General features: G+C 46.4%; 2 protein-coding genes and 1 pseudogene across 3 annotated transcripts; 2 read left to right on the top strand and 1 right to left on the bottom strand.

Annotated features, from left to right (window-relative positions):
- Positions 1 to 17,576: 17,576 nt before the first annotated feature.
- Positions 17,577 to 18,307, bottom strand: LOC116460405 (FUN14 domain-containing protein 1-like; annotated as a pseudogene).
- Positions 18,308 to 20,313: 2,006 nt separating this feature from the next.
- On the top strand, positions 20,314 to 103,540 carry PXDC1 (PX domain containing 1). 2 transcript variants are annotated; one of them, XM_058432640.1, is made up of 5 exons: positions 20,314 to 21,167; positions 35,879 to 35,970; positions 36,830 to 36,947; positions 46,646 to 46,757; positions 103,395 to 103,540. In XM_058432640.1, exons 1-5 carry the CDS (start codon positions 20,912 to 20,914, stop codon positions 103,492 to 103,494), a joined length of 678 nt encoding a protein of 225 aa, XP_058288623.1. In that variant the 5' UTR covers positions 20,314 to 20,911; the 3' UTR covers positions 103,495 to 103,540. The 2 variants fall into 2 exon arrangements, with proteins under 2 accessions (XP_058288623.1, XP_031996777.1); XM_032140886.2 differs by lacking the exon at positions 103,395 to 103,540 and adding an exon at positions 50,574 to 51,682 and having other exon boundaries at positions 20,326 to 21,167.
- Positions 68,804 to 68,959, top strand: LOC116460042 (mitochondrial import receptor subunit TOM5 homolog). Its single transcript, XM_032753974.1, has one exon. The coding sequence runs from the start codon at positions 68,804 to 68,806 to the stop codon at positions 68,957 to 68,959; it is 156 nt and encodes a 51-aa protein (XP_032609865.1).
- Positions 103,541 to 125,207: the final 21,667 nt, after the last annotated feature.

Genomic DNA, 125,207 nt, shown 5'->3' with positions numbered 1-125,207 from the left:
CAATACACTCAGCAAACACAGCACATATACACAGCACACACATAACACATACATTCCCAACACACACAATACCCACAATACACCCAACAAATACATACCATACCCAATAACACACAACACACACACAACACACACGACATACATAAGACACATACAATACACCCAACATATTAAACACACAACCAACACACGGACAACACACACATACATACACACACACACACACACACGCTCCTGTTGGCCCCTCATGATGTTCAGAATAACACCTCTAAGCCATCCCAGCCTGATGTACAAAGCCGGCCACAGCCCAACCCTCTCCAAAGATGACACATTTAGGGACTATTTGAAATAAACTATCACTTGCAGTCAAAAGATGTTTTCAGTGGAATATTTTGTGGTTGTGTTTATCTGTTCTGTAGGCAACAAAACATATACACACACATACACACACATACACATATATATGCACATACATACACACATATGCATATACACATATACACACATACATATATGCATGCACATACATATACACACATACACACATGTACACACGCACACACACACACATATACACACATATGAAGTATAATGCATCTGTGTAGGGAGAGAAGGGGAAATTGTTCAAAGGCAGCCTGTCTGCCCTTGTAACTATGGAGTGGAGGAAGTGGTGAGGTTCCCATAGACTCTAGACACTGGTGTAGTAGACCTACTAGCTCACAGTCACCATCTTGGTTATAACTCCTCACAGCAGGGGTAATCCCTGATTTATCTGTCTGTGACTGAGTGAAGATTCTTCCAGGGCAGGGGTCACGTCTTCACCTGCGTGTACTGGCTGGTCAGCACAGGGCGTGAGTTGGGCTTGAAACCCCTATAATCTATAAGGAACCAGGATCTGAGAGCTCTCCTGTACTGGGAATGGAATGGGGAGTGGTGTGGGGCTGTGGTCCTTAGTAATTTGGGTGTGAACCTCCATAAACCTGCATTTGCAAATAGCTCCTAAAAGTAACTCGTAGTAAGCTTCCAAAACCCTTCAGGCAGAATGCTTTTTGGGCATGGGGGTGCTCCTTAAGCCAATCCACAGCAGTGTGGACTTCTTGGAGACACTGAAGCAGAGGCAGGCCTAGGGGAGATGGCTGGAATCTTGTGATGAGGTTTACAGTCTTAGAAAGGCCTGACTGTCCCCAAAATACCTTCCCCTACTAAACTTGTCATCACATCTGAAATCCTCCCTCTGGTTGTGGCTGTGGTTCTCAGCCCAACTGCACCTTAGAATCACCTGCAAAGCTCAAGCCGGATACTCGAAGCTTCCACCAAAGATTCGAGTTCCATGGTCTGGGGTAGGACCTGGGCATCAGTTCTTTAAAAGCTCTCCAGATGATTCCGAGGGGTGGTCAGGATTGAGACCCCCTCAGTGACACGCCAGGAGCCACAGAGCAGTGGGTCCTCTTCTTTGTTTCTCCACCAGCATTCACGAGATTGTTTCAAGAGAGTTCCTGTTACTGAGCTGCCAATGGGGCCTGCTTCCATTTGCATTTTAAAATAATACATGTATGCAATAATCAGTTCAAGATTGTCCCCTTAGAGCTTGCTACCTCTAAGCACTCACGAGTGGGGCCCTGTGGCCCTCAGCAGAGGAAGGCTCAGATTTTGTCATTCAGTTTGCTGAGTACAGCCAGGTGGAGTACTTCTGACAGCCACAGAATTTTATTTTATTTTATTTTATTATTTTTTTAAGACACAGGGTCTTGTCTGGTCTTGAACTCCTGGCCTCAAGTGATCATCCTGGCTCAGCCTCCAGACATTATTCTCAGTCTTAGTTTTATATGGATTAATTTATACCCAAAATGGACATTGGCTAAATAAATAACTCACTTGAAATACTGACATTTATGAAGAAAATAATGATAATATTATTTTCCGATTATATTAAGTATTCCTCAAATATTTTACCAATTACATTCATTGAATTGAAACTCTTAAAGTACATCAGTCTCTGGTATCTCAAAATCTTGTTTAAAAGAGAAAATATAGTGATTCTTTTATCCAATTGCTTTTCTGTTTATTAGAAATAAAACTCAACAAAAGAGACATCTCTCTCTTACCATTTTGAGACAAAATATAAAAATTTTAGAGAACTGAGTCCATGATCCATTCTTGATGCCCTAAGGATGATTCACTTCAAGCTGCATTTTACCATTTGTTGTTTGCTCAAATGAAACACAATGTAACAGGTCATTTTAAGAATGGTTTGTCAGTAAATTGTGCTTTCTCATGTGAAAGTGGGGCATTGTGGCTCAGGCCTGTAATCCCAGCACTTTGGGAGGCCAAGGTGGAAGCATCACTTGACCCTAGGAGTTGGAGGCCAGCCTGGGCAACATAGTGAGACAACAAAAAATTAAAAACAAAAATTAGCCATATGTGATTGTAGCTACTCAAGAGGCTGAGGCAGGAGGATACCTTGAGCCCAGGAGTTTGAGCTATGCTCGCACCACTACACTCTAGCCTGGGTGGCAGAGCCAGACCCTGTCTCTAAAAAAAAAAAAAAAAAGGCCAGGCATGGTGGCCCACACCTGTAATCCCAGCACTTTGGGAGGCCAAGGCGGGTGGATCACTTGAGGTCAGGAGTTCAAGACCAGCCTGGCCAACATGGTGAAACCCCATCTCATATAAAAATACAAAATTAGCCGGGCATGGTGGTGCATGCCTGTAATCCCAGCTACGCGGGAGGCTGAGGCAGGAGAATTTCTTGAACCCGGGCGGCAGAGGTTGCAGTGAGCTGAGATCACACCACTGCACTCCAGCCTGATCGACAAAGCCAGACTGTCTCAAAAAAAAAAAGAAAACATAATGTGAAATTTGTCAGAATCAAAATGGAGCCACTTGTGTCAAACCCTGACAAAATGGAGCTGGGTAAAACCATGAAGGAAGGGTTTTCACGCACAATTGTCTGATAACAAAAAGTATCACAAAAAAACTGCCCAAATCAGGCCACTGCAACCTTACACAAAAAATACGTCTGCGAGGAAGTCTGCCCAGCAACTGCCTTGGACTGATGCCATCCTTGTTATTGATCCATGTAGCCAAGGATAATTGTCTCAACACAACTTACGTAACCCTTCTCATTTTGCCTTTAAAACCACTTGTCTTCCCGTGCCTCCCTGAATATGCCCACAGTTTATCATGGCACACATATTCAGCACTGTGATGCTCATTCCTAAATAAACTCATTGCCTTTGGAGAATCTTCCTCTGTTTGTTATTCAGACTCACACTCATATAAAAATTAAAGTATGTTAAATAGCACAAGCCACTCAAATGAGAAAAGTGAGAATGCATCAAATTATGATCGTCATTAATATTACATTAGAAACACTTTGTAAGACATCCTTTAATATACTGATCTAAACTAAGATACTAACATTAAGATAAAGTGTGCTCAATGGCATGTAAAATAATTTTTTTTATTTTAAAGGAGACTTTTCATATTATACATTGCATGAAAGAGGTTCATAGGCCAAACACTTGGGAAACAGCATCTTTTCATTAACTCGATTATCAGAATCACACAGTAACTTGTTAAACAGAGACTTCGGGTTCCCACCCAAACCCATAAAACAGAGTATCCAAGAGAAATGCCAGGCCCCTCTATTTTTTGTTGTTTGTTTTTTTTTTTTTTTTTTTTTTTTGAGACAGAGTCTCACTTCTTCACCCAGGCTGGAGTATAATGACGTACTCTTGGTTCACTGCAACCTCCGCCTCTCAGGTTCAAGCAATTCTTCTGACTCAGCCTCCCCAGTAGCTGGGATTACAGGCATGTGCCACCACGCCCAGCTAATTTTTGTATTTTTAGTAGAGACAGGGTTTCACCCTGTTGGCTAGGCTGGTCTCGAACTCCTGACCTCCAGTGATCCACCCACCTCGGCCTCCCAAAGTGCTGGGATTACAGGTGTGAGCCACTGCGCCCGGCCAGGCCCCTCTATTTTTAATAAGCACTCCAGACGATTCTGATGATGAACCTGGTGTGGGAAACACCCATCTTTTTAGAAAGCAGGTCCTAGGGGCAGAAAGAAGCCGGAATAGCATGTTTGCTGGCAGGGGAAGGAACTGGCTAGGTAGAAGGAGGCCAGATCTGAACGTAGTCCTGCCCTGGAAGAGCTTGGAAAGCTGGGGTAAAGACAGGAAGAGCCAAAAGGGATGAACGAAGCATTAGGCGAGGCTTGAAGATGCAATGCAGTAGACCCAATTACTTCTCTCAGATGTGTCTCCTATTATGTGACCTTGGAAAGTTACTGACCTCAGGTTCCTTGTCTGTATAATGGGGCTTTAAAAAAATCAATGTCCTCAGATTGCCATAAGGATTAAGTTAAATCATCTAGGCAAAGCATTTAAACCCAAAGCAGCTAAACATAAACTGAGAACCCAAAGAGAGGCTGAGAATGGTTCTGAAGAGTGATTTTGGCTGTCTTTGACCTGTCTTAGTGAAATTATTATATTTTGTGAAACTACCTACCTGTATGTTTTCCTGTTCTTTTAGGGATGGACAATGTCTTCATAAATCCCACCAGCCTGGGATCCCATGTCATTTCACTAGGCTGGTCCTTCAATAATGAAACATTCTCTCCAAGCCTGGAAATTATTATTTTTTTGAGGTGGTCAAGTTGGAGCATTTAGTGAATAAGGCTAGACAATGCTGTGTTTTTAACATAGTTTCTGCAGGACTTTCTGTGTGAAGATGATGTTCTAGAGAAAGGGAGTTTTATGTTGCCAACCTCTATTAAGTGAGCAAAGAAGCGAGGTTGGGGGTCAGCAGCTGCACATGCTGAGATCTTTGATTTAATTCTCACTGAAAGCAATCTTTTATTTAACATCTTTCCACGATGAAAATGTAATTGTTAGCTAGGCTTACAAATTGGAGGTACAATTCTAAAGACCATAGAATAACTCACTGGAAGCACACAAGCTGGTAATGAGATTAGAGGCTCAACTCTCAGACATCACAGGGAATAAAATATATATTCAAATGCCCTCCTGTATCTTTCAGGAAGCCAGGGATGGGCTCCCAGTGCAAATAGATGTTATGCAAATACAGTGTGCATATATTAGAGAAGTGATGAAAAATAGAAAGAAAGTAATCTTGAGACCTCCCTTTTCCTTAAAGAAAAGATGTGGCTGTTTCCGAATTGCTCCCCTCCAAGGACGCCTCTGCCCCCTCTCCGCCTGGCTGGCTTTGCAGAGGCTGAAGGAGGAAGACCTGGGAAGACACATGCAAATGAACCCCGCCTGGCTGCGGGGCAACCAGGGTGCTCAAGACGCAAACTGAGCTGCAGCAATAAAGTCAAAAGGAGGAGAAAGAATGAAATGGTGGTTTTCATCTTTATCCCTTGTGGTTAGGCACGGTTCCTCTCAATCTATTGTTAGACTTGATTGTGTTTCCGTATCTGTACTTGCCTTGCAGATACAGTGCTCTTCACTGCTTAAAATGATTAGTATATTCCAGCGGCAATTCCTACAGCAGAAGTATGCCGCATGATAGTAATTCTTTGTATCAGAAGAATGAAATCGGGAGTTTGGGACATTCCTGTTCATAAAGTTACACATCCGTGGGTTCTGTCCTTGATTTTTTCTCTCTAGTCTATATCCTGACTAAAATCCAGCACAAGAAATGTGTAAGCGAATTTCATAAGAACATGAGTCATCTGCTGTGAGAAATCCAATGTGCCATTTAAAATTTACTAGAAAGGTCTAAAACCAGGGCCTTTCAAATCGCGAACTCACCTGGGCTTGGTGGTGCAAGTCTGTCATCCCAGTTACTCAGGAGGCTGAGGAGGCAGGATTGTTTGAGGCCACAGTGCACTATCAACATGTCTGGAAATAGCCATTGCACTCCAGTCTGGGCAACACAGGGAGATGTCATCTCTAAAAAAATGTTTTTTAATATTATGAACTCGATCTGTAAGTGAGCTCGTTGCCATGAAGAAAGTTTCCCTTTAAATGGGTGAGGCTGGGCGCGGTGGCTCACGGTTGTAATCCCAGCACTTTTGGAGGCCGAGGCAGACGGATCACCGGAGGTTGGGAGTTTGAGACCAGCCTGGCCAACATGGTGAAACCCTGTCTCTATGAAAAATACAAAAATTAGCCAGGCATGGTGGCACATGCCTGTAATCCCAGCTTCTTTGGAGGCTGAGGCATGAGAATCACTTGAACCTGGAAGGTGGAGGTTGCAGTGAGCTAAGATGGCACCACTGCACACCAGCCTGGGCGACAGAGCAAGACTGTCTCAAAAAAAAAAAAAAAGGGTGAGAAAATGGGGAAAGTAACAAATGGTCTGATACCTGGGTGTGACCCCAAACCTTATTTTCCAGGTAGCATTCTCTAGAAGGGATACAAACCACGGCCACCTAGTGAGTGTTAGGAGACACTGTGCAGAGCTCACACTGATCTCAGTCAGGGAGGCAGTGGTGATTGCCGACAAGATGCTATTAGGTTGGTGCAAAAGTAATTGCGGTTTTTGCCATATTTTAGTGGCAAAAACCGCAATTACTTTTGCACCAACCTACACAAACTTCTACTTTGAAAACAAAACGTGGTGGAATTAAATATTGATGTGTTAACTTATCAGCGATTACCAGATGATCAGTTTCTAGAATATCATCTTTCCTTTCCCGTCCCGCAGTCGCCAAGAGCCTGATGATTCATGATCTCTTAGGCTAACAAATCTAAATTTCAAAAAGATAATAGGAACCCTGACTACTTAGTTACTTCCCAATGCACAGAGTACTTGCTTATCTTTTTTTTTTTTTTTGAGATGGAGTCTTGCTCTGTTGCCCAGGCTGGAGTGCAGTGGTGCAATCTTGGCTCACTGCAACCTCCGCCTCCCAGGTTCAGGCAATTCTCCTGCCTCAGCCTCCCAAGTAGCTGGGATTACAGATGCCTGTCACCACATCGGCTAATTTTTGTATTATTAGTAGAGACAGGGTTTCACCATGCTGGCTAGGCTGGTCTCGAGCTCCTGACCGCAGGCGATTAGCCTGCCTCGGCTTCCCAAAGTGCTGGGATTATAGGCGTGAGCCACAGCGCCTGGCCTTTATTTAAGAAACAGTCAGAGTATAGAAGAATTCTCTGCTCATATTGATGCTGTTCTTACTCTATTTGCTACCAGGTAATAAAAATACATTGAAGGAATGAGTGGTGAAAGGATGGAAAAATGTGGATAAAGAGGAACATTTGCAGGGAAATAATATATTACAATTACAGAATATATTTTTATTACAGTTGGATCAATATATTTTTTAAAAAATGAAAAAAACGTAAAAAAACTGCTTAATTGGGTAAATAGTCATAGGTTTTCGTCTGGATTTATAATTAGCAAACTGAGAAAAAAAAAGACAACTTCCAGATCACCAATAAAGTTACTGATGCATTTAGGAGTTTCATTTCCTTAGGAAGTATGCTCGTTCATAACATGTTGTCATAGAAACTTTTTTTTTTTCCTGAGACAGAGTCTTGCTCTGTCTCCCAGGCTGGAATGCAGTGGTGCAATCTCAGCTCACCGCAACCTCCACCTCCCTGGTTCAAGCAATTGTCCTGCCTCAGCCTCCTGAGTAGCTAGGATTACAGGCATGCGCCACCACGTCTGGCTAATTTTTGTATTTTTAGTAGAGAGGGGGGGTTTCACCATGTTAGCCAGGCTGCTCTCGAACTCCTGACCTTGTGATCCACCCACTTCGTCCTCCCAAAGTGCTGGGATTACAGGCATGAGCCACGGCGCCCGGGAAGAAACTTTTTAAAAGTGTTGTTTTCCGGCCATTTTGTTGTTCCACTGAACGGCCTGGGAAAATACCCTCCAAGCACTGGGTTAAGAAGAGAGAATACCAAAGTGCCCCACACCTTTGCTTCCCTCCTTCCCACGATCCCCAACTAAGAGAACTGTGTGTTCATCCTTCCTCAGACAGAAGAGTTCCTGGAAATGCCTTTTGTTTGAAAACACTGACTGTGCCTCACAGCTCAGAGCTAAGAAAAGAGGACAAGTCTGGCTATTAAGGAATAAACCTTGTGTAGCAGGCGGTGGTGGAAGACGCTGTCCGCTTCCTGTACGGTGGAGAGTCTGATTTAGGATAATATGGGATATGGGCAAAAATGTTCACCCGCCTTACTAAAATGTGTTTAACTTGATATTGATACGAAACAGTTATTAAACGTTTGAGAATGGCCTGAATAATGTGCGCTGGCCTGTCTGTTTTCCTGTAAGTCTCTGGTTTGAAGGAGGGTATTCCCAGATTCGATGTCATTTTCCCCTGGTCAGTCACCCTTCCTCATTTCTTACACCTCATGAACGAAAATGAAGAGCCACAGCCACAGGCAAGTGAAATCCATCGGCTATGCCCAGTTTCTCCCCAATATCCTTAGCTATTAATGTCACTCATTTTTTGGAAGCCACTTCAAATCCTTTTTGGAATAGTTATTATACATCATTGAGCAGTATGTGTGTAGTTGCATTCTAGGAGGAATTACATTTCTAATGTTGGACTCAACATCATTGGAATTAATTCATTAGAAAACACTCTTTTCAATTCCATTTTCTCTCACTTTGAAAAATACAGACTATGTGTCAAACCTGTTTCCCTGAAAGGGGCCAAAAGCAGCAAAATTAATCACCAAGAGCTATTTTCATTGAGTACAAAGTTACATAAAGGCCTCTGAAGACCAGACAGTGCTTAAACTATATGCGGGTGTGGTTATGGATGTGAAATACGTGGATAGCATGTGAGCACTGGCTACATGCCCGAAGCATGCCCACACAGCCGCCTGGGTAGACGAGCTATCTCAGAGGGATTGTCTTTAAGCAAAACCATCTGTCACTGTGGTCCGAAAGGCGCGGCATGAGCTCTGCCACAGCAGCGACTTTGAGGTTGAGCCTGTCTCTGAAATGCAGCACACTGGCAAACTGAGAAAACAATCTTTCTTACTGTCAGACTGGGATTTGCTGACGCTGAACTTGGAGTGGAGTTTTAGAAGGAGTATAATCAGCATCAAAAGAGATGCCAGTCTGCTGAACTTTAAAATAAGTTATTAACAAAAAGCAAAATCTGCAGAGTAGTCTGCAATTGCATAGCTTCTAAAGTATAGCTGTGGTTTAGCCCAAAGTTGGTCATCAGAACTAGCACTGGTTTCTAGAATATACACGGGGACGGGGGTAGGAGTAGCAACAAAGATCTTCAAGCATAAACTTACACACACATACACACACACACACTCCTTGCTCAGAGATCTATATAAGCATTATAAGTAACTTTAATTATTTTAAAAATAAGAAAAAGCAAATGTTCCAGTTATTCTTAGTTCTTCATCAATCATTGACCCAAATTGGGTGTTTTCGGAAAGCAGTTTATATCTCCTTATAAATGTATTTACTTTTTTTTAAATCTTGGTCTTGTGATTTCTGCTATGGGCTGAGGTCAGGTCGTTTTGAGTGTTTGAGTTAGAGAACCCCTGGGAAAAGAACTTCAATTATTTTTCTGTCTAGATGAGTGACAGAACAATTCATCATAACAACTGGTATGAATGCACGTAATTCTGTAAGAGTCGCTCCTTGAACCAAGACATTGGCATTTGTTCCATTGCCTTGAGCTTTTTTCTGGTTTCAGTTCACCAAGCCCTTTTTTCTTGGGCAGAATTTAAGCCCCGTGGGTGACGTATACACAGTCACAAGACAATGAGTAGCAGCGATTCGACAATTAGCTGAAATACTTGGGAGGTGCAGACAACTAAGGTAAGTAATTTGGGCTGCACTTGGAAGCAAATATTCTGGCCAACTAGAGAGAAGGAGAGAAGGGTAAAATAGAGTCTTTCATTGAAATGCCCATACCTGCATGGAGCAAACCTGGGTGAACATATAAATACACATAAAAGCCAAAAGGGAATCAGGACATGATTATTTGTTTTAGAAAGGAGGGTGACGTGGGACTCTAATGTTCTCTTGGCTTGCAGTAAGATATCTTCAAACATCATCTCAATGTAAATTTTCCCCCACTTCCTTAGACTAACCTTCAAGAAGAATTAAAGTTGTGTCAGTAATACAAAGAGAAATAAGCCAGGGTTTCCCATCCCCCAATAATGCTCTTGAGATTCTAATAGAAAGGCCACAGGAGGGAGGAAACAAGAAGTTTGCCCTGGAAAGAGAGGAAAGGAAGGGCCTAAAGTCACCGAGAGGGTATGGAAGGGAACATGGTGGCAGGGGTGGCCTTGGAGGTGGGTGGGGAGGGACTTGGGAATGGAGAGAGCCGACTGGTGGCCAGCATACACCAACCACCACCTCATGGAAGCCAAACCATGTCTGTGGATACTGCATTGCAGGAAGTGAGAAGCTGCTTGTCCTGTCCTCATTGGGCCAGGACCTCCAAGACCACCGACCTGCCCACTGCCTATGGATGGTATGCCCATCTCTGCCCAAACACCTCGATGAGCCCCATCTCAATGGCCTCATGTTACTTGTCTTGAATGGCTCAAACCATACAATTCCCTCCAAAACAGCATACAATTCCCTCCAAAACAGCATGGATCCTTGCTATTCAGAAATGCTGCTGGGGACAAATCCAAGCCCCTTTATGTGGGTGAGGCTAAGTGGTGAAATATACCACCTGCTACAAATTCATGTCCATTCAAATAAATGTATAGAAATTTAGTCAAACCATATCTTTCCAGGAGCCTGTCTGCTCCATCAGGTAAAGGACAATGGAATTCAGCCTTGGTTTTCTGAACCAAGCGCTCTTGCTTACCTAGTCCTGAGTGGCTGAACGTGTGATCAGATTGAGGCTGCAAAAAATGAACAAGATGCTGGGCACATAGATATGACCAGATACCAAATGAGGTAGACATCGACCCAAAACTCCCTCCACAACTCCTTGAATGAGGCTGAAGGACCTCAGTCCCTTTTTCACTCACTCACAGAATAAAATCATGACTGGGTACCAGTCTAGAAAGTCTGTATGTTATGTGATACTACTCACGCAAATACAGTCAAGACAACATCTCTGCCCTGCAGGGCATTAATGATTTTACAACCAACATGCACTGTAGTTAAATGACCACTAAAGTCCTTTTCAGCTAGAATGTTAAGTGATTCTATTAAAATTTAGTCGAATATCTATCTTGGGGCATTTGGGTGTAAAATGCAATATTCTGGACTTAATTTGCTGAGGGGCTGTTGTGTGTTTTGGTGAGGGGTGTGCAATAAGCCAGGGCGTCTCAGGAATAAGGAGGCTTTAGAAACAGCTGCTGCCACACTCATCATCACCTTGTGGATACTCCCACGAAGCTATATTACAAGTTCATGGCTCTATGAACTCGCATGACATACAAGACACAGTGTTAACTAATTTTGGTTCTTTTTCTTGACTTTTGACTTAGTGAATAATAACCAGTTTGAGACTAATTTTAGTGTGCTTCATAAAAAAAAATCATAGCCACGAATGCGTAAATAGTATCTGAGCCTTAATATCACTGTGAGAACGTCAGCAGAAATAAATGGTTTCTCAAGGCGGACAACAGGTTCTTGAAACCATGTTTAGATTATCTGTTTATTAAAAGGAGTAAAAATATAATTATCCCTCTCCAACTTTTTCTTGGGAAAATTTTCAAATATTTAGAAAAGTTGACAGAATAGTATAATAAAGGCCTAAAGCCTTTTTCTTAGATACAACAATTATTCACGTTTTGCTATATATGCTTCCTAGATTTACCTACTTATTTACTTATTTATTGCGAAGCCAGTTGAAAGACAGTTTTTAACATCACGACACTTCATTACTGAGAACTTCAGCATAGAAAGCCTAAAAACAAGAACATTTCCATTACAAAATACCATTATTGTACTTAAGAAAATAAACACAACTTCTGAAATATCATTTGTATCCTGCTTATATAAGTTTTCCCAGTGGTCTAAGAATTATTCTCTATGCTTATTATATAGTTTCATTTTTATGTACTAGGAGTGACTTCACTGACACTTGGCTTCACTCTGTTGTCAGAAAGCAGGACTTGAGAGGCTATTCTAATACTGAAATTATCATGTTGGTAAACGCACTTCTAAAATCAGTTACTTGGACGCATTTTATTTGAGAACAAAGTTTACCCGGCAGGATCACTAGACATCTATGTTGGCGAACTGTCTATATGTATAGGCATATGGCCAACAATTAGCAAATGTTACCTCGAAACTTTCTCAGCCCAGATCACCGTGGAGCAACCTTACGGAAGATGATGGTGGAGTCTCGATGTTCTGCTGTTCCTGCATTAGAACAGCTCCCCGTCTACTGGAAATTTCAGTTGCAGATTCTCTTCATCCTATGACCAAACAGACGTAAGATGTTCCTCAGATGTTGTTGTGAGGATTATCAGACTCAGACAAGAATTTTTACGTTAAAGGATGTGCATTCTACAATCCGAGTGTTCAGTTGCTACTTTTAAAAGCACGTGGAGGCCGGATGCGGTGGCTCACACCTGTAATCCCAGCACTTTGGCAGGCTGAGGCAGGCGGATCACCTGAGGTCAGCAGTTTGAGACCAGCCTGAACAATACAAAAATTAGCTGGGCATGGTGCCTGGCGCCTATAGTCCCAGCTACTTGGGAGGCTGAGACAGGAGAATTCCTTGAAACTGGGAGGCGTAGGTTGCAGTGAGCCAGGATTGCACCACTGCACTCCAGCCCGGGAGACAGAGCGAGACTCCCGTCTCAAAAACATAAAAGCACGTGGATACGCCCTCAACCAACAAGACAGGACACCTGCACTGCCCCTAGCCAGAGAACGCAAACTTCACCATTTGCTCCTCTCAGGACACAGCAGTCTACAGTAAACAGGAAAAGGCCCTCCTCACAAGATTCACACGCTACTGCGGATACAGGTCATGACACGTTATCATGGCGTTCACTCTGAAGAAACACAAAACACGTTGTGAGAGAGAATGACGGGCAGATGGGTGGGGGAGTGAGCTCTTTCAGGTGGGTGGCCAGAAAGGCCCCTCTGAGGAGGTGAATCCTGGATCAGGGAGGGAGCCAGTCCAGAATTGGTGGGCTCTTGGCCTCACTGACTTCAAGAATAAAGCCGCAGACCCTCGCGGTAAGTATTACAGTTCTTAAAGGCGACGTGGCTGGTACTTGCGGTGTTACAGGTTCTTAAAGGTGGCGTGGCCAGGGTTTGTTCCTTCTGACATTCTGATGTGTTGGGAGTTTCTTCTTTCTGGTGGGTTCATGGTCTTGCCAACTTCAAGAACAAAACTGAAAATCTTTGTAGTGAGTGTTACAGCTCACAAATACATTGTGGACCCAAAGAATGAACAGCAACAAGATTACAAAAAACAAAAGAACAAGGTTCACACACCGTGAAAACAGACTCTGGTGCGTTGCCACCACTGGCTCTGGCAGCCTGCTTTTATTCTCTTATCTGGCCCCACCCACATCCTGCTGATTGGTCCATTTTATAGAGAGCAGGCTGGTCTGTTTTACAGAAAGCTGATTGGTCCGTTTTGACAGAGTGCTGATTGGTGCCTTTATAATCCCTGAGCTAGACACAAAAGTTCTCCACATTCCCACTAGATTAGCTGGATACAGAGTGTCCACACAAAAGTTCCCCACGTCCCCACTAGATTAGCTAGATACAGAGTGTTAATTGGTGCGTTCACAAACCCTGAGCTAGACACAGGGTGCTGATTGGTGTGTTTACAAACCTTGAGCTAGATACAGAGTGCTGATTGGTGTATTTACAATCCCTTAGCTAGACATAAAGTTTCTCCAAGTCACCACCAGACTCAGGAGCCCAGCTGGCTTCACCCAGTGGATCCCACAGGGGGCCGCAGGTGGAGCTGCCTGCCAGTCCCGCGCGGTGCGCTCGCACTCCTCAGCCCTTGGGTGGTCGATGGGACTGGGCGCCATAGAGCAGGGGGCGGCGCTCCTCGGGGAGGCTAGGGCCGGGCCGCGCGGGAGTCCACGGCGGGGGGCAGGCTCAGGCACGGCGGGCTGCAGGTCCCGAGCCCTGCTCCGCGGGGAGGCAGCTAAGGCCCGGCGAGAAGTCGAGCACAGCAGCTGCTGGCCCAGGTACTAAGCCCTTCACTGCCTGGGTCGGCAGGGCCGGCTGACCGCTCCGAGTGCGGGGTCCGCCGAGCCCACGCCCATCCGGAACTCGCGCTGGCCCGCAAGCCCCGCGCGCACAGTCCCGGTTCCCGCTCGCGTCTCTCCCTCCACAAGCCCCCGCAAGCCGAGGGAGCCGGCTGCGGCCTCGGCCAGCCCAGAGAAGGGGCCCCCACGGTGCAGCGGCGGGCTGAAGGGCCCCCCCAAGCGCGGCCAGAATGGGCGCCGAGGCCGAGGAGGCACTGAGCGAGGGCTGCCAGCATGCTGTCACCTCTCAATATGAGCCTCCAGTAAAATCTGGATTTGATGATGGGTTGTGAAATTTTCCCCAATGTCCCATTAGTGTCCCTTCACAAGATGAAGGGACAGCATTGTTCCTGTGGGAAGACCAGTGTTGGCTCTCGTCTTTCACTCACTTATCCATTTGATAAGTATTTAGTGAGCATTTACCATGTGTCAGGCCCTGTGCTAGGCACTGGAAATACGAATAGGAATGAGACAGTTCTCTAGTCCTTGCCCTCGCAGAGATTACACCCCAGCCAGGAAAACATAACAAACACTCATTATAATTATGAACCAATGCAGGGCACCAGAAGACAGTATAATAGTGTCTCCTGACACATCCCAGACCAAGCGAGGCCTACGCTAGGATCTGCCTTGCTGCTCAGAGTGGCTGGCAGATGGTCATGAGCTCTGGCAGCCCAGCAGAAACGCAGAATCTCAGGCCCCACCCAGGCCTCCTGAATCAGAATTTACTTGTAACAAGTTCCCAGGAAATTCACAGGCACTGGAGAGTTTGAAAAGCACTGTTCTAAGGGAAGAATGGGAATGAGCAGTCCAGGGCAGGGGTGGCAGGCATTCCACACTGAGGGCCTGTGAGCAGGTCCCTGGGGAAGGCACGGGGCCGTTGGCAAAGACCATGAACACCAGTGTGCTGGAACCCGGGCCGGACCAGTGAGTGGATTTGCAGCGGCCTGGCCAAGCAGGGCCTTGGTGTGGGACTAGCCCTCCACCCAGGGCCTCTCCAGACCCTCTTGGAGCCTTGTTTCTTGAATCTAAGGAACAAGGATCTCCTCCCTGTCCCCTTAGGCTGTTGTGAGGATCAAATCAGTTACTGTATCTGAAAACATTCACAACTCTGAGGTCCCCTCCCTTTTGTTTTGAAGAGAAACAGAGAAGAGCTGTAGTTTTGTTGTTGTTGTTGTTTTTTTTTGTTTTTTTTTTTTTGAGACTGAGCCTTGCTCTGTTGCCAGACTGGAGTGCAGTGGTGCAATCTCGGCTCACTGCAACCTCCGCCTCCCAGGTTCAAGCGATTCTCCTGCCTCAGTCTCTTAAGTAGCTGGGACTACAGGTGTGCCCCACCACACCCAGCTAACTTTTGTATTTTTAGTAGAGATGGAGTTTCACCATGTTGTCCAGGAGGGTCTTGATCTCTTGACCTCGTGATCTGCCTGCCTCGGCCTTGCAAAGTGCTGGGATTACAGGCGTGAGCCACTGCGCCTGGCCAAGAGCTGCAGTTTTGCGGGAAGCTCACTGAACTATCTTACTGTGTCTAGAACAACTGGTGAGGCAGAACTCAACATGCAAATCATGGTGCTCTTGTGAACAGCTTGTCAATCACATGAGGCTCCAAACTCCTTGCAAGTACAGTGATAAAAAAAAAAAAAGAAAAAAAAAAGACCCTCTTTAGCTCTCCCTTTAGGGGTTGGGGGAGGTAAAGTAGGTGGGGTGGGAGTGGGGGTTACAAATAGTAGAACTTGTGGGGTTAGGGCGCCCTGGGGCGAGCATCTCCTCTCCCACCCCACACTCACCGCTCACCTCCTGGCTCTAGAAGTTAATCTTATTTTTCAGACTATAGCAGCATGGAGTTCCCTATTGTGTTGTCAGATGCCAGATGAGTAGGTCACAGACAGAGACCTGGAGGGATGCCTCCGGGCTTTTGCATTGTCTTGCTGTTCACTTTGAGGGCCAGGGAGAACACATAGAACTTAAAAAAAATCTAAATCCAAACAAACCACCGAAGAAAAATAAACAGGACACCCCAACACCCCCTCGGAAGAAAAGGCTTTGGGTTTCATGAAGTCTTTTATTCTCATTATTTACTCTTATTAATTGGATTGAAGTATCTGGTTTCCAAAGCTCTTACCTACAACAGGGCTCCTCCTTGGCTACACCTTTGTAATTCTAAACCAGGCTTGGAAGATGGGCAGGTGACCCAGAGAGCTCCTCTTTGTTCTCCATTTGCACATTCTATTATGTAGCCTCCCTCAATGAACTAGCTCATCAGCTGGATTTACAACCCGAAACCACTCTGGCTTCTCTGTATCTGTTACTGACATTTATAGAACACAAGTCCTCAAAGGTGTTTACTGCACACTTTCAGCCATGTACCATTTATTTGTCCTCACAACAGTCACGGGCTTTTTAATTTTTGTTTTAAATTCCCATTTCACGGAAAGGCACATGGAGGCAAAGAAACAACAAGTGAGCAGGTTGAGACTATCCGATTGGAGGTCATCAGTGGCTGGATAGGACCAATAGTTAAAAGTAGTCAGAAGTTCTAATACTCACTTCAGAGATTCTTTCGTTATCATCATTATTAGAAAATTATTTTTTGTCTATGTAATATCTTTAATAATTATATCATTTCTAAAGCTTTCCACAAAGGGGCGTTGCAGTTCTTCAATTTATTGCAAACATATCTTTAAAAAAAGTCAGTCCTAATATTGAAGCTATAATACAGATTTTAAAATTATTGTCATTATACCGTAAACCACAATGAAGAACATCTTATTTACTTATTTATTGAGACAAGGTCTCACTGTGTCACCCAGGCTGGAGTGCAGTGGCACAACCTCAGCTCATTGCAACCTCTGACTCCTGGGTTCAAGTGATTCTTGTGCCTTAGCCTACTGAGTAGCTGGGATTACAGGCACCCTCCACCACGCTCAGCTCATTGTTTTGTATTTTTAGTAGAGACAGGGTTTCACCATGTTGGCCAGGCTGGTTTTGAACTCCTGACCTCAGGTGATTCTCCCTCCTTGGCCTCCCAAAGTGTTGGGGTTACAGGTGTGAGCCACCGCGCCAAGCCAGAACATCTTATTTAAATAAAAAGGGATTAATATTTCATCAGACAATAAATGTAGCAGTTTCTTTTCTCTCCATATCTACAACCAATGGTGATATTTTATAGGCTAATTCTAAAGAGACGCAATTTTTTTAAAATTATAAAAGCCACGTTTTGCTCAGAACTACTACTGTTCACATACCATATAAGTTGTTTTACAGCAAAACCAGTTTGCCAGGCTCCAGATGGCAAAATGCTAAGTTGTGAGTTCAGTATTGTCCAGCCAGTTGTTTTTCTGAGATCCGGCAGCACGTACTGTTGAGAGAGGACAGTGTGTTGCCGCCACTTCTCATAGCTGAGTCTACTATGATAGACCATTCATGTCCTTAAAATGGAAGTCTTAGCAAAAAGCCTCCCACAAATCCACTGGATATCACAATGCTCTGTTTGATGAAGTCAGTTGCTTCTTCAACTGTATTGCTGATTTCAGGTGCTGCTTTATTTGCTCATTTCTTAGTCTGTCTTTTTTTTTTTGAGATGGAGTCTTACCCTGTCACCAGGCTGGAGTGCAGTGGCGCAATCTTGGCTCATTGCAACTTCTGCCTCCTGGGTTCAAGCGATTTGCCTGCCTCAGCCTCCCAAGTAGCTGGGATTACAGGTGCCCACCACCACGCCCAGCTAATTTCTGTGGTTTCAGTAGAGACAGAGTTTCACCATGCTGGCCAGGATGGTCTCAATCTCCTGACTTGGTGATCCACGTGCCTTGGCCTCCCAAAGTGCTGGGATTATAGACATGAGCCACCACGCCCGGCCCTTAGTATGTCTTTTTGCTTTGTGTACGTCTCTTTCAATTCTCTTCCAGTCAATCTGGAAGTCACTGCAGTTGCTGCAATCTTCCCAACTTTCGGGAGCAAAAATCCTGCATACCAGCCTGTCACGCCACACATTCCAATCTGGGTAGCTACTGAGTATTTCTCTGTAACACCACAGGTCTCCAACTGGGGCCAAACACTCGATTCCACCGCTGATGTCTTCTTGCACACTCAGTTAAATCCAACACTTCGTAAGAGTTGTCATCACTTTCATATTCTTGGGGGCTGGGATTAGAGGTCACCATGATACCACAGGTGGCCTATTTTGGGGTGGTCCCTTCCTGCCCTCCTCTTCCTGGCACTTTCAGAAAATAAGTAACAGAAAAACAGAGAAGAAAATAATAATCATTAAGCAAATGGGCTTGTCACCGATGGAGGATGTCCAAGTTCTTGGCATCTTGAACAAAGAATTGGACAAAACGCACAAACAAAGCAACGGAGGAATGAAGGGATTTACTGAAAGTCAAAGTACATTCCACAGTGTGGGAGCAACACGAACACAGGGGCTCAAAGGCCCCGTTACAGAATTTTTGGAAGTTTAAATATCCCCTAGATGATTCCACTGGTTACTTCGCTTACGCTCTATGTAAATGGAGAGGATGAAGTAAAGTTACAAAGTCATTTACAGCATACACCCTACGGAGTGGATATTTCCTGTTATGGCCGAAGTGTGAATTGGCCTTCTGTTCCCTGCCTCCTGAGCCTATTTTCCTGCCTCAGGCTGACTGCTCAATCAATGTACACAGAAGCAATACCATGGTACTGGCTTTTGAGAAAAGAAAGGCTTTATTGCAAGACCAGCCAGCAAGGAGACAGGAGGCAGGTTCAAATCTTCCTCCCTGATTTGGGGTCTGGGGCAAGTTTTAAGGGAGCAGAGGGCAAAGGAAAGGACTTAGAAATGTTGGCTGGGCAGGATCTGTTTGAAGGCCTTCAAATTGGGCCATTTATGGTAAGGTATGTTGAGGTGGATTTTAGCCCCTATCTTCTGGGCCAAGAGACCCTTCCCTTCTGAGAGTTCGAATGTTCAGGTTCCAGTCATGTCCCAGACTTCTTCGTTCCAAGGAGACGAATAGTTGGTTCTGGATGTTTGTTAGAGATCAAACCTTTTTCTATGGTGCATGCCTGGGCTTTGTGACTTAAGAGTTTTTGGCTCTGTTATACCTGCAAGGTAACTCAACATTGTTATAAACAGAGTAAGCCCCGTTTGGGCTAGTCCTGTGGTTACAACGGCACTTATTCCCACCGCCTAAAGTCAAGAGCTGCGGGCACACTGGCTGTTTACTTCCAGTTTCCACGGCCCCTATTCCCCTATACAAAATTACACAGGAAACATATGCGTTCATTTAATTAACAAGTGTATATAAGAACATCATAGACAAAAGTTTCTCTAGACACTCTCCATCTTGACCTGTTCACAGCCCCAGACCAGGTGAAGAACTTTGAAGCTATGCTATCTGCAAATCACTGGCACAGTCGGAATAAAAGCTGGTGGTAGTGGGGCGGTCACCTGGGTCGGCACTGAGTCGAGGCAGGTGGGACTGAGTGGTAAGGACCTGGGGGGACATCAGGGTCGGGTCTGAGTCCAGACAGGCCACTGCCTTGGGCCTCCAACATTTTCGCGCAGCGCTGGGCTTCAGAGGCTTTCCAGAGCGCTGCCGGGCGGGGGTGGGGGGCTCGCCTTGGCTCTCCCACCCTTGCCTACACGCTGTGAGGTCACTTGATTCATTTCTGGAACTAACTTGTAATTCTTAAACAAGTGCTATTAATTCTCTTCCAACTAGGAACGTCCTCAGTAACGCGCCGCTGAGTCAGTTTTCAGGGCGGGCGGCTTCCCCAAGTCCACTTCTGAGGCCCCTCAAGAGCACCCACGGCGTCCGGCTTCCCAGGGCGCTCTTTCCCGGGAGACCTTCTTTTCGCCACTGTTTTCTCCCCTCTTCCCACTTCTCCGAGGGCTGCCCCGCGGTCTATCCGGCCGTGTCCTGGGCCTGGGCGCGGCTGAGGCATGACCGGAATGCGCGGGAGGACGCGGGGCACGGAGGGGACCCGGGGCGGGCCGGAGTGGCCTGGGCCCTCGTTGGGGCGGGTCGGGGCGGCGCTCGGCCCGGCCCGCGCCCCCCGCCCCGACACTCGCAGCCCCGCCTCCGGACCCCCGGTAGTTGCCATCCCCTGGCGGGCCGGGTGGGGCGCGCAGCTCCCAGCCCTGGGAGGTCCCGAGGATCGCGAAACGGAAAGAGAAAAAAGTCTGCGCCGAGCGCCTGGCAAGCAGGGCCCGCCCCGCCTCCCTCCCGGCTGGTCCAGTCACCGACCTGCGGCTCCGGGGCCGCGAGGAAGGAGGCGCGGGGGGCGCGAGGCGGGGTCGAGCGCTCGGGACTCGGCCCGGCTCCCGGCTCCGGGGGTTCCCGTGGCCGCAGCGGCGCGGTCTCTGCGGAGGCGGCGGGGGCGCGGCCAGTCGGACCTCTTCCTTTCCAGGGCGGCCCGCGGCGCCCGTTCCGCGGGAGGCGGGCGGGAGGCGGACGCGGCCTGGCCTCGACGTCGACTACTGCGCCGCCCGCGAAGGGAAGCACCTTATAAAGCCGCGCCCGGCCGGCCCGAGCCACTCACCGCCTCGCCGCCCGGAACGCGGGCCGCACGCAGCCTCCTGGAGTGCCGGGCCGACCCCGTACGACCCCGGCCCCGGACGCACCGCGGACGATTCCGGCCCCGGACGCACCGCGGACGATTCCGGCCCCGGACGCGCCGCGGACTACCCCGGCCACGGACAGACCCGGGAAGACCCCGGCCGGGGCGCGCCTCCTGCGGGCGGGCGGGCGGCGGGGCCGGGGCGCCCTTGGCGGGGGCATGCGTGCGACATGGCCTCGGCGGTGTTTGAGGGCACGTCGCTCGTGAACATGTTCGTACGCGGCTGCTGGGTGAACGGCATCCGCAGGCTCATCGTCAGCCGGCGCGGCGACGAAGAGGAGTTCTTCGAGATCCGCACGGAGTGGTCGGACCGCAGCGTGCTCTACCTGCACCGCAGCCTGGCGGACCTGGGCCGCCTGTGGCAGCGCCTGCGCGACGCCTTCCCCGAGGACCGGTCCGAGCTGGCGCGGGGGCCGCTGCGGCAAGGTGCGGGGCCGGGGACGCGGGAGGGGCGCGGGGCCGAGGCAGCCTTGAAGTGCACGAAGGAGGCGGGGAAGAGACTTCAACCGAGATTGCGACTTCTTCCTCCTGCCCGCCCTGGACAGGGGGCACTTGGACCCCGCGCCCGCAGACGAGGGGTGCCCGGGCGGCGGGGTTGGGGAACGGGGAGCCGGCCTGCCCAGCCTGGGGGCGCTCCCGGCGGAGGAGCCAAATGGGGCGGGAAAGGGTCGAGGCCGGAAGGGCGGGCGCCGGACTGTCCTTGAGGACTAGTCGCTTCCGAGGAGGGCGGGGGCGCCCAGGGCTGAGCGGCTCACAGGGTCGGCCCGGCCCTAGCCCCCTGCCCGGTACCTCCCGAGGGCCGGCGGGCGGGCGCACTGGGAAAGCGTCTGGGAGCAGTTAACTGCAGGGTCCGAGCCGGGGGTCGCGTCGGGTCTGGCAGCCGCCCCGAGTTCTCCCCGCGGAGGGCGCGCCCCTGGTCTTCGAGCGCGAGGTGCCACGCAGCCCTTCCGTCCCTCCTCGGAGGGGCCGCCCCGCCCGCGGCTGCCGCGGACAGCCAGGCCCCCCCCCCGCCCGCACCCCCGCCAGGGCTGGTCCCCATTCGCGTTTGATCAGCTGCGCCGCCTCCTCCCCGGCCTTGTGACCGTCCTGGCTCGCGGGAATTCTTGTTTTCAGACACCGCGGTGGCTTCCCTTTTCCTACGGCTCTGCCCGATCTTTCTTTTGGAGGCCAAGCTGAGGGGGTGGAAGCCGGGAGGACGCAAGAGAGAGGGACTGGAGTTGAGACGGGAAGAATTGCGGGGTGGAGGGGGCAGGCCGGGGAGAGGGGCCGCCTGGGAGGGCCAGGAGGGGAGAAGGGGCGGGAAGACTGGAGGACTTCCCAGCAGGTCCCACCCCGCTCCATGTGTGACCACCTGTAGCTGGGAACATTGGGACAGTGGCCCAGCAGCCTTCCTTTCTGCAATCCTCCTCTAAGCAGAGACCTCCTGAAAGCTTGGGGCCAAGTTACTGAAGGAGAGGGTGGCCCGTCCAAGTCTCCCCAGCCTCCTGTCTGGCTGCGGTCTTGAGATAACCTGTGCTTTCCCCTGGCCATGGCCCCAACCCCAGTGTGTGGATTGCGTGGATAATTAGCTCAGTTCTCATGACACATCTTTTGGAAGGGCTCCCACCGCGAGCGAGCTGGGGCCCTGAGCGAGAAGGCCCGCCTTTCAGGCCTCCCTCTGCTCCCCAGAGCCTCACAGTGATAGCTGTTCTCCAGACAGTTGCGTGTTATTTCAAGCATCGAAGCAGTTTTCCTTGGATTTGCTGTTTGTTATGATATTTTAAATTTAACAAATCAATGCCCAAATCAGGAAAGCATCGTGAAGGAACAGCGGTTTATTCAATGACCTTTCCTGGAACGAGGCTTAAACACGTTGGAGTCCCTGGGCCTCACCGTGGTCAGGCGTCTGAGCTCCGTGACCCCTGGCAGGCGGGTTGCAGCGGGCTCCCCGTGGGGCTCCCCACCTGTAACTTTGTACCTGTGGCCTCTGACGTTTGTGAGGACTGAAAGGCATGGTAGAGGGTCCAACAAGAGCAGGTTCTCCATAAATGCCAGTTGTCATTGTTACCATCGCATCAGCTACTTCTGGCTGGGGTGGGGCCAGACGGTGGAAAGAGGGTGTGGTTTGAGTGGCATCCACGCTGGTGGAAATACCTCAGCTGGAGCAGGAGGGAGGGGCGTGTGAGGAACTCCAGTTGCCCTGCACACACCCTGGCTCCGCCTCTTTTGCACTCACCCTAGTTGTGCTGGGTCCGTTACGCGGTCACAAGGTGTGTGGACACGCAAGCGTGGCTCCAGAGAGTGAAGAAAGGTTGAAGACGCGGGCGATTACCGTGGAGAAAAGACTGAAGGAATATGATAGCTCCCTCCAAGTACCTCAAGGGGAACACAGATCAGAAATAGGGGTCAGAGTGATGGTGGCAGGGCTGGTGGGCGGTGAGTGTGAGGTCCAGCAGCTGGGTGTACAGGACTTTCTAACAGCACACCATGGAACTGTCGGAGCTGCTCTCTCTGCTGGGGACAGTCTGGCACCCCCTGGAGGGGGTGAAGAGGGGAGCCTGGGACCAGAGCCGGGACCATAAGCCCTGCCTTCATTCTAGTCCTTGGTTTTCTGAGGGGCAGTTAGTTGGTCCCTGCCCAACACCACCTGAGTTTTGTTGTGCAGCGCCAGGGAAGCCCTTTCCCTTTCTTTGATCCTTTTAAGTCCAGGGAAACTATTTGCCAAGTAAAATATATCCCAGTAATGTAAAAGCAGATTGCACCCTATTTCCATGCAGATTTATTATTTGCATAAAAAGATTATCTGGATATACAAACTATAAACACAAAAGGCAGCCAGATGTGTGCTTTGCTGTGCTGCAATGCCAGCTTTTCTCTGCATAATTCCCTATCAGATTCCCCAGTTTACATGTATTGAACTGTCTCTGGGACGGGTTAGATTTGCATTCTCTAGTTCTATTTAAGAGATTTGTGAGGAAATCTGGATCTCTGAGCTTCTGCTGGCAGTGGGCTGGTGACTCTTGGAAGTGTCTGACTGCACACCCTTGGAGGGTGTGGGAGCCTTGGCCCCACTTGCAGCTTTGAATCTGCTAGCAATTAAAGGGATGCTGAGCCCTTTTCTTGGTCCCTTGAGTATTGCAGTGGGGGAGAATGTGCTTTTTCCCTCTCTGCACACACACACTGTGGAGTGGTGCTTGGAGGTCATCCCTGGGCCTTGTATGTGTCGCGGTGACACATCCGGAGGGATGTGTCAACCCCTGCCTGGGGTGGAGGCACAGTGCTCACTAGCGCACTCTCCTGGCCTTCTGTTTGGGTGAGGTCAGACCAGGCTGACCTCAGGACTTGCCCAGCTTCTGTCCTCTAGCCCCTTTCCTCGTACTCTCACTCTCCCACCCGACCTTCTTCTCCATCCAGATCGGATATGCCCCCTCTCCCTTTCTTGTCCCCCAGCCCTAGGGGAGGGAGCTAGCTGTTTCCTGGGGATATTGTCGCTGGGTTACCAAGGTGTTCCGTTCCTGCGTTTTCCAGACTCTAACACCAGTGTGCCCAAGTCTTTCATTTCAGTCCCCTCTGTGCGATACCCAACATGGTTCAGGGTTACCCTTTATTTACACCTCTCGCATCTAGGAAGGTTTATGCTTTAAAACACAAACGTTGAATTTCCTTATTGGCATTTTGAGGCTCCTAGGCTTTTTTGATTGTTGTTTCTATAGTTTCAGGCTTTGTGATCTCTGAGCCAACCAGGTCACCACTGCAGCAACAGACTGTGTTCCCGAGTAGTCAGGTGATCTTTCATTCTTAGTAGCTGTACAATCAACATTTTGCTTTTACATTCATTCCATCAGATATCTGCATAGTGCCTACCACATGTATAGGTGATGGTGGCACAGCAGTGAACAAGAGACCAAGAACATCCCTGCCCTCATGATTCTTATATTCTGGTTGGGAGAAATCCAATAGTAAACAAGATAAGTAACAAATACATTAGATAGTGATACATGTTCAAAAGGAAAAATAAGTAAGCAAAGAAAGGGCTCCGACTTACAGGAGCAGGGGAGGGGTTTTGCGTTTAGACAGGGTGATCAAGGACAAGTCACCTTTGAAGAGAGACCTGAAGGAAAGCGGGGATCAAGCCATTGGGTGCCTGGGGAAGTCGATTCTAGGCAGCGGAAGAGCAGGTGCAAAGGCCCTGAGGCCGGCGTGTGCCTAGTGGGTTTGAGGAGCGAGGAGGTGCAGTGGCTGGCGTGGAGAGTGTTGGTCAGGAAGGGAGAGAGGCAGGTCGTGGTCACATTTGGGCTCTTATTCAGAGAGGGCTCTGAGCAGAGAATTGATTTGGCTTGACTCAAACTCGGGCTGTTGTCCTGAGGAAGAGTGGGGGCAGCAGGGAGGCAGGTGCTGGGGCCTGGTGCAGCAGAGCAGGTGGGAGAAGTGGGCAAACGATGACTTGTATTGAGGGAGAGCCACAGGGGCACTGCAAGGCCAGACGTGGGGTGTGGAGGAGTGTGCGGATGACCCCAGAGTTTTCAGCCTGAGGTGCAGGACTGGCAGGATTGCCATTTGCTGCCATGGGGGAGTCGGCAAGAGGAACTGGCATGGGGGAGGAGGTGGCTCAGGAGGGCAGCTGGGGAGGCGGCATTTTAGCATTTTCTCTTAGTTAAGGCCATGATCACAAGCCCGCCAGCCCATGTGGTGCTAAGGTACCTGCCTGTGCTCACCTTCATCACCAAAGACGTTCATCTACCCGCATGCTAGGAGACTGTCTTCTTAGACTTGAGATCTGAGTACCAGGGGACTGGCATCCAGGACATTACCAGAAAAGGGCTGGACACAGATGTGACCGCCAGACTCCCACAACCCTGACAGCTCTAGGAAGATGCGTGCTTTGATCCCAGGGCCTGAACCTGCTCATGCTGTTCTCAGGTGGACAGTGAGGGGAGAAGCCCTGTGTTACCCTGAAACATAAGGGAGAATCCCACCTGATGGCCAACTGCAAAGCCACGGAGTTTACTTTCTTAGTGACAGTGACTAAAAAATGATCATGGGCCACACCAGTCCCGGGCAGCAGAGCAGGGGCACAGAGGCACCATCTCTGCCCCATCCAGTGGGCCCTTGCAAGTGGGGTGCTGGCTGAGCCGGCCCTTTGCCTTCAACCACAGCTCCACCCCTGTGCAGAATTCACCTGTGTCATTCTGCCCCACCCAGAGGGGCAGTTTTACTTCTCAGGGGACTTGGATCTTCTTTTCTGACTCATAGACCTATTTTTGACTCTCTTGACCTGGCCAAGTCGCCCTGCACTGGGGGCACCCTGCCAGGGTTCCCATGGGGCCACCCACCTTCACGCAGCCTCCTCTTCCTCTTCCTTCTGTTTTGCTTTTCTTTCCCAAGCCCAAATCCCGCCGCCCACTCTGCTTCCCCCATCCTGCTGTACCTGGGATCCTCTTCCTTTTCTGTAAATGGCCACTGAGCTGTGTTTGGTTTGCTGCCCCCGACAGATCTCAGACTGAGCCCCTGGGCCCCAGGCAACACCTGAGCTCACTTCCCAGCTGGAGACTGGACACTTCCACAGACAGACCTGCTTCCAGGGCTACTGCCATTCACGGTGGCAGTTGGCACTGAAAAGCTGCAGCTTTCTCACAGAACAGGCCAGGGACTCAGCTCAGGAGCACCTTGCTCTGAGTTCCCTGCTTGGTGGCGAGAGGAGCTGAGCGCACACCATGTGTGGTGACATTCTTCTGCAGACAGACACCTCTAGCTGTGTCCCCTCTTGCCCCATCCTACAGGAAGTGGGAACATCAGACAGATCACGTAGCTCTTTTGCCAACTTACACCTGCAAGGGTTTCTTCCCATTTTTAAGAAACTTTGCTGACTCAGCAGAAAACACATGGTGGACGGGGTGCAGAGGGGGGAGGGAAGAGCTTGCAGTTCAGACTTTGACAGGTGGCAGCTCTCAGTCTCACCATAGAAGATCAAGGCCTGCAAGATTGCTGGGTCACCCACCTGGGACACAGCTGGGTCATGGTAGGAGGGGTCAGTTTGGGGGTCAGCCGCCTGGGACACAGCTCAATTACAGTGAGAAGGGTCAGGCTCAGGGATCCCCCCACGGAACACAGCCAGGCCTTAATAGGAGGGGTCAGGCTCAGGCTGAAAACACTGGCTTTGGACCCAGACGGGTGGGGTTAGGGGACTGGATGCTGGCTTTGCCACCTGCATGTCATTCCAGGCAAGTGGCTTGGTTCCTCAAACCTCGGGTGCACTGTTGATGCTATAGCAGTAATAATATCTGCACGCAGGGCGGTTGTGAATACCGAAAGCAGTGGTATCCGTAGAGTGCCCAGCACCAAGCTGGACATATATGGGCTGCTGGCTTTGGGACCATTTGCTCTTTGCCCTGGCACTTGCCATGTCCCCTTGATGACAGTGGTCTGCGGGAGAGTGCTGGAGGCTGGCTCCTGAGAGTAGCGAGCCGCTTGGCAGGACTGGCCTACTCATGTACCCGCCCTCTTCTGGGTGTGGCCCCCTCCATACCCCCTGGGAGAATACCCCTGCCCTGGCTAAAGAGAGAGCCCACAAAGAGGGAGGTCACCAGCGAACTTCAGTGGGATCCCTACAGACTAGGCCTGTGACCTTGCTGGTCCAGAAACTAGAATTGGTGCTGGGTGTGGGCCAGACTTGGGTTACCTAAGAAAGATCCTAAGATCTAGGCTTGATCCTAAGAAAGAATTGCTGGCCGTGGCGGCTCACACCTGTAATCCCAGCACTTTGGGAGGCTGAGGCAGGTGGATCACTTGAGGTCAGGAATTTGAGACCAGCCTGGCCAACATGGTGAAACCGCATCTCTACTAAAGATAGAAAAATTAGCCGAGCGTGGTAGCGCGCATGCCTGTAGTCCCAGCTACTCGGGAGGCTAAGGCAGGAGAATCACTTGAACCCTGGAAGCGGAGGTTGCAGTGAGCTGAGATTGCACCACTGCACTCCAGCCCGGGTGACAAGAGCGAGACTTTGTCTCAAATAAATAAATAAATAAAAATAAATAAGAATTGCCAAGTGCACAGAGTTCTTGTGGCCAGAACCTCCATGGGAAGCCGTTGCCTCCTTGCCCCTCATGGGCAAAGCCCTTTCACGGGATTTGTGAGACCCTGCTTGTCCTTTTCTGGTCTCAGCTCTCCCCACCCCTGCCCTCCACCTTCCCCATCTCACTCCCTCTTCCCCAACCCCTTTCACTCTTATATCTGCTCACCCTTCAGGCCGCCTCCTGCCCAGGAGTGGGGGGATCCCCTGCTGTGCGTCCTCCTGGCACCCGGATTTGCCAGGCAGGGGACACTTTGTGGTCTGTGTTTGCCCCCTGTTGGACCTTCTGGCTAGCATGACGTGCCGGGAGGTCGGGATCCCATCTTGTTGACCATGGTGTCCCCAGCCTGGTGGAAGAGGAGCTGTGGGTGCTTTGGGAAGAGTGACCGAAGTGCTTCCTTCTTGCCTGAGTGGGCTGCTCCCCCTGGGTACCTGTGGTGCTGCAGGACGGACTGGCTAAGTGGATGGCTGTTGGAGTCTAAAATTTAGGAAGGGGATTTGGCTTTTAGTGGGGAGAATAATGAAGAGGCCTAGAAAGGCAGGATTACGGGAGGAGCAGAGCAGAGCTCAGTAAGGTTAAGTCAAACACTTCTTTCCCAGTCACTCTAGGAGCCACCTCCCAGGTATAGTTGGCAGCCGCTGCTGCAGAGGGAGGAAGAGAGGCTTCCCTCAGCCCCCAGCTTGGGTCCTCCGGGTGTTCTGTTTTTCCTCTGCCACTTCCATCTCTTCCTCTTGTGTTCTCAGCTCAGCTTTTCACTCCTGAAAAGATAGAGAGGAGAGGTGGCTGTGGACCAGCTGCTGGGCGCCCCTGGTGCATCGCAGGGTGGAGCTGTGGGGGAGGCCTTTCTGTCCTTGCGTCCACACAGCGGCAAGCTCACTCTCCTTGTACAGTTACACCGCGCGACACTCCGCAGGTGGAAGCGTGTGAGGCTCGGATGGCGAAGAGCAGCCTCAGGTTCCCAGGGAGTTAGAACTTCCTTGGGTTGCTTAGTTGTGCATTGAGTAACCAGCTAGTCCGTTCTTAACTCGCTGCTGCTTCAGTATTGACTGCCTATCTAGAAAACAGGTACTTAGGAAGTTTTAAAGGTTTTCCTAAAACATTTGAGATATTTAGTTTCCAAAATGTGTATTATACTCAACCTTTAAAGAATGTGTGTCTCCTATGCGGCACACAAGATGAGGCTGCGTTCGCCCCTTCACCTCTGCATCTGTGTAGTGTGCTCATGGGCACATTTGTTAAATGGAAAGGAAACAATAGAAATGTAATGTCTGGGTTGACTCAGTCTGTTAAAGCTCACTTTGCAGAGCATTTCCCCCGGGGCGTCTGTTGTGTGGGTGTGGGAACGCGTCCTCTGAGTGCTCAGAGAGGCCTGTTCTTTGGGTAGTGGACGCTCTTTAATGCGTGACCTTCCTGCGCAGCCGAGCAGCATCCTGCCTGTAGTTTCAGAATTGCAGCAGCAGGAAGCCCTCCCGCTAGAGTCAGATGGTCAAGGTCCTCCCTGGAGGAAGCTGGGCCAGTTACCACAAGTGTTGAGCCCAAAGCCTCCACTTCCCAAAAAAGTGGGACTCTGGACCCAGGTTTCTGAGATTCGGAAGCTGCGTTTGTTCGTGTTGGCTCTCACCGTCAGATCTCTGTGCTGCCTCCAGCGCGTTCCGTTCTGATTCCAAGAACAAATCAGGTATTCTGTGTTTGCACAAAGCAGCTAATCCCCAAATTGACAGATACAACGCTGTGTTTTCAACTTTCGAGGCCTAACTCCCTTAGGAAGAAAAGTGACGCTGGCAGCCCCCTGTTGATACTCAGTCCCCAAATGTGTGTCCAGTTGGCCCACTGGAATTTATGTACAATTGTGTTACCAATTTTTTGGTTTCAAATTCTTAATTGTTTGGCTACATCTGGATGAAATTATCATGTCACAAATTGTGTAGGATGAAATTTTAAAAGTTGAGGTTGTATTAGTGATTCTTTATCAGAAATTAGAAGAGTTTCTGGGGCTGTGAACTCTGAGGCTAACTTCCTTAAGCGTGCATTGCAGTGAACGCCATCCTGCTTTTTCCGCAGAGTGCGCGCGCCCCCTGCTGGTCAGTCCTGAAAGAGCCGAATGAAGCGGCTCTGCTTCCGTTTTAAGATTCGCTTGGGAGAATAGGGAACCCTCTTCACCTGCCTGCCGTATTCATCCGTGCGATCTCAGACAGTAAAACTAAGTCGGACAGGAACCCCACAGAATTGTCATGCCATCAACAATATTTGGAATATAAAAACCAAAAGTTTTAGATGATCTATAATTATTGTATTTAAGTGCAGTTTCGAAAACAAGCTTTCAAATCGTTGCTTATGGTAAACAGGTGACAACATTTGGAAAGATTCCACTAGCCATTGGAAGCCAAAGCACTTGAGTCACAAAGGAAGAGTCCAACAGGTGGGATAGAAAGAAACGCAAATGCATGCAATAGTTTGCTTTGGGGGTGCAGTACTTGTTAAACTCATAGTTCTTCTCCTCTGTCCCTGGGAAACAAAGCAGTGTCTTCAACGTGGATTCTGCTCAGAACTTTTTCTTTATAAATTTGAGTATTTGTAATTTGGCATGCTGGCAGCAGGAGTTTGAGGTTTCCAGCTGTGAAACTGAGAAACCTTAGTGAATATAAAACAATCAGAAATTGCAAGATGAAGATTTCTTTTATTTCTGCACTGTGGTCCCAGTGGACAGTTGTATGGTTTTTTTTTTTTTTTTTAAAGTGTTTTCCTTCCACATTAAATACACCCATCCGTTTGGTGTATTTAAAACATTTTAAAAACAGTTGAAGGGGAATAGGGAAATGCGAACGTTGGCATTTTAAGAAGGCCAGGCTGTCTGTAGTCTTTTGGCGATGTCACTTCTTGACGGGGGGCGGGGAGGCCTTTGCTGCTCAAGGCAGCCCTGCGTTGCATTCTTGTCGCTGTGCTCTGGAGCTTGGTGGTAGCAGCTGGAGCAGTGGCAGCCCAGTTGTGCTGCTGTCAGTCAGGTGGGTTTCAGTACGTTCAGCAGAATTCATCACTTCATGAATCAGCTGCGGCCCCTCCTGGGGAAGGGACCAGTGCTCGTTGTCATTCAGGTGAACTGTCTCCGTGGAGAAAGGACCACAGTGTCCTGAGAAAGCTGATCCAGATTGCCAGCTTGGTTGCCAGGGGAGCCGGAATGGGGAATTAAATAATGGACGTGCCCCTAACTGAAAGCCTAGAGCTTAAAAAATAAGCACCTGTCATTTCTGTGCTTGCAGGGAGGGATTCCAGCTCTTCACTTTCCCCATCTAAATTTTCTCAGGCTCCTTTTGTTTGGTTGTTAAGCATGTTTACATACCCAAGGAACACAATTTGGCTTCTATTCAGAAACATAAAAACAGGTGAAAGGAAGCAATGTGATTCTGCGCATTTCCACAAATAAAATCAAGCCAGTGTGGCTCAGCAGTTTTAGTGCCACTTGGCCCTCGAGACTGTCCTTCGAGGCTGGTGACCGAAGAGCCTGCTGCTGGTCGGTTCTGCCTGGGGTTAGGCTGAGGTGATGAGGAGAAGACTGAGACTGGGGAGCTGCCCCAGGGCAGCTGGAGCAAACACAGGAGAGTGACTAACACCTGTCTGCTTCTGTCTCATCTGATGCCAGTGTATTCTGCCAGCACAGCCAGCGAACATCGCATCCCTTGTGTGGGCCTGGCACTGTGCTGGTTGCTGGTCACAGGGAGATGAGCCTGAGGTGCCTCCTGCCCTATGGCTCTCACTAGTCTCTGGGGAGACCCCCAGGTGAAGGCACAGTTATTGCAGAGGAGCAAGAGGGTGTAGAGGGTGGGATGGGCTTTCTGAGCCCACAGGCAGGACCCAGTCCCATCGTCACAGAGCAGGTGGCTTTTGTCTAAGTGGGCTTTGCCCCATCGTGAGCCTGGAGGTGGAGGAGGCTGGAGGGCAGCTCACCCGGAGGCTGTTGGGCAGCGAGGGCCTGTTTCTCGGGGTTGGCTTGAGGGTGTGTTTCACAGGGCACAGAGCTGGTGAGGTAGGTGGGCTAGGATCAGGTCATGAAGGGTCTGCACGCCCAACTAAAATCCTAACACGGTTTCCAGAGGCCTGACCAGGTACACTTGCCTTTCTGTAGTTCAGTCTGGAAGATGGGTCACAAAAAAGATAGTGTAGGCAGATAAAACACCGGACCCAAAGTTAAGTTTGAATGTCAAATAAGCAGCAAATATGTTTTCAGTGTAAGTCGGTCCCTGCTATTGCATTATCCATTGTTTATCTGAAATTCATATTTAATTAGGCATCATATGTCTTATTTGCTAAGTTTGGCCATACTGAAAGGAGATCAGTGCAACGCAGAATATATTTATCTCCCTAATGTTACCCTTAGAGGTTATCAACCTAACCAAGAGCTGCACATTAATTAAATCAAAGATATAGCCAAAGATATTCAGCAAAGCAAAGATAAAAGCCTTATAAACCTCTACAATACCTGTAAATTGTTAGATCATGCTTTCTGTCATATGAAATGGGTACACATATGCTGGACATATTGACCATGCAGGAAGCCAGTCTTGTAAATTGAGTACAACCACTGTGTCATTCATTTGATCAACTGGAAACTAGTATTCTAGCTGCAATAAAAGTTGAAATATAGCAGTAGTTTTGCTTGTCTTAGAGTAAAGAAGCACTTTGTGGGAATGAGTTATATAATTGTCTTCTCTTTAAAAACAACTTATTTATTTATTTATTTATTTTTTTGAGATGGAGTCTCGCTCTGTCACTCAAGCTGGAATGCAGTGGTGCGATCTCAGCTCACTGCAGGCTCTGCCTCCCGGGTTCACACCATTCTCCTGCCTCAGCCTCTCCGAGTAGCTGGGACTATAGGCGCCTGCCACCACGCCCGGCTAATTTTTTGTATTTTTAGTAGACGGGGTTTCACCATGTTAGCCAGGATGGTCTCGATCTCCTGACCTCGTGATCCACCCGCCTCAGCCTCCCAAGGTGCTGGGATTACAGGCTTGAGCCACCGCGCCTGGCCTAAAAACAACTTTTTAAGAATTTTGAATTGGCCCCCCTTTCCTTGGTAGACTTCCCTTAGCAAGCAGGGGATCCAAGCATTTTGCTTGAAAGAGTGGTGCATATATACATCTTGTAGTATATAAATATTTGAAATTCTATGTAAATTGCGGTATATAAATATTTGAAATTCTGCGCAAGGAATTCAGAGCTTGCGGAGGAGGCATCCAGAGAGTCTGGTACTTTTGTTGTTTTCTCTTTTTCTTCCTTCTCCACCCTGCTTGCCGCGGCATGCGGGGAGGTGGGCTGAGGCTGGGGAAGACGGCAGAGGGTCGTCCAGTCCCTTCCTCTGGTGACGGCCAGGGCATCATGCTTGGGCGTAGGCACAGGCCACATGGACAGAGGCCCCAGGGTTTTCCAGTGGCTGATTCACAGACCACGGACCCTGTCCCTCTTGAACCCTTGTGCCCTGCACAGCTGGCTGCCTGGGCCTGTGTGGCTGAGGTCAGTGGAGGGGGCAGGATCAGACAGCCCCACTGCCAAGCAGGGATGCCTGCTGGGATACCAGGTGAACCAGGTGAAGGGGCACCTGGCACGTGCTTGAGGAAGTGGGGAGAAGGTTCTTGGCCTCCACTGATCCCCACTGACCCCAGTTACGGGGATGCCCCTGCGGTAGCCCACTCTTTCGGAAGTGCCTTTGACCTGTGTCTGGGGAGCCCTGGGGAGTTTCCATGGACTGTATGCTCTGGGGCCTCTTAGTTTCAGTCAGGAAGTTTAAGAAATTTTTTTTATCTCTTTCATGGACCTATTCAACGAATTGCTTGAAAACTGAACAGGCTTTTCCCCTGTAAAACAAAATCAGACCAGAACTTCTGAAAAACTTAGTCTCCGTGACCAATAATACTAGGTTGGTGCAAGAGTAATCGCAGTAATCACGATTTTTGCCATTAATAGTGAGCGGTGACAGCATGCTGGCAGTCCTCACAGCCCTCACTTGCTCTCGGCGCCTCCTCTGCCTGGGTTCCCATTTTGGCGGCACTTGAGGAGCCCTTCAGCCCCCCGCTGCACTGTGGGAGCCCCTTTCTGAGCTGGCCAAGGCCGGAGCCGGCTCCCTCAGCTTGCAGGGAGGTGTGGAGGGAGAGGCGCGAGCGGGAACCGGGGCTGCGCGCAGCGCTTGCGGGCCAGCTGGAGTTCCGGGTGGGCGTGGGCTTGGCGGGCCCCTCACTCAGAGCAGCCGGCCGGTCCTGCCGGCCCTGGGCAATGAGGGGCTTAGCACCCGGGCCAGCGGCTGCGGAGGGTGTACTGGGTCCCCCAGCAGTGCCAGCCCACCGGCGCTGCGCTCGATTTCTCACCGGGCCTTAGCTGCCTTCCCGCGGGTCAGGGCTCGGGACCTGCAGCCCGCCATGCCTGAGCCTCCCACCCCCTCCATGGGCTCCTGTGCGGCCCGAGCCTCCCCGACGAGCGCCACCCCCTGCTCCACGGCGCCCAGTCCCATCGACCACCCAAGAGCTGAGGGGTGCCAGCGCATGGCGCGGACTGGCAGGCAGCTCCACCTGCAGCCCCGGTGCGGGATCCACTGGGTGAAGCCAGCTGGGCTCCTGAGTCTGGTAGAGACGTGGAGAACCTTTATGTCTAGCTCAGGGACTGTAAATACACCAATCAGCACCGAGGTTTGTGGATGCACCAATCGACACTCTGTGTCTGGCTGCTCTGGTGGGGCCTTGGAGAACCTTTGTGTCCATACTCTGTATCTAACTGATCCGATGGGGACGTGGAGGACTTTTATATCTAGCTCAGGGATGGTAAACGCACCAATCAGCGCCCTGTCAGAACAGACCACTGGGCTCTACCAATCAGCAGGACGTGGGTGGGGCCAGATAAGAGAATAAAAGCAGGCTGCCCGAGCCAGCAGCGGCAACCCGCTCGGGTCCTCTTCCACACTGTGGGAGCTTTGTTCTTTCGCTCTTTGCAATAAATCTTGCTACTGCTCACTCTTTGGGTCCACACTGCTTTTATGAGCTGTAACACTCACCGCGAAGGTCTGCAGCTTCGCTCCTGAGCCAGCGAGACTACGAGCCCACCAGAAGGAAGAAACTGAACACATGCAAACATCAGAAGTAACAAACTCCAGACGCGCCACCTTAAGAACTGTAACACTCACCGTGAGGGTCAGCGGCTTCGTTCTTGAAGTCAGTGAGACCAAGAATCCACCAATTCCGGACACAGTAGTTCTGGGACTTAAGCCTTTGTGGCTTCATCACCGCTCACAGGCACGTTTGCGTCAACTTTGGTCACACAAGTGTGGGGGAGATGCCGGTGTCCTTGGGCACCTACTTCCCCATCCCTGCAAAGCCAAGGAATAGAACCTGTGATGGGAAGACTTCTGCTCTGCACTTCTCATGGGGAGATAGAAAAGCACCTGAGTCTTCATGCCTCGAGCTGTGGTATTTTAAAAATAAAATGTTGTACTGCCTGTCAGCCACTCGGGCCTGTGGTGACCGTGAGAAGCAGAGGCTCAGATTCCTGGAAAGTGGCATGAGTCATGTCCACTTTGGTTTTGTCCAGGCAGAGATCTGACTTTTTTCCTTGTGAACGTGGCATGTAAATGACTGGTCTAAACAGGGGCTCCATTTCCAGGGGTCTGATCTGAGCAGCTGTGGCCAGCAGAGTGAGTCCTTCCCTGTGTCACTAGGGGAGGGCTGGTCTTGGGCCAGCACCCCTGACTATAGCCACCATGCCGGTGGGGCCTGATTCACCCTGGACTGAGCTCTGGCTGTGAACAGGGTGATTATGGAGTCTGCTAGGCTGCCCCACTTGGAGGGATCTTACACCTCCCATCACCTTTTCAGATTGACAGTACCAACTGCAGCACAGACTTAACGGATCATTGGGTAGGTGAAACATTGAATGAGGCTTAGAGCAGGACTTCCAAAATGGGGTTACAGGTGCATAAGGCTGAATGAATGTTCCCGATGTCTCATTACAGAGGACGACCCTGGCGGTTCCTGGGCACCTGTCGTGTATTGCATTGGGAGCACGTTTCCTGTTGTGCTTTTCTGACTTTGAGCATTTCTGTCACAATTCTAGGACTGGTTGCCATAAAGGAAGCCCACGACATAGAGAGCAGGCTTAATGAGGTGGAGAAGCTGCTGAAGACAATCATAAGCATGCCCTGTAAGGTGAGTGCGGCCAGGCCCCGGGCTGGGCAGCGGGGTGGGAGGCGCTGGCACCTCCCAAATGCGAAAGGTGTCCATCCCCTTGGAGAGTTGACTTGCTTGCTCCCTCTCACTTAGCCGTTTTGTTGCCTGCCTGCAAGTACCAGGCGTTAGGGACGGGGTGGAGGTGTGCAGGTGTAATCGGGAGAAAGAAGGCTTTCGTGGGCTCCAGTGGCCCCGGTTTTTCCTCCCTGGGGAAAGAGTGAAAATGAGAGCTGCAAGGAGGCATGGGTGGAAGGGCATGGGGCCTCTGGCTGCAGGGGGCCTTTGCTTTCTGCCTCTGCTCAGAATCCACTGTCTTGCTGAGGGGATTTTAGAACAGACATGTGGAAACCAAGCAGAACATTGGCGTCAGCACAGCGGGGCACATTGCGCAGATTTGACCATCAGCTCCCTTTCCACGTAAGCCTGCGGGCTTCGTCGTGAGTGGTGGTTAAGAACCTGGACTTGAGCGCCAGGCAGACCTCCTTAGCTCATGGCAGCCTCCCTTTCTTTCTGGCCAGTGGGGAGAGTGGACACAGCCTACAGTTGACTATAGAGAGTGGGAGGTGTGAGTGAAACTGGCACATCAGAGCCACGATTTCCTCCACTGCCCAGGTCGCCGAGGCCTTGGCTTTCAGCCGCCTGGGCCATGAACACGTGAGGGCTGTGCAGTGATGGCAGCTCTGCCCCTGTAGCCAGCCATGGGAGCATCTGGACATTCACAGGGCGTTTGCATCACACAGGCCACCTCTGCGGAGGAGCGGGGGCCCCCTCTTGGTAGACAGACAGGGCCAACATGTAGAGGCTGTTCATTTTTAGTAATCCCTGTATTTCTCCCCAGTATTCTAGGTCAGAAGTTGTGCTCACCTTCTTCGAAAGATCTCCTCTGGATCAGGTGTTAAAAAATGATAATGTACATAAAATTCAACCCAGCTTTCAAAGTCCAGTCAAAATATCAGGTAAGAGCCACAAAGGAGGCGTTGGGGGGAGGACTGAGGCTTCACAGAAACCCTCACGGTTGGCTTTCTATGAGGCTGGGCCACACTTTTCCAGAAAGACAATCCAAGAGAAATGCCAATGTACAGGGAGGGGCTGTTGCCTGATTCCTCCAAGCAGTGCTTCCTCCTTTGTTTTTCACTCCTGCTGCGTCCTCAGGGGTTTGTTTGGCATGTAAATTGGAACTCACTTAAGAAATGGTATAACGATGAACAAACACATTGATGATAGAGTTTGAAGCAAACTACTGGAATCCACCGTTCAGCCTGTTGAAGCGAGACAGCCCGTGTCACGTGGCATTGAATTTGGTTCTTGCTTTTAGGGGCAGCCATAACCAAAGGGACCCACAGGCTTTAGGTCTCCTTAGCGTGGATGTGGGACTGTGGCTCCTGGCGCAGGAAGGAAGGAAGGGGAAACTGGGGCGTCTTGGCCAGTTTGGTGACTTACTAAGATCTGGGTTGCAGGTGTCATGAGAACACTAGACTTGTTTTTTGCAGCACTATTTTGACAAAGGCTGACGAGGAGGATTTTGTAGGGAAAAGAGCTCTGTCCTGGGAGTCTGTAGGACTGGATTTTCCCAAGCAAGTGGCAGTCACCTTGTGACATAAGAAGTGACAGGTTGTATGCGGTCTTGCCATGGTCTGCCTGGTGGACAGGGAGGGACGAGGGGACTCAAGAGAGGAGACATGGCTCAGCCAAAGGAGAGTGCCTCCATGATGTTGCATATGTAGGAAGGAGAGCAGGGGGCCTGTGTCCATCATTCCGTGTCTGAATGGAGGAGGAAGCAGGGGAGAAGGAGGGATGGAGGACTCAGAAGGACGTCAAGGGAGAAGAGTGGATGAGAGGGGGTCTGAGCCCAGAGCTGACTCAGAAGGAATTGGGAGACCAGAGGACAATGGGGATGGGTGACTGATGCTGTTGGCTGTGAACATGGCCTTGCTGATTACGGGCCACAGCACAGGTGGGATTCTGAATTGTGTGCTTGGGAGAACTGGGTGGGGTGAGCAGGTTCTGGAACCTGGAGTGGAAGATGGGTTTCTAGATATTAATAGGATTGTGTGTGCGCAGGGTGGTGGCGCGCCGGACCCTGTCTGTGGCTGGTGCTTTGTTTTGTTTTTTACTTTTTTGTTTGTTTTTACTGACACATAATTATTGTACATATTTATGGGGTAAAGTGTGATGTTTTGATGCATGTGTATATTGTGTAAAAACCAAATCAGAGTATTTAGCATTTCCATTATCTCAAACATTCGTCTTTTCTTTGTGGTGAGAACATTCAAAATCCTCTCTTCTAGCTATTTTGAAATACACAAGGCAGTACTGTTAACCCTAGTCACCCTACTGTGCAGTAGCACAGCAGAGCTTATTCCTCCCACTATCACTTTGTGCTCACTGACCAGCCTCTCCCTGTCCACCGCTGGCCCCTCCCCAGCCTCTGGTAACCACTGTTCTACTTACTGCTTCTATGATCTCCCTTTCTCTAGGTTCCACATATGGGTGAGATCTTGTGACGTTTGTCTTAATGTGCCTAGCTTATTTCACTTAACATAATGCCTGCAGGCTCATTCATGTTGCCACAAATGACAGCATTTCATTCTTTTTAATGGCTGAATAGTATTCCATTGTGCGCATATGTACCACATTTCCTTTACTCATTCATTGGTTGGTAGACACTTTGGTGGTTTCTATTGTGTGTTCTTGGCACCTTTGTCAAAAATCAGTTGGCTGTAAGTATATCGATTTATTTCTGTGTTCTCTATTCTGTTCCATTGGTCTGTGTGTCTTTTTATGCCAGTACCATGCTGTTTTGGTTACTGTAGCTCTGTCATATATTTTGAAGTTGTGTAGTGTGATGCCTCTGGCTTTGCTCTAGATTGCTTTGGCTATTTGGCATCTTTTGTGGTTCTATATACATTTTAGGATTGTCTTGCTGATTTTTGTTGTTGTTGTTTTGTTTGTTGGTTTTGTTTTGTTTTGAGACAGGGTCTCCCTCTGTTACGCAGGCTGGAGTGCAGTGGTGCAGTTACAGCTCAAGTGATCCTCCTGCCTCAGCCTCCCAAGTAGCTGGGACTACAGGTGTGCCCCCCATCATGCCAGGCTAATTTTTGTATTTTTTGTAGAGATGAGATTTTGCCATGTTTCCCAAGCTGGTCTCCAAACTTTTGAGCTCAAGCGATCCATCTGCCTTGGCCTCCCAAAGGGCTGGGATTATAGGTATTAGCCACCGCGCCCGGCCTAGCATTGATTTTTTTTCTATTCCTGTGGAGAATGTCATTTGTATTTTGATGGGGATTGCGTTGAATTTGTGGATCACTTTGGGTGGTATGCTGCTTTTGATATCTCCCTAAGATAGCTTCCTATGTGCCCTTAGACAAGAGCAGTGAGTACAGGAGCCCCTTTTTAGCTGGTACTGGGTCTCCAGAACCTTTATGGGAGAGTGAGGATGGCTGGGTCCTTTATCCTGGCTGGGTGTCTGTGGATCCCCATCTCAGAGGGCTCTGGAGTCCTAATTGTCTATTGCTCTGGGTTTTGCATTTTGTAGTGCAGAGCATGGGGAAGCCTGATTCTTTAGTCTGAGTGGGGAGAGTCCTAGCACCAGTGTCTGTTTTTTGTTTTGCTCTGTCTGGGCAACCCAGAGATCAAGGAGCAGCAGAGTCCTCTTAGTGCCTTGCCTTGTGGGAGGTGCTGGCCCCCAAGTGAGAGGGACAGATTAGAGCTGCCTGGAGCTACCTCTGATGGAGAAGCTCCTGAGGCACAGTGCCCGGCACATGCTTCAGCCTGCCCTGGCCTCCCATTTCTATCAGCGATGTGGATGAACACATGGCCCACATGTACCCTAAGGGGCGAGCATAGTGAGACGAAATTTAACAGGGAGAAATGTAGAGTCTCATGTTGCCATTGAAAGTATGTTTTCTTTGCCTTTTTGCAAGGGCTGAGGACAGGTTTCAGCCACGGCTGTCTGTGGCCTTCCGTGTGTGATGGGGGTGCAGTGTCCAGGTCTAGGAAGGCAGGGGTCCTGGCCTCCTTATGCAAGTCAAGACTGTCCCCGGGATGCAGCAAGATGAATTATTGCATCCAGAGAAGAGTGTCTGGCGGGCAGGGGTCAGAAGAATGGGAGGAAATGTGGAAGGGCAGCTAGGAGGAAGGGGATGCCACCTTCAGATGTTGGCAGGCTGCCATGGGAAGGGGTCAGGTGGGGGCTGGCACTGGGCCTGTGGGTAGAAGTAACTGTGGGCGACTTTGGCTCAGCACAGAACACGTTCTAACATCTGGGGCTGCCTGACCATGGAGTCTGCAGCAGCCTGTGGCTAACAGTCTCGGTGCAAAGTCTGCGGGCCCGGAGGTGTTGCTGCAGGAGGCGGCAGGCCATACGGCCTCTTGCAGCCTTGCAGAGCCGAGGGTCTCAAGTGCTCTGAGTGTTTCCTCCTCTTCCTCTTCTCTGCCGGTCACCGAGTCTGGTGTTCTTTCTCTGAATCCCCCAGACCTTCTGATCTCTGTTCCCAGTCTAGCCGGCCCCTCACTGTGTCTAAGGGAGCTTCTTAATCTAGAGCAGTTGTGCCTGCCTGTGGCGAGGTGGTACGCCCACCCACACCGTGGCAGATACCTCCCTTCAGGAATGCTTTTTAATGAAATTACTATTGACAATAAATAGCCCCAACATCCCTTTGAGAAAATGGCTCACACGTAGGCACATCATCTTCTCAGTCTTGGTCCCATATTTGGCATGTTTCTGGATCTGTGGCTCCCCAGGCTGAGGCGCGGGGTCCAGAGAACCCTGGCATCACCTGAGACTGTCCACACGGCTTTCTCTCATGCCTCCCCCTTTCTCTAGGACATGAACCCGAGGACTGAGCCAGTCATCCCAAAGCTCTGACCTCTGAGGTTCATTAACCGTCTTAAAAACTCACTCTCACAATCAAGCCCAAGTTCTTGGTCATTCAGGGCATTCAGAGCCTAGCCCACGCTAGCCTTTTGATTTTGTCACCTCCACTCCAGAGCCTCGGCCTCCTGCAGGGGACTGGCTAGCCGTTGCATGGACTGTGGCCCTGCAGGGTCCTTCGTGTAAACCTGCCTGTCCACTGCTGTCCTGGTTAATTCCATTCATTCCTGGCCAAGAGCCCACACCCACCCTCCTCCCCCATTTCTTATGCCACTGACATAGGTGTAGGGAAGCGGTGCCGTGGGGAACAGGCACTGACCGTCTCTGCTCTCATGATGCAGGGTGGGGAGGGGGACCTGCAGGCACCGAGTGCCTTGGCTTTTCTAGGACAGTTTAGTTGTCAGGAGCTCCACTAGATGGCGCCCAGCGCTAGCAGGTGCGGCGACTATTTCCACATCCTGGGGCCACGGTGAGGACAATCAGGATGGACTACAGCCCTTGGCAATGCTTCCAACCAGTGCAGCCTTAATCATTCTTTGTCCTTTGTAAGAAAGCAGGAATCTAGAGCGTTCTGCCCCGTGGCTGCAGCTGTGCAATGTGAAAGGAAATGCAAACTTCAGCTTCGATCTGGCAACTTGGACTCATCAATCTCAGCCACAAAATCTGACCATTCAGGTTTAAGAGGCCTGGAAATGAATCACAATTTTATTTTTCATTAATCTGGCTTCTGGCCAATCTCAACCTTAGTTTTACTATGTAGGGGTAGCCCAGTTAGCCAGTTAATACAAGGGCACTGCTCTGGGTTTTGTTCTGTTGCTGGAGTGCATGGGAAATACAGTGGGAGAGAGGAGGTGAAAGGGAGGAGGGCTAGAGTATGAATGCGTTCGTGGCTGAGTCTGCATGTCTGCTGAGAAAAGCGATAGAGTTATTGAAGTGAGGGGTTGTGTCGTTTGTGGGGCTATGAAAACATAGCTGCATCTAAAAAACAGAAAAATTGCCATCAGGCAAACAGACACACTGGTAATTGTTGCAAAAAAGATCCATTGATTGATAGATGCAAAGATTTGTGAGTGAAACTTTGAGGAGAAACAGGATTGCATAGCCTAGAGGCATCCTACCTCAATTATTAACTACAAAGGGAAAGGTGGTAACTTCACTATGGAAACAGCTGGCAGAAGCCTCCTCACCAGGCACTCCACAGCAGCCTTCCCAGCAGCAGGACCTGTCAGCATCACCCCCACCCCCATATGCCACTCCAGGTCTCATGCAGCGTCACTGTGTAGGATTCCTGCCAAAAATGCATCACCTCGATCGAATCACTCTAAAACTGCCAACAAACCCAAATCGAGGGACATTTGCTAAAATAGCTCAGTCCTCTCTAAAAGTGTTGTGGTCATGAGGGACAAGGAAAGGTGGAGGAACCGTCAGAGGTGGTAGAAGACCAAGACAGAGCAACTCATTGCAACACGGGATCCTGGATTGGGGCCCCCACGGAAAAGAGGAACATTGGTGGGAAAACTGTTGAAATTGGAGTGAAGGAGGTCTTTCATTTAGTTAACAGTATTGTGCCAATGTCAGTTTCCATGGAAGAGCAGGGCTGCTTTCATTTGGAAAAATGTGAGTGTAAAAAAATAGCTTGAAAGTCAGCTATTTCATGGAATCAGTCATGTATGTGATTAAAATGGCTACACTGGTCAAAGATTCTTGCTATAGATACTAAGCTGACTTCTAAGACATTCACATTGTATGTTTGAAGAGAGGCTCAGATGCTATAATTTTTCTTGAATTACAACATTTTCTTCCGTTCTTCATCGTTTACATCATAACAGTTGTGAGGACATTACTAAAAATGATCATAATCGCTGTGAGGAAATGCGGACCTCAGCCTTGATACGGCTACTTGGACTCATCAATTTCAGCCGCAAAATCTGATTATTTAGGCTTAGGGGGCCTGGAAGTAGAACACTGTTTTTCATTAATCTGGCTTCTGTATAATGTCAACCTTATTTTTACTAAATAGGGGTAGCCCAGTTAGGCAATTAATAAAAGGGCAATGAATGATCATGATAGATCACTCAGGACTCTTTATTGAGCCCTCAGCATTTGCTGGATTCTTTACATACATCATCTCAGTTAGTCTGCACAATGGCCTTTGGAATGGATACCTTTATTTCCATTGTACAGATGAAGAAACTGAGCAAGAAGTAACCTGCTCTCCAGGCATAAGTAGCAGAGCCTTCCCCAGCTGCGCAGTCTGCATGCTTTCCTACCTGCTCGTGCCTCCTGAGGAGCCAGCATTCCACACTGCAGACACGCCATGCTTGCTAGTGCTCTGGCTGAAGGCACATGGCAAGTTATCAGTGGACTTTGTTACAAGTCAGGCTGCCTGGTCCTGTAGCAATGAATCTCAATGAAGCCTTTTGCTTGAAGGTACAAGTTCATGGTCTACACCATCCTCTTGTGAAAACTGACCTGGGAGGTCAACTGCCATTTAAATATCTGCTGTCCGTGGTTGAAATGGGGCACAGACTACAGGCTTAGCAAGATGATCTCCTTAAACCAGTGGTCCCTACAATTAGACGCTTGCTAGAGCTAAATGTTTTTTCTTCCTTTTTTTTTTTTAAAACTGTGGACCTGTTCTAATTTCTACGGCTTTTCTTAGGACTTTTTTGTTAAAGTGACCAAGTAAATAAAAATGTAAACTGTTACAGAATCTGTGCTCCATTTTGAACTAGCACAGGCATATAGAAGCTGTGCACACTTCCCTAGGTTTTAAGACAATTTGCTTTTCAATACACCATCCCTTTCTGAACCCGAGTTGGGAATAAATGTTCCAGAGGTTGCTGCACACCTGCCAGCTGTGTAGCCTGGCTTGCCCCAAGGTTTTTCGAGATTCTGGGGCTGAGAGCAGAGGTGGGATCCAGGAGGGAACCGGAGCTTCTCAGGGACCATCTTTAGTGAAATGCAAGAGTCTAAGCGAAGTCCCTCTCTGGGCCGGGCCTGAGACAGCAAGGTCCATACAGGAGGCACCACACATACCTTAGTGTCCTCCAGGGCCCAGCCAGCCTTGCAAATAATTAAACCACATGTATGTGCGTGAGGCTCCTTGTCACAGGTGATTAAGGAATGATTGCTTACAAATCTGTTTTTTGGGGGACTGGTAAAGACTCCATTTTATAGAGCTCCAAATTTCACATGTAAGGAAGATTAGGCATGTAAAGTCACTCTTCAGAATTTTATTCCGAAGTGATTTGCAGCAGTGACATTTGTTTTAACTTGTAGGCCACCCACCACCCAACCAAATTCCCTGTGCAAAAGGGGTGGGAGAAAGCGGGTGGGGCTGTCAGCTGGCTGTATGGAGGTTGCTCTGAGGTTTTATGTGCTTCCCAAGAAAGACAGATTTGGGTCAGAGTTAATAAAAACAATGAAGGCAGTGGTTCTGTGCTGCCGCCCATTTTAGATAGAGAGGCAAGGGAATCTTAGTTCATCTTGTTAGGATATAGCAGTGTTCACAGTCCGCCTGTTCAGTGAGGCTTTGGTAAGCAGCATCTTTTTTTTTTTTTTTTTTTTTTTTGAGACAGAGTCTCGCTCTGTCGCCCAGGCTGGAGTGCAGTGGCGCGATCTCGGCTCACTGCAAGCTCCGCCTCCCGGGTTCACGCCATTCTCCTGCCTCAGCCTCTCCGAGTAGCTGGGACTACAGGCGCCCGCCACCACGCCCGGCTAATTTTTTGTATTTTTAGTAGAGACGGGGTTTCACCGTGGTCTCGATTTCCTGACCTCGTGATCCACCCGCCTCGGCCTCCCAAAGTGCTGGGATAACAAGCATGAGCCACCGCGCCTGGCCCGGTAAGCATCTTGTTTCACCCGTTTTGCACCTGGAAGTGTGGCTGACCCCAGACTTTGGGCACTGATTCCTCTTTGCTTCGCAGAGCTCCTTCTCAGGACCTGCAGCCCTACCATGTGGTACAGGGAGGAGGGCAGGGAAGATCTGAGGACTGATGTCCCCAGGAAACACCAGTGGTCCCTTCTCCAGAAAGGCAGGTGGAATTTAGCAGTGACCTGATGAATCTGACTGATGAATCGATATTTTGCTCCTATGGGGGGTGAGGAGGAAATCTGTTTTTCTTTCCTCATTTTTGTGTAATTTCCCTAATTCTCTTCATATGGAAAGCAGTTCAAAGAACTGAGAACCAAATACCTAGAAAGATTAAACAGAAAGTGACTATTTCAGTTACGAAAAAAAGCAAATCCATACACGGGAATGAACCAGTCTAAATTGTGGTAAGGTGTAAGAAAAAATAAAGAAAACTGTCTCCCAAGCAGTGAAGGCATCGGATGGGGCAGTGAGCGATGTTCCTGTTGGGTGCAGCATGCCAGGGGAGAGGGAGGGCCGTTTGGAGCTGTGCCCTGAATGGGAAGAAGATAATCCCTTGGATTTGAGAAGGCACCAGGAACTTGGAGTGTATTTTGGCATGACTTTTATGATGGGGTACATAAGAGGTTCTGATTCAAAAGAACAGAAGAAGGTGATCCTGGTCTTAGAACTGTGGTTAGGAGATGAGCAGTCTCACGGGCAGCTGGAGGACTTTAGCGCCAAGAACTGGCCCTGGCTACCAGATCTCATCTGCCAAGGGAGGGGACGGAAACACGGTCCCTCAGAAAATACAAATGAACGCTGTAGCTTTTTATACCTAGATGGACCAGATGGCGCGATGCGATCCAGGAGTCCATGGGATTTCAGAGTGAGAAGGATCCTCAGAGATTAATACGACTTTGAAATTTCCATTGGAGGAAACTGAGTCCCAAGGCCATGGAGCTTGTTGTCCTGGCTCCTCCTCCTCCATTCCAGCCCCTCCAGCCAAGGACGAGCGCAGACTTCCACCCTCTAGCCCATGCCGTGCAGCCAGTGTGGACGTAGGAAGTCGTTTTTCTTTGCTGGCTTTTCTAAATTACCCAAATCTGTGCTTATTTGGAAAAAAAAAAAAAAAATCATTTACATACAGAATTATATAAAGCGAAACAGTGAAAGTCACCGTTTGGTTTAAAATGCACACTGAGAAGTAACTCAGGAATGGGCAACCAATATTGTATATTCTCACTTAGAAGTGGGAGCTAAGCTATGAGGATGCAAAGGCATAAGAATGATATCATGGACTTTGGGGACGTGGGGTGAGGGATAAAAGACTACTTACTGGGTATAGTGTACCCTGCTTGGGTGATGGATCCACCAAAATCTCAGAAATCACCGCTAAAGAACTTATCCGTGTAACCAAGACCCACCTGTACCCCCAAAACTATTAAAATAAAATGCACACTAATTTCATTCAGTCAGAACAACAACCCAGGGCAGTCAATATTGTTACTCCTGTCTTAGCCACAGGGAGAGCTCAGCAAGGCGAGGTACCCTGGGCAGAGCCACGCATCACTGTGCCATAGATCTGCTCTCACGCAGACTCACAGATTTGAGCCTAGTACTCCTTCTTTGTACTCCAGCTTGAAGCCCACAGCAAAGGGCGTATGGAGAGCGTACTCGGGCAGCCAGAGCATCTTTGTCTGGGGAGAGACACAGCAGGCCTGGCTCCTGCGGGGGTTGACCTCTTCCCTGACTTTGTGTGGCAGAGTTCTGAATGGGTCTCAGGTGCACAGCATTGTCTTACAGTGTGGAAGAGAGGCACGGGCAACAGGTGGAGGAGGAAGTAGGGAGATGGGGGTAAGCCCCAAACTCCAAAACCTCAAGCACCGACCCCTCCTGAGGACTCACCCTGTTGCTTTGATTTTCAGAAATCATGAGGTCCAATGGATTTTGTTTGGCAAATACCGAAACAATAGTTATTGACCACAGTATACCAAACGGAGGAGACCAGCACCTGGGCGTGGACCCAACAGAGCATTTGTAAGTATGCTGATTTCAATATCATTTCGTTGACTGTCCTGAGCCGTTTGCCTTGTGGGATGGGGGCTCACTGTTCTTATGGAAGGAAGTGGGTGCCCAGAGCCACCCAGCAGTTCTGCCTGCATTTGGACACTGATTTTTAAAAGTTCGCCTTTCCCAGAGTCTGGTGAGATCTTGATTAGTAAATCTGTGGAGGTTGGAGTTGCTGGTTCTGAGGAGCATTTAGGAGACGTTGCAGGGCTAGGGGCCTGGTTCGTGTGGGGCCCTGAAGGGTGTGATGCTGTCTCCAGGGCCAGGAGGGCCACATGCCTCACACTCAATGGTCCTGATTCCCTGGTATGGGGACATGTTTGCCTCATGGCTGCCTGCCCTGTGCTGAAGATGTAGGATGTGTCTGATTACTGAGGCTGGACAGCCAAAGCCACCACTGTCTTCTCCACTCTTTCTGTCTCTGATTTGACTGTAACACATGCCCTAGAGAGCCCGACACTGGGGTCGGCAGCACCTTCAGCCTTGGCTCTCCTCCAGGCATCTTCTTGGTGAATTACGGGGGCACCAGGGTCCCCAGACAGCTTGGCCTCTGTTTCCTGACACAGCCAAATCCAGACTGCTTCTTGGCTATATGAGCTCAGAAAAGTTATTTAACCTTTCCTGACTTCTCTTACCTTCACGGGACCATTCTGTTGTCCCACCATGGGTTGTGTTGAAGACCACAGATGATGAGTGTAAAACATCCGCTTGAGAGCCCCACAGAGGCAGCTCTGGCTGCAGAGTCTCCCTGTGGGCCCAGGAATGACACAGCCTGGGGGTGGCCCAGGTCTTGCACCACCCATTTGCTAGCCCTCCATAGCAGCAGATTGAAACTAGAGCTGGCCACATGTGCCCAGACCCACATCTGGGCCTGTGGGCAGCAGGGCTGTGACCCTAGCATGAACCTGGGCTCCAGCTGGTGGCCTGGGCCTCCTCTGCTGAATCCTTGCTCCATGACTGAGCATGGGGGGGTCCCTGTCAGGCTTGTGGGACTGTCTCCTGCTAACAGACCCCACCTTTACCAGTGTGTCTCTCGGGTAGATGGTGCGAGAATCCTTCCCAATAGAGGGGTCATGAGCTGCCGGTGGCAGAGGCTGTGCCGGTGGGGCCAAGGCTGCAGCTTTCCTGACCTGCCTTGCCCTTTTGTGTCCCTTGCCCTGACCTCACTGTACATAGCTCATTCAGTCATTACCTGTGGGTCCCCCATGCCAACAGCCTGGCACCGTTGGAGGTACAAGGCTGGAGTGTAATCATGGATAAAAGAAAGAGGCCCTTTAGCTTGGCAGGGTTAGTCACTGGCCAGGCACTGTCTTGGGGAGAAGACAGATGGAGACCCTTCCTCATCACCAGTTGTGCAGGCTCCGAGTCTGCAGTGTTTCCGGGGGGACCCCTTTCTATATCCAAGAGGCCCTTGGCACCCTGGAATGAGGCCAGATTTAGGAGGCAGGTTCAACGGTGAGCAGGCTGGAGCTGAGGAGAAACACACGGAGAGAAGAAAGCCGGGCCAGAGGTGTGGCTCCTTGCGGCTGCCCAGGACTGTGTGTGGACAGGAGTGACAGGTCTTGAATAGGCGGCTGCCTGCTCTGGGACGCCTGGCTCACAGGGAGAGAGGGCCAAGAAAATCTCCATGACCCCAGAAAAGCCAACCAAAGAAACGCCTGCCGCCGTGGGGCTCAGGGGCATTTGGAGGGAGTTCCGACTCGGGCTTGCCGGGTCTCTCTCTGGCTGCCCAATCCCGGGCAGCGCAGTGGAGTCGATGGTCCAGCTCCAGTGTCTTGCAGGGACGATCTGTTTCTACACGGCACCGGCTGTCGGGTGGGGGATTGACAGCGACCAAGAGCATAGAGAGACGCCGTTTGTGGAACTGGAAGCTTCACCTCCCTGTGTGGCTGTCCTCCCTGGCACCCGAGGCTGACCGTCCGGCCCAAGCCTGTGAGCCCAGTGCCGCCAGGCCCACGGCAGGGCCGCCACAGCAGAGTCTCAGCAGGCTGCCCCTAGTCTGGCCCCAGGGGCAAGTGGACACCAGTGCCGGGGCCCAGAGACCCACTTGCACTCAGGGAATGGATGTATCTGATAGAGATGGGGCCAGTGGGGACTTCTGGGGCTCTGCAGGTGACAGTCTCAGCTGGCGAAGGGATTGCCCGGCTTCTGGGAGGTCATCCAGGGCCAAGGCACTGGGCGGTTCTGTGGGGACCTCAGGGAGCCTCAGCCCCATGACTCATTTTCCCTGAGAATCCCAGTCCCCCTCCTTCCTCATGTCCTCAGGGTCGTCCTGTGATCTGGGCGGGGAGGACGGGCAGGTGGTGGGACACTGTGTGAGGTGGCACTGTGGCTCTGCCCCTCACCTGGCTTGAGCCTTTCGGCACGCCCAAGGTTCCCCCTTGGGTTTCCATCCAGCCCTGGTCTGGGGAAGAGATTTCATTTCCTGGGATGAAGTTGGAGAGCTGCTGTGTCTCCGTGAGCCCCCATAGCTTTCCCACCCACAGCTAGGGCTCTTTGTGCCACAGCCTCTGTCCCAGCCTCGTATTGCCAGGACCGTGAGCATAGGGAAGCCGAGGCGGGGGCTGACACCACACTCTAGGCCTGGCCATGGAGTCAGAGGGGAGGCCTTCCTCTGCAGCCTCAGCCTTTCTTATCCAAACGCCTTAAAGCTGTCTTCACAGCCCCGTCCTTTGAGGTCAGCGGGATTCGCACAATGTACTAGGTTTGTGGGGGCATGTGCTTGCCCTGCCTTGTGTGTCCGGCCAGGGGCCTAGACTGTGCAGTAATCTTGGTCATGGCAAACCTTTCCAGATATGGCTGAGTTCCCACAGTTGTCCACGGGCCAGGGCCACTTTCAGGCACTGGGGGCGGCACAGGAGGCATCCCCGACGTGGCTCCCAGGAGGGCGGGGCGGCTGCTTGCCCCTGTCCACACTCCCATGCGGCCTGCCGGGTTTGGGCTGATTCATAGGTCGAGGAAAATCCCACAAGCGGTACAGCTGTGTCCCCTTCCAGGGGAGAATGTCCTTCTTGTGCTTTTCTCCTTGTTATACATTTTTAAAGACTTGGAGTCTCTTTTCTTAACGTAGGAAGTCTGCCTGGGCTGCTGAGGGAATAGAAACAGTTCCAGTGTGTGGGGAGTCAGTATCGCCGGCTTTTACGTCCCCTTATGTTTGGGGTTTGTATTCTTCCCTAGTTCTCCACACCCCATGTAAGTCCCCCACGTTCGGATGCTTCTCATCTGCCAGAGCCGGAATGAAACACATAACCCACATGCAGGCTTCCCCGCTAGAAGGTGTCTCCCCCGGGACCTCCACGGGCCTTGCCGGCTCTTCTCCAGCCTCCTGTTCCCTCTGCAGCCTCCTGTGCGTCCGTGTGTCATCTCTGCTGCGGTCAGGCTGTGAGCTTGTGACCACTCCTCTCTCAGCTGTCCCCAGGGCCCAGCACAAGGCAGGTGCCTCTTCCCTGAGGACAGACCCTGCCTGCCTTGTTCACTGCTGATCCCACAGCCTGACGCGGTGCTGGGCACAGAACAAGAGGTGAAAATCAGCACTCCATGAATGAAGGAATGGATGAAGGCCTCGCTAAGGGTTGTCTAAGCAAATACAGACAGCAGTCTCCAAGGCGGTGGAAACCAGAAGCTCTGGCAGTCTCAGAGTAGGAGCCAGCTCACCAGTTAATTTGTAGCCGTGGTTTTTTGCACACTTACTAGTGGGCATTGAAAGCCATGCTAACGGACCCAGCGGATGTTTGGTGTTGATCCCAACAACGAGCCATCCCTCACCTCTGTTTTCTCTAATTTCAGATTTGAGAATGGCAGTGAGTTTCCCTCAGAGCTAGAGGACGGGGATGACCCAGCAGCCTACGTCACCAACCTGTCGTATTACCACCTGGTCCCCTTCGAGACAGACATTTTGGACTGAAACTCTCTATCAGGCTTCCCCTGCCTCAGCTATTCACTGCCAGCTCTGATGCTCTCCACTGTGCTGGCCCCCATGGTCACAGCTGCTGCCCCAGCCCTGGACCTCCCAGACGTCCCAGGCCCCACTGATGCCAGGAGGCCTGGGTGTCCTGCAAGTGGAGCAGCAGGGGCTCCTAGTGGGCCAGGCTGACTGCAGAGTCTCCAGCAAGCTGAGGTCACAGCCAGAGGCCACAGGGCCTGTGTTCTGAGGGTCTTCACTCCCTGCTTAGTGCCCACAGGGCTGCACACTGCCAGGGCAGGGACAGTTCCTGTGGGGCTCGCTCTCACTGTTACTGCTTCCTGGGAGATGCATCCATCTTGGTGAAGTGGCCTAGCGCCCCACCCTGACTCCCCACCATTCCTTCCCACGGCAAACGCACAAAACGTCTTGAGGGAGATTTTGACAAGTCGCCCGTTCCAGATGCCACAGGCAGGGGGTGTTTAGTAATCCAGGATTTCTCTGAGAACTGGGATGTGTGGCCTTTTTTTTTTCTTTTTATCTTTTATCTGGAAACGGTTTGGGTCAACCCCAGGAGTGTTTGCAGAAGGCCCAGCACAGTGGGGGGTATTGGCTGCAGGGCGGGGAAGGCATTGCCGACCAGATGCCCGTGTGAGCTTGGACTGAGCGTTGGTGGTTCTTCCCAGAGGAAAGGAATTTCTTCCCGGCCTGCCAGGTCTTTGGGCCTTCAGCACGGGTCCCGGTGCTGCAGCCACACCACCCTGGGGTGCTCATTGACGGAGGTGCCATAACGAACTTGAAAGGATGGGAATCAAGAGGGAAGCTGGGGCTCCCCTGCCCACAGGAGAGGATCCCCGTTCTTCAAGCTTCTCTGCTCACTGTCTACTAATGACCAACATTTGCTGATGTAAATAATAGTAAATTATTGAGAATTCTAATTCTTTTACACAGTCTGTTTTTAATCTATTTTAATTAAATAAAATCTATGACTCTACTTTGCGCTGTCCAGGATGTTTGTGTATAAAGGCGTGGTTCTTTCTGTCCCCTGCCTTGGGACAGAGTGGAAACTGACTCCTGGGGCCCGGCCCCTCCCCCTCTTCCTGTCACATTCCATGAGTGAGAAAGTGTGTTATGTTCTTGCCCTAGGGAAGTGGTCTGCCCAGATTGAAAAATGGACACACAGCTTGTTTTATTTATTTTGGAGTGAGAAGGGGGTTGACTTAGGGTTTTTTCTTTTCCTCCATTTTTCTTTTTGGCAGCCACAGGAATTCTCTTTGATGACCCAGCTGCAAAGCACATGGACTTTCCTTTGGTTTTGCATTTCCCTCTGCCTTCCAGCTGTGTTGTTTAAAGCATCTTGATTTCAAACAGGCTAGTAGGTGGCTCACTCCGGGGTTGACCAGTTGCCTTTCTTTTCTTGACACATCAAATTCAGTTCTGTGCAAGGATGAGGCTTCCTGCTTAGTAGCTAAGATTAGAATTGATCAGCATGTTCAATTAATGCCCATCTGACTTTTAAGGATTTATTCATGGATTCGTCTTATCCGTTTCATAGAGGTGCTTCTCCCCAGCCATTTGGTCACTGCGATGCAGCTTCCTTGGCCACCTCCTTGCTCAGGCCGTGTTCCTCCTTCAAGACTCGAATTTGGCTCCCCAACCTCATCCCCTGCTCAGCCTTCACTGAAGAAGTTTTACTGTTACCAGTCCGTGCGCAGTGAGGTCTTGCCAGTAGGGGGCGAGATGTTTGGACATCTGTTGTCCTATTAAGCACATCAGAGCATTCTCTGGCTTCCTTTTTTTTTTTTTTTTTTTCTGGAAAAACAGAAGTCTTGTAAGTCCATTTTTTATATTCGCACACTTGAAAGAGCCATAAGTACAAATAAATGTTTCTTTAGGTGCAAAGATGCATGCTTACTGGCACTCAGCATCACTGTTGGAAGCAGTATGGAGTGGTGGCAGCTATGGCAAACAGGAGCGCTCAGACGCTGCTGCATCAAGGGAGCAGCTACCACTGCTCAGTTTAGCTGGTTGTTTTGCCTGCAAGTATGGGCCTGGTATGGCCAGATCTAGTTTTTCAATAAAAGCTAGAAATCTGACACTTCTTTGTGAAATATCCCAATTTTGAGGTGTTGGCAAAAAATAAATAAGTAAATAAAAATAAACAAAAATATATTAGAAACTTGACCAAGTGAAAGAATTGTGAATTGTAAGCCTCTAAACTGTCATTTCAGAAAATCGATACCGTAGCAGTTGAGGTTCATGTGTGAATTTTCATTCTTGCCCGCATATTCCTCCAGGGACCGGCTTCTCTCCTAATTCACTCTCAGGCTCTTCGTGCTGCTCTGGCAACTGAGACCCTTGGCTGCAGTGGCTTGGACACTGCCCTTAGTCACTGACAATTGTGTGAAGGCTGCTGTTATAAACTCCACTTAACTACCTTAGGCTCCTGTGAAGTGGTGGGCAATTCAAACAAATTCCTGTTGCCAAATTAAATCATTTAAGTCGCCTAAGTTTCCTGTTTGAAAAGTGCTTTCGGCATACACTATTTATGGGCTGAGCAATCATCCCTTCTTTGTCTGTTTTGTAACAAATGCTCATTTTCATGTATGAGGCCTGCCTAAAGTGAAAAATGCACAGTGTAAACATTGCCTAGTCTCGCTTGTAATGATTCCTGCAGAATTGACACTCTCCAGCACTTCCCTCGTTGTGGGGAGGCACACGGTAACGGAGCGGACTGTGGACTCATCCATAAGCATACAGTTCTCCTGGCTGTAACATTTAATAGAAGTATATGTGGGGGTGTTGGCAGCCAAACTGCCCTGAGCAATGTGTCCTAACCTTCACTAGTTTCTCCTGTTGGGGATAGAACGCGTTCTTGGTTTTCATTTTAGAAGCATTCTGTCAAATTACAAGCCTTTTTGTTGCAACTAAAATTGCTGTCCTGTGTCCTCTGTGCCTTCTGCAGACCAATATTCTCCTCTAGGCCCAAGGACTTAAAATGCAGACTGTATTATTTTTCAGCATGGCAAGGCCAACAGATGAGGAGGTGGCTGCCATTGAAAAGAGAGTTTGCTATACAGGCAGAGCCCAAGTCGAGGGGGCACATATGCCCTGGGGAGCCATGTGAGAAGCACCAGGGTAGGTCAGGAGGCAGAAGGAGCAGGGGAAGGCATAGCAAGAGTCTTCATTGTGGTTTCTGTGGGGAGGAGATTGGGAGGCAGACTAAGCAGTCTCCAAGATTGGTCAGTTTGATAATTTCAGCAGGCTCCATGGAATAGGGGCTGTCCCTAGTTGTCTTGTACCTGGTCCTGGGGTGATTAGGGCAGATGGATGGTGGCCCAGAGTATGGAAGCCAGTAAGGGTGGTTGGATGTGGGCTCTGGAAGGATTGGTGTGCATGTGCCAAGCAAACTAGCAGATGAGTCCTTTGTCATCTCTAGGAACTGGCTAATTCCTGGAGGGACAGTCCAAGGTCAGCATGACCCCATAATGTCAAAGCATCAAATACAGAAACCAGAAACCATGGTGATGACACACACCAATCCCTGTGGACCCCTGGTTGATAGAGATTTGATTTTATCTTTTGCGGGAACACAGAGAAAACCAAACGTGGCATGCCTGTATGCTTCATGCAAAAGACCTTCCAACATGAACAAGGCTCTGTGTAGATATCAGTGTTGCTTTTTAAAATTTGAATGGGTGATATATTCCTGTGGTCCAAAAATTAAAAAGCTTTGAAAGGTTTTGTAGAAAGTATTACTCTGCTTCCTGTCCTTATTCTACCCCCCAAAATTGATTAGTTTCTGGTTTATCCTGCCAATATTTCTTCATGCAAATGCCAAATGAATATAAGCATACACTTTTTAGACAATAGCTAAAAGAATTCCTCTGGAGTCTATATAATTTAGCATTTATGGTCAATAATAACGTGTCTGGAAGCTGTATCTACATCTTCATCCGTCTGTCTCTCTTATCTACCTGAAGCACTTCGGGAATAGATGATCTGCTCAAACTTGATAAGTTTTGCTTCTAAAGGGCTTGGTTGATGTGCAGCACATCATATCTTAAATAAGTGTAATTTTATTAGGATTCTGGGCAAAGCATTACACTTCCTGTTATTCGCTCCGGTCTGTTTTGGGGGTGGAGGTGACGATGGGGTGGTGGGGAGGTGGCCAAGGGTGGTGAATTTGCCATAGGCCAAGGGGATGCTCTTGGTCTTACAGATAGTAACCTTGAGAGCAAACTTCTCTCCTGTGGGCACACTCATATTAAACAGTCTTGAGGCAGATGTCCAAACACCAAAATCGCTGCCCATTTATCTATTTACAATAGAAATAACTGACCCCAAAATCAGAATACTTAGAAATCACATCCTGCCAGAGTGTTTACTCCCTACAAGTGGGAAAAGTCAAATAATGATCTAAATCTGGCTCTGCTAACACAGCAAATGTTATAGAGGGAATTAATTACATTAATGCTACTGGAAATATTATTGTACAAAGACTTTGGAGTTTTCACAGAAGGCATTTTCACACCAAAAAAAAAATCAATAAGCAATTTTAAAAAGTGACTATATCATGCTTTTTCTTTCTCCCTGTGGACAAGTGAAAACTTGACATAGGCAATGAGTTTATTGGAAATCTCTGAGTTGAATGAAGAGACAACAGGAATGAATTCACCCGTGGAAGTCTAAGCCATAGTATCTCTCATGTCAGAGTGGCCTTGCCTACAGTGTGACTGAAATGTTCAGATGTGGGTTAGGAGGGAGGACCCTCTTCCTAGTCTTAAAGAGTCCCAGCTCACCGGGGAAACATTTCTCCAGGAGGAGTGTGATGGTGGGAAGACAGGGCACTTACATTTCCATGCTCTGACTGTGTCCTCCTGGATGGAACTATTATGGCTGACTGCTGGATTAGACACTCAAAAGTTGGTTGGCTTGGTCTAGATACCTCTCCACCAGATAGTGCTTGATGGGCAATGAACAAGTTTGCTTCTGCAATGCTACTGCGGCTGACTGCCCTTCCCCTCACACATTCTTCCTTAGACACTTCAGTACATTTAGACAGGTCTTACAGCCAGGATTCAAGATCCATTCTTTCTATTCAAAAATAATTTGAACATATCGTTTATTCTAATCAATTAAGTGTCAATTTTGGAATATAACGTACAAATAGCAATATTTTATTATGATTTTATTTTATTCTTTTAATGATAGGGTCTCTGTCACCTAGGCTGGAGTGCAATGGCATGATCATGGCTCACTGCAGCCTTGACCTCCTGGACCCGGGTGATCCTCCCACTTCAGCCTCTCAAGTAGCTGGGACTACAGGTGTGTGCCACAATATCCCGCTAATTTTTAAAAAATTTTAATAAAGACAGGGTCTTGTTATGTTATCCATGCGGGTCTAGAACCCTTGGCCTCAAGAAGTCCTCCTGCCTCAGCCTTCCAAAATGCTGGGGCCGAGAAGAAAGGACAGATCTGGAGGTGGAGATTTTGGAGGATCCTAACAAAAGAGGAAATATGTGAAGCCATGAGACTGGACTTGATCACCACGGGAGCAAGTATAGATAGAAAGGAGTTCTGAGGACTGAGCCCTGGAGCTCCCCAACATTAAGAGGTGCCAGCAAAGCAGAGTGAGGCACATGTGAGCTTGTGTTACGCAGCAAATGCTAACTGATACAAGGGCTAATTTCCTTCATGTGCAAAGAACTCCTCCTCCTCTTTCTTATTCAAAGAACCCCTATGAATCAATAAGTAAAATAATAATAAAAGGAGAGTGAGAAGGGCCAGGGAATATGAGAAAAGTGAGGAGATTGAGGAGTCTTGGAAGCCAAATGAGGAAAGTGTTTCAAGGAACAGCCAAGGATCAGCACATAAGAGATAGTTATTATACCTACAATGAGGATGGGAAAAGAATGCCAGATTTGAACACGGCAGAAGTCACTGTCGACCTTCACAAGAGCAATTTTAGTGGAGTGATGAGGGCAGCAAAGACATGATTGGAATAAAAAGGTGTATAGTAAAAATTCTCCTTCTCCCTCTTATCAATCATCTGCTCATTTCCCAGAACCCCTACCCCCACCCAGGGAACCACTTTTATTAATTTCTTATTTATGCATTGAGAGTTTTAATGCAAATATAAGTATACATGGAAAATATATATTCTCACTCTATGGTTTTTAAATTTAAAAGTTAGCATTCTATGTATACTTCTCTACACCTTGCTATTTTTCCTAAGCTATCCTAAGGCTCTTTCCTGTCTGTTCTTAAAGAGCTTCCTCATTCTTGGTTGACTTCTGTACAACGGTTCATTGTGAACATGCCCTGACCAGTTCCCTGTTGATAGACATGTGGGCTGTTTCCAATGTTTTGTTGATGATTATACAAACAATTCTTCAGTGAATGACCTTTTCACAATACATGTGTGGGTATATTTATAGGGCAATTCTTCCAAAGTGGATTTCTGGGTCCAAGGGTAGATGATAATTTGGTAGATGTTGCGAATTTCCACAGTTTGCATTCCCATCAGCAACATGTGTGAATACGGTTAAGCCTCTATTGATGGAAAGTGAGATTATTTCAAATATTTTGCCATGGCAAAATAAGCAGCAAAGGATACACAAATATTCAAATATTCAAAAATTTCTTACGCATGAGAATATATTTGCAAAATAGAGATCCTGATTGATTTGTAGGGGTTCTTTCTATTATCATGTGAAGGAAATTAGCCCTTGTATCAGTTAGCTTTTACTGTATGAGACAAGCTCCAAAGTGGACAGCTAAACAGCTGTTTATTCAGCTGCTGGTTCTTTGGGCCTGCAGTATGGGTTGGGATTAGCTGGGTGGTTCTGCTCTGTGGGGCCAGGGTAGGCTGATCTTGGCTGGGCTTGTTGAGGAACAGCTAGGGTGGGAGTGCTCAGCCGGGTGGTTTTTTTCTTTCTGCTCCATGTGGTCAATCAGCCTCCATCTAGCTGGCCTAAGCTTTTTCACAAGGCAACTCATGGTTCAAGAGCAGTCAGGCCAAATGCCCTTGCACAAGTGCTTTTCAAGCCTCTGCATCACATTTGCACTATCCCATTAGCTGAGACGAGTCAAGTCCAGTGTCCATGTGGTAAGACACTACCCAAGGGCATGGATACAGGGAGGCATGAACAAATCAGGGTCATTACTGTGATCAATCCATGGTGGCCCACAAAGTCCTAATCTTAATTCTCTGTCATAAGTATTTTGGGTTATCACTCTAGTCTGTTTATTGATAAAGCAAGGGACTGTGCTAGAAGTGGCGATGATCCTTGAATCAGCTGATCACAACAGTTTCAGTTCTGGAATATGAGCTTCCTTACAGTGAAGCTCTTGCCTTCTGTAGAGAGACCACTCATGATGGTGACGGAGCCATGAGGACTGGGTGCAGGACTATGCATGATGTGGAATGGCCTCACTTTCATGGCTTTAAAAACAAATTTTTATTTTCCAAAGCAGTCGTCTTTCCTTCACTCAAAGGGAGCTTAATGACCAGGTATCCCTCTGGCATTCCACACAACCCAGCAGGACAGGTTTGATCTCTGCTGATTTCAGCTGCTAATGTGTTTCAGTGGAAACAGACTGCATCCAAGCCAGGGCCTTCAGAATCACGCTGGGACAGTCAGGTGGCTGAAGCGAAATTTTGACTCATCAAAAATACTCTTCTTGACCCTTGTTCCCATCTAATTTATATTTTTCATTTCATAAATGGAGCTGACTTGACCGAGTCAGCCCAGGAGCCTGCTATTTTGGGGAGAACAGTCTATAATAAAATCCATGAAATTAGTCCTCTGCGAGTGTGGGCAGAGAGGTGACAGTGACTGTGCAACCCCTGAGGCATGAGTGTTTCTGTGACGTGATGTTGTCACCCACATGCAGGCCTGAGGAACCAAGGAGAGCCCTTGGCAGGGGGTAGGAAGAGGAGGAGACAGAGAATTGACTTTTATTGAGCACCTACTGCATTCCAAGCATTGCACAAGGCACTGTGTATACAGAGACACATAAGATGCTGTCTCAGTCCTGAATAGACATCAGCTAGCATGAAGAAATCCCACAAAAACACAGTATCAAGAAGGAAGTGGAGAAGGTGGAGCAGATAGAGAAGGAGGAAAAATAAAGAAACAAAAGGAATTACAGCAAAACAAGGGTAGTGAGAAGGTACATCAAAGACCAACTACCTGGTGGGGCATTGGAAGATTTTCTTAACCACTGTCGAAAGAGGCCCTGACTATTTCAGTCTCTGGTTTGCCTGCAGATAGCCTCAACTCATGGAGAGTTTGAGCTTCAAATCCACTCCTGGTTGCAGGGGCGGGATCCACTGCCTGTTTATCCCTGAGACTGCCCTGCACTCCCTGCTCAGATTTGAGAGTTAGAGTTATGTGGCCCAGAGGCTTCTTTCTCTAAGCTAAACTCCTTTGGCATGTGATTGGCATCCAGACAAGAGCTGAGCAGCTTAAAGTCCCAGGAACTACTTCAGGGGCCCTTGGGTCTTATTAAATGAGATCAGAGCCCTGGTGTGTCCTGCCCAGTGCCAGCATTCCCACCCTGAAAAGATGCCTTGCACACAGAAGGCGAGAAACAACCACACATTGAGCGAGTGTGTCATTGTGTCTGGAACAGGCTAACACCTTTCCCAAGCACCAAAGGTACCCCAGGGAGTCTGAATTTTCTCTGGAAATGACCCCTTCCTTCTCTCCCAGCTTGATCTTCAGTAGTCCTGGGGCGGCTGTGAGAGGGTATTTGCTCCTCTCCTTCACTGGAATTTCTCCTCCCACTCACCAGAAAGAAAAGAAGAATGAGGAAGTGTACATGACAGATTCTCTGTGTCTGGCTTATTTGTTCAAGGAACACATTTGGGGCCAGCACCCAAGGATAAGGGAGGGCCCTGCCATGCTCCCCTGGGGACCGTGGAGGGCAGGATGTTTTTTCTTTGCAGGGAGCTATGATTGCACCACTGCATAGTGCACTTCAACCTGGGTGACAGTGTGAGACCCTTGATCTAAAAGGCGTACACTCCTTGGGTTTCTGTTTCCGTCACAATGTAGGTGGAAGGAGAAACAAGGAACGGGAAGGTCCTGATGTGAAGGGCCAATGAGCCCCTGGGCTGCAGGTCCACTCAGTCACCCGCTTCCTCCCTGCAAACTCTGTGCCCTCTGTGCTTTCTCTCCAGGGACTAACCCTGGGAACAACAGAGAAAAATGTGTGTTTAAATAAATGACTTCCGCCTCATTTCTGACCCTGTGCTTTCTATGTACACACACAGAGATACACTCAGACACACAGAGACATACATACTAAGACACACAGATATGCACACTGACACAGATGTACACACACACACATATATACACAAGATAGGCACACGCAAGTACACTCCCAGAAACACGTACTCACAGATGCGCACACAGAGACACACACACACACACATGCACACACACTCAGCAGATGTATCAGAGTGTTTTTCTGAATTTTAATTCAGAAAAATGCAGTGGAAGGAGCCTGGAAGGAGTTCTTACTGCACTAAAGTAGGAGGAGACTGGTGGCCAAGAGGAGGAAGTAGAAATGAGCTGTCTCTGCCCAGCTGCTCCCGGGCTCTGCTCCTCTGGCCTCTCACAGTGGGGCTGGCTGAGTTCAATCCTCAGGTATTGCAGAGCTTAAGAATGCATGGAACATCTTTACGCTGGGAACTGGGGGGAAGATGGATCAGCCTTGCAGAAATCCTTGGAAGACAAGACAGCAGGTCCCTTCCTGGTGTAGGGGTGGCGAATATCCAAGTTACTGGTGGAGAATCCATATGGGTGTGCAGCAGCCTCAACTGTCGCCTCCTCAGAAAGAAGAATTTGACTGAAAAAAGCAAGTTTCAGAGCAGAGTGGAAGTTTATTTAAAAGCTTTAGAGCAGGAAAGAAAGAAAAGTACCTTGGAAAAGACCCAAGCGGGCAACTTGGAAGTCGAGTGCCCCATTTAACCTTAATCCTGGGACTATATGTGCTAGCCCCTTTCCGGCATCTTGTGACCCTTTCCCTTCAATTTTCTTTTAGCGGGGACTGTCTGCCCGCGGTGCCGTCTTTATGCTTGGGAGGTGAGCATGCGCAGCGTGTTGACTAGAGTTGACACATGCTCATCTGAGACTTTCTTACCCGTCCGGTGGAATGCCCCTGAAGATCATGTCTCTTAATGCACATGTCCAAGCTCACTCGCAGGATTCATGAGATTTTATTGGAAGCTTCTGACTCCCAATTTCAAGTGTTTTTATATACTGGGAAATTGCCTTTCCCTGGTGGCTGCAGCCAATTATCACCTTAGTGTGACAGCTGTGGGCCATCAGGAAATTGTGTTTCCCTGGTGCTATCTGCCAATTCTGATTTTTAGAGAGGCAGTGTGGCAACTGCCAAACCATCACCTGATGGTCCCCTGACATTTCTGGTGGGTGGATGTTGGGGAGCCCTCTCCTGCCTTGCTCATGCCTGGCTAGCTACCTGTTGTAACACTGGAAGGGCCTGGGGTACACCGGAGGAACTTGCAGAAGTTGGTCAGGGAAAGCTGTGGCTGATGGCAGGGCCAGGAAGGGGGCCCACCTTAGCAGCTCAGATTCTCTTTACGCTCGAGCCCCATTCTCTCCCCATGCATGCTTCCTGTGTTATTGATCCTTCAGGTCTCAGCTCTTTAAAAACTACAGGAACTAATGTTTATTAAGAGCATACTCTGCTGAGAACTATACACGCATTTTCTCATTTAATCTTCAGAATAATCCTTGAGTTGGGCAACATCAACATCATCGTCACCTTCTTCAACTCTTTCATTTTTAAATGAAGACATTGAGCTCAGTGGTAAATTGGCTTGCTTGAGATCATGTAGGTGGAATGATTTGAGCCTGAGTCTGACTCTGATTCTGGGGTTCCCTTCTTAACTTCCTCACTCTCTCATCCCTCCCAGACCATCTTGGCCAATCTAGGTTAGGGGTGCAGGTACCTCCCTCACTTCTGCCAAACCAGTGCTCTGCAGGTGGGGACCAAGGGGGCTGAGGAGGCTGACAGTCAGCCCCGTGCTCCCCTGGGGGCAGGGGTTGGGAGATACCTCTTCACTCCGAGAGTCCTGCTTGTCAAGCTCTGGGTCCACTCTGAGGGGGTGCCTTTTCCTGATTTGCACAAAGGCACTGCATGGGCATCATGCTGTCCTGAAGGGATTGTCACTAGATTTGTAATCTTTCATTACTCGTCATTCTCTGTAAGGACTGCTAGCTCCTTAACAGCAGAGGTTGTGTTGTATTCAGCTTGGGCCTTCTGTCCCTAGCATCCAGAAGGCACTTCATGCACAGTTGTTGAGTGAGGAGTGGCCAGTGAAGAAAGGCATTAGCACCTGGGTGTAGGTGCCTCACCCCTGCCCCTGGGTGCAGTACATGCTGACTCGCACCTGCGCAAAGGCGCAGAGGGTTTCTGGTGTGGGGCCAGGGAGTTCACCCCTCAGAAGAAGGGCTGACATTTCACAGCTCCTTTTCTTGTTACCTGTTACCTGCAAAGAAGAGTTTTAGATTTTCATGGACTGCCTCCATGCAACTTTGATCATCCAGAAAAGTGCTGCAAAAATGATAAAAAGAGGGATTAGCTCTGCTTACAACTGCAGAGCTCCTCATCTCATAAAAAATATGAAGAGTCCCCTAGTATTGAAGCTTTTCTCTCCCCTAGCTATGGAAATTGTTATTTAGCCTCTCCTGGCCTCAGTTTCCTTACCTCTGAAATTGGGATAATAATGTCCACCTCATAAATTTATCGCACGGGTTAGAGGAGGCAACCCATGGGAAGGGTGTAGGATAGGACCTGCTGCAAGTTAAGCCACAAGGTAGCTGCTAGCTCTGTGTGTGACTGTAACTTCATTATTATTACTGTGTGGAAGTCGTGGACTTTGAATCCAAGTTGCTTACTTTTTGGACAAAATGGATACAACAATCCATGGGTTACAAAGTGGGTAAAGCAGACAAAGAAGGCGTGGTAGCAGAAGTGAGGATGGGGACCCTGGGGCTCAACGTCAGCTGGGAAGGCATAGGGATGTGGATTTAAGCTGGATCTGGAGGGATGGGTGGAAGTTAGATAGACTGAGGCAAGGGGAATTCCAAGTGCAAGACCAGGAATGAAGAGGTGTGAAGCGGATGGAAGAGAGATGTATTCCCCAGCCTCTCAAACTCATCAGTGGGTCTCAGCCTAAATGCCACTTCTCAAGCCTTCCCTGATCCCTCCATCTGGACAGCCCCCTTGTTATATGCGCTTACATTCTGGCACCAATGCTCTGACACCAGCTAGGTGTTCCGCAATTCAGTTCAATTCTGTTACTATCTAAAGTTAGTGCAGAGCCCCCAAATTAAAGGGCACAGCCCCAATAAGACTGTACCCATTTCAGATGACAGGTGCACTTTGGGGGTCCCAGGCCACTTGCACTTCTACCTGACTTGGCTACAAATTCAGGAGTTTCCACAATCCCCAACTCAGTCTCAACAATTCACTAGAGTGACTCACAGAAATCAGGAGAGCACTGTGCTTATAATTATAGTTTTATTACAAAGGATACTGATGAGGAACAGCCAAATAAAGATGCATAGGATGGGGTGGGGAGGACACAGAGCACCCAAGCCCTCTCCTCATGGAATCCAGGTGCTTCTTCCTCCCAGCACATTACTGTGTTTGTGACCACAGGACCAACCCAAAGTAGGCCTATTCTGTTGATAACAGGACGTCAAGTCACCTTGTAGGCATAACAGAGTGAAAACTCCAAGTCACGTAGGCCAGGCATGTGCAATAGAAAAAGGTTTGACCTTTAACAACACCTGATACAAGGATTCCTCTCTGGGGAACCAAAAGACTGGGAAATGACTGGAACCTGAATGCTGGAACTCTTTCAAAAGGGATCTGTTGGCCCAGAAGATCTGGGGCTAAAATCCTTACTGTAAATGGTTTGTTTGAAGTTCTCTCATCAGACTCTGCCAAGTCAACATTCCTAAATCCTTTCTCTTGCCCTCCCAACCCTTAAAATTTGCCCCAGATCCCAAGTCAGTCAGATAGATATGAACTGCATCTCCTGTCTCCTTGCTGGCTGGTCTTGCAATAAAGCCTTTCTTTTCTCAAAAGCTAGTGCCGTAGTATTGGCTTTCTTGTGTGTCAGGCAGCAAGACCATTTATTCATCTTCACCAGCTGGAAAGTTCTAATGAGCTTTGGTGTCTAGAGTTTTTACTGGTGTTTCATTATGTAAGCATGATAGATTGAATAACTGGCCACATAGTTGAACTCAATCTTGAGGCCTCCATTCCCTGGAGGTTGGGCAGCTGAAAGTGCAACCCTATAATCACATGGTTAGTCTTTCTGGTGGCCAGCCCCCATACTGAGGCTATGTAGGGGCCCACTGGGCATCACCTCATTAGCATCACAAAGACATTCCTATCATTCAGAAAACTCCAAGGGTTTTTGAAGCTCTGTACCAACTAAGGACAAAGGCTATATATATTTTTAAATTATATTACAGTTCTTACAGCACTTTTCATGGCTGAAATATATCACTTTTGCAGTTAAATATTTAATATGTATTTATCCAATAGACTATAAGCTTCAAGAAGAAAGGGACTTTGTTGTTTTTGCTTCACTGTAACCTTAGCATGTAGCTGAATTCTTGGCAAGTAGTATGTGCTTTGATTGATAGACCTGATTAGAATATTCGAATAATGGGTGTAAGAGTTAAAGAAAGAGAAAAGAAACACGAAAAGCGGCTCAACAGTCAAAGACAGGTTTATTTTGAAGAATAAACCTGAGAGGGGCATCTGGCTGATTTTGGTCAGGAGCACTCTCTCTTACAGGGTAGGAGTATTTATTGGTTTTAGGGTGAAAGAGCTTATCACAGGCTTGGAATGTTTCTGTGTGGAGAAGTTTATTGTGGGGTTGGAATGTCTCTGGTCGGAGGAGAGGTTATCTTGGGGCTGACATCTCTCTGGCAGGAGGGGAGATTATCTCAGGGCTGCCATGTCTCTGGTCAGGGAAGGGTTTAATGTTAGGGTTGGAATGTTTCTGGTCAGAGATGTCATTTGTGGTTTATGGTCATGCTGACCTTAGCCATTAGGCTGATGCCTTTTGGATTTAGGTGGTTTCTGATCGAGGGTAACTTTAAAATGGTGGTGCTTGTCCATGATGGCAATGCTCATGCTCTGTCAGTGGGAAAAATTAAAGACTAGAAAGGTATATTGGGACAGTGTAGAAGGCCTTACATGCTCTATGGCCTTAAATGTTTCCAGCGTGTCTCTCACATCATCTCAGTAACTGCTGAGAAGGCACCACTGGGAAGGTTTATAGAATCACCTAGGCCTGCTCTGGCTCCATGGAAGCCTGTCTGCAACATGAGTCTTATGAAGTCTGGGAAAAGGGCATGAGTGGAATGGATGACTCAACATTCAACTGCAGTAGGGGGGTGTGAACTCATTGCTAAGTTGAGGGAAAAGGGCCCAAAATACAAAATGTGGTAAGATTTGTCTCTCTCATGTTTAGCAGTCTGAGAAGTGCTTAAAAATTTTTTTTGTTAGAGTGCTGGTGCCTAGTAGATAGGGGAGTAGGAAGACAAGCCCTAGTCCCTACTGAGCATCACTAGACCAGAGAAGGGAAAGAGGAGGGGCTCCGAGGAGAGGAATCCAGGCTCTCGAAAAGAAATTGATTAACACCTGAAAGGCTCAGTTCATATTTCCATCATCCCCTGCTCACGGCCAAGTCAAAAAAAAACTGATGTCTAGTTATGAAAACAGCAAAGCGTGAAGTGGGAGGATGATGGTGTCCTGTGTGGCAATGGGAGATGGGACAAATTCAGAGCACTCAGTACTTCCCCTCTCTTTCTAGAGCAGAATGTAGGGGTTCTAAGTGTTCAGATACAGGTCTTGATTCTTTATTTTATCTGCTTCTGTGGCCCTGGCTTTGTTGTCTAGAAATAATCAAAGATCATAGAATATTCCATTTGGAAGAAACTTCAAGGCTGTTATTTGTAACTTCACTGAATTGCAACTTCCCCTCAGGTCCAATCTCTGCATGAAGTGGAATTCAAAGGAACATAAGCCCAGGGGAATAGCGAAGAACTGTGCTGTAGGCTTTTCAAAAAGTGAGGTCCTAACCCAAAGGGTTTGCATAGTGTGCCACCAAATAAGCATCTCAGAACCTTCTCTGGATGTTACTCTCCTCCAAAGTTCCACATCGGGACTGGGGCAGCCCCTACATCTCTCCCTCTTCCCCTTCCCATGATTTCCCACTGCCTCCTTGCTCTCCTCATTCCCTTCCTGCTTCCCTTCCATCTCACTGTCTATCTCTCCCCTACTGGAGGGGACCTTCAGGGCTCTGCTGCTGGCTCTGTGGTGGAAGCTCCCTGGGGTGTGCAGGCCTTCAATAGCACTGAAAGCTTTTCTCCAAGAAATTCTTATTCATTATTTCTGGTGAGCAAAACTCACCATCTGCGTATTCTCCAGGGCAGCTGTCCCAGTGCTGGGTGTGTGGCAGGTGCTGCCTAAACACTGGCTGGCTACAAGGAAAGGCTTTTTTTTTTTTTTTTTTTCGTAAGATTCCATTTCACAATCATCAGGAGCCTGCCTGCATTTCATGGGCCCATGCAATTACTTATTTTATTCCAGAGAAAAAAGACACGCCATTTCTGTGAATCGAGGGTCTTCGTTTGAGTTCCTTGATTGTTTTCTTTTTGGTCCCTCTGTCCATCATGCGGGGAGGGTCCCTATTTTGCTGAGGTTAGAAGGAGCACCAGCTATCTAGAGACATTTTAAAAATGTCTATAAATAAAATTTAAAAATTTTTTAAATGTAATATTCAGTTTAGAGCAAGATTTAAAATATTTGAACACTAAAATAGAAACAGTTACCTACAATCTCTGCCTGATCATCTATAATTTAGCAATGACTGACGAGCTGAATCATATTTTCTCAAAGTGTCCTTTGGCCCCTTTTCCTTTCCCCAGGCTTGAAGAGCTCTTTCTAATTACTTAGCCTTTGATGTTCCTAAATGTGCTCCTCCCCTTTTCTTTCTCCCCTGGTTCTCTGCTCTCCCACTCTTCACCTGGCCTTTTGGAGATTGTGGGATTTGCAAAAGCTTCATCGTGCATCACACTTTCATGTTCAGTTTTAATGCCTCAAATGAGTCTTTTCGATCTTTCACTCATCCTGTATTAATGAGTGCTCTTCTCTTTATACCTCCTCACCGTTGTTCCCCAGCTGGAGGAAGGAGCCATCCCTCTGCCTGGGCAGCTAGCTGCAGGAGGAGAAGCCCACACCCACAGTGCATCTTCCCACCAGCAGCCTAAACCCCCATGGTTAGCTTTTGCACTACCAGAAGTTTCCTCACAACCACAAACTCTGCCTCCCTTAAAAAAATGTTTTTGAAATTGATGCATAATAGTTGCATGTATTCATGGGGTAGATGAGGTTTTTTTTGATACATGCATACAATGTGTAATGGGTAATTGGAATATTCATCACCTCAAACATTTATCATGTTTGTGTTGGGAACATTGGGTACAAAATACGGTTAGACAGAAGATTCAGAATAGGTTCTAGGGTTTGAGAACACAGTAGGGTGACTATAGGTAACAAGAATTTATAGTACAGTTGACCTTCGGACAACATAGGAGTAGGGGGAGGGCCAGCCCCCTCGTGCAGTTGAAAATCTGTGTATAACTTTTGACTTCCCTGAAACTGACCTACTGATAGCCTACTGCGCACCAGAAGTTCTACTGATAATGTAAATAGTCAATTGGCACATATTTCTTCTATGTATTATATACTGTATTCTTACAATAAAGTGAGCTAGAAAAAAGAAAATGTTATTAAGAAAATGATAAGGGTGGGGCACAGTGACTCATGCCTTTAATCCCAACACCTTAGGAAGCTGAGATGGGAGGATCACTTGAGCCCAAGAGTTTGAGGCCAGCCTGGGCAATGCAGCAAGACCCCAATTCTACAAAAAATGAAATAAATTAGCTGGGTGTGGTGGCATGCACCTGTAGTTCTAGCTACTTGACAGGCACTGCACTCGAGTCTGGGCAACAGAATAAGACCTGCCTCTAAAACAAAGAAAATCATATGGAAGAAAAAAATATATTGACTATTTATTAAGAGGAAATGGATTATCAGAAAGGTCTTGACCTTGTCATCTTCACATTGAGTACAATAAGGAGGAGGAGGACAAGGAGGGGTTGGTCTTGCTGTCTCAGGGGTGGCTGAGGTAGAATAACATCTACTTACAAGTGGACCTTCACAGTTCAACACTGGTTCGAGGGCCAACTATGTTTCAAAATAGCTAGAAGACAAGATTTAGAATGTTCCCAACATAAAACAACCTTTTTAGTTTGAAATAATTTTAGACTTACAGAAAAGTTTTAAAAATATTTCTTAGAATTCCTGTACACCCTTCACCCAGACTCCCCTAACATTAATGTCTCTGTACCCAGAGTTCAGGGACCAAAACTATGAAATTAGCATTGATACAACACAATACTAAACTATAGTCATTATTCATATTCTCCCAGTTTTCCAGCTAATGCCTTTTCTTTCTGGTCCAGGATCCGATCCAAGATTTCACCTTGCACTTGGTCTTGCCTCCTTGGTCTTCTCCAGCCTCAGATGGCTCTTCAGTCTTTCCTTGTCTCTTATAACTTTGGCGATTTTGAAGAATTGTAGGTTTTTCCCCTCAATTTGAGTTCATCTTATGGTTTCTCCTCATTAGATTGAGGTTATGCATTTCTGAAAAGAACACCACAGAAGCAATGCACTCTCCTCAGTCCATCATATCCAAGGGTACATGACATCAATATGTCTCATTACTGGTATTAACTTTGTCAATGTGGCTAAGGTCAGGTCGGCTGGACTTCTCCATTCTAAAGTTTCTGTCTTTCCCTTTGTAATTAATAATAATCGGGGGTGGGAGGAGATACTTTGAGACTATGCAAATATCTCATTTACCCTGAAACTTTGTCTCAATCTTGTTGACATCCGTCAGCAGATTGTGTCTGCAACAATTACTGTGATGTTCTAAGAGTGATTTTCAGCAGCAGCTGAAGGCTGGTGAGTCAGAGCCACAATGTTCCAGATCCAGGGCCTTGCGCAGAAGCTGGATATAGAGGGGATGAAATGGAAGGTGTGTGAGGATGTGATCTCCTCCATATGGAACTTCCTCATCTACGTGGCCCTGCTGCAAATCATTCCTTTTATCTTAAAGAAATTGCACAGCATATGAAGAATGAGTATCACACATGAATGTATAATATGCAGAACCTGGTTACAGTTTCTACAACTCTCTGCAAGCAAATAGGCCCAGAAAACTGTAAGAGACTCTTTAATGGTTGGGTATAAAAATTCTGCTTGTTAAGAACAAGATTGGCCCAGCTAAACTTGTTCTCAGCCAAAATATAAAACTATTTATAGCTAAAATATAAAACTGTTGAGAAGTATGAAAAGACATCTTGTGGTCAGGGTGTGCTGTTGTGCTTGTGATATTTGGCCTCTGTCAATGTTGGTATAATTGTAAATAATGTCAAACTACATTTTCTAGCATGTATTAATAATTAAGGGAACTATGTTTGAAATGGCACTTTTTTTTTAAAGAAAAGTTTTATTTTTATCATCAGAACATTCTAATAAAAATATTATTATGAGATTAGCTACCTTTATTCTCTGGGCCTTGACTCTGCCCCAGGCCTGCCGTGGAGTGCCTGCACGCTCAGCTCCCTGAGGTAGGTCTGGAGGGAGACCCCCCACTGCCCCCTGCCCTCAGCCAGGATACCTCTCACCTCATGTCCCCTCCTCCAGAACCCCACAGTCCTGGATGCCCCATAGCAGCCCTGCCATGGCTGGCAGAACTGTGAAATGGCACTGTTTTGTCAGTCATTTTTGTTTACCTTTTTACTTCTGTACGAAGTGTATTTGTGGAGTCCCTTACAACTAGTCGTGTTTTATGGAAGTCAGCACACAACCACAATGCTATTTAAACACAGGATTATTAGTCTATTTTTTTTTTTTTTTTTTTTTTACAGAGTCTCACTCTGTTGCCCAGGCTGGAGTGCAGTGGCGTGATCTCGGATCTTGGATCACTGAAAGCTCCGCCTCCCGGGTTCACGCCATTCTCCTGCCTCAGCTCCCACCTAGCTGGGACTACAGGCGCCCGCCCCCACGCCTGGCTAATTTTTTTGTATTTCTTTTAGTAGAGACGGGGTTTCACCGTGTTAGCCAGGATGGTCTCGATCTCCTGACCTTGTGATCCGCTTGCCTCGGCCTCCCAAAGTGCTGGGATTATAGGCGTGAGCCACCGTGCCTGGCCCCATAGATTTATTCTTAAAACATGTTTAGGGGCTGAAAGCAAGTAAAAAAGCTGCCAGGTACCAGAAAAAAATAGAAAATGTACTTCACTGAGTGAGAGGCAAAATTGTATGGCACGTAAGTAACTAAACTGGAAATACATTCTAGGAGGTGGGTTGTGATGTTACGGATTCGGGAAAAAGTTTTAGGAACTCCTGATACGAGGCTATTCCATGAAACCTGGAGCCACAAAAAAAAAAAATGTAATTTTGTATATGAATTGAGACTAGGAAAACTCTGAACGTGACCCATGATACAATCAGGAAGCAGGTCTCTGGCCCTGGACTGTTGGTGAAAATTAAATCAATTGTTAGAAACTGGAAGCCATAATTTCTGCTGAGTGTTGATATGTGGCTAGAATTCTTAACACTACCTATACAGGGTCAAGATCTCTAACAGAAAACTCTTCCAGTTCTGGAACAGTTTCAGAGGCAATGGGGATACACTCCCATAGGAAGCCCTTAGCAACTCAGGGTACCTGTGAGACCTTCGCAAAAGGTATTCCTGTTGGAGATGAGCTCACAGACAAAAATGACAAGGTAGATAAGGAATTCATATCAAACATTGGTACAACAATGTTAACTAACTGCCCAATAAATGGGAGAAAAATATACAAAAGAACCATGGATAACAGAGCAATCAGAAAATAACTTTTAAACAAAGGAAGGAATAGAATATAACAGAACATAAAAAGGAAAAGAACAATGGACTTAAAAAATAGCCAAATAGGGCCGGGCGTGGTGGCTCACGCTTGTAATCCCAGCACTTTGGGAGGCCGAGGCAGGCAGATCACGAGGTCAGGAGATCGAGCCCATCCTGGCTAACATGGTGAAACCCCATCTCTACTAAAAAAGTACAAAAAATTAGCCGGGCGTGGTGGCGGGCGCCTGTAGTCCCAGCTACTCGGAGACGCTGAGGCAGGAGAATGGCGTGAACCCGGGAGGCGGAGCTTGCAGTGAGCCGAGATTGCGCCACTGCACTCCAGCCTGGGCGACAGAGCGAGACTCCGTCTCAAAAAAAAAAAGTCACGATCAGATTCCTCATTAGCAATTACAAATGTCAGAAAGCAACACAAGAAAGATAATTGAAAACTTAAACTTTTGTAACTAGCAAGTCCATCATTCAAGAGGGAGGGTAAATTAATACATTTCAAATGAATAAAATCTAAGAGATTTGACTACTCACTGAATTCTTGCTCAAAGAACTACTAAAAGATGTACTTTATCAAGAAGAGATATGATCCACAAAACAGTCTGCTGGTAGATTCACATAAAATTGGCTCTTAAACTTTTAATCATAACTCACTCTGGAGGGAAAGTTTAAAACATGATGACACGTTAATACTTAATAACACATGGAAGGGGAAGGATGGAAGGGGCTTAGATGTCTTGCCTTTTTGAGAAGTAAGACAAACATATTTATTAGCTTGTTGCTTTATTTAAAATATAAATTTATGAATACATGTCAAAAATGTCATAACTACAAAAAGAATGGAGACTAAATATTTAACCTCAAAAATTATAGAAGAAAAGAAGACTTGATACAATAGAAGGCAGGTAAAAAGAACAAAAGGATAAGAGGAAAAAGGCATGGTAAATAGAAAACAAAAAAGCAGGTGGTAGAATGAATCCAAAAATATTAGCCATCCAATAAATGTAAATAAACTCATCTATTTCTAAATAAAGACTCTGAAATTGGATGAAAAAGAAAGTTGAGCCAATTGATGTTTGCAAGAAACACACCAAAAATTTAATAAGCCAGAAAGACCACCACTAATTCAAAGAAAAGTGACATAGCAAAATTCATATCAAAAAACAGAATAGAAGAAGAGCACTACCAGGATAAAGGAAGTTATTAATTAATGCTCACAGCCACACTCCAACATGAAGATGTTAAAGTGGTGAATCTGTATACCTTTGAAACACAGCCTAAAGTATCAAAACAAAAATGGACCCAATTACACAGGGGAATTGACAAACTCACAACGATAGCTGGAAATTTTAATGAGCCTGACAGACGCTGTTAGTTGCCTTCTTTTTTCACTTGCTACCAGAACATCATTCTCAGGGGGTGGGGGGAGTCGCTTGTTCCAGGAAGGCCTTGAGTTGACATTTAGAAGAAGTTCCTCCTAGAACTTCTAAGGCACATTTTTCTTTGTTTCCCCAAAAATGTGTTTTACATGGACTGTTGATTTTTTTCCTTCCTTCTTATATAAAATTAACAAGCAAAGAAAGAGCACTTGGAGGTCTGCTTGGAGATCTCTGATGGTTTTCATAGGCACAATGTCCTTATTTGGGAGCCTCAAAATACCAGACTAACATTGCTCAAAGCAGCTTTGGGAAGAGGGCAGGTGTCTGAGATGCTGAGAGGCCAACTGAGCAATTTTTTAGCTGAAACCACGGGCCACACCAGGAACAAACCACTGGACCAAATTGATTCAGGACACCTGCTGTGGCCCCAGTTTCTTCTCATGTCTCCTCACCCCTAACTCTGCCCACCACCTCCCACTTCCTCTCTGTTCCCCATCCCATCGCAGGTTTGTATTTAAATTTCTGCATGATGCATGTACTCTGTGTGTTCCGAAGTACTTTCTATCAAGTGCTTCATTTTAAAAATGTTTCTTTTAAATGAAGCTATGCATAGACTCTTCTTGAGGCTCTCTTTGGCTTTTCTTGCACAATTTTAAATTGACCAGGCCTACTTGCAAAAATAGACACTTTTTCTGCTCTTTGTTCTAAGTCTCCTTAATTTTGCTTCTCACATGGCATTTGTGCTTCAGTGAAATTTACCTCTGAGCTATTGCCATGGTAACCAGGGGTCTGCCTTAGTGAAATAAATCTGTGACATGTAAATAAATGGGGATCAGGGCAATGTATAGCAACTTTATTCACTCTATGTCTTACTGGCAATTTGTCATATTAAAAGCCACCATGATATTTTAATGTCCTTCACAGGTTTAATCAAATTAAATTTCCATTCATACAGAATACACCCTGGAATCAGGTACTATGGCTAAGGAAATCCATCGGTTCATTGTTATGTGTTATGTTAGCTAGCTCCCAAGAGAAGCAGGCTAACACATCCTGGCTTCCCATCCTGGTAAGCCATCCCTCCCTTATGCAATTCCCTTCCTCATTTTACTGGGGTTGGTCTTTGTGTTCAATGCAATACAGCACAAGGAATGGAACGCCACTTCTGATATTAGGTTACAAAGACTGCGGCTTCCATCTCTCTCATATCACACACTTTGGGGGAGCCAGATGCTATTGCGTGAGGACACTGAGGCAGTCAATGGAAAGTCTCATGGGACAAAGAATTAAAGTCTCTGGCTAATAACCAGTGAAGACCTGAGGCCTACCAACAATGATGCTGCCTGGCAGCAGGTCGCCCAACAGTTGAGCCTTCAGATGTGACTGCAGCCCTGGCCGACATGTTGACTTCAACCTCATGAGAGGCCTGGAGCCAGAACTACCCAATAAACTCCTCCTGGGTTCCTGACTCACAGAAACTATGAGATAACAAATGCTTGTTTATTTAAGCTGCAAAGTTCTGGGGTACTTTGTTTTGCAGCAATAGATAACCAATGCACCATTTTAAATTAGAAAAACATAAAGACATCACAAAACATACTTATTACCAAAGGTAAATTGAAAGAAATTTGATCTTTCTTTTGTTCAGGAGATACTTCTAGATCTCACAGTCTGAGGCTTATCACCATGAACGCTTAGTCTCCCCCACCAGCAGACTAATGGCTCCTTGCGGATGAAGTGGGGACTTATTCACCGGCACCCCTATTTCCAAACCCATGCTTGGTACATAGTACATGCTTGGTGACTATGTTCCGAGTTGTTGACTTGATTGCATGGTAGGATCTAGGCATCGGCTCTGTGGCAGAGTCCCCACTGAGCTTACACCAGGCTCTGGAAGGAGCTTACCTGAATGAATTCTTTGCATTGTCTAATTGCCTATTTGTCTCTATTTCTTAAGAGTTAATAAAGGTGAATGAATTATTCATACACAATAACATGGATGAAGCTTAAAATAATTGTGCTTAGTGAAAGAAGCCAGACAAAAAAGATTACATACAGTATGAGTTCATCTACATGTAATTCTAGAAAAGTCAAACTAATCTATAGTGACAGAAAGCAGATCAGTGGTTGCCTGAGGTGGGAGGTGGGGAGAGGGTGAGATTATAAGGGGCATGAGGAAACGTTTGGGGGCAATGATTACGTTCACTAAGAAAACAAAAGGAGCAGGTGGGTCTAGAAGCATCTCCTGTCTCCAAATCCTGAGTTCTCTCCACTCTACTCTGTGTCATCCAGCCATTGGCTTCCTGTTGCTTAGGAAGGTCTTCAGCAGTATCAACAAAAAAAATATTTTTTAAACAGAGAAGGAATTAGCTCTACTATGGCTTTCAATTGCTTAGATTCTGATGAAATGGAGATGTACTTAGCCAATCTGAGTTTGCGCCGTGTCACAGATAAAATGGAGCTACTCAGTTGCTTAAACACAGAGGCACCACTGCAAAGCCCTTTTAGCAGAGGGGCCTTAGTACCCCAGCTGTCTCTCCACTGCCTGCGCCGTAGGCACTGCCCATGTACCCCTTGACCCCACGGAGCTCTTTGACTTCCTAGGGTCCCTATGCCCCTTCCTGCTAAGCACAGAAAGGGACATACAAAGGCTGCCACTTTCCCCAAGAACAATGAAAGTGTAAAGCAGGTAGTGTCCTCTCCGCTTAATTGAAATGGTTTCCTTTCTCTCTGCATTCTTTTTTTAAGCAGACTTTCTGAGTTCGGTGGGCACCTTTTCAGAGGACTCAGGAAGTTAGACTCCCTCACTAACGTCTTTGCCTTTCAGACGCACCCAGCTCAGTTCCCCCGTCTTCTTACCCTTCCTGTCTCCTTTCTTTTACTTGGATATTCATGTCTTTTGTATGAGGTTTGGGTTTCTCACTTTGGGGTCAGAGCAACCCAAGTTAAAGTCCTGGCTCCAAATGACCTTAGGTGTTAACACTCCTGAGGAAGCTTTAGCTTCCTGAGCTGCAAAATGGGGATTGATAAGCTTGAGCTCACAGGATTGTTATGAGAGTGAAATAGGATCGTGCATGTAAAGTTTAGTCCGCCTACAGTTTAGATGCTGGCCTAAGGTTAGCCCAGCACCTGGTACCTAATAAGTGCTTAACACATGTTAAATATTAGACTTTGATGAGTAGCGATGAATTATAATAGAATAGAGAACCAATGTGAACATGTGAACCTTCGTATTTCTCCATAGTAGATTTTGGACTTCCACCTATCAAATTTGCTATATGCATTTATCACATTTACTGGCCTACATACAGCTTTCCATGTAATTTTTCCAATAAAATAAAAGGAATTTGTTATTGTTATGGTTGTTACAACTCCTCGAACCACATTCCACATGAGAACTCTAAGTCCTAGCCAAAGTCTCTTAGCCATAAAGTTTCTTTCTTTGTGGGAATATCAAAATACTGCTTAAATAGCCATTCCAGCAATAATTTCCTATCCCAATATTAATACATATTATATTTAATAATATAAACATTATATTTTATATTTAAACATATATTTTATATTTAAAATATTATTAAATATAATATGTTTATATTATTAAATATATAATTTATAATATTTATTAATCATTTTGTGCTTTTAAAAATAAATATATGCATTTTCAACATGGTAGCTAAAAAAACCGATATACCTGTCATTTTTCCTCATTATTATTATTATTTTGGATGGAGTTTTGCTCTTGTTGCCCAGGCTGGAGTGCAATGGCGCAATCTTGGCTCACCGCAACCTCCGACCTCCTGGGCTCAAGCGATTCTCCTGCCTCAGCGTCCCGAGTAGCTGGGATTACAGGCATGCGACACCATGCCCGGCTAATTTTGTATTTTTAGTAGAGATGGGATTTCTCCATGTTGGTCAGGCTGGTCTCGAACTCCTGACCTCAAGTGATCCCCTGCCTCAGCCTCCCAAAGTGCTGGGATTACAGGTGTGAGTCACCGTGCCTGGGCTCCTCATTATTATTTTTATTTTTACTTATGACTGGCCCAACTTACTTTCTAAGATTAGTGCCCAAATTATGAGAGTGAAGTTCTCAGAGGCTGACATCTCAAGTAATTGAAGACTCCTTGAAGGTACCAGCTTCTCGAGGTGTCTGCCTCTAGGAACAGTATTCTTCCTTTCAATGGGTGGTAATTTTCCAGAGGCACTGGTAATGGAGAGGGTGACCCCCATTCACAGAAGATATCAGTCAGGCCTGAAGCTCATAACTAATTCCTAGCAGAGTTAGACAGGTGTAGGAAATACCCCTTTCTTTGACGGGATGGTTTCCTAGGACCAGCCCTCCTTCCACTGCCTTTCGGGCATAACACTCATAACACTCAGACCTTGTTGAATTGGATCATATGCTGGTTTCTGTCTTTCAAAAGAAGGTGCAAATCCACATAGCTTTACATGGACCTAAGTCCTGGGCTAAGACCCAGATATTTTTCTGGCATCTTTATACCAGTCTCTTATTTTCAGACAAATGTGGGTCCTTCAGCAACTTCTGATGATCATGGACTGACTCAACAGGATTAAAAATATATAGAGAGAGAACTTTATTGGTGTGAGTATTCAACATCTGTGTCTTATCTACTTGATGAACTTTGTTCTCTGATTTGTGACTGTGGCCACTTCCAGCTACCAAGTGACATTCAGTCTCACTTTTAAAAAAGATGATTATTAGAGTTCTGTGGCAACTCAACTAAGCCTTTAAAAATCACAGCCAAGAAGCTTAGCCTTTGTGACAGGTGCTAGAAATTCAACTCAATTCAGTTCAATCCAAGACTCTTTGTTTTTGTGAGATGAATTCTGGCCAACTCAGAATTTCAGTTATCCCAATGTATAGAGACTGCATTACATAGACAAGGACACTTAAACAACTGTTCAACCATTTGTACATCAATAACGTTAAGTAACTGGAAAGAAATGCCCTCCGAAATGACTAGGAGATCTCTAAACAACATTGAAGTTATCATCTCACAACTCTATCAGTTTCTATTTTGCACTGACTTTGTGAAACTACTTTTCTGTTAAAATCACAGTGCAGGCAGACTGTCCCATCCAATCAGGAACATGTCTCTTGTCCAGTGGGAGGCCCCATAAGTCCCTGACAGGATCAGACTCCCAGCTGTGCTCATCATTACTTTGTTTACCCTTTAACCTAGTTTAAGGTTTATTAACTTAGTGAAGCTCAGGATTTTTCACTCAGTGACAATCAGCCTGCAGCTCAGAGATTCACCTGCTGTGACTGACAGAGCTGCCCCCACTTCCCAGGTGCCTTAGAAGTCCCTCTCCCCACGGGCTTCTGAGGGAAACCCTCACTCAGTCACCTCGTGGGCTACGCTACACATCAGGCAGCCCTGCACCTGTCAGTGTCTACTTAGTGCAAATAGTCTTAGGCACGATTTATCAGAAGATCAGGAGGAACCCTTGGAGGAGATGCCTACTTCAGACCTGCTTTTGTCTAACAGGAGAGAGCAGTTGATAAAATAGAGCTGAAAAGAAACTTGGGATGAGCTGACCATTTTGTCACAAATTTTGAGCTCGTCAGGGAACCCAGGAGTCCCCAAAGTGGTAGGTATCCTCGGCACTAAAATTTTAATTTCTAGGTCTCAGCTAATGGCATAAGCTCCTTGAAGGGAAGACATTTCAAGAAAAAAACTCTATTGCCTTGCAAATTGAACAAAATGAGTTAAGAGTAAAAGAGTGACCCTTATAGTCTAAATCAAATAATCCTGATGAGGAAGGTAAAAAAAATGTTACAGAGACTTTGATAACTGAGATTAAGAATGAGCACAGACTAAACACAATGTGGGCATCTAGATTGGATGCTGGAATGGAAAAAGGACGCTGGTGGGGAAATTGGTTAAATCTCAACAAAGTCTGTAGTTTAGTTAGAAGTAAGGTACCAGTGTTAACGTCTTAGTTTTAATACAAGTGCCGTGGTTACATAAGATGTTAACATTGGGAGAAACTGGGTGAGGGGTATAGGGAAACTCAATGTAGTATCATTTCAACTTTTCTGTAAATCTAAAATTATTCCAAAACAGAAAACGTTATTAAAGAAAATGAACAAAGAAAACGGAAGAAGGACGTACTCCAGGGATGACTATGAGAGAGCCACGATCTGTCAGGTCAGGGTCAGGAGGTCTAGTCAGGCAGGAGGCATCTTTGTGATGTGTAAAACAAGAACAGGAATAGGAAAGGTGGATGGTGTGACACTGGTAAACGACACAAACAAGCTGAGAGTTGGGTGGAATGAGCACTGCTTGAGGGAATGGAGGGCCAAGACAGGTGCTGAGATGGGAGAAGAGCCACCAGCTGCTCTGCATGGCTCACAGCTCCCCGCGCGGGATGAAGCACCTTCCAGCTAAGTGAGATGACCTTTCAGAAACGAAGGTGGGAGAGGAACCAGAAGACTGGAGGTAGACAGACATGAAGCTCACATTGAATCATGGGAACAATGCAGACTCCACAGATGATGACCCAGTGGGCTCCATGTGCATCCTGGCAAAGCACTGATACTGATAACCAGATGAGCCATCTGTGAACGCTTAGAAGGGAAGAGGACATCACAGGTGGCCAAAGCCCGTTCACCCAAGAACAAGGGAGGTTGGACTGACCTCAGACCCTTTTTGGACAATATTACTAAGCTGATAGATCGGGGTGGATGGGGACGTAGGCATAGTGTATTTGGGTTTCTAGAAGACAAAGGTTCTCATTATGACTTTGTGAACACAGTGTTCTTTTGAGGGCTAGATGATAAGATAGTCAGTGAATTTAGTACCCAACAGAGTAATATTTAACAATAAAAAGAATGAAGTATTAACACCTGCTACAACATAGATGAACCTTGAATTTATTATACTAAGTGAATGAAGCCAGACACAAAAGTCTATGTATCGCATGATTCCGTTTATATGAATTGTCCAAAATGAGCAAATCTATAGAAATAAGAGGTAGATTAGTGATTGTCAGGGGCTGGAGGTGAGGGATAGAGAGAGGAATGAGGAGTGAATGTGGGCCTCCTAATGAGTACAGGATTTGTGTTGAAGGAATGTTCTGGAATTAGTTGTGATGGTTGCACAACTTGGTGACTATACTACAGAACACTGAACTATACACTCTTAAAAATGATACAAAACAAAACAAAAATCCCTGGGTAAACATACCCATTCCCTCACTGACCCACACCCACACCCCACTTAAAAAAAAAATCTGGTGGATACGTTCACTATCTTGATTGTGATGATATCTTCATGGATGCATGCATTTGTCAAAACTTACCAAATTACTCACTTTAAATATGTGCAATGTATTATGTATCACCTGTACCTGAATAAAGTTATTAGAAACAAAAAGAAGGACCTAGGGCTTTGCCTGGATCAGCAAGTGCTGCAGGTATGACTGTTCAGGGTGAAGGTGAGGGTTGGTCTAAATGGCTGCTGAAGCTCTTATCAACCTTGAGAGGACATACGTCTGCAGAATTAAAAGCATCCAAATAAAACAAATTTTGTTTGCTTACACGTTCGTTTTTTGTTTTAAGTCATCATTTCCATGTTGACTTTGCACACATTCTTCAGCCTCTGGGACCTCCAAAGATCAATGGGTAGGACCCTGAAAGTTCCAGATTCTGAGTTCTGCATCCCTCCAAGTTCTAATCTTGTTAGAAGAGATGTAGGGAAGTTTCAGTTAGACAGAACGAGTAAATGATACGTATTTGAGGTGATGTATATGCTAATCGGCTTGATTCAATCACTCTGCATTGTATACATACATCATAACATAACTTTGTACACCATAAATATATACAACTATAATTTTTTGACATAAAATAAAATAAATATACGGACTCTAAGTAAGAGGACTTAGGTGAGATTTTTAGTTTTAATTTTTTAATTGACCTCTGAAAACACAGATAACAATTTTTTTTACCATAACAGGGAGGCTTTTATGAACAGAATTATTGAATTGCAGAGAGCATTCCTGTTGCTAGTTTCAGGGAAGCTCCCATTTAAATGTCAATATTTGAAGACTAATTTTCATCATTATCTGAACTCATGGAAGCAAATATACTGGTAGCAAATTTCTGGTAACAAAATGTACTCATCAAATGATAGGAGAAATCTTATTTAGGGGCTGGTTTTCACTATTAGGACTTAGAAGGTGTAGATTCTTGTGAAATGTCACTCATGGTCTCTCTGAAATTCTTCCTGAATGGGCCAACAGGATCTGTCGTTGTATCCCTGCTGAAACTTATGGGAAATTCTCCATACTTTGAAGATTAAGATTAAGAAACAAGACAGACTTCTCTTTGAAGTCTCCTGCTTTTCTTTGAGCTACTTCCTTGATATATCCAAGACTCGGATTCCTCATCTATGAAAATTAGCATATATTGGCTCCTTTTCAGGCCAGTGGTGGGTAAATGTTGTAATATTAGCAAGCAAGGAAAAACCACTTTGCGTTATTGGACACTTACTAAGAGGATCAGTTAGAGGAAAACCAAGAAGTTTACATCCAAGGGAATTTAATGCAGGATATTGGTTATGCAAACGACAGAGCAGCAAAGAAGTCCCGAGCAGGGATGGCAAGGTTCCCAGCCATTGGCATCAGTAGGAAGCCACCACAACCTCTCAACTGGTGACACAACGGAGGGGGCTATGTTTTTGGAGTCCGAGAGCTAGAATCACTCCAAGGAGGCTGGGTCTACAGTGAGCCTCTGGGATGGGAAGTGGAGCCATCAAGAAGCCATTTGGAGAAGATGCCCGGGTTAAAGGGAGAGGAGGACACAAGCATCTTGCTTCTTCCTTCCTCCCACCCTGCAGCTTCCAGCCCTTGTCTCCCTTAGATTGAACCTGTATGGGAAGCCACATGACTTGGGAGCCTGAGAAGCAGAGCCTGCAGGAGCCAGGCCTGCTGTCTTGAGGACAAGAGGGGAAGGGTGTGCATGGATCTGAGGGCTCACAGGCCAGGGCCAGCACACTGGGGGCCTTGAAGCTTATTAAGTAAGTCAGGGGCTGAGCATTGCGACTGCCATCTGCAAGTGGCTCAGTTGATGTTCACCTTCTTTTATTGACTCCCCACCTGCCAACCTAAAGTGAACATTGATTTTATTGTTCAGTGGGCAAGTCATAACTCTGTGCACTGTGTATTATTCTATCTGTAGGTCTGTAGCAGCATGGACTTGCTGTCAGATTTCCTAGAAGGCAGAAGTGTGATCTGGTTACCGTGCATGCTGCCCATCCTGTGCTCTGCATTAGGTTTGATGAATGGCCCCTGTTCTTGTCATTTGGCTCTGCCCTGTCTAGCCATTTTCTCTTGGGCACCACTGCCTCCATCTGTTTCTGCTCTCTGCTCAAGGGAGCTTGTGAAGTGTTGCCAAGACCCCTCCAGCCTGAACCCTGAGTGGGAGGCAGCATGCCTGCTGGTTGACTATGAAGTCTTTCAAGCCAGTAGACTTCCATTTAACCTTGGAGAAAAGTGATTTGCTAAATGATTTCTTAGCAGCCTGCATAAGTAATATCTGGCAAGAATGAAATCTTTGCAGCAAGACCATCAGTCCCTACTGCCCTTTCTCAGCTCCTGGCACTTGGGTCTTGGAGCCTCCTCTTGCAGCCTCAGTCCTGAGGCAATCTTGAGGGGGAATATGTTAATTATCTCATCCCAAGATCTGGAATCCAGTCTTGTTGCATCAAGTCCACAGCATCTGGCTCAGCAATGTGCCCTGTGATCCCGTGTAGACACCAGGTGTAGCTCTTTCTTCTTCTTGCTATCAGTGAGTATAAAGAGATACTGGAAGCAGACCTCATGGGACCTGGCAACCAAGTGGATGCTCCACTCTCCCAATCACTAGTGTGAACCTATCACCCTCTACTTAACTTTAATTTTAATACCCAGTTGTTCATTGCTTGCATATAGAAATACAGTTGGTTTTTGCATATTGATGTTGGATTCTATGACCTTGATAATCTCACTTATTAGTTCTAATAGATTTTGTGTAGATTATTTGGGGTTTTCTATGTAGGCACTTATGTCATTTGCAAATAGAAATAATTTTCTTTCTTCCTTTCTTTCTTCAGGTGACTTTTATTTCACTTTCTTGTCTTATTTCACTGGCTAGTAAGTCCAGTACAATGTTGAATGGGAGAGGTAAGAACAGACAGTCTTGCTTTGTTCTTGTTCTTGGGGGAGAAGCATTCAGTCTTTGATCATTAAGTATGATGTCAGCTGTAGTGTTTTTCAAAGATGTTCTTTATCACTTTGAGGAAATTGCTTTTAATTCCTAGCTTGCTGAGAGATTTTAACACAAATCGTGGTTGGATTTCATCAACTGCTTGCTCTGCATCTAAGGACATGGTCATATTCTCAAGTCTGTTTATAGAGAATGACATGGATTAATTTTTGAATGTTGACTCAACTCTACTTGAACTATAAACCTCTTGTTCACCTGAAAGCAGGGGCAATCATTGCTTACATCCAAGCATTGTTTGTTTTGTTTTTCATGAGCATTTAAAATCATATAATGTATGGGTGGGCGTTCCAAGATAGCCAAAGAGTAACAGCTCTGGTCTGCAGCTCCCAGTGTGATCGACGCAGAAGATGGGTGATTTCTGCATTTCCAACTGAGGTACATGTTTCATCTCGCTGGGACTGATTGGAGAGTGGGTGCAGCCCATGGAGGGTGAGCTGAAGCAGGGTGGGGCGTCGCCTCACCTGGGAAGTGCAAGGGGTCAGGGGATTTCCCTTTCCTAGCCAAGGGAAGCCATGACAGACTACCTGGAAAAATGGGACACTCCTGCCCAAATACTGTGCTTTTCCCAAGGTCTTAGCAACTGGCAGACAAGGTGATTCTCTCCCGTGCCTGGCTCGGTGGGTCCCATGCCCACAGAGCCTTGCTCACTGCTAGCACAGCAGTCTGAGATTGATCTGCAAGGCCACAGCCTGGCTGGGGAAGGAGCGTCCACCATTGCTGAGGCTTGAGTAGGTAAACAAAGTGGCTGGGAAGCTCGAACTGGGCAGAGCCCACTGCAGCTCAACAAGGCCTACTGCCTCTAGACTCCACCTCTGTGGGCAGGGCATAGCTGAACAAAAGGCAGCAGACAACTTCTACAGACTTAAACGTCCCTGTCTGACAGCTCTGAAGAGAGCAGTGGTTCTTCAGCACAGCGTTTGAGCTCTGAGAACAGATAGACTGCCTCCTCAAGTGGGTCCCTGACCCCTGTGTAGCCTACCTGGGAGACACTTCCCAGTAGGGGCCGACAGCCACCTCATATAGGTGGCTGCCCCTCTGGGATGAAGTTTCCAGAGAAAGGATCAGGCAGCAATATTTGCTGTTCTGCAATATTTGCTGTTCTGCAATATTTGCTGTTCTGCAGCCTCTGCTGGTGACACCCAGGCAAACAGGATCTGGAGTGGACCTCCAGAAAACTCCAACAGACCTGCCACTGAGGGACCTGACTGTTAGAAGGAAAACTAACAAACAGAAAGGAATAGCATCAACATCAACAAAAAGGTCATCTACACCAAAACCAACATCAAAGACCAAAGGTAGATAAAACCACAAAGATGGGGAGAAACCACAGCAGAACAGCTGAAAATTCTAAAAATCAGAGCGCCTCTTCTCCTCCAAAGGATTGCAGCTCCTCACCGCAATGAAACAAAGCTGGACAGAGAATGAACTTGACAAGTTGACAGAAGTAAAGGAGGATGTTCGAACCCATCGCAATGAAGCCTAAAACCTTGAAAAAAGATTAGACGAATGGCTAACTAGAATAAACAGTGTAGAGAAGACCTTAAGTGACCTGATGGAACTGAAAACCATGGCATGAGGACTTCGTGATGCATACACAAGCTTCCATAGCTGATTCAATCAAGTGGAAGAAAGGGTATCAGTGAATGAAGATCAAATTAATGAAATAAAGTGAGAAGACAAGGTTAGAGAAAAAAGAGTAAAAAGAAATGAACAAAGCCTCCAAGAAATATGGGACTATGTGAAAAGACCAAATCTATGTTTGATTAGTGTACCTGAAAGTGATGGGGAGAATGGAACCAAGTTGGAAAACACTCTTCAGGATATTATCCAGGAGAACTTCCCCAATCTAGCAAGGCAGGCCAACATTCAAATTCAGGAAATACAGAGAACACCGCAAAGATACTCCTTGAGAAGAGCAACCCCAAGACACATAATTGTCAGATTCACCAAGGTTGAAATGAAGGAAAAAGTGTTAAGGGCAGCCAGAGAGAAAGGTCGAGTCACCCACAAAGGGAAGCACATCAGACTAAGTGGATCTCTTGGCAGAAACCCTGCAAGCCAGAAGAGAGCAGGGGCCAATATTCAGCATTCTTAAAGCAAAGAATTTTCAACCCAGAATTCCATATCCAGCCAAACTAAGCTTCATAAGTGAAGGAGAAATAAAATCCTTTACAGACAAGCAAATGCTGAGAGATTTTGTCACCACTAGGCCTGCCTCACAAGAGCTCCTAAAGGAAGCACTAAACATGGAAAGAAACAACTGGTACCAGCCATTGCAAAAACATGCCAAATTGTAAAGACTATCAATGCTAGGAAGAAACCACATCAATTAATGGGCAAAATAACCAGTGAACATTATAATGACAGGATCAAATTCACACAGAACAATATTAACCTTAAATGTAAATGGGCTAAATGCCCCAATTAAAAGACACAGACTGGCAACTTGGATAAAGAGTCAAGACCCATCAGTGTGCTGTGTTCAGGAGACCCATCCACGTGCAAAGACACATGTAGGCTCAAAATAAAGGGATGGAGGAAGATCTACCAAGAAAATGGAAAGCAAAAAAAAAGCAGGGGTTGCAATCCTAGTCTCTGATAAAACAGACTTTAACCCAACAAAGATCAAAAGAGACAAAGAAGGCCTTTACACAATGGTAAAGGGATCAATTCAACAAGAAGAGCTAACTATCCTAAATATATATGCAACCAATACAGGAGCACTCAGATTCATAAAGCAAGTCCTTAGAGACCTACAAAGAGACTTAGACTCCCACACAATAATAATGGGAGACTTTAACACCCCACTGTCAATATTAGATCAACGAGACAGAAGGTTAACAAGGATATCCAGGACCTGAACTCAGCTCTGCAACAAGCAGACCTAATAGACATCTACAGAACTCTCCACCCCAAATCAATAGAATATACATTCTTCTCTGCACCACATCACACTTATTCTAAAATTGACCACATAATTGGAAGTAAAGCACTCCTTAGCAAATGTAAAAGAACAGAAATCACAACAAACTGTCTCTCAGACCACAGTGCAATCAAATTAGGACTCAGGATTAAGAAACTCACTCAAAACCACACAAGTACATAGAAACTGAACAACCTGCTCTGGAATGACTACTGGGTAAATAATGAAATGAAGGCAGAAATAAAGATGTTCTTTGAAACCAATGAGAACAAAGACACAATGTACCAGAATCTCTGGGACACATTTAAAGCAGTGTGTAGAGGGAAATTTATAGCACTCAATGAACACAGGAGAAATCAGGAAAGATCTAAAATCAACACCCTAACATCACAATTAAAAGAACTGGAGAAGCAAGAGCAAATAAATTCAAAAGCTAGCAGAAGGCAAGAAATAACTAAGATCAGAGCAGAACTGAAAGAGATAGAGACATAAAAAACCCATAAAAAAATCAATGAATCCAGGAGCTGGTTTTTTGAAAAGATCAACAAAATTGATAGACCACTAGCAAGACTAATAAAGAAGAAAAGAGAGAAGAATCAAATAGATACAATAAAAAATGATAAAGGGGATATCACCACCGATCCCACAGAAATACAAACTACCATCGGAGAATATTATAAACACTTCTATGCAAATAAACTAGAACATCTAGAAGAAATGGATAAATTCCTGGACATATACACCCTTCCAAGACTAAACCAGCAAGAAGTTGAATCTCTGAATAGACCAATAACAGGCTCTGAAATTGAAGCAATGGTTGAAGCCTACCAATCAAAAAACGTCCAGGACCAGACGGATTCACAGCCAAATTCTACCAGAGGTACAAAGAGCAGTTGGTACCATTCCTTCTGAAACTATTCCAATCAATAGAAAAAGAGGGAATCCTCCCTAACTCATTTCCTGAGTTCAACATCATCCTGATACCAACGCCTGGCAGAGACACAACCAAAAAAGAGAATTTTAGACCAATATCCCTGATGAACATCGATGCGAAAATCCTCAATAAAATACTGGCAAACAGAATCCAGCAGCACATCAAAAAGCTTATCCACCATGAAAAAGTTGGCTTCATCCCTAGGATGCAAGGCTGGTTCAACATATGCAAATCAATAAGCGTAATCCATCACATAAACAGAACCAGTGCAAAAACCACATGATTATCTCAATAGATGCAGAAAAGGCCTTCAACAAAATTCAACAGCCCTTCATGCTAAAAACTCTCAATAAACTAGGTATTGATGGAACATATCTCAAAATAGTAAGAGCCATTTATGACAAACCCACAGCCAATATCATACTGAATGGGAAAAAACTGGAAGCATTCCCTTTGAAAACCAGAAAAAGACAAGGATACCCTCTCTCACCACTCCTATTCAACATAGTGTTGGAAGTTCTGGCCAGGGCAATCAGGCAAGAGAAAGAAATAAAGGGTATTCAATTAGGAAAAGAGGAAGTCAAATTGTCCCTGTTTGCAGATGACATGATTGTATATTTAGAAAACCCCATCGTCTCAGCCCAAAATATCCTTAAGCTGATAAGCAACTTCAGCAAAGTCTCAGGATACAAAATCAATGTGCAAAAATCACAAGCATTCCTATACATCATTAACAGACAAACAGAGAGCCAAATAATGAGTGAACTCCCATTCACAATTGCTTCAAAGAGAATAAAATACCTAGGAATCCAACTTACACAGGATGTGAAGGACCTCTTCAAGGAGAACTAGAAACCACTGCTCAATGAAATCAAAGAGGGCACAAAGAAATGGAAGAATATTCCATGCTCATGAATAGGAAGAATCAATATCGTGAAAATGGCCATACTGCCCAAAATAATTTATAGATTCAATGCCATCTCCATCAAGCTACCAATGACTTTCTTCACAGAATTGGAAAAAACTACTTTAAAGTTCATATGGAACCAAAAAAGAGCCCGCATTGCCAAGACAATCCTAAGCAAAAAGAACAAAGCTGGAGGCATCATGCTACCTGACTTCAAACTATACTACAAGGCTACAGTAACCAAAACAGCATGGTACTGGTACCAAAACAGAGATATAGACCAATGGAACAGAACAGAGGCCTCAGAAATAACACTACACATCTACAATCATCTGATCTTTGACAAACCTGACAAAAACAAGCAATGGGGAAAGGATTCCCTATTTAATAAATGGTGCTGGGAAAACTGGCTAGCCATATGTAGAAAGCTGAAACTGGACCCCTTCCTTACACCTTATACAAAAATTAATTCAAGATGGATTAAAGACTGACATGTTAGACCTAAAACTATAAAAACCCTAGAAGAAAACCTAGGCAATATCATTCAGGACATAGGCATGGGCAAGGACTTCATGTCTAAAACACCAAAAGCAATGGCAACAAAAGCCAAAATTGACAAATGGGATCTAATTAAACTAAGGAGCTTCTGCACAGCAAAAGAAACTACCATCAGAGTGAACAGGCAACCTACAGAATGGGAGAAAATTTTTGCAACCTACTCATCTGACAAAGGGCTAATATCCAGAATCTACAAAGAACTCAAACAAATTTACAAGAAAAAAACAAACAACCCCATCAACAAGTGGGTGAAGGATATGAACAGACACTTCTCAAAAGAAGACATTTATGCAGCCAACAGACACTTGAAAAAATGCTCATCATCACTGGCCATCAGAGAAATGCAAATCAAAACCACAATGAGATACCATCTCACACCAGTTAGAATGGCCATCATTCAAAAGTCAGGAAACAACAGGTGCTGGAGAGGATGTGGAGAAATAGGGAGACTTTTACACTGTTGGTGGGACTGTAAACTAGTTCAACCATTGTGGAAGTCAGTGTGGTGATTCCTCAAGGATCTAGAACTAGAATTACCATTTGACCCAGTGATCCCATTACTGGGTGTACACCCAAAGGATTATAAATCACGCTACTATAAAGACACGTGCACACGTATGTTTATTGTGGCACTATTCACAATAGCAAAGACTTGGAAACAACCCAAATGTCCATCAATGGTAGACTGGATAAAGAAAATGTGGCACATATACACCATGGAATACTATGCAGCCATAAAAAGGATAAGTTCATGTCCTTAGCAGGGACATGGATGAAGCTGGAAACCATCATTCTCAGCAAACTATCCCAAGGACAGAAAACAAAACACCACATGTTCTCACTCATAGGTGGGAATTTAACAATGAGATCACTTGGACACAGGGCGGGGAACATCACACACCGGGGCCTGTTGGGGGATGGGGGGTGGGGGGCTCGGGGAGGGATACCATTAGGAGAAATACCTAATGTAAACGATGAGTTGATGGGTGCAGCAAACCAACGTGGCACATGTATACCTATATATCAAACCCGCACATTGTGCACATGTACCCTAGAACTTAAAGTATAATAAAAAAAGGAAAAAAGAAAATAAAATCATATAGTGCATGTAGCGCACTCAGCAGCATCTGACAAACGGCAAGGCTGTAATAAACTGCAGCAGATATCATCATGGAATTACTAGCTCTTGCAAGAATCCCCACCCTCCACCCTCACCCAGGGCTGGATTGTGTCACTCAATGGCTGTGCCTACTGTGTAGATCTGGGGCATGCAGAACACACGTGCATCCAACCTGGCTCCTGATATTTCACCACGGCCTGAATTTCCTGCTGTTGTGCTCTATTCCACAAGATTGGCCTTTCCAGCCCCAAGGACTTTCCCGGACCACATTTGAGCTGGCCCTATCTTGTGCACTGTCATTTGGAAGGCTGGCTGCCCTCACAGAGCTACCTCTGTATCTGAGCTGTTTTTCCCTGCACCCTGCCCTGACTGCACAAACCAATTTGAGTGTCTTCAGCTGCAAATAATAGAAAAGCCAATGCAAAGTCTCTTCCTTAGCTCATACAACCAGAAATCTGGCAGTAAAGCAGGCTTGCAGACTTTCAGTGGGTCAATGATGTTCTCAAGAACTGTGTTCCTCCCTGTTTCTCTTTGGATGTCCTCTGTCAGTCCAAGCTCAGGCTGGTGTGTCCCCTTTGTGGGTATTGACTGGCGGCTGGTGGCATTCCTAGCTACATGTTGGCTTACCTTCAGTGGGAGAGTGTCTTTCCTCCAACCATAGAACAAAGATCTTCTCTTCGTCTGCCTTGGACATTTGGTTACTCTCTCGCTTCTGACCAGTATCTGTTGCAGTGGGAATCCTATTTATGAACTGCCTTAGGCCTGGATTCCCGAACCCAACACTGGAAAGGGGGATTAGTTAACCACCGTTATCCTGGTTTATTCAAAGTCCCCCAACTCGGGGAGGCAAAGTCAGTTCCCCACACTGCACTGAAGCTGTCCAGTGAGGGCAGAGGGGAGTGGACGCAAGAGAGTCACCTACAAAGCCCACTCCCTCCCATGCAGCCAGGACCCCAGCATACTGTGTTCTGGGTCCTGCGCCAGCCACTACAAAATCCCAAGTGGCAATTTTTAGATTTAACTGAAAATCCATATGTGTGGAAATTTTTATATTACCCATGGAAGAAGGGTGAAATTTTCCCCAAATATGCTTATTCCTTTCTGCCAAAGTTTTCAGAGTCTTTTATGGACTGTTTCCTCTTCCTCCCCATACTCATACATTTATATACCCTGGCCCCTGAAAAATGGCTAGTATTTAAAACACTTCTCTAAAGCTGATCTTAGGTCACCAATAAAGTCTTAATTGCTCAATCCAACATCTTGTTCCTTTCTCCTGGCCCAGTGGTTCTCAACCTTGGTTGCATATTAGAATCTCTTAGGCAGCTTTTAAAAGTTCAGATGCCAAGCTGTACCCAGAAAAATTCAATTAATTTACAATCTCTGGGAGCATTCATTATTATTTAATCTTCTCCAGGCGACATCCATATCAGCTGAGGAGCACCACTGATGGGCCTAGACATTCTCTCTGTAGCATCCAGGGTGTGGCTTCATCCTTTTTTGCCTGGGACTGTTCAAGTTTTAACAGTCAGTGTTTTGCATTTCAGAAACCCCTCAGCCCTGTGTCCACCCAGACAGCTGGTTGCTCAAAGTAGCACCTGCCCCCGTGGTTCTCCACCCTCATTTCAAATTAGAATCACTTAAGAAGCTTTAAAAAACTACCAGTGGTGAAGCACTATCCCCAAGAGATAGATTCAGTTAGTCTAGTCTGGGCCCAAGCACCAATTATTTTTCTAAGCCTCCTTTCTAAAATCCTACATGATTTTAATAGACAACTAGGGTGAAGAGCCATTCATTTGCACCAGCTGTTCTCAAAATGAGCGCCCCCCCCCGCCCCCCCCCGCCTCGCCCGCCCCGACCAGCAGCAGCATCTTCACCTGGAAACTTGTTAGAAATGCAAATTCTCAGGCCTCACCCCAGACCTGCTGAGTCAGAACCTCTCGGGGGTGGGGCCCAGCCGTCTGTGTTTTCAGGAGTTCCGCTTTAGGTGAGTGTCATGCATGCTCAAGTGCGAGAACCACTGACAGTGCGGACCTGGCTCATCTTTCAGCACATTCTGACTTTGTTTGAATGGTTGTTTACATTATCAGTCCATCTTACGTACAATTTAAATGCCCTGCTGGGAGCACAGATCGTTTGTGTACTGTTCCTGACTCCTAGTACAGGGCCTGGCCCTGATTAGGCCCCAATATGGAATGGGTGTTTGTTTAAATGGTTGCCTTTCAGTAGAGTCACACTTTGCCAGAATGGAGCTCCAGCCCTGAAACTGCTCCTTTGGCCGGCCTGACAATCTAACACTAGCTCTCCACCAGCAATTGTGCTGCCTGTCACGCACCATGAGGGGAACCTCAGGGGGAAAAATCCCGAGTCAGGGGTTTGTAGCACTGATGTTACCAGCACAGTGTTGGGAACGAAAGACTGATGGAGATCACTTTGCTGCTCTGCTGGTTATCTGGCAATTCCTTAAGCTTCCTGTCCATTAGTGTCTTGATCTAAAAGGAAGGGAATAATAATAATGATATATGTCTATAATTCACATAGAATTAACTTTTTGTATGGGATGAGAAAGGGGTTGTAGTTCAATTTAAAATATGAATATCTACTTTTTCAGCCATGGTTGTTGAAAAGACTATCCCCATTGAATGACCTTGGCATCTTTATCAAAAATTAATTACTCATAGATGCATGAGTCTTTTTCTGGATTCTATTCTGTTCCATTGATTTATATACCTATTCTTATGCCAGTACCATACTGTATTGATTACTGTAACTTTATAGTAACTTTTACAATCAGGAAGTGCAAGCCCTTCAACTTTGTTTATGTTTTTCAAAATTGTCCTGGCTACTCTAGATTATTAGTATTTTCATATGAATTTCAGAATCTGCTTGTCAATTTCTAGCAAAAGAAACTGGGATTGTGCTTATCTATAAATGAGTTTGGGGAAATGGACATCCTAGCAGTCCATGAATATCATATACATTTCTCCATGTATTTAGATATTTTTAACTTCTCTTGGCAATGTTTGGTCACTGTCTACATAGAGGTCTTGCGCATATATTGTTAAATTTATCCCTGTTTTATGTTTTTGATGCATTATTAATGGTATTTTAAAATTACTTTTTCAATATTGCTGCTAGAACATACAAATATGATTTTCATATATTGACCTAGACACAATTTTATTATCTCCAAAAAATGATAGCTTTGCTTTTTCTTTCCCTGCATGTCCTTTATTTCTTTTTCTTGTCTTTTTTCATTGCTAAGACTTCAGTACAACATTGAATAGAAATAGGAACCAACATCTTTAGCTTGTTTCTGGTCTTAGGGAGAAAATATTTGATATTTCAGTGTTAAATTTTGAGGTGATGATATAATTTTTCTCATTTACACTGTTGGAGTGGTCAGTTACATGCATTGATTTTCAAATGTTGCAACAACCTTGTATTTCCATCCCACTTGGTCCTGGTGAATTGTCTTTTCTTATACATTGCCAGACTTAATCTGCTCATATTGTATTGTTGCTATTTACATTTATGTTCATGATGAATACTGGTCTTCAGGTTTCTTTTCCTGTAATGCCGTTGTCTGTGTGTGGTATCAGGGTTATTTCAGGCTCATAAAAAGTAATGGAATGAAATAATTTTCTCTCTGTTTTCTAAGAGATTTTATCAGATAGGTATTATTTATTCCTTAAAATTTAATATTTATCAGTGAAACTATCTGAGCCCAGAGTTTCCTTTCAGGGAAGGTTTTAGATTATGAATTAAATTCCTTAAATATATAGAGTATTCATACGTGCTATTCCTTCTTGAGATGGTTTTTATTAGTTTTGTTCAAGAAACGTTTCCATTCTATCTGAGATACGCATTTTATTGGCATACAGGCATTCATTACATCCCCTTATTATCATTCTAATGTCTACATTCCCTTATTATCATTCTAATGCTACTTGCTCTTTCATTTCTGATATTGATCATTTGTGTTTTCTCTTCTTGATTAGCATTTCTAGGGCCTTATCAACTTCATAAATCTTTTCAAATAATGAGTTTTGCTTTTGTTAATTTTCTCTATTATTAATCTTTGTCTTCTATTTCATTGATTTCAGCGTTTTTCCAGTTATTTCTTTATTTCTCCTTAACTTTGAGTTTAACTTGCTCTTCTTGTTCTAACTTCTTAACGTGGAAACTTAGATCATGATTTTGAACCTTTTTTCCTTTCTAACATAGGCTTTTAAAGCTATAAAATTCCCTCTCCATACTGCATTAGCTGCATCCCAGAAATTTTGATGTCTTGTGTTTTCATATCATCCAGTTAGAAGTTACTTTCTAGTTTCATTTGTGATTTTCCCTTTGACCCATGGGTTCCTTAGATGGGTTTTTAATTTCCAGATATTTGGGAAGATAATCTGGATATTTTATTACTGATCCCTGGTTAAATTCTATGGTAGTCAGAGACCATATCTTGTAAAATTTCAAGCTTTGGACAATTTTTAAGACTTATTTAATCAACCAGCATAGGGTCTGACTTAGAGAACATTCTATATGCACTCAAAAGAAGAGAATATGTATTCTATACATTATAGTGTTTTGTACATATTGATTAGGTTAGAATAGTTATAATGTTGGTAAAATCTATTTCCTTACTGATTTTTTAAAAAACCTAATTTGTTCTATCAGTACTAGAAGGGAGTTCTCAAATTTCATAGCACAACCCTGGAACTTTCTATTTCTCCTTTTATTTTTTATCACTTTTTCCTTCATGTATTTTAACATTCAGTCACTCAAGACAGCTATGCCTCCTGATGAATTATCATTTTTATTCCTATTAGAACATGGCCTTCATGAGGTCAGGGACTTCATCTGTTCTGTACAGAGCAGCGCCTGACACACAAGAGATACCTGTTAGATGAATGCACACCCACCTGATCTCATCCTCCCAAGCACCCCGTTAGGTAGTTATCACCCCATTTCATGGATGAGGAAGCAGACTTAGAGAGAGTGAGTCACTTCTCCAAGCTGCTTTCTATGTAGCTACTCCCTGCTTTTCTTCCTTCTCTTCATCTCCCTTGGGTAAGTAGTAGTTGTGAAGACTGGGCAATGGGCCCACAACGAGATTCATTTACAGCTCACAGAAGATGCAGTCTACCCTAAGTATTCCCTGTCTCATCTATGTACCTCCAATCTCTACACAAGCATCAGGCATGGATGTTACTACTACTAGTACTACTCTTCATATTACTACCCAGTACTGTGATTCCAAGTACACCTGTAGGAATCCCCAAGGTTCCTCACAGGTTCCCTAGGCGCAAACACTAGGGAGACAGTTTAGTCATCTGAACTCCTATCAAACTTCCTGGCATTGTATAAATTAACAAGAAGTGTTTACCCTTTTAAAATGGTTGGATGGTAAATAGAATGTGCATTGTGACCCCAGAGACCCTTGAACATCTTGGAATCCCCTCATCTCCAACCAGAGGCTGATGCATTTTCTAGAGGCGCTGGACTTCTGGGCCCTGTGGGGCCAGCAGCAACCTCTCTGTTGAGTAGACTGGGGTTGGCCAAGGCCAAGTGCTCCCAGCCCCAGAGCTCTGGGTCTTCCCCTGAAGGGCACAGTGCCTGCAATTAGCACAAGCTTCTGGGAGCTCCCTCCCAGAAAAAAGAATTCTTTGAATTCTGCTCCCAGCTTAGGGTCAGCTAATGCCATCTGTGGTGGCTGGTACAGGGTGATAATCGGCTCTGAAGCCATCTCTTTGAGCCCTAGGGTAGATGCCAGTCTGCACCAGATCAGGCAGAACATCCAGGCTACAGCCCGGCCAGGAATTGCTCTCAGGAAATAGAACACCCCCACCCTCTCTTTTCTTTTGTTTAAACTTAAACTGGGAAGATGCTGAGTTGCAGGGTTATGAGGAAGGGACTATAGGACTGTTGTAGTTTTATATGCTGATATTTTCATTTTTTAAAATTCCTGATAATGAAAAAAGCAATACAAGAGTGATTTTTTAAATAATCACTTTGCATTCTTGTCAGAGAAATGGATTGCAAAGCGACAGTGATCTGACATTGCCTCCAAATGTTCCAGCCTCCGCCCTCCTTAGTGGCCTGATCTATCTCTGGTTGAGGCTGACTCTGCTATTTGGCCAACATGGGGCAATGCTGGCTATTTCTCTGTAGGAATCCAAGTGCTTGGTAGGAGAAGGTGGAGGGCTGTGGTGGGAACAGCTCCAGATGAGATGGGAGCGCTCTGGGGTAAATCCTTTATGAAGATTAGAAAGCAAGTCTCCCTCGTGTTGCAACCCCCATAGTGATTTTATGGTAGCTTGGAAGAGAGGATTCCAGAGACAAATTGCTTTTGAGAGGGTGGAAGCTGGGCCATAGCTTTATCACTGGACAGGTGAGTTATCTTGAAGAAAAGGATCAAGTGGAAACCAGAAGGCTTGGCAAAACAAGCCTGACCCTTAAGTGGGGCCAGCCCTGGGAAATTCCCTGCAGTCATGCGTCGGAGCCCAGAGGCAGCGCAAGCAGTTTTCATAGAAGCCTGCGAAATCCAGACAGAGCTCACTAGCCAGATTGACTTTCCTGCTCATTTGCAGGGTAGAGTGAATGGCATTGACATTACAAACATTCCATCTTCACTGATTTAAAGACAAGGAGTTCTGTTTACTTTCACCCTAAACAAAGAGGCTCCTTCTTGCTCAGCTGGAAGGAGCCATCCCTGAGTTGCTAAATATCACATAAATCTCATGATGTGACAGAAACCCAGGCCTCCTGGAGCTCATTACCAACTTTTTGCAACCAAGACTCCCAGTAATGCTAATTATGCAAATATCCTGCTTTCCCCACGTACTGAGTGGACCTGATAAGTTTTCTTTTAATAATTTCCTGAGAATCTGCAATGCTGTAAGTACTTTATAATCATTACTTAATTTAATCCTCACAATTGTCCTCTGTAGTGAGATGAAGAAAATTGTAGTCACTAAATTTCCACCTAGGAAGAGAATTGCACTTATTTAGAAATTATGCCTTGACATGGGCAAGGACTTCATGTCTAAAACACCAAAAGCAATGGCAACAAAAGCCAAAATTGACAAATGGGATCTAATTAAACTAAAGAGCTTCTGCACAGCAAAAGAAACTACCATCAGAGTGAACAGGCAACCTACAGAATGGGAGAAAATTTTGGCAACCTACTCATCTGACAAAGGGCTAATATCCAGAATCTACAATGAACTCAAACAAATTTACAAGAAAAAAACAAACAACCCCATCAAAAAGTGGGTGAAGGATATGAACAGACACTTCTCAAAAGAAGACATTTATGCAGCCAAAAAACACATGAAAAAATGCTCATCATCACTGGCCATCAGAGAAATGCAAATCAAAACCACAATGAGATACCATCTCACACCAGTTAGAATGGCGATCATTAAAAAGTCAGGAAACAACAGGTGCTGGAGAGGATGTGGAGAAATAGGAAGACTTTTACACTGTTGGTGGGACTGTAAACTAGTTCAACCATTGTGGAAGTCAGTGTGGCGATTCCTCAGGGATCTAGAACTAGAAATACCATTTGACCCAGCCATCCCATTACTGGGTATATACCCAAAGGATTATAAATCATGCTGCTATAAAGACACATGCACACGTATGTTTATTGCGGCACTATTCACAATAGCAAAGACTTGGAACCAACCCAAATGTCCAGCAACGATAGACTGGATTAAGAAAATGTGGCACATATACACCATGGAATACTATGCAGCCATAAAAAATGATGAGTTCATGTCCTTTGTAGGGACATGAATGAAACTGGAAAACATCATTCTCAGTAAACTATCGCAAGGACAAAAAACCAAACACCGCATGTTCTCACTCATAGGTGGGAATTGAACAATGAGAACTCATGGACACAGGAAGGGGAACATTACACTCCGGGGACTGTTGTGGGGTGGGGGGAGGGGGGAGGGATAGCATTAGGAGATATACCTAATGCTAAATGACGAGTTAATGGGTGCAGCACACCAACATGGCACATGGATACATATGTAACAAACCTGCACATTGTGCACATGTACCCTAAAACTTAAAGTATAATAATAATAAAATTTAAAAAAAAAGAAATTATGCCTTGAAAAGTGCTTGGGTTCGAAGGTAGATCCCTGAACTCCCCAAGAGTAAGAGCAGTGGACCTTCTGCCAGTGAAATTGGAGAAGATATAGATGAGAAAGAGAGAGAGTGAGAGTAAGAGAGCGAGCACAAGAGAACACAGAAGGCCCCTTCCACCACCCCAAATCTTCAGCAAATTCTACATAAATCGTGAAACTCTTAATGCGAGTAGATTTCTGTTTTTCTTTTTAATTTAAAACTGTCAGGCAGCTGAGTTCTGTAGTCAGCGTCTTGTGATAAAAACAGAGAGAGCCTTAGAGGATTAGAGGACACAGGGGTGTCGTGGTCTAGGGAGCCCAAGGAGGTCAGATCTGGGAACATCCAGAGAGTGAGAGATGCTGCAGACACCACAGGGTCTGGAAGGTGTGTTTGGAACAAATCTACCCAGTCTGCAAGGGGCATGGAGGCCCTGGAAAGGCTCCAGGTCCATGTCTACAGTAGACATTTCCTGCTGTCATTGGTCACCGGCATTTTTGAACATCCTCTCTGTGCTTGGGTCTCCTCCACCTCAGGAGTCCACCTGTCCCCAAGTTGGAAGTCTGAACTCATGTTCCTGGATTCCTCCCATGCACCTAGGTGCTGGTGTGGGGCCTGAGCTCAGCCAATCTGCAACACCTCCAGGAGTCTTCCTCTTAGATGCTGAGGCCACTGAGAAGGAAGCAGCACACAGAATCAATCAACCCTGGAAAGGGTGCCAGAGGCAGGCAGGTTCCAGCCATGTGGCAGCACAGCCTCACTGGGATAGTCTAGCAGTGTCACTCAGGTACGGCTGCTCTCTGAGAAGCCGCCAAACCCAACTCTTTCACATACACCTAGGACGATTCCAAGAGCTACCTAGGACCCTTTCATAAGGTTCTGAAAGCCAGCCAGAGTGGGTGTGATCAGTAGCAGTGAAGAGCCTTCTTTCACTGACATTCCACATTTTACAGATGGGGAAGCCAGGCTCCAGCAGTTACAAAACAAGGTCCCGTGACCCTAGACCCCACTTAAAAGCTGGGATTGACGCAAGCTCATCTGACTCCAAAACCCAAGCTCTTCCCACTGTGACAAGGGAGGGGACAAATAGGAAAAGGCAGTTTGAGCTTTTCTGGGAAAGGAAAGAAATGAATACCTTGGCCTTTGTCCAGATGTGGCCTGCGGAATAAATCCTATGTGGCAAGGCTGCTTAACCTCTGCTGGGGCTCTGTCATTACGGTGATTCTTCACACAAGTTAAATGCCGTGGTGAGGATGGCACGGGGGAAGAAAAGAGCTCATGGCAGGCGCCATCTCCAGCAAGGATCCACTGCGGGTGGTTGGTGAGTCCAGATGGCTCCCCCAGATGACACCGCTGGGTGGCAACCTAATTATTTTTCATTAACTTTTAATTACGGAACACTTCAAACACGTGCAAAATTAAAGAGAGTCGTACGATCAACCTCATGTATCCGAAACTCGGCTTCAACCGTGATCAACTAATGCCCAATCTTGTTTTATCTGTATCTCCACACACTTCCCCCTCATTCAGGATTATTTCAAAACAAACCCTAGATTTAATAATTCTAGATTTAATAATTTTATTCACTACTATTTCAGTATATATGTCTAAAAGATAACAATATCATTTTTACATCTATAAATTAATAATAATTTTATAATAGCATTAGTCTGTGTTCATATTATTTTTTCTGGCTCACGCATACTTTCAAAGTTTGGCTGAATCAGATCCCACTGGGTCTCCTAAGCTGCAGTTGCAGGCTAGCAGGTGGTAGCCGATGTGCCTCTGAAGTGCTTTCATCTATGGGTTCCTTCTCTGTGTTTTTTCCCTTGCAGTTTACCTGTTGGAAAAACAACGTTGTTTGCCTGATAGAGTTTTCTGTAGCCTGGCTGATTTCATCCCCATGGTGCTATTGAACACATTCTTCAGTGCTCCGTTTTTTCCCGTAAACTGGTAGCTAGATCTATAAGCTTGATCAGATTTAGTTAATTGTTGGGTGTTCCTGCTGTCGTTGTTTCGTAAGATTTCCAAAAGCAGTCTCATAACGCCTGGTGTGTCTTTTTTTTGAGACGTTAACAGCCATTGGTGAGCATCGTGCAGATAACGCATTCTCAGTGGGGACAATATCACCCCTGCGAGAAGAGCATTAGTCATCAGGGGGCAAAAAAGATCTTAATCTTTTAATGTATAAGTCATATGTATATATACACAAACACAGTATGTAACAGATGTGTAGTATATCTGTGGTATTAAAATGCCATGGTGTAGGTGATTAGAAATCAAATGCCTAAAAAGTTGAGAAACACCATTCGGATCTGTTAACTCATCAGAGGTTGCACACACCCCTGAATGAGCAGATGACGCCGTGTCAGAGCATCAGCGGGCAGGACAATCATGGAGCTAAGTGCTGTGGTGAAATAAATCCTATGTTATCATTAATTCAGTAACAAGGTGTTTGTACACATGGTAAGTAGCCTGAAGTGGTAAGCAAACTTCATCGGTGGCAGTGATTTATTCACATTTTTATGCCAAGCTGAATGAGCTTTTTTTTCCTTTCATCAGCTCTCTGGAATCCATTGACATCAGCAGCACGGGATTGACAGGTGTCCAGGTTGCCACTGTGGTCCCTCGTTCTCTCCCTCATGCCCCTCTGGTCAGGCACGTTATTGGTCCTCAGAGGACAAACTTCCTGACCGAGCCAGCATTGGTCAGGGGTTTGCTGCGCCCTTTCCCCAACTTCCTTACCCAGGGCACAGGCCTCAGGCACAAGGTTGCAGCCCTCCCCTTTCCCCCACACCTCCCAACAGAGAAAGCTTTGAGGAACATCGCTGTCCGTTCCCTGCTCCTTTGCCACGCGGAGCGAGCCAGCTGTGGCCAGATGTGAGTGGTGTGCAGGACGGACAGTGCAGGACGTGGCGGGTTGGTGCAGGGCCCATACCGCCTGGCTGTAGGGCAGGAGTTGAGGGGTCCAGGAGGAAAGGAGGGCTGGGCAGAATGAGGAACCAAGGTCAGAGAAATGAGCTTCAGCCCCTAAGATTCTCGATGGACATGCCCATCCCACAGTGCTGCAATGATCTGTAAGTGACACCGCCCTTTTATTCGTGTTACCCAGCTCCTAACCTTCATGCTGTGAGCTAGAAAAGGGCATTGTCACTGTCCCCATTGTACAGAAAAAAAAAATTAAGGCACAGAAGTTAAACAACTTGTCCCAAATCACACAGACAATTAGTGGTGATTTTTAAATTCTCTGTTAATTCCCCAACAGCCCCATTTTACAGAGGAGGAAGCTGACTCTCAGAGTGAGCAAACAGGGAGCTGGGATTTCACTTCCCCGCTGTGTCTCCCCAGCCCTTGCACCTTGAGGGAAGCTGCAGGCCCCTGGACCTTCCAAAGACCCTGCTCTTGGTACTGTACACCACTCACTGCCTCTTGTACAGCAAGCTGCAAAGGTCCCCTTCTCAACCAGTCTTTGATCTGACCGGGGAGAGTGAAGGACAAGGGCCTAGAGTTGATAGTTGGGCTAAAAATGATGCCAGTCTACCCAAGAATCATCTCAGGTGAGGAGTCCAGACTGAAGCAAGCAGGACCACAAGGTCTGCAAGGCTGAACTCTTTCCTCTCCTTCCTTTATCAATGCAACCCTGACGACCACCCTCCACACACCCGGACCTGCTCCTCTCCCATCCCCACTCCCCTAACCTCCCGCCACTCACACCCTTGCTGGAGTGCCGCGAGGTGGAGGTGGTGACTTCTGTGATGGGAATGTTTGCTGAATTTCATCAGTTTTGTTTTATGGCAGCTGTAAAACCAGACAATAATCACCAACAGGTTGAGCTGCCCTATGTCTCTTTTGACCACTTCTGATCTGTGATGATAAAACTTGCCGGGAAAGACTCCAGGGGCCCTAGCTTCCCTGCTGCCGTGTGTGTGGTCCATCCCTCGCACCTTGGAGGCAGCCAGTCTCTGTTCTAAGCTGGCTCAGTGACACCTAAGGAAGGGATAGGTTCTGTTCTGATGGTTATTGCGCACTCTGACTCTGGCTGGATTAGGCTACGACTTTGTTGTGCTTTTAAGCTAGAAAATTCTCTATGGAAACTGGGCTACATCATTTCGTGTAATTGAATCAAAGGCTGACATGGGATAAAAGTGGCCAAATGTGGCGTTCTCAGCTAAAGGAAGCAAATTATGCCAGGGGCATGTTTGGGTCTAAGAATTCCTTACTCCTGGTAGAATGTACTTATTTTATGTCAGGCACTCTCCTAGGGACCAGGACACTAAAGAAGCAAGGCAGACAAAGGCCCTGCCTTACATTCTAGAAGATTCCATGTCAAAGTGAGACATACTTTGGGCATGGGCTATGAAGTAGGACTTCTTAGTGTATTTCCTTTAAATTGCGTGTTTCCCAGTGAGTTAAACAGCTGTTCCTGCCCCGTTCAAGAAGTGTGCTGAAGTAGTGAAGGGCCAGGCTTTGCAGATGGGCAGACCTGTGTTCTACTGGCTCTACCACTCTTCAGCTGTGTGACTTAGGCAACTTCCTTAACTGCTCCGTGGTGTATTTTCTTACCTGTAAATTGGGGATAATGCCACTCTAATAACAAGATTGCTATAAGGTCGAATGGGAGGACATAGGCAAAGAGCTCATCCTGGCACCTGCCACACAGCACCCAGTAGGCATACCATAACTGATCATTATTATTCTTTCACTGCTCGACAGGCTTATTTTTTTCTGCTGATTTGAGATGAGTGTCAGGGTTTTGAAGGAATGTCCATTAGATTAATGGGGTTGGAAAATCTGGAGAGCTGGGAGTTTTCTTTTTCAATGATAGGGTAAAATCTGGAACTTGAGGAGTTACATTGACCCATCAGGTAACGATTCAGCCTACCATCCAGGGCACAGCTTCAGCCAGTGAGGACAAGGACGGTGATCATGAGGATGCCTGACTATCCTCACCTGTGCCAGCACCTCTACTCCATCCCACTCCTCTACCCCGATCCCAACAGAGTCCTGGAATTTATTCCCATGCAGTTCAATCAATTGGTCTTGCCTGAGCGCTGAAGCTGTCTGTCACCTCTAACCTAGACTATTAGAGTGGCAAGAAATCTGCTAGTTCTTTTTCATATTTAAGTAATACGATGTTTCAAAGTGCAGCTTCACAGAGTCCTGGAATTTAGACAATGTGAACATTTCACGGGACTGTTAGGTGTACATGAAATTATGTGTTGCATATCAGTAGGCATTTGTATTTATACAACTATCCTTGCATGGATAGCCACTTTCCTACATCTATTTTTATATGATTACCTTAATAGTACACCCAAAGCCTCTCTCCCACTCTCCTTTAACCCAGTATTCAGAAGGGATATGTTACTTATAAAAGATTAGAATTTATTGATTTTATGCATGACTTTTTCTGAGCTTTGCTGGTCATGCGGTTTCATAGCTTTGCTGTTATGTTTTTTGTTTTGTTTGCTTTTAAATTAAGCCAGGAAGGCCAATGATTTCTCAAATTTAAGCAATTTCAACTAGTTTCAACCTGTAAACAATTACCATGATGTACTCAGTGGAATAGTTCTTACCAGGACACAGTATGAACAGCATGCCATCAATTCTTCAGTCCTCAGCAGGTCGTATCATCATGGAACCTGGGAGACTCTTAACCCATCTTAACCTTCCTGCCTGCAAAAGACTGGTCAGACTGGCTGTGTCTCTTACTTTCTCAAGAATCTTTCATTGCTCTTATTCTTTTGTAATGTAAAGTTCAAGCTTGGCATATGCTGTGATTTGAATGTTTTTGTCCACTTCAAAAATTCATGTACGGGAAACTTAATCCCCAATGCAACAGCGTTGTGTGGTGGGCCTTTTGGGGAGATGGCTACGTCATAAGGGCTCTGCCTTCATGAAGGGATTAGTGCTCTTATAAAAGGGCTTGCAGGCACCGGTCACTCAACTTACCAAAGTTGCAGAGTACAAAATTAACACACAAAAATCAGGTGCATGTGTATACACTAACCACAAACACTTTGAAAAGGAAATCGTTCTACTGGGGAAAAGACCTGAATAGACAATTTTCCAAAGAAGGTATTCAAACGGTCAGTGAGTATATGAAAAAAGTGCTCACATCACTAATCATCAGGGAAATAAGGAGCAAAACCACAATAAATGCCTCACACCTGTTAGGATGGCTAATATCAAAAAGATAAGCGTTAACAAGTATTGGTGAGGATGTGGAGGGAAGGGAACCGTTGTACACTCTTGGTGAGAATGTAAATTGGTACATTATAGAAAACAGTTTGGAGGTTCCTCCAAAAATTAAAAATAGGATTACCGTATGACCCAGCAATCCCTCTATTGGGTATACACCCAAAACAAATACAATCAGCATCTTATACAAATATCTGTGCTTCTATGTTCACTGCAGCGTTATATACAATAGCCAAGCTATGTGTCCACTGATGGATGAATGGACAAAGAAATTGTTGTATATACGCATACAATGGAATATTGTATTCAGCCTTTAAAAAAAAGAAGATACTGCCATCTGCAACAACATGGACGAACCTGGAGGACATTATGCTAAGTGAAATACGCCAGGCACAGAAAGACAAATACTGCGTGATCTCACTTATCTGTGGAATGTAAAAAAGTTGAACTCATAGATGTAGAGATTAGAACAGTGTTTACCAGAGGTGGGGGTGAAGGGGATGGGGAGACATAGGTCAAAGCGTACAAAGTTTCAGTTAGGTAGAAGGAATGAGTTCTGGAGATCTATTATACAACATGGTGACTGTAGATAACAATAATGTATCGTATATTTGAAAATTGCTAAGAGAGTAGGTTTTATATGTTCTCACCACAAAAAAATAAGTATTTGAAGCCATGGATATGTTAATTAGATTGATTTAGTCATTCCATAATATATACATATGTCAAAATATGTTGTACACCATAAACGAATACGACTTTTTAAAACATTAAAGACATGTAAGAAAATTATAAATAAATATAAAATGGGCAAAGTACTTGAATAGACATTTCTCTAAAGAAGATATACAAACGACTTACAAACAATGAAAAGATGCCAACATCACTAATCTTTAGGGAAAGACAAATCAAAACCACCATGAAATACCACTTCAAAGCCATTAGAGTGGCCACCATAAGAAAAACAGGTATTAACTGTTGGCAAGAAGGTGGAGAAACTGAAACCTTTGTGCACTGTTCATGGCAATGTAATATGATACAGCCACTGTGGAAAATAGTATAGCATTCCTCAGAAAATTAAACATGAAATTACCATATGATCCAGCAATGCCACTTCTGGACATATACCTACAAGAATTGAAGGTAGGGTCTTGACATATTTGTACACCACGTTCTTAGCGGTGTTATTCACAATAGCCAAAAGGTGGAAGCAACTCAAGTGTTCATCAAAAGATAAATAGACAAACAAAATGGGTTTACACATACAGTAGAATGTCACTCTGCCTTAGAAAGGAAAGAAACCCCGTCATTTGCAACAACCATGTGAGCCTGGAGGATATTATGCTGAGACAAATAACCGAGATACAAACAGATAACTACTGTGCGATTCCACTCAAATGAGGTTCCTAGAGTGGTCAAACTCATAGAGATGGAAAGTAGAAGGGGGGTTACTCAAAGCTAGGGGGAGGGAGGAAGAATGAGGGGTTACTGTTTACTGGGTATGAAGTTTCATTTTTGCACGATGAAAAGCGTTCTGGAGATGCAAGTGGTGATGGCTGCGTAACAATGTGAGCACTCTCACCACTCAAGCATACACGGAAAAAAAATGAAGATAGGATCCCAGCCCTTCGGGAGGTCAAGGCGGGCGGATCATGAGGTCAGGAGATCGAGACCATCTTGGCTAACACGGTGAAACCCCGTCTCTACTAAAAAATACAAAAAATTAGCCGGGCGTGGTGGCAGGCGCCTGTAGTCCCAGCTACTGGGAGAGGCTGAGGCAGGAGAATGGCGTGAACCCGGGAGGCGGAGCTTGCAGTGAGCCGAGATCGTGCCACTGCACTCCAGCCTGGGCGACAGAGCGAGACTCCGTCTCAAAAAAAAAAAAAAAAAGGAAAGCACACAAATGATAAGTACACAGCTCCATGAATTTTTGCAAAGTGAACACAGCAATAAAATCCCACACAGATGAGAAATAGAGCCTGGCCCGCATGCACCACAGAAGTGCTTTCCTCGCCCTCTCACTCACCACCCCCGACGAGGATGACATTATTCTGACTTCTAGCATCACAGATTAGTTTGTCTGATCTTGCATGTTATATAAGTAGAATCAGACTGGCTGTGTTTGAAGTCTGGCTTATTTTGCTCAGCCTCATACTTGTGAGATTAATCCATTTTGTGCTTATAGAAGTTCATTTTTATTGCTGTAGAGTATTCCTTAATAGGAATATATGAACAGTGTATTTGTGTGCATTCTATACTTGATGGACATTTGAGCTGTTTCCTTTCTGGGGCTATTATAAACAGTTTGACCATAATCATTCTTATATGTGTCTTTTGGTGCACATAGCTAGGCATGTTGTTGAAGTATACTTAGAACACTCTGTTTTAGTAGTTGCCATAGAGTTTTCTAAAATGGTTGGCCCAACTCTACTCCCAACAGCAGTGTTTCATCATTCAGTAGTTCCATTTTCTTGCCAAAACACAGTATTGTCAGTTCTTGTTGCTTTAACCGTCCTGGCAGGTATATAGTAGTATTTATTTATGGTATTAACTTGCATTTTTGCCTTTTTGTATGTTTATTGGCCACTTGGAGAGCCTCTTTCATGAAATACCTATTAGAATCTCTTGCCCATCTTTTAAAATATTGGACTGTCTTTTTCTTAGCTCTTTGAAGTGTTTTTTAAAATGTATTCTGGTTTTGAGTCATTTGTCTTACATATGTTTTGAATATATTCTCCCATTCTATGACTTGCCTTCTCACCCTTCTAAATGGTGTCATTTGATGAACAAGAGTTAACTTTAATACAGTCCAAATGATCATTACAAGAGTTAACTTTTATGCAGTCCAAATGATCACTGCCTTTATGTGTCATGTTTTAGAAACATTTCCTATTTTAAGATCATGATAATATTCTTCTGTGCTATCTTCCAGAAACTGCATTGTTTTCCTTGTCATCATTTAAGCCTTTGGTCCAGCTAGGATTGGTTTGTGTGTATGGTGTGAGGTAGTGGGTGGTCAAGATGTTATTTCTCCATATGTTTATCTAATTCACTCAGCTATCTCTTCCCAACAGCTCTGTGGTGCCTCCTTTGTCTAAATCCAGTATATGTGTACATGTACACAGCTATTTTCTGGACTTTCTGTTCTCTTCCACTGGTCTATTTGTCACATCCTGTGCTACGCTAACCTTATTACTAGAGCTTTATAATCGACCTTGGTCCTGGTGTTGTAAGTCTTCCATCTTCATCCTTTAGGGTGAAAAGCAGTAGAGAGTGTCAGGCTGACCTCGGTGCACTTACTTTTCCCCTGAGATCTTGGCCTTTAAACCCTGACTGCATCAGTTACTCCAGCTTTTATAGTTTTTCTATATAGTAGCCAGCTTTTATAGTTTTTCTCCGCAGAAGAGTTGGTCTGATTCAAGCTGCTCGGCCATAGATGGAAGTGGAAGCTCAACCTTAATTCTTTAAAAAAAAAATGGTTTTATTGTGATAAAATACACATAACATTGACCCTTTGTAGCCATTTTGAAGGGTACATTGCAGTAGCAATAAGTAATTCACAGTGATGTGCACCATTTGCTATCTAGCTTCAGAATGTTTTCGTCACCCCAGATGGAAACAGCCATACCCATTAAGGGCCATTCCCCCTGCCCCGCTCCCAGCCCAGCCGTTTATTTTACTCCTAACTAGCCACATTAGTAAACTGTCTTAAATTTCCAAGGTGCTTTAGAGGCACATCACTTAATTATCACAATGGTTTGGTTAGCTGGTTATGGTTATCCCCATAAGCCAGAGAAGGAAAATGGGACCCAGAAAAATCTCACTGGTTTTGCAGCTAAGAGCTGTTTATCTGGGGCAGGGCGGGGGGAGGGAGTCTGAACTTGCTTCCCAAACAGAAGCCTTGACACCTCAATATTTTCTTGGCAGAGTGAGTAATGTCGTGTAATATTTAAAGAGGAAGGCTCTGGAAGTACAGGCAAATTTACAAACAACAATAATGAAAAGTTGGAGTTCATATATGACTGCTTTTAAGAAGCTGCTAAATGTATTAAATATAACTGAACACATTCACTTCTTTGGATCTGTAATCTTCGTTTGTATTAAGGATTCTTGTGTTCAAATTACTGCCTGATTTGAAAGCATCCAGTTCCATTTTTAAGAACACCATCCGGAAGTCATGACATGACCTTTATACGTGGTTTTAAATTCCCATCTTCCCCTAGGTTCATGCTCTCAAGAGCACATGTGTTACTAATGCAAAATCTAGGACTACCTAACAGAGATGCGGCAGGCAACGGACTTTTGGAATGTAAAACTTCTTGCTTTTCCAACCCATTTAATTAACTACTTAGTGGGAAGGATGACCTTGGAAACCCCGGAGTCCTCTCCACCACGGAACTGCAGACTCCCAAGCTCTGTGGAGGCTGCAGGATCCCAGTGACCCACCTGCAGAGTGGAGAAGTTCAAAGACCCTGTTTTACACATGCAACCATGAACACTGTTGGCCTTGCTCCCTGAAAGAACCAGTGGTCAGGTAGGAGAGGGGAGTGAACCTCCACTTTGTTAGCATCATGGTTCCAGAATAATCTAGGAGCAGAGCTGACTAAGGAAAAGGCTCGGGCTGCAGGTCAGGTCTTGCCCAAGACCACAATGCATGAGACTCATGTGAGTTTCCTATCACTGGCTCAGGGCTGTTTCTGTGTGGTCCTGAATTACAAGAAGCTAGCACATCCTTTCCTAAGAAAGAATGAGGCTCGCTGGCTCTGCTGGAACAAATGCATCGTGAAATGAATGCATGGAGACTCAGAACAGGTCTGGGGATGCACTGGAGTGAGGCCTGCAGAGTTAAGTCAGGGCGGTGTCCTCACTCCACATGTTACAATGGCTCGTGGGTGACAGGAGACAAGTTTGGTCCTAGCCCTTAGCCTCATGCTTACAGTGCTCCCCATCCCCCCAAAAAAGAGTTGACAAAACTGAATCCTGAGACACATGGGAAATCATTTTGAGTGGACTGCTTGGGGCTAGTCTTAGGCAGAATAATAACTTAGTATTAATGATGACAAATGGCCAGCACAGTGGCTCACGCTTGTAATCCCAGCCCTTTGGGAGGCCGAGGTCGGAGGATTGCTTGAGTCCAGGAGTTTGGGATCAGCCTGAGCAACATCAGGGGACCCTGTCACTACAAAAAATTTAAAAATTATCTGGGTGTGGTAGTATGCGCTGGTGGTTCCAGCTACTCGGGAGGCCAAGGTGGAAGGCTCGCTTGAGCCCAGGAGTTTGAAGATGCAGTGAGCTATGATCACACCACTGTACTCCAGCCTGGGTGACATGGTGAGACCCTGTCTCTTAAGAAAAAAAAGTAATGATAAATAATGAACAATAACATTAGTCACTTTACATGTGCCAAAAAATATCCACAGCCGATGTCTCACTTTATCCCCCATCTTGTCCTGTGGGGTGGGTAGGTATCACTGGATCTTACTGATATGAAGATGAAGGATGCAACGCGGCTCAGCCGAGTTGCAGGGTGAGCCCAGGATTCCCTGGAGCCGTGCTGACGGGTGTTCTTGCCTCCATCCCCCCTCTCCTCAGGCAAGTGCCTTCTTTCCTGCCTTTCTTCCATCCACAGGTCTGCGGATCTCTGCTAAGATACTAACCAATAATTAACATGTGACACAAAGCCACACTGGAAGCTGGAAAATTCCATGCAGTTGAAAAAGTGCCGCCGTATCTGGTTTCCCACAGGGAAGGTGAATAATTGAGTACCTGGCCACCTTTCTGAAACCCCTGCTCTGTGTCATGGAACGTGTGGCTGCCAAGGGTACTTCTCACATATCGAAAGTTCTAATGCAACGGAAAAGGATATTCTTTATCCGGGACCGTCTCCAGCACCTAGTGTGCCACCTGGCCGTGCTGTAGGGAGACCCTCTGTGGAACCAGCGTGCCCCTGACCCTGCCCACTGCCCTGACTGGGGCTGGGAGGATTCTTCACCCAGGGCGGCCACTGAGGCAGCAGCTGGTGGGAGACCCCAATAGAGAATAACCAAACCGGCCTCTAATTGCCAAACTGGAGCTGGCACTAGACACCAAGAGCACCTGGGTGTCATGAGGGATGGGAGAGAGAAAGGGAGAGGACAGCAAGCAACTAATTGGCAGCAGAGCCCACTCCTCCTGTCGGTGGATTCTCCCTAGTTGCTCTCCAGTGGGGCACTAGAGGCAACACAGATTGCAGCCAAGATGGTCTGCACGTGGCACAGGGGCTCTGCCAGGGCAGCTGCTGCTCAGGACTGTAGGAGCAGTGTTGCTTGGAATTGGAGCCTCCTCCAAAGAAAGCACAGCTCACACAGATCTTAGTGAGAAATAGCAACAATGACTGCCACCATCATGCCCCTGCCACGTGGCAGGCTCTGGGGTACACCCTTTCCAGGCACTACTCCATTGGCAGCAAGCATATGAGTGGGGCTATTATGATCCTCACTTTAAGGACAAGACGAACAAGGCTACAGAGGTGAGGTGACTTGCCCATGTTACTGAACAGTCGTAAAATGAAAGCCACATTCTGATCTGTCTCATCTGTCACTTTCTTTTTTAAAGTTAATATACACTTTTTTCCCATATCAGTGTGTGCAAATCCACTCCATGCCTTTCAGTCATTGTGTGTGTTCTGTTTTATAAATATACCATAATTATTTAAGGAAAACACTGATAAAATGAATTTTGGCTATTTCAGTTTCTCAATGTTACAAACACTATGATAATGGACATTCTTGCATATATATATATATATATATGTCTTTACACACGTGTGCAAGGTATGTAGAGTTTATATTCCTCAAACTAAAATGCTAGGTCAAAAGTTATTATTCCTTTAACTGAAATGAGAGTCACATAACATAACATTGAACATTTTAAAGGGTACAACTCAATGGGATTTAGTACATTCACAATAACGTGCAACCATCACCTCTATCCAGCTTTAAAACATTTTCATCATCCCAAAATAAAACTTCGCATCCATTAAGCAATTACTCTCCTTTTCCTCCTCATCCCAGCCCCTGGCAACCACCAATCTATTTTCTGTCTCTGCAAATTTGCCTACTCTGGATATTTCATATAAATGCAATTATGCAACATGTGACCTTTGTGCCTGGCTTTTTCCACTTAGGATAATGTTTCTGAGACTCATCCGTATTGGAGCATGTATCAGTGCTTCATTCACTTTTGTGGTTGCACAATATTTCCTCATCTGCATATACCACAAATATTCATCTATTGAACATTTGGGTTGTTTCCCTCTTTGGGCTACTATGCATAGTGCTGCTATGAACATTTGTGTACAAAAGCATGTGTCTGAATGCCTGTTTTCAAATTTGGGGGTACATACTTAGGAGTTAAATTCCTGGATCATCGTGGTTAAAATTGTGACAGGCATTGGCAAAATGCTCTTGAAAAATTGTACCATCGTGCACTTCTGCTAAAAGAGAGGTAGAATATAGGTCTTCTCACAATGCTGCCAATACTGGATATTCTCAAAACGTTTCATATTTACCAGTCTGATTGCGAGAATAAAAGATACATTATTTTGCCAACTTTTAATTTTTAGTTAGAGTACAGTTGGGCACCCAGGCAGCATTGCTAGTTGCCCACTTTGTATTTGTTTTTCTTTCTATTTTGTTAACAGAATCCTGATTTTGTTTGGAAGGACACTGTGCCTGGTTCCAGGTAATCGATCATGATGAGTCGAAGCTGGGGGTTCTCTATTGGAGCATGGTGCTGCCCCTCAGGAGGCCTTGGGAAACATGTGGGAGGGTTTGCAGCAGCCACAGTTTTGGGGAGTGGGTGCTGGCATTTAGTGTCCATAGGTCAAGACTAATAACTGCCCCATGACTGCTGAAACAATCCTCTCCACAAAGAATTTTCCATCCTCAAAGGCAGAAAGTGTTGAGAAACACAGGCAGCCAATCTACCAGGATTTAGTCAAACTCAGGGTTAAGGGCACAGGCCTTCATAAGACTGCCTTCACTTCACACACCAGCCACAGTTTAGAGGTCCCAGGGCACCCTCACTTCTGCCCAGCTGGCTTCAAATTCAGGGCCCCCCATGTCCACCCTCAGATCCAGAACTCCCTGACAGCACTGGACTTACAATTTTATTATTGCAAAGGATACAAATCAGAGCCAGCCAAAAGAAGAGACACTTGGGGCCGAGTCCGGGAGGGCTCCAAACACAGAGCTTCCATCATCATCGGGAACACATTACCCTCCTGGCACATCAGTGCTCTGGAGTGCAGAGTCTTTCTTGGGGCTTCATTATATAGTCATGATTAATTGAATCATTGGCCATGAGGCTTAACTCAGTCTCCAGGCTCCTCCCCTGCCCAGAGGTTAGTCTGATATCACATAACTTAAAGCCCCAACCCCCTATCATATGGTGGGTCTTTCTAGCATGTCCAGCCCCCATCCTGAGTCACTTTGCTAGCATAAACTATCAGGTGTGGTCCTAGGAGCCCACCATGAAGAACAAAGGCATTCCCATCACTTGGGAACTTCTAAGGGTTTAGGAGTTACCTCCCAGGACCTGGGAACAAAACCAACCTAATTATTCATTGCGCATCAGTCTTCTGTTGCTCAGCTTCTCTTGCAGCTAGAGGTGGTCTTAGAACACAGTTCTAGCTGGTGAAACCTAAATGAAAGTTTGCTGGGGTTGATAGGAAAGCTCTTACTGTTTTTTGTTCCCACCTCTCAGTCCCAAACCAATCCCTCTTCTTTGTCTTGAACTTGGGTGTAATATATGAAGCTGTGTTACAACTTGTGTTGGGTAAAGTGAAGGAACAAATATATAGAAAGAGCTTTGTTCCCCCACGGTGTTTTTTCATGCTGAACCGATGCCAGTAAGTGCTCCCGCCTTCCTGGTTTGGATTTCTTGGTATGTGAGAATGTAAACCCAAATTAGTTTGAGCTATTGTTAGTTAGGTGCTCTTTACTTGCAGCCAAGAGCTCTCCTGACACAGCATCTTGTCATATGTTTATGGGCCACTTGGTTCTTTTTTTTCTGAGAAACATCTGCTCGTATCTTTAGCCTACTTTTTTCTATGGGATTATTTTATCTTTTCTTATTGGCTTGCTAGAGAGCTTTGCATATTAGAGGAGTTATCCCTTTGTCTAAAATATGTGTTGCACAATTATTTTTTCTATAGTACACCATTTGCCTTTTAACATTCTTATGGTGGTTTTTCTCTGCAATTTTTTGCCATTTTAATATAGTTATGTTTGTCCAAGTCTTCCTTTTTGGCTTCTGAGTTATGTGTCATTCTTAGAAATGCCTTATTTCTTTCAGAGGTATAAAAATACTCTGTGGGGCTTTAAACATTATTTTTGTTATAGGTGTTCCCCCTTATTTCATGTTTTACCTTCCATGGTTTCTGTTAGCTGTAATCAACTGAGGTCCAAAAATATTATATGGAAAGTTACAGAAATAAACAATACATAAGTTTGAAATGGCATGCCATTCTGGGTAGTGTGATGAAATCTCATGCCATCCTGCTCCGTCCCACCCAGGACTTGAATCATTCGTTTGTCCAGCATCTCCATGCTGTATACGCTACCCGCCTGTTAGTCATTGACACTGTCCGCTCCTGACATCCACCCATCAATATTGTCATTGCTCAATGATCCAGGATCACCGACAGCAGATATCCTCCTGATGCACAGTCAGAAGGTCAATAGTAGCTTACTTCTCCGTCACGATGCCTGAGTCATTCACCTCACCTCACCTCATCACATGGGCATTTTAATCATCTTATATCATCACAAGAAGAAAGGTGAATATACAATAAGCTATTCTGAGAGAGAAAAAGAGACCACATTCACCTAATTTTTATTACAGTATATTGTGATCATTGTTTTATTTTATCATTGGTTATTGTTGTTAATCTATACTGTGCCTAATTCATAAGTTAAACTTTATCATAGGTATGTATATACAGGAAAAAACATAGTGTATATAAGGTTCAATACTATCCTTGGTTTCAAGAATCCACTGGGGGTCTTGGAACATATCTCCTGTGGGTAAGGTGGCGGGGGGACTACTGTATATTTAAACATTTAAAAAATTTAAACTTGTCATATGTTATTTGTTATATTTAAACTGTATTACCTTTTGTTGTGTTAAAACTCATTTTGGCCTAAGAACACAATTAGAAATAGTAAGAGCATTAAACACTTACCAGGCACTGTTTTCGTTCTTTACAAGATTGTCTCATTTAATCTTCATATGAGAAAGCAGATCCTGTTATTATCTTCATCCAAGAGGTGAGGAACTGAAGCTTCCAGGGGCAAAGTTCCTTAACCGAGGTCTCACGCCTGCAGAGGGAACAGCCCAGGCTTGAGCCCAGGAAGCTGAGTGCAGAGTGTGCTTCCTTACGCACAGGGTTCCACCAGTGGAATTATGACAGCCCAGTGGATTTCTCAGTTCCATTTCTCCCATTCTGTTCCTGCATGATACGTGCCATGCGGTGTTTCTGTCTTTAGAAAATGCCTCAATAGGCCGAGCATGGTGGCTCAGGCCTGTAATCCCAGCACTTTGGGAGGCCAAGGCAGGCGGATCACCTGAGGTCAGGAGTTCGAGACCAGCCTGGCCAACATGGTGAAACCCCGTCTCTACTAAAAATACAAAAAGCCGGGTGTGGTGGCGGGTGCCTGTAATCTCAACTCCTCGGGAGGCTGAGGCAGGAGAATCGCTTGAACCTGGGAGGAGGAGGTTGCAGTGAGCGAAGATCGTGCCACTGCATTCCAGCCTGGGCGACAGAATGAGACTCCGTCTCAAAAAAGAAAATGGCTTATTAGATATGTTTTGATTCCACCAACCTCTGCATGCACTTCCTACTTACTCTTTGTTGTATCCGAAAACTTACTTTAGGACTTGGGGCCTAGAATGGTGAAGTTAATGCTGGTTCCTCCAGCTGCCTCGGGTTTGGGCTATTTGCTATAACGGACATGTTTGAAGGGTGCGTAGCATTTGTAACACACACAGACACAGAGATGATTCCCATGAATGAGTTTGTTCTGCTCACAGATCCCTAGAAACAGGAAGCACAGCCCGCCATGCAGGGCCACATGAGGAAGCGCCAAGGCTTGTCAGGGGGCAGACAGAGCAGAGGAAATCCTGGGCAAAAGCTTATATTGTGGTTTCTGCAGGGACAAACAGGCAGGCAGGGGGCACAGGCTTAGGAATGGGGCCAGGCTGAATAATTTCAGAGCTCCGGGCCATAGGGGCTGTCCCTGGTTAACGGCCCTGGGGGCTCAGGGCAGGCAAATGGTGGCCCTGAGTGTGACATCCTGATAAGGGAGGTGGTTGGAGGTGTGGATTTGGGATTAGCTGGTTTGCATGTGAAAGGTGTGTTAGTAGTGTAATTGTTTGCCATCTCCAGATATTAGCTAGTCCTGGGGTGGAGTGGGGAACAGTCCCTCTAGGGTCAGCAAAGCCCCAACATGTCAAAACATCAAAAATGCAGAATAGAGAGATGTGGGTACTACAAGACAATTATTCCTCTGTCTATCCTGCAATTCTCTCCTCTTAGGCTTTCCTGTTCTCTATGTTATGATAGGGGTAGCAGACACCATCTTCTCACATCGTCTCCATGGTTTTAGTGATTAACTGAGGGGTGGGCTTCTGATTCCAGGTGGCAAAGGTCCATTTCCAGAATTTTTTTTTTTTTGAGACGGAGTCTTGCTCTGTCACCCAGGCTGGAGGGCAGTGGCACGATCTCCGATCACTGCAAGCTCTGCCTCCCGGGTTCACGCCATTCTCCTGCCTCAGCCCCCGGAGTAGCTGGGACTACAGGCGCCCGCCACCACGCCCGGCTAATTTTTTGTATTTTTAGTAGAGACGGGGTTTCACCATCTTAGCTAGGATGGTCTCGATCTCCTGACCTCATGATCCACCCGCCTCGGCCTCTCAAAGTGCTGGGATTACAGGCGTGAGCCACCATGCCTGGCCCATTTCTAGAATTTTTAGAGTGGAACTGGGATGGATTACGATATAGAGAGAAGCAGAAAGGAGAGGGATAGAGGGGAGCCTGGGACATCTGAATCCTGGATCCAGTCATCCCTGAAGCTAACTCTATCTCTGTCCTTGATAACAAGAGTCATTAACTTGCTCTTTTGCCTAAACTAGTTTGAATCGGATTTTCTTCATTTGCATTTTATCTTTATGGAAGAGAAAATATATGCATGTGTTAATTTATTTTTGGAAAGTTCCACGATGGCTTTTGAAGAGACGCTGAAACACCTAAGTAGCTCCTCTCATACAAGGTGTCATTTCAAAAATTTAATAACTAACTCACAGGTGCCCGGGTGAAAATTAAGAGAGACTGCACTGTCACGGCAAAATAAAAATTAGTAGATTCAGTTGTGTTTAATTATCTCTGTTTTAAGAAGCTGCAAGGACCTTACTGAAGGGGTAAATCGAGTACTAATACATCGCAAGACGTATGAGGGAGTGCTGGTGGGAACCCCCATTTGCTAAGGCCCTTGGCAATCAGAAATAGGTTTCAGGAAAGTGACATTGCAGGCAATTAGGCAAGTCATTCTCCAGCAAATACTCTCTCTCTGAGAAAGAGATAGAGTCCCCCTACCCACCTCTCCGAGGCCGGGATGTTAACGGCAGCTCCTCTCTACTGTCTGCTGCTGGTGCTTGGAAATGAGACGTGTGTGGGAACTACAAGTGGAATACCAGGAATCTCACTGCACTTGCTTGGATGAGGAAGACAGCCTGGCTCCACTGTCAGAGACACCAGCCGAGGCTGCCATTTAATGGTCCTTTCATTAAATCATCTTTTCCAGCGCGGGCAAACCCATCCATGACTCAGTGATTCTCCCTCGCCTATCCTCACCTTACTTCTAACCTCTCTCTTTTGTATGCAACTTGAAATGTTCAAAGTTTAAAAATAAAAATACATTGTAGGCACTCTTGGCCTATGCACCGCTTTTCACAAAGGAAATCAAGCTTTAAATAAAAGGCAGGAAACTGCTCAGCACCCCCGGCCCCTTTGAAAAGAACGGTTTCTCTGTGCTGTTCAGCTGGGGGGCACCTCGGCTGGTGGGGCTTGAGTGGCGGCGGGTACAGCATACAGCTACTCAACGTAACCACAGTCACACCCACTCACATTTTCTCCTCAGCCCTGTCTTTTGGAGTTTGGGCAGATGTCCCAGTAGATATTTTTACTTCTGTGACACTAATAACAAATGACTTTAAAAGCACAACGCGGGAATCCTTCTCTAAATATTTCTGGACTAAAAAAGTATAATTGGCATTGCCAAAGCAAAGCCTTGCTGGCCCTTTTCCTGGTTTTGAATGTGTGACCTCTGCCTGTGGTTCTTTTTCTAACACCTGACCGTCCGGCCTCCTTGGAATACAGGTGTGGCATTGTTCCTGTTGCCCTTTGCAAGCTGCTTCCTGGAACCCTCAGGGGGAGAGGACAAATACTTAGATAATTACCACACAAATGAAGATCTCCTTTCATTTCCATGTGCGTCCAATTTGGGAACAAAACTCGACACTCAGCTGCAGTCGTCCTTGTTATTAATTATTCATCCATTCATCTATTCAGCTACGTGTTCCATAAACATTTATTAAGTGCCAATTATGTATGAATAAGGCATTGTCTCTGCCCCCTTGTCTGTGTCCTCCTGAAACTCCTGTTCTAATTATGGAGACCTGGCTTGTGCATAAGCAGCGAGGTTACAGTACGGGGAGTTTTGTCCATGTCACCTTCCGCCCTTTGGAGGTTGTTGAGAACACCGCCTGCAAGGGGAGCCTCAGGGGGTGCTTCCTGGGGCCAGGTGCAACAGCTCCCACCTCACAGCACTTTGCGTCTCCTTCACATCTTTTTGGCATGATGGGTCCTTTTACTCTCCTCCTTTCCTCGTGAGGAAACAGGCTACTGGGGACTAAGTGACTTGTGCAAGATGACAGGGTGGGGATTAGAACCCAGGCAGCCTAACTCCTGAGTCTATGACCATCTTGTAACAGTGTCCCCTCCTCGTAAAAGCAAATCACCACCACCAACAAAACCCTCTCTTGGCTTGGCAACGGTGACAACACCTTCTCCAGGTGTGTTCTTCACCGATTCCCCCTCTTCATTCACACAACCCTGAAGGGTGCATCCATGCTCCTCAAAAACCTCATTGGCCCTTGAGTCTTCTACACGCCCTGCCCAGGGGAATATCTGCAACACATGCATATGCAAGGGAGTATAGGCGTGCAGTGGAAAGATGGGGCTATTCTTGTTTAACTCTTTTAATCTGCAGAATGTATAAAGGGAATCATGTTTTGCAGAATTTTCAAGAAGCATTAAATATAATCTGCACTAATGCCTTTCATCCCAGCACTTTGGGAGGCTGAGGCGAGTGGACTGCTTGAGCTCATGAGTTCAAGACCAGCCTGGGTAACATGGAAAAATCCTGTCTCTACAAAAAATACAAAAATCAGCTGGGTGTGGTGGTACGTGCCTGTATGCCTGTAGTCTCAGCTACTCGGGAAGCTGAGGTGGGAGGATGGCTTGAGCCCGGGAGGCAGAGGTTGCAGTGAGCCGAGATGGCACTACTGCACTCCAGCCTGGGCGATAGAGCCACAACTTGTCTCAAATATGCATATTTGCTGTCAAATATATATATATGTATATAAAATATATTTCTCTATATATTTATTATATTATATATAAAATATATAATATATATAGCCTTTAGTGTGGAATATATATAATATATAAAATATATATTTAAATATATAAAGTATAAATTTATATATAAATAAAAATATGTATTTTATATATATATATATTCCACACTAAGGGCTCTAGGCATCCTATGAACAAGGTGGTCCAGCATTATCACACACTGGACATGCCCATATTCAATGGAAAAAAAAAAAAATCTATTTTCCAACTGCCGGAATAAGTGGATGTCCTGTCAAGGGAGAAGGCTCTTTGGTCTGAGTCAGGACAGGAGACTCAGCTGGGACACATCCCGCCTGCCGGGGAGATGCCCACGTCTCCATGTGGCCCCTGGGAAAGGATTGCTGTGCTGTAGCCAGTGTCATGGTTTGGATTTAGTGATGTGAGTGTGCTGTCTTTCTTCCGTAAGGAGAGGGACCGTTTTTAAAAATCATCTTTCTACAAACTCTGCAGCACCCAGGATAGGGTTGAATCTGTAGGTATTGAAAATGACTGGTTTGATAGTCCACGTGGCCTCTCATAGAAACATTCCATAGCTCCTTATTTCTCAGCTCTCGAGGCCCTTGGCTGGGTCTCTCCAGTAGCCTGGCTCCCAGGACGCTGTGGGCAGCAAAGGAAGGGGTGTCTTGCTACACGCTGAGTAGTTGGAAACACCACAATTACCTGACAACCAGCAGCAGGTGCCGGGCTGCAGGGGGCCCCCCCCTGTGCCTTTTGTCCCCCTCTCCCGACACTGCTCCCTTGTGTGAACAACTGTACTGGCTTAGAGACCCCTCTGCTTCCAGGGCTTTCCTCAAGCCCCAGAAGTTCCCTCATGCACTGACCATGCCAACACCCACGCTGTGCTCACTGGGAGATGGCGAGTCTTCCATGAGAAGCCTTCCTTTTCCTGGGTGGCACTGGTGATGTCCATATTTAAGGCATTTTAGTAACTGTGGGATCTCTCTGCTGAATGCAAGAGAAGGGAGAAGTCTGGAGAACTGTGTGCAGCCCCATGTGGGCATCTCTGCCTTTCTTTGATCCGGGTGCACTGAGGGTGGTGAGGAAGGCCGCCTGTGGAGGCTGGAGAGAGCTGGCAGCTGGGCGTGGGAAAGGGTCCGGGGCTGGAGAGAATGCAGGCGGTAGGGTGGCCAGTTCCTTCACACCTGCCTGCTGCTGCTGGAGTTTGTCCCAGGCCAGCGGTATGGACAGAAAGAACAGGCATCCTAGTGCTCCTGGGGCCACCACTCTGTATTCCCCATGCCCAGCATGCTCCTGTTTCATCCTTTTTCTGGAGGAGGGCAGAGCAGCACGCGTGGGTGGCAAGGTAGAGAAAAGAGGGTCCACACAGCATGCAGGAGGTCGGGACTCGGCGGCAGGGCTGCCAGACAAAATGCAGGGTGCCCAGTTGCATCTGAATTCCAGATAAACTGCAAATAAGGTTTTAGGATAAGTATGCCCTTAATATCACTTTATATTCTCACATGCTGAATCTGGGGGCCCTATTGTATCATCACTAAGCTTCTTCTATCTTTGTCAAGATAACCTCTCCCATTCTCTCAGCTCCCCCGCTGTGGCGCCCCCCTGGCTGCCTCTGTTTCCAAGACCGGGGGGCCCTATAGCAGTCTGCAGGGCCGATGCATCTCCACACACTCGGGCAAGTCAGAAGCTTCTCTGCCTCTGCAGCTCAGCCCTGGCAGGTTTGCCATGAGTGGCGGTTTAAACGCTGCCTTGCTGGTGTGAAGCTGTGGAATTCCCTTGGGCTTCTGAGTGGGAGAGTTGTTTAAAATTCATGATGCTCCTTGGATTTTAATTGGGTGTGAGTAACCTGGGGACCTAGTTAAAATGCCAGTTCTGATTCAGTGGGTGTGGATGGGGCCTGAGATTCTGCAGTTCCAGCCAGCTTCCAGCGGATGTTTAATGTGGCAGGTTAGAAACCCAGACAGAGTTGAGGCTTCAGGCAGTATAACGACATCCTAAACAGCCTCAACTCAGTTATGGTTCCTGCTAGCGGCTGAATTATGTCCCCTCCCCACCCCCACCCTCAAATTCATATGTCAAAGTCCTAATAGAATTCAGAGACACACACAGAAGAAGACCATGTGAGTGCCCCTGAGGAAGACGCCCGTCTACAAGCCAAGGAGAGAGGCCACAGAGGAAACCAATCCTGACATCTTGATGTTGGATTTCCGGCCTCCAGAACTGGGGGCAAAATATATGTGTGTTGTTTCAGCCACCCAGTCTGTGGTATTTTGTAGGGCAGCCCTAGCAGACGAACACAGGGTCGTTTGTGGAAGTCACGGGGCAGGGTCCCCTGAGGCACCTTGAAAGTAAAGGAGAACTAGTGCTCAGGGACTCAGCTGCAAGTCATTAATAACTAAGCGGAACAGCTGTCTTCAACAAAGCTTAACCTGGATCCCAGAATTTAAACGGTGGGAGAAACAGAACTCTCACCCTCCTTAACCTGGATCCCAGAATTTAAACGGTGGGAGGAATAAAACTCTCACCCTTCTTTTAACACTTTCAGGCCTCATGAGGGAACAGGGAGCAACCCCCTGCCCGCAGCCCAGCCACATGGATGGACTCCAGCCTTCTCCCCTCAGGCTCTCCCTTGCCTCCGCCCCCACCCAGCCAGCCACGGTCCTCTGTCCCCAGTCCGGGGAGGCCGTGTGCTTCACAGCTTCTTTCTCTAGCTCTCTGATTTTCCCAAGTCACTCATGGCATCGTCATGCTCTCGCTGTTTCTGAGTCTGGGCTTTTGAAAAGAAAGACACCCAGGCTCTTGCAACTCTAAAAGTCTTTTCTTCTGAAACCATCCCCTCTGTTAGAGGTTTTTTAAAGCCTCTCTTGAAACTCAAATCTGAGCGTTGACTCTATTTTTGATCTCGCCTTCCTGTTGCGACAACCCCAGGGCAAGTGCAGGGGGCCTAGGAGAGCATCCCCGATGCCTGTGTGGGAGGGAAAAGGCAGGGGTGAGGAGGACGAGGAGAGAAACACACAAGGTTTAACACCACTAAGCATTACTCCACTACACATGAGATATTTCCCAACATTTCAACCTTGTTTAATTTTCCTGCTGTACCAGGGCTGCTCCCCCAACAGCAGGCAATGGGGTTCCTGAGATGCCTGTTAAAAATACAGACCCCTGCTCACAAGGTCCAAGAGGTGGGAGCAACCCAAGTGTGCACGGATGGATAAATGGATAAGCAAAATGTGGTCTAGCCAAGCAACGGAATGTCCTGCAGCCTTGAGCAAGAAGGAAGTCTTGACGCGCGGGCAGCATGCGGGAGCCGCAATGAGGACGTTACGCTAAGCCAGTCACATGCATCATTCCACTCAGAGGAAGTACCCAGAGTCGTCAAATTCAGAGACACAGAGGTAGAACTGGGGTTTCCAGGGGCTGAGAGGAGGGGCAGTGGGGAGATGTTCTTTAATGAGACCTGGGTTTCAGTTTGGGGAGATGAAACGAGTTCTGTGGCTGGGTGGTGGTGACGGATGCACAACGATGTGAATGTACTTAACGCGACTGAATGGTACACTTAAAAATGTTTCAGATGAGGCCGGGCGCGGTGGCTCACGCCTATAATCCCAGCACTTTGGGAGACCGAGGGGTCGGATCACTTGAGGTCAGGAGTTTGAAACCAGCCTGGCCAACATGGTGAAACCTGGCTCCACTAAAAGTACAAACAGCCTGAGGTGGTGGCACGTGCCTGTAATCCCAACTACTTGAGAGGCCGAGGCAGGAGAATTGCTTGCAGCTGGGAGGTGGAGGTTGCAGTGAGCCAAGACTGTGCTACTGCATTCCAGCCTGGGCAATAAGAGCAATACTCCATCTCAAAAAAAAAAAAAAAAAAAAAAATGCTTAAGATGGTCAATTTTATGTTATGTCTATTTTACCACAATTTTTAAAATTAGGGTCACCGTCTGCAGCAGACAGAGCTAAGCACTCACCTCTGCCTTTTAAACTCACACACGGTGCTTAGCCTTGAAGCTCAAGTACCGACTTAAACACCTTGGTTGTGTAAAGTCCTCAAAGGGCACGAAGATGTTGGTCTAACGGTGGAGGAAATTCTCCAAATCATGGGGTTTTAAATCAAAGCTGTGTTCAAGGCAGCTCAGTGTATTTATCTTCTGTCCATTTTTAAATCAGAGCCAGAAGAGACAGAGCTGGGAAAGGAATCCCACTGGCTAAACCCAGCCTCTCCATGGCAATCTTGTAAAATATCACCACGGTTTCTTCAACATCACCGATTGCCAGCTCCAATCTCTTTGTCAAATATTGGGTACACGCAGTGCCTTGAAAGAGAGGTTTTTATTCTGACACTTGCTCTGCTATGAAAACATTTTCAGTCTCTGCATCTTTTGTGGAAGTTGACTGAAAAGGAATCAGTCCTCGTGACTCCCACTGGAAGGCTTGAGCTGCACTGTGGCTTGGCCATAACGGGGAGAGCTTTCGACAGTTAAGCAGTTGAAGTAAGAACTATTTTGCCAGACTCTCTGAGAGTGAGATGCTGAATGTGCATTGTAAACCATTATCCCAGATGAATCTGAAGTTGAAGAACAACCGTATAGTACAGACAAGAATGTCTAATTTTGTTCTTGGGAGAAGAATAGTAACCAACACCTGGGGTTAAATATTTACATGTTCATACTTCAGGCGATCTCAGACCACAACCGGTAAGGTATACCCTGGAAGAAGCATCACCCTCCTTTTATAGCTAAAATAATGGAGCGAGATTATCATATAAAAGTTAAGCCTCAGCCAGGCATGGTGTCTCACGCCTGTAATCTCAGCACTTTGGGAGGCCAAGACAGGCGGATCACCTGAGGTCAAGAGTTCGAGACCAGCCTGACCAATATGATGAAACCCCATCTCTACTAAAAACACAAAAATTAGCTAGGTGCGGTGGCACACACCTGTAATCCCAGCTACTCAGGAGGCTGAGACAGGAGAATCTCTTGAACCTGGGAGGCGGAGGTTGTGATGAGCTGAGATCACACCATTGCACTCCAGCCTGGGCAACAAGAGTGAAACTCCATCTCAAAAAAAAAAAGCCCCAAAGCATCTGGCAATTTGGGATTTTGAAGCTAGAGCCTTTTGTTCCCTCTTCAAACCCCGATGGCCTTTCCTTTTCCTAACAGATCTCCACCTAATTCAGGTATTCATGCTCCTCTACCCAGAGAGGTCTGGGGTGGGGAAGGTCTTGCTTAGGTTGAGCCGTGCTTGGTGCTGGGTAAGCCCAGTTTAAAATAAAAACAATTATAATCATGGGTGAGGCCCGAATAGAACAAGCCAATCATGGTGGTGGTGGGGGTGGGTTCCTGTTGGGATAAGCCCATTATGGTGGGTGGGTGGGAGGGGGCTTCTGATTGGAAGAAGCCAATCCTTCTAGACCATTCCCCTTGGGCCCTTGGCTCCATTCTGGTCAGTGAGACTAGAAGGGAGGGCTGGCCAGTGGAGAAGAAAGCAAAATGTGCATGAGTTTCTGGATAGAGCAGGAGACTTCAAAGCAATTTGCCAGGCAAGGCAAGACACTGTGCTCTCACAGGAGGATCTGAGCTTCAAAACACTGGGTCAAGCACCGGGAAAGGCTCTGTCACAGCCTGTCAGCTACTCAAGAGCAAAGCAGTGGCCACCAGATTGTTATTTTTAATCGTTCATATTATTTGAATAAATTCTATGATGGTGTGAAGAAGAGACTTCGGTGTCCTAGAACTTAACTGCGGCAGAGGCAGCATTCTCAGGCCAAATATAGATCTTAGGAATCCAGGTTTTAAATGAGGACTGACTGAGGTGCAGCCATTTTTCATGGGACTTTGAGCCGTGTGGAGGTGTCATGAGTGAGAGGCGGCAATTAAGAAAAGAGAGAAGCTGTCAGAGCAGGTGCAGGCTGAGGCTGGTGAGGCCCAGGGAGCAGGGAGCCCTGGGGAACCCACGGAGGGCAAATCCATGAGGATCAAGGAGCAGCGAGGCCCTCCCGGGAGAACAGGCTGAGCCCCGCTGTGTGGGGCGGGAGACGTTTCCGTGTGCAGAGACCAGGAAGCCCTGCAGGTGTTGACGTTAGGAAACGGCCCGGCCCAATTTTATCTGATTATCCTGGTAGGGCTTACAGACATATTTTTCAAGCTGTGGATTGTGACCCTTTTAGTAGCTCATGAAATCAACTTAGTGGGTTGTGACCAGCTCTTAAATCAAGGCTGGAAGGTGGGTGAAACAGAATAGGAAGTCTCAGCACACATTACACTTTTGACTATGTGGTGTGTCTAAGCGCATGTGGTATGTGTGTGTGCATGGAGAATGCATGTGCGTATGTATGTGTGTATGGTGTACATGCATGTATGTGTGTATTCATGTGTGTGTTGATGTGTATACACATGCATGTGTGTGGCATGTGTTTGTGTGTGTGCACGTGTGTGGTGAGTGTAAGTATGTGTGCATATGTGTATGTGCCTGTGTGTGTGCACGTGCATAGTGTTTGTGTATACCATATTCCAATTTAAGCATCCTTTTTGCAGCGGTTGTGGTTGTGACCTGGAGGCTGGCTGGCCTGGCCGCATTCTCAGAGTTGGGGTGGGAACTGGATGGAGTGGGGAGGTCTGTGTAACTGTTATTGATTGATTGATTGATTGAGACAGAGTCTCACTCTGTCACCCAGGCTGGAGTGCAATGGCATGATCTTGGCTCACTGCAACCTCCACCTCCTGGGTTCAAGCGATTCTCCTGCCTCAGCCTCCCCAGTAGCTGAGATTACAGGCATATGGCACCACTCCCAGCTAATTTTTGTATTTTTAGTAGAGACAGGGTTTCACCATGTTGACCAGGCTGTTTTCAAACTCCTGACCTCAGGTGATCTAACTGCCTGCCTCAGGGTCAGTGGACCTCAGTCTTGACTGTCCCCTCCTGTGTAGCAGTTCCCTTCAGAATGATTCCATTGTTTGGATTTCTTTATGCATTTAAACATCATTGAAAATAGCAAAACCAACAAGACCAGCCAACCTGGAACGTGCCCAAACCAGAGAGTGCTTCATTCTCTTCAGGTCCCCTGGGCAAGAGATGATGAAACCCACTTAGAGACCCAGTGGTGTCTGTCGGCAAGGTGGGAAGAGGAAAGAAGCCGACGCGGTGGCTCAAGCCTGTAATCCCAGCACTTTGGGAGGCCGAGGCAGGCGGATCACGAGGTCAGGAGATCGAGACCATCCTGGCTAACACGGTGAAACCCCGTCTCTACTAAAAATACAAAAAATTAGCCGGGCGTGTTGGCGGGCGCCTGTAGTCCCAGCTCGTCGGGAGGCTGAGGCAGGAGAATGGCCTGAACCC

The sequence above is a fragment of the Hylobates moloch genome, unplaced genomic scaffold, assembly GCF_009828535.3.
Source record: "Hylobates moloch isolate HMO894 unplaced genomic scaffold, HMol_V3 SCAFFOLD_20, whole genome shotgun sequence".
NCBI classification, from domain to species: Eukaryota; Metazoa; Chordata; class Mammalia; order Primates; family Hylobatidae; genus Hylobates; species Hylobates moloch.
This window is presented reverse-complemented; position numbering and strand designations above follow the sequence as displayed.

Bases quoted from the DNA above. Each gene is read 5' to 3' on its own strand.
- LOC116460042 (XM_032753974.1), top strand. From the start codon at position 68,804: ATGTTCCAGATCCAGGGCCTTGCGCAGAAGCTGGATATAGAGGGGATG.
- PXDC1 (XM_032140886.2), top strand. From the start codon at position 20,912: ATGGCCTCGGCGGTGTTTGAGGGCACGTCGCTCGTGAACATGTTCGTA. The intron at 36,948-46,645 runs GTAAGAGCCACA...TTTGATTTTCAG, and splicing joins AAGTCCAGTCAAAATATCAG to AAATCATGAGGTCCAATGGA. The intron at 46,758-50,573 runs GTAAGTATGCTG...CTCTAATTTCAG, and splicing joins GTGGACCCAACAGAGCATTT to ATTTGAGAATGGCAGTGAGT.